Consider the following 144,179-nt stretch of genomic DNA (forward strand, 5'->3'; position numbering starts at 1 on the left):
GACGAGAACAGAGGAGGCTGGTACCCAAGACTACTCTGAAACGGAGATAGCCCGGTAGCAGACGAAGGAAGCGAGTTGTGAGCGTACTCAGCCCAGGGGAGCTGTTCTGCCCAAGACGCAGGGTTTCGAAACGAAAGGCTGCGTAATATGCGACCAATCGACTGATTGGCCCTTTCTGCTTGACCGTTAGACTGGGGATGAAACCCGGAAGAGAGACTGACGGAAGCACCAATCAAACGACAGAACTCCCTCCAAAACTGTGACGTGAATTGCGGGCCTCTGTCTGAAACGGCGTCTAACGGGAGGCCATGAATTCTGAACACATTCTCAATGATGATTTGTGCCGTCTCCTTAGCGGAAGGAAGCTTAGCGAGGGGAATGAAATGTGCCGCCTTAGAGAACCTATCGATAACCGTAAGAATCACAGTCTTCCCCGCAGACGAAGGCAGACCGGTAATAAAGTCTAAGGCGATGTGAGACCATGGTCGAGAAGGAATGGGAAGCGGTCTGAGACGACCGGCAGGAGGAGAGTTACCTGACTTAGTCTGCGCGCAGTCCGAACAAGCAGCCACGAAACGGCGCGTGTCCCGCTCCTGAGTAGGCCACCAAAACCGCTGGCGAATAGAAGCAAGCGTACCCCGAACGCCGGGGTGGCCAGCTAACTTGGCAGAGTGAGCCCACTGAAGAACAGCCAGACGAGTAGAGACAGGAACGAACAGAAGGTTACTAGGACAAGCGCGCGGCGACGCAGTGTGAGTGAGTGCTTGCTTTACCTGTCTCTCAATTCCCCAGACAGTCAACCCGACAACACGCCCTTCAGGGAGAATCCCCTCGGGGTCGGTAGAAGCCACAGAAGAACTAAAGAGACGGGATAAGGCATCAGGCTTGGTGTTCTTATTTCCCGGGCGATAGGAAATCACGAACTCGAAACGAGCGAAAAACAACGCCCAACGCGCTTGACGTGCATTAAGTCGTTTGGCAGAACGGATGTACTCAAGGTTCTTATGGTCAGTCCAAACGACAAAAGGGACGGTCGCCCCCTCCAACCACTGTCGCCATTCGCCTATGGCTAAGCGGATGGCGAGCAGTTCGCGGTTACCCACATCATAGTTGCGTTCCGATGGCGACAGGCGATGAGAAAAGTAAGCGCAAGGATGGACCTTATCGTCAGAATGGAAGCGCTGAGACAGAATGGCTCCCACGCCCACCTCTGAAGCGTCAACCTCGACAATGAATTGTTTAGTGACGTCAGGAGTAACAAGGATAGGGGCGGACGTAAAACGCTTCTTGAGGAGATCAAAAGCTCCCTGGGCGGAACCGGACCACTTAAAGCAAGTCTTGACAGAAGTCAGAGCTGGGAGAGGGGCAGCCACTTGACCGAAATTACGAATGAAACGCCGATAGAAATTAGCGAAACCGAGAAAGCGCTGCAACTCGACACGTGACTTAGGAACGGGCCAATCGCTGACAGCCTGGACCTTAGCGGGATCCATCTGAATGCCTTCAGCGGAAATAACAGAACCGAGAAATGTGACAGAGGAGACATGAAAGGCGCACTTCTCAGCCTTCACGTAGAGACAATTCTCTAAAAGGCGCTGGAGTACACGTCGAACGTGCTGAACATGAATCTCGAGTGACGGTGAAAAAATCAGGATATCGTCAAGGTAAACGAAAACAAAGATGTTCAGCATGTCTCTCAGTACATCATTAACTAATGCCTGAAAGACAGCTGGAGCATTAGCGAGACCGAACGGCAGAACCCGGTATTCAAAATGCCCTAACGGAGTGTTAAACGCCGTTTTCCACTCGTCCCCCTCTCTGATGCGTACGAGATGGTAAGCGTTACGAAGGTCCAACTTAGTAAAGAACCTGGCTCCCTGCAAAATCTCGAAGGCTGACGACATAAGGGGAAGCGGATAACGATTCTTAACCGTTATGTCATTCAGCCCTCGATAATCCACGCAGGGGCGCAGAGTACCGTCCTTCTTCTTAACAAAGAAAAACCCCGCTCCGGCGGGAGAGGAAGAAGGCACCACGGTACCGGCGTCGAGAGAAACAGACAGATAATCCTCGAGAGCCTTACGTTCGGGAGCCGACAGAGAGTATAGTCTACCCCGAGGGGGAGTGGTCCCCGGAAGGAGATCAATACAACAATCATACGACCGGTGAGGAGGAAGAGAGCTGGCTCTGGACCGACTGAAGACCGTGCGCAGATCATGATATTCCTCCGGCACTCCTGTCAAATCACCAGGTTCCTCCTGAGTAGAGGGGACAGAAGAAACAGGAGGGATAGCAGACATTAAACACTTCACATGACAAGAAACGTTCCAGGATAGGATAGAATTACTAGACCAATTAATAGAAGGATTATGACATACTAGCCAGGGATGACCCAAAACAACAGGTGTAAAAGGTGAACGAAAAATCAAAAAGGAAATGGTCTCACTGTGGTTACCAGATACTGTGAGGGTTAAAGGTAGTGTCTCACATCTGATACTGGGGAGAAGACTACCATCTAAGGCGAACATGGGCGTGGGCTTCCCTAACTGTCTGAGAGGAATGTCATGTTTCCGAGCCCATGCTTCGTCCATAAAACAACCCTCAGCCCCAGAGTCTATCAAGGCACTGCAGGAAGCAGCCGAACCGGTCCAGCGTAGATGGACCGACAAGGTAGTACAGGATCTTGATGGAGAGACCTGAGTAGTAGCGCTCACCAGTAGCCCTCCGCTTACTGATGAGCTCTGGCTTTTACTGGACATGACATGACAAAATGTCCAGCAGAACCGCAATAGAGGCAAAGGCGGTTGGTGATTCTCCGTTCCCTCTCCTTAGTCGAGATGCGAATACCTCCCAGCTGCATGGGCTCAGTCTCTGAGCCGGTGGGAGGAGATGGTTGAGATGCGGAGAGGGGAAACACCGTTAACGCGAGCTCTCTTCCACGAGCTCGGTGACGAAGATCTACCCGTCGTTCTATGCGGATGGCGAGTGCAATCAAAGAGTCCACGCTGGAAGGAACCTCCCGGGAGAGAATCTCATCCTTAACCTCAGCGTGGAGTCCCTCCAGAAAACGAGCGAGCAACGCCGGCTCGTTCCAGTCACTGGATGCAGCAAGAGTGCGAAACTCTATAGAGTAATCCGTTATGGATCGATCACCTTGACATAGGGAAGCCAGGGCCCTGGAAGCCTCCTTCCCAAAAACTGAACGATCAAAAACCCGTATCATCTCCTCTTTAAAGTTCTGATAAACGTTAGAACACTCAGCCCTTGCCTCCCAGATAGCTGTGCCCCACTCCCGAGCCCGACCAGTAAGGAGTGATATGACGTAAGCGATCCGAGCTCTCTCTCTTGAGTATGTGTTGGGCTGGAGAGAGAACACAATATCACACTGGGTGAGAAAGGAGCGACACTCAGTGGGCTGCCCAGAGTAACATGGTGGGTTATTAACCCTAGGTTCCGGAGACTCGGAAGACCAGGAAGTAGCTGGTGGCACGAGACGAAGACTCTGAAACTGTCCTGAGAGATCGGAGACCTGAGCGGACAGGGTCTCAACGGCATGACGAGCAGCAGACAATTCCTGCTCGTGTCTGCCGAGCATTGCTCCCTGGATCTCGACGGCAGTGTAGCGAGAATCCGTAGTCGCTGGGTCCATTCTGGGTCGGATTCTTCTGTTATGCTGGTGAATGAGGACCCAAAAGCGACTTAAAGAAACAGAGTCTTTATTCCAGGCTTAAACAAACAATGATTCTCCTGGAAATTATCATAGGTAAATCCAAAACAGGAAACTGAAATCCTCTCGTCAGTAGAGAGGAACGACTGGAGACGCGACCACAGACTGCAGGTCGCTTCAGGAAGGCACAGGCCGTAGCTGACATAGACACCTGCTCACACGCAGCATCTGAAGAAGGCAAAAACACGACAGGGCGGAACAAGGACACAGAACAGCAAACATCAAACAAGAATCCGACAAGGACAGAAGCGGAAAACAGAGGGGGAAATAGGGACTCTAATCAGAGGGCAAAATAGGGGACAGGTGTGAAAGAGTAAATGAGGTAGTTTAGGAGAATGAGAAACAGCTGGGAGCAGGAACGGAACGATAGAGAGAGAGAGCGAGAGAGGGAGAGAGGGAGGGGGAGAGAGAGGGATAGAAAGAGGGAAAGAACCTAATAAGACCAGCAGAGGGAAGCACAGGGACAAGACATGATGATCAAAGACAAAACATGACAGTACCCCCCCACTCACCGAGCGCCTCCTGGCGCACTCGAGGAGGAACCCTGGCGGCAACGAAGGAAATCATCAATCAACGAACGGTCCAGCACGTCCCGAGATGGAACCCAACTCCTCTCCTCAGGACCGTAACCCTCCCAATCCACTAAGTACTGGTGACCACGTCCCCGAGAACGCATGTCCATGATCTTCCGTACCTTGTAAATAGGTGCGCCCTCGACAAGGACGGGGGGGGGGGAGGGAAGACGAACGGGGGCGCGAAGAAAAGGCTTGACACAGGAGACATGGAAGACAGGGTGGACGCGACGAAGATGTCGCGGAAGAAGCAGTCGCACAGCGACAGGATTGACGACCTGAGAGACACGGAACGGACCAATGAACCGCGGAGTCAACTTGCGAGAAGCTGTCGTAAGGGGAAGGTTACGAGTGGAAAGCCACACTCTCTGACCGCGACAATACCTAGGACTCTTAATCCTACGTTTATTGGCGGCTCTCACAGTCTGCGCCCTGTAACGGCAAAGTGCAGACCTGACCCTCCTCCAGGTGCGCTCACAACGTTGGACAAAAGCCTGAGCGGAGGGAACGCTGGACTCGGCGAGCTGGGACGAGAACAGAGGAGGCTGGTACCCAAGACTACTCTGAAACGGAGATAGCCCGGTAGCAGACGAAGGAAGCGAGTTGTGAGCGTACTCAGCCCAGGGGAGCTGTTCTGCCCAAGACGCAGGGTTTCGAAACGAAAGGCTGCGTAATATGCGACCAATCGACTGATTGGCCCTTTCTGCTTGACCGTTAGACTGGGGATGAAACCCGGAAGAGAGACTGACGGAAGCACCAATCAAACGACAGAACTCCCTCCAAAACTGTGACGTGAATTGCGGGCCTCTGTCTGAAACGGCGTCTAACGGGAGGCCATGAATTCTGAACACATTCTCAATGATGATTTGTGCCGTCTCCTTAGCGGAAGGAAGCTTAGCGAGGGGAATGAAATGTGCCGCCTTAGAGAACCTATCGATAACCGTAAGAATCACAGTCTTCCCCGCAGACGAAGGCAGACCGGTAATAAAGTCTAAGGCGATGTGAGACCATGGTCGAGAAGGAATGGGAAGCGGTCTGAGACGACCGGCAGGAGGAGAGTTACCTGACTTAGTCTGCGCGCAGTCCGAACAAGCAGCCACGAAACGGCGCGTGTCCCGCTCCTGAGTAGGCCACCAAAACCGCTGGCGAATAGAAGCAAGCGTACCCCGAACGCCGGGGTGGCCAGCTAACTTGGCAGAGTGAGCCCACTGAAGAACAGCCAGACGAGTAGAGACAGGAACGAACAGAAGGTTACTAGGACAAGCGCGCGGCGACGCAGTGTGAGTGAGTGCTTGCTTTACCTGTCTCTCAATTCCCCAGACAGTCAACCCGACAACACGCCCTTCAGGGAGAATCCCCTCGGGGTCGGTAGAAGCCACAGAAGAACTAAAGAGACGGGATAAGGCATCAGGCTTGGTGTTCTTATTTCCCGGGCGATAGGAAATCACGAACTCGAAACGAGCGAAAAACAACGCCCAACGAGCTTGACGTGCATTAAGTCGTTTGGCAGAACGGATGTACTCAAGGTTCTTATGGTCAGTCCAAACGACAAAAGGGACGGTCGCCCCCTCCAACCACTGTCGCCATTCGCCTATGGCTAAGCGGATGGCGAGCAGTTCGCGGTTACCCACATCATAGTTGCGTTCCGATGGCGACAGGCGATGAGAAAAGTAAGCGCAAGGATGGACCTTATCGTCAGAATGGAAGCGCTGAGACAGAATGGCTCCCACGCCCACCTCTGAAGCGTCAACCTCGACAATGAATTGTTTAGTGACGTCAGGAGTAACAAGGATAGGGGCGGACGTAAAACGCTTCTTGAGGAGATCAAAAGCTCCCTGGGCGGAACCGGACCACTTAAAGCAAGTCTTGACAGAAGTCAGAGCTGTGAGAGGGGCAGCCACTTGACCGAAATTACGAATGAAACGCCGATAGAAATTAGCGAAACCGAGAAAGCGCTGCAACTCGACACGTGACTTAGGAACGGGCCAATCGCTGACAGCCTGGACCTTAGCGGGATCCATCTGAATGCCTTCAGCGGAAATAACAGAACCGAGAAATGTGACAGAGGAGACATGAAAGGCGCACTTCTCAGCCTTCACGTAGAGACAATTCTCTAAAAGGCGCTGGAGTACACGTCGAACGTGCTGAACATGAATCTCGAGTGACGGTGAAAAAATCAGGATATCGTCAAGGTAAACGAAAACAAAGATGTTCAGCATGTCTCTCAGTACATCATTAACTAATGCCTGAAAGACAGCTGGAGCATTAGCGAGACCGAACGGCAGAACCCGGTATTCAAAATGCCCTAACGGAGTGTTAAACGCCGTTTTCCACTCGTCCCCCTCTCTGATGCGTACGAGATGGTAAGCGTTACGAAGGTCCAACTTAGTAAAGAACCTGGCTCCCTGCAAAATCTCGAAGGCTGACGACATAAGGGGAAGCGGATAACGATTCTTAACCGTTATGTCATTCAGCCCTCGATAATCCACGCAGGGGCGCAGAGTACCGTCCTTCTTCTTAACAAAGAAAAACCCCGCTCCGGCGGGAGAGGAAGAAGGCACCACGGTACCGGCGTCGAGAGAAACAGACAGATAATCCTCGAGAGCCTTACGTTCGGGAGCCGACAGAGAGTATAGTCTACCCCGAGGGGGAGTGGTCCCCGGAAGGAGATCAATACAACAATCATACGACCGGTGAGGAGGAAGAGAGCTGGCTCTGGACCGACTGAAGACCGTGCGCAGATCATGATATTCCTCCGGCACTCCTGTCAAATCACCAGGTTCCTCCTGAGTAGAGGGGACAGAAGAAACAGGAGGGATAGCAGACATTAAACACTTCACATGACAAGAAACGTTCCAGGATAGGATAGAATTACTAGACCAATTAATAGAAGGATTATGACATACTAGCCAGGGATGACCCAAAACAACAGGTGTAAAAGGTGAACGAAAAATCAAAAAGGAAATGGTCTCACTGTGGTTACCAGATACTGTGAGGGTTAAAGGTAGTGTCTCACATCTGATACTGGGGAGAAGACTACCATCTAAGGCGAACATGGGCGTGGGCTTCCCTAACTGTCTGAGAGGAATGTCATGTTTCCGAGCCCATGCTTCGTCCATAAAACAACCCTCAGCCCCAGAGTCTATCAAGGCACTGCAGGAAGCAGCCGAACCGGTCCAGCGTAGATGGACCGACAAGGTAGTACAGGATCTTGATGGAGAGACCTGAGTAGTAGCGCTCACCAGTAGCCCTCCGCTTACTGATGAGCTCTGGCTTTTACTGGACATGACATGACAAAATGTCCAGCAGAACCGCAATAGAGGCAAAGGCGGTTGGTGATTCTCCGTTCCCTCTCCTTAGTCGAGATGCGAATACCTCCCAGCTGCATGGGCTCAGTCTCTGAGCCGGTGGGAGGAGATGGTTGAGATGCGGAGAGGGGAAACACCGTTAACGCGAGCTCTCTTCCACGAGCTCGGTGACGAAGATCTACCCGTCGTTCTATGCGGATGGCGAGTGCAATCAAAGAGTCCACGCTGGAAGGAACCTCCCGGGAGAGAATCTCATCCTTAACCTCAGCGTGGAGTCCCTCCAGAAAACGAGCGAGCAACGCCGGCTCGTTCCAGTCACTGGATGCAGCAAGAGTGCGAAACTCTATAGAGTAATCCGTTATGGATCGATCACCTTGACATAGGGAAGCCAGGGCCCTGGAAGCCTCCTTCCCAAAAACTGAACGATCAAAAACCCGTATCATCTCCTCTTTAAAGTTCTGATAAACGTTAGAACACTCAGCCCTTGCCTCCCAGATAGCTGTGCCCCACTCCCGAGCCCGACCAGTAAGGAGTGATATGACGTAAGCGATCCGAGCTCTCTCTCTTGAGTATGTGTTGGGCTGGAGAGAGAACACAATATCACACTGGGTGAGAAAGGAGCGACACTCAGTGGGCTGCCCAGAGTAACATGGTGGGTTATTAACCCTAGGTTCCGGAGACTCGGAAGACCAGGAAGTAGCTGGTGGCACGAGACGAAGACTCTGAAACTGTCCTGAGAGATCGGAGACCTGAGCGGACAGGGTCTCAACGGCATGACGAGCAGCAGACAATTCCTGCTCGTGTCTGCCGAGCATTGCTCCCTGGATCTCGACGGCAGTGTAGCGAGAATCCGTAGTCGCTGGGTCCATTCTGGGTCGGATTCTTCTGTTATGCTGGTGAATGAGGACCCAAAAGCGACTTAAAGAAACAGAGTCTTTATTCCAGGCTTAAACAAACAATGATTCTCCTGGAAATTATCATAGGTAAATCCAAAACAGGAAACTGAAATCCTCTCGTCAGTAGAGAGGAACGACTGGAGACGCGACCACAGACTGCAGGTCGCTTCAGGAAGGCACAGGCCGTAGCTGACATAGACACCTCCTCACACGCAGCATCTGAAGAAGGCAAAAACACGACAGGGCGGAACAAGGACACAGAACAGCAAACATCAAACAAGAATCCGACAAGGACAGAAGCGGAAAACAGAGGGGGAAATAGGGACTCTAATCAGAGGGCAAAATAGGGGACAGGTGTGAAAGAGTAAATGAGGTAGTTTAGGAGAATGAGAAACAGCTGGGAGCAGGAACGGAACGATAGAGAGAGAGAGCGAGAGAGGGAGAGAGGGAGGGGGAGAGAGAGGGATAGAAAGAGGGAAAGAACCTAATAAGACCAGCAGAGGGAAGCACAGGGACAAGACATGATGATCAAAGACAAAACATGACAGAATGTGTGGCTGGACCACTATCAACCAAATGAGGTTACCGACACAGCTCGCTGGAGCAACCGCACGGCACATGCTCCGAAGAGGCAGTAACTCAGAGTGTCAGACTGAGGATGAGACTCTGACGAAACGCATCATCGGTGTCACAATATGTATGGTGTCTAGTTATTCATCGTTTGTTTCTATAACTTTTTATAGAAATTTTTATTTTTTTATTTTCTTTGTAGTACCAACAAATAAGAGTGTGTTTGCATTGCCATGGAACGTTACAGTGTACCCTTTGCGTCCAACACTTTCTGTCTGCACAAACACTGAACAAACACATACCTCTTCGATTGCCTTGGAATTGAGGTTGGAATAAAATGGTACAATTTTCTTAATACAAAAAATGAACAAGACAAAGCACCAAATGGATATACACACACAGAGAGAGGAGAGAGGGGAGAGCACGAGAGAGAGAGGAGAGAGGAGAGAGATAAAGAAAGAGAGAGAGAGGAGAGAGACAGAGAGAGAGAGAGAGAGAGAGAGGGGAGAGCACGAGAGAGAGAGAGAGAGAGAGGAGAGAGATAAAGAAAGAGAGAGAGAGGAGAGATGGAGAGATGGAGTGAGAGGAGAGAGAGAGAAAGAGGATAGAGAGAGAGAGAGAGAGAGAGAGAGAGAGAGAGAGAGAGAGAGAGAGAGAGAGCGAGAGAGAGAGAGACTGGAAGAGAATAAGGGAAATTAGGAGCTCTACACAGGCCGCATTTTTATACACTGCCTCCATGTCCCAAGAGACTCAGCCCAGTCTGAGTGCTGTCTTTGTTTAGGTGTAATTATGGGTAATGTAGGATGACAGGGGCACACAACCGCAAAACAGCCACCATTACATCGCTCAGCGAGTACATCAGATCACCTTGCCCCTGACAAATACAACACACAGGTGCACGCAACTTGAGTATGTGCAAACACACACACACACACACACACACACACACACACACACACACACACACACACACACACACACACACACACACACACACACACACACACACACACACACACACACACACACACACACACACACACACACACACACGCATACCGTACACACACAGACAATCTACCCCCCCACATGTGAATATGTTAGTCCTAAATAATGTGCACAAACAGCAGGTAACAGAGCTGTAGATGACCTCCTGCTTTTGTTCACATTAAACAGTAAGACACTTCAGTCATCAATACTGTCGGCATAAAAACGGTTGGCTGGTATGCCCTCACCCGTCTGAGCGGTCGGCTGTGAATGTCCCCACTCGCTAGTACAATTATGCTGACTGTGATTTGGGTTCTGCCCCTCCACAGGATATCCCGTAAGAACAATGCTGATGCTTCTCCTTTCAGGGTTTTTATTTCCTCTTCACCAACACACGTTAAGCACACACACCCTTTAGGTCACATAACATTCATTTTGACTGGGAGTGAATCTTGGTGCAATAGTACTTGTGTCACTGAGTGAATTGTGGTTCACGTTCACCTATTCTTGTTACCGTCCACAATAACAGTCCTCAGACATGCGTGTCTTCTTTCTTTGGACAACGATGACACTGACCTGAGTGGGTGCGTGCGGTGTCCATTCCCGCCTTTCCAAGGACTGTGATTGGTTGGGAATGGTAGTGCTACGATGGGTGAGGGATAACTAAGGCCAAACAGCCAAACTAACGGGACTCAACGGAAACTGAAGGGACCGCGAGGGAAATATAGGTAGAGAGGAGGAGAGCTTTTTTTTTACAGTTAGATCCCCCTTATTCTGACCGGTCTGACCAGGCGTGGGCATTCATATCCTGCTATGAGAGACCGTTTTAGCCCGTGTTGATGCATAAGCAAACCAAAAAAAAGTAATCAGAGCTAATGAATGCATGCTCACGCCTTCCTATGTGCTTTACAGAGCCACAGTACTCCATGGTGCAGCTACTGTAAAGTCTCTGTACTTGACTCCTGTATTTGACTGTCAACACTTTATTTCCCCTGTGTTGATAGATTTCCCCCTAGCCTGAGGGGATCCCTCTCCTGGCTTTGCACTGTGTGGCCGACCAGCAAAACGACCTGGTGATATATAGTACCAGGCCACATTGGGAGATGAACCTGTACTGTGGGACCCTTACACTATATGCCATGCTGAATAATGACAAACTTCCATTCGCCATCCCCCACATTCTCCGTACTCCCTCTCTCTGCCACTGGATCTCCTCTGTAGCACTCGCCCACTCCTCTGCATTCCACCCTCCCTCCCCTCTCTACTACTCCCTTCCCCCCTCTCCCTAACGCTTGGTAACCCACCTGTGGGTGACTGTGCACCCTACTAGCTTGTCTCCTGTTCTTACAGCACAAGGACATACCCAGCAGTGGCGGAACAGAGTACACCTTGGGGAAACACAGTTATTATTCAGTGGTAATGAGAATAATTCTACCGGAGGGGTGAAGAAGGGAAGAAAGAAGAAAATAATATCAAATATAGATAGCTGGTAAGAAAGAGAGGAAGAGGGAGAGAGGGAGAGAGAGAGAGAGCGGAGAGAGAGAGAGAGGAGAGAGGGGGAGAGCAGGAGAGAGAGAGAGAGAGAGAGAGAGAGAGAGAGAGAGAGAGAGAGAGAGAGAGAGAGAGAGAGAGAGAGAGAGAGAGAGGCATCGACTATGCCTCTTCTACGAGAAACACCATAGGCATAAAGGTACCTATGCATGTACAGTATATTTTTTATTTAACAACTCTCCAGTGCGGTGGTGTGTGTGTGTGTGTGTGTGTGTGTGTGTGTGTGTGTGTGTGTGTGTGTGTGTGTGTGTGTGTGTGTGTGTGTGTGTGTGTGTGTGTGTGTGTGTGTGTGTGTGTGTGTGTGTGTGTGTGTGTGTGTGTGTGTGTGTGGCGGTGTTCTTGTCATGCAGATCTGTATAATTACTTAAAGAGTGCTTACAGGTCACATTGAGCTCTATCCCTGAGAGAGAATCCTCTCTTCCTGCCTCTCTCCAACATTAGCATTAGAAAATAATACATTATGCAATTTTATGCTTCATTATCAGTACCTGAGGGATATTTTGGTGGAAAAATATCTGGGCTGTAGAAACAGAATGCCCAATTGTCATACTTGAGTAAAAGTAAAGATACCTTAATAGAAAATGTCTCAAGTAAAATTGAAAGTCACCCAGTAAAATACTACTAGAGTAAAAGTCTAAAAGTATTTGGTTTTAAATAAACTTAAGTATGAAAGTTAATGTAATTACCAAAATGTACTTAAGTATCAAAAGTAAGTAAAAGTAATATTCATTTTGAATTACTTATATTAAACAAACCAGTAGACACAATTTTCTAGTTTTTTAAATTTACGGATAGCCTAGGGGCACACTCCAGCACTCAGACATCATTTACAAATGAAGCATTTGTGTTTAGTGAGTCCGCCAGATCAAAGGCAGTAGAGACTACCATGGATGTCCTCTTGATAAGTATGTAAATTGGACCATGTTCTGTCCTGCTAAGCATTCAAAATGTAACGAGTACTTTCGGGTGTCAGGGAAAATGTATGGAGTAAAAAGTACATCATTTTCGTTAGGAATGTAGTGGAGTAAAAGTAAAAGTTGTCAAAAAATATTAATTGTAAAGTAAAGTACAGATTCCCCCCCAAAAATGACTTAAGTAGTACTTTAAAGTATTTTTTACTTAAGTACTTCACACCACTGCTGCAATGTCTGTATTCTATTGAGCATTATTGTCACCTAACCTCCAAAACGGAAGACATTGTACAACCATGTTGTGTATAGTACAGCAATGAGGTGTAGAATTGTCCAAACGTTTTTTAACATTGCAGATTGAAATATGACTTGTGTAGAGGGAGGACTCATTGACAGCCCAAACAGTGGAAGCACGCACAAACGCTCACACACATGTTTTTCCAGCTTGCCCAGAAGAACCGTCTCACCGAACTCCCCCTTTTCTCTCAGGGTGAGGAGGTGAGCAGGGGAGAGAAGACCGGCTCTCCTGAGCCTGTATAACACAGCTACATACCAGTCTCGGCTCCGTGTGCAGTGTCTCACGGGTCCTGTCTCTGGGTGTGTTCGAACACATCAATTTTGTCTAGTCGCCTTTCAAAGTTTGTTGCATTATGGGGATAAGAATTGTTTGACTTGCGCCTACATGTCTACTTCATGAACTTTACAAATACCATGTGATCAAAAAGGTCATGCAGTTTGGTGAAGTCCCCTTCGAGTAGCTGCACCATGCAGCCATCGTCTGGCTAGTGGGAGGCACCATTTGTCCGCCAATCATTAGGGTGTTTTTGGTTGAACCACACCAAATCAACTAAAGACATGACTAAAACCTGTACGGCTCAGTTGGTAGAGCATGGTGCTTGCAATGCCAGCATTGTGGGTTTGATTCCTGGAGCCATCCATACATACATGACTGTAAGTCACTTTGGATGAAAGAGTTAGTTAAATGGCATATATTATAAGGTGAAGGTAGAGGGTTTCAAACCGTGGTGAATGGCTTAATGAGGCGTGAAGAGAGGGCGGTCTCCTGCAGAGCAATTACCCATCCCCAGGTAATGCCGGGTAGCTGTGGGCCTGGTCAGCTGCTCTAATGGAGGGGCTGGTGACAGGGAAGATTACAGGCAACATCATGCCATTAGCCATCACCAGTCCTTTACGGACCCTCAGACAACCCTGGACAAACAGCTAAATAACAATGAAAAGCCCACTATCAACCAACAAACATCCAACTGTTTGGTTGCCTCTTTGTGAGATCATGTGTGTGGGTTTGTTTCCTTTGAAAAGAGGCAAACAAACCAGCATTCCTATCTCCCCTGACTATTCCTTGTCCGGCGGTAGGAGAAAGCAAATACAACCAGAAGATTGGTTTTGTCATGCTGTGCAAGTAAAGGATAGTGAGAAGAGAGATGTAGTGTGTGCTTTGTGGCCTGATTGTGGGATCTGGTGAGTAAGTCAATCTTCTGCACACGTCCCATCTGCATTGGTTTCTGTACAACTCGTGCAACATTTCATCCTTCACTTGTCTACGACCTGACATGGCCTTCAGCTTTTGATCATAAATCACACGCAATGAATTGGACCTGTCAGAAATGTGTTGCTGCGAAGGATTAGGTAGTGAACCTACAAAAGAAGAAAATGTTCAGCATGTACTTTTACAAGGCTGTATGTACCTTTGCTTCAAAGCAATTGGGCACATATATATATATAATACATATAGCATACCATATGGAATCACGGTGTGTTTCTCTATCTCCAGTAGAGTTACAAAAGCCTGGTAACTTTCCCCAAATTCCCAGATATTCCAGAAAACCTGACTGGATGAATTTCCTTTTTACTCCACCCTGCATCCCACTGCTGTCTTGCCTCTGAACCTAAGCAGGGTTGGTCCTGGTAGGTCCCTGGATGGGAAACCAGATGCAGCTGGAAGTGGTGTTGGATGGCCAGTAGGAGGCACTCTTTTCTTTGGTCTGAAAAAAATATATATTCAAATGCCCCAGGGCAGTGATTTGGGACATTGCCCTGTAAAAGGTGCCGTCTTTTGGATGGGACGTTAAACGGGTGTCCTGACTCTCTGTGGTCACTAAAGATCCCATGGCACTTAACATAAGAGTAGGGGTGTTAACCCCGGTGTTCTGGCTAAATTTCCAATCTGGCCCTCATACCATCATGGCCACCTAATCATCCCCAGCTTCCAATTGGCTCATTCTACCCACTGTAACTATTCCCCTGGGTTGTTACTGTAAATGAGAATGTGTTCTCAGTCAATTGAACCTGTAGAATAAGGGTTTAAAAAATACATATATACACATACAGTACCAGTCAAAAGTTTGGACACACATACTCTTTCAAGGGTTTATCTTTATTTTTACTATTTTCAATATTGTAGAATAATAGTGAAGACATCAAAACTATGAAATAACACATATGGAGTCATGTAGTAACCAAAAAAGTGTTAAACAATTCTAAATATATTTTAGATTTTAGATTCTTCAAAGTACCCACCGTTTGCCTTGATGACAGCTTTGCACACGCTTGGCATTCTCTCAACCAGCTACACCTGGCATGCTTTTCCAACAGGCTTGAAGGACTGAGCACTTGTTGGCTGCTTTTCCTTCACTCTGCGGTCCAACTCATCCCAAACCATCTCAATTGGGTTGGGGTCGGGTGATTGTGGAGGCCAGGTCATCTGATGCAGCACTCCATCACTCTCCTTCTTGGTGAAATAGCCCTTAACCAGCCTGGAGGTGTGTTGGGTCATTGTCCTGTTGAAAAACAAATGATAGTCCCACTAGGCGCAAACCAGATGGGATGGCGTATCGCTGCAGAATGCTGTGGTAGCCATGCTGGTTAAGTGTGTCTTGAATTCTAAATAAATCACAGACAGTGTCACCAGCAAAGCATCCCCACATCATCACACCTCCTCCATGCTTCACGGCCTGATTCACGCAGTCTCCTCTGAACAGTTGATGTTGAGATGTGTCTCTTAACTCTTAAGAACTTATCCTCTGCAGCAGTTGTAACTCTGCGTCTTCCTTTCCTGTGGAGGTCCTCATGAGAACCAGTTTCAACACAGCGCTTGATGGTTTTTGCGACTGCACTTGAAGAAACTTTCAAAGTTCTTGAAATGTTCCGTATTGACTGACTTTCATGTCTTAAAGTAATGATGGATTGTCGTTTCTCTTTGATTATTTGAGGTGTTCTTGCCATAATATGGACTTGGTATTTTACCAAATAGGGCTATTTTCTGTATACCACCACTACCTTGTCACAACACAACTGATTTGCTCAAACGCATTAAGAAGGAAAGAAATTCCACAAATTAACTTTTAGCAAGGCAGACCTGTTAATTGAAATGTATTTCAGGTGACTACCTCATGAAGCTGGTTGAGAGAATGCAAAGAGTGTGCAAAGCTGTCATCAAAGCAGTGTTGCAAGTTTGAAGAATCTCAAATATAAAATGTATTTTGATTTGATTACTACATGATTCCATATGTGTTATTTCATAGTTTTGTTGACCTCACTATTATTCTACAATGTAGAAAATAGTAAAAATAAAGAAAAACCCTTGAATGAGTAGGTGTGTCCAAACTTTTGACTGGTTGTCAAATTAATATTTGTGAGAAGACCCTCTACTCCTTGAGAGGGTCTCTTTCTCCGCCATTCAAGTGGGAATAGGTATGTCTCACAAACTCAACAAGCAGAAATACACTGACAAAGATGCTCACCCTGTTGTTTTTCATGCTTCACCCTAGATCTACATGATGCGGTATGTTGAACTTATTCCAAAAATCATTCAGATTTCGCATGGCTGAGCTAGCAGGGAATAGGACAACATCTTCTTTAACCAAAATGCATGCAGTCAGTGTGTGGAGTACAAAAGTTGGCATTGCTGAATGACACATATCCCTCAGGCATCTGCTCTGCTGTGCTCTGTCCTCCACAGGGGAAAAGCCTGAAGCATCTTCAGATAGATATTCCACCACGAGTTATTCATAAAGGGATTAAACAAGCTGTCAGTCTTTACTCTCATCTCTCACACAAACGCACACATGGCGCGCACGCATACACACACTCCCTCACTTATTCACTCTCCCTGCTCGGAGTGGGACAAGGCAGGGTACACGTCTGTCGTCCTTCCCCTTTAACTCGGGAGACCTTGGGGGGGGGGGGGGCAGTGGGCCAGGACGACAGTGACTCGCTAATTACACAGTTAATATAGAGAACAGAGGCTCGCAGGCAGCCGGGATGGGGATGTGATAACTTTGGCAGTAAAGCCATCACCAGGCAGTGTAAACGCTGACCAGCGTGTCCTTGGAGGCTAAGGATGAGCAGGGAGTTGACAGAGTTGGAGGCATCCCGAGGGAAAACATGGTGCGTGCGTGCGCGAGTGAGTGAGTGAGTGAGAGAGAGAGAGAGAGAGAGAGAGAGAGAGAGAGAAAATATATATTTATGGTTTAATTGCATCATAATCCATCAAACACATTTGGTGTGTCATTTTTATTAAATGTTTTATTTTACCTTTATTTAACTAGGCAAGTCAGTTAAGAACAAATTCTTATTCACAATGACAACCTACCAAAAGGCAAAAGGCCTCCTGCCGGGACGGGGGCTGGGATAAATAAATATAAATAAATTCAATAAAAAATAGGACAAAACACACATCACGACAAGACAGGCAACACAACACTACATAAAGAGAGACATAAGACAACAACAAAGCATGGCAGCAACTTGGGCTAGGCGATATATCGAGTTTTCTTCGATATATTCCAGTTGATGTTTTAGCGCGATATGGAAAATGCCTGTATCGCAATAATTGAGGTTCTGTTATAATGTAACGTTTTACAAATGCAGCATCTCACTGTCTCTTCTCTGTCAGCCCAATGTCGAATCATGTCCCAATTGCGTGACAACACATGCGCAGAGGTTATCCACCAATCACAACCCTAGACAGCCTTTCACAAATTGTAACCACGCCGGAGATGTGTAGCAGCGGTATCTGAAGTTCCGAAAACGAATGTCCTGTGCAAAATCTGTCGCAAGACAATTGCAACGAAAAGCAGCAGCACAACCAACCCCTTCCATCACCTGCAACTGAAACACGCGGTGGAATGGGAGGAACGCGTGAGACGACGCAACGCCGATTCCCAAAACGTCTGCTAAAAGACAAACTACCATACCCGCATCCTTTTCAAACGTTAGAACAAGAAAAGTTTGATGTGGAAGGAGATAACGGATGCAGTGACCTATTACATAGCGAAAGATATGGTCCCAATCTTTATAGTAGAAACCGACAGGTGCGCATGACAACTGACAGCAGGAGCGACATGATAAAATCATTGCGCTTGAACAACTGGACCCGCCTGCAGTGCTTTGGGCACAGGTTTCAACTCACCATCCGGTAAGTGTGACATTGGATAATTAAAGTGATTCAAAAAAGTTGTTCAGGCAGCTGTAGGCTAATGTGTTAGTAGTTGTGCCATTCTGCCAATCCAATAGCAAATAACCACAGGCTGTTTTAATTATAACAAATTAACTAAATGAACGCATTTTTAATCATGATTATATAAATGACATATTCAAACAGCTAGTGGTCAAACCTTCCTAAACAATAGAGTAGACGTGTGGGTGTGTGTTGTTCATTTGTGTTGTTCATTTGTTTAGCACAAATAGGCCTTGCGGCCTTGTATATTTTTTTTATTTTAATAAAGAAAATTCAAATAAGAATTATGTCTTGGCCTTTTTTATTTTGTTTAGAGAAAAACAAGAAATCGAGATATATATCGTGAAGCGTCCAAACCTCTGGATATATTGCCCAGCCCTAGCAGCAACACATGACAACACAGCATGGTAGCAACACAACATGACAACAACATGGTAGTAACACAACATAGCAGCAGCACAACATGGTAGCAGCACAAAACATGTTACAAACATTTTTGGGCACAGACAACAGCACAAAGGGCAAGTGTTTTTTTTTGTTTTTTTTCCCCTCATTTACATATTTAAATCTGTCAGTTGTTTAGACTGTCTCCTGGATGGGGGGCTCGTAGCCATCGGCCCTATCCACCTTTGCTCCGATGTCTGAGGGCTTGACTGTACTTCTGCCACCACCCTCACCGTGGAGCTCCATCAGTTTGCCTAACTCAAACTTGCGCTTCTTCAGCATCTTAACCTTCCTGACGTAGATATCGTGGAGGGGGTAGATGGACTGGCAAGCCTTCACAATGTCCTTGCCAATGGAGTCAGGGATCAGCTTGTTGACGACTTCCTTCAGGACGTCGGTCTGGACCTCACGGGTCATGATCTCCATCATCTTCTCCCTGATCTGACGGACCTGCTGGTGCTGGGCGTACGACGTCTTCCTGATCTGGTTGGTGCGCTTCTTAGTGAAGCCAACGCAGAACAGACGCAGGAGGTAGCCGTCGATGGTCTTCACGTCCAAGTGGGCCTCAATCATGGTCTGGCACTTCTTGACCATGGAGCACTTCTTGTCACGGGTCAGGTTCATGCCATGGAGGTTGGTCAGGCAGTTCTTACCCTGCACGTCGTCTGAGATCAGTTTGAACTTGCGGAAGGCCACCGTATCGTTCTGCAGGTCAGCAAGGCTCACCTCAAACACACTTCAGACCATCAGAGGCGATTCTGGTTCCCTGAGTCCCGGAGACCAATGTCTGGCCAATGTTGCGGATGTTAAACCTAGCGGGTGCGTTGACATCATACCAGCCCTTCTTGGCGAAAGGGTCGACAATCTTCTTTTTTGCACCTTTTTTGACACCTTTGGTCAGCCTCTTATTCTTGCCGACTGGCTACTGGGAGTGAAAGAGGAGTGGTCTCTGACTTGTGGTCAGACTCACTCAGGTGGAACAAACAAAACGTTTCAATGTTGAATTGAATGTCATTGAGAAAACAGAAAGGTTTTAGAAGTAATCCAAGAAGTAGTCATCTAGTATTTCAAAGTATTTGTAATCTGGGGGTGTTGCTTGCATGTGTTGCATGCACGCACAAACACATGCTGCAAAAACATAATCAGGTAGTCAACACATGTGCAGATGCAGATAAATGTGCTGTATCAATGTACTGTATGTGCATAACGTTCATACCTCTTCCTCTCCTAATCAACATATACAGTTGAAGTCGGAAGTTTACATACACCTTAGCCAAATACATTTAAACTCTGTTTTTCACAATTCCTGACATTTAATCCTAGAAGAATTTCCTGTCTTAGGTCAGTCAGGATCACCACTTTATTTTAAGAATGTGAAATGTCAGAATAACAGTAGAGAGAATAATTCATTTCAGCTTTTATTTCTTTCATCACATTCCCAGTGGGTCAGAAGTTTACATACACCCAAATAGTATTTGGTAGCATTGCCTTTAAATTTTTTAACTTGGGTCAAACATTTCGGCTAGCTTCCCACAATAAGTTGGGGGAATTTTGGCCCATTCCTCCTGACAGAGCTGGTGTAACTGAGTCAGGTTTGTAAGCCTCCTTGCTCGCACATGCTTTTTCAGTTCTGCCAACAAATTTTCTATGGGATTGAGGTCAGGGCTTGGTGATGGCCACTCTAATACCTAGACTTTGTTGTCCTTAAGCCATTTTGCCACAGCTTTGGAATTATGCTTGGGGTCATTGTCCATTTGGAATACACATTTGCAACCAAGCTGACTGATGTTTTGAGATGTTGCTTCAATGTATCCACATAATTTTCCTCGCTCAGGATGCCATCTATTTTGTGAAGTGCACCAGTCCCTCCTGCAGCAAAGCACCCCCACAACATGATGCTGCCAGACCCGTGCTTCACGGTTGGGATGGTGTTCTTAGGCTTGCAAGCCTCCCCCTTTTTATTCCAAACATAACGATGGTCATTATGGCCAAACAGTTCTATTTCTGTTCCATCAGACCAGAGGACATTTCTCCAAAAAGTACGATCTTTGTCCCCACGTGTAGTAGTAGTCTGGCTTTTTTATGGCCGTTTTGGAGCAGTGGCTTCTTCCTTGCTGAGCGGCCTTTCAGGTTATGTTGATATAGGACTCGTTTTACTGTGGATATAGATACTTTTGTACCTGTTTCCTCCAACATCTTCACAAGGTCCTTCGCTGTTGTTCTGGGATTGATTTTCACTTTTCACACCAAAGTACGTTCATCTCTAGGAGACAGAACGCCTCTCCTTCCTGAGCGGTATGACGGCTGCGTCGTCCCATGGTGTTTATACTTGCGTATTATTGTTTGTACAGATGAACGTGGTACCTTCAGGCGTTTGGAAATTGCTCCCAAGGATGAACCAGACTTGTGGAGGTCTACAATTGTTTTGGCTGATTTCTTTTGATTTTCCCATGATGTCAAGCAAAGAGGCTTTGAATTTGAAGGTAGGCCTTGAAATACATCCACAGGTACACCTCCAATTGACTCAAATGATGTAAATTAGCCTATCAGAATCTTCTAAAGCCATGACATTATTTTCTGGAATTTTCCAAGCTGTTTAAAGGCACAGTCAACTTTGTGTATGTGAACTTCACGACCCACTGGAATTGTGATACCGTGAATTGTAAGTGAAATAATCTGTCTGTAAACAATTGTTGGAAAAATTACATGTGTCATGCACAAAGTGTATGTCATAACCGACTTGCCAAAACTATAGTTTGTTAACAAGAAATTTGTGGAGTGGTTGAAAATGAGTTTTAATGTATGTGTGTGTATGTATGTGTATGTATGTGTATGTGTATGTAAACTTCCGACTTCAACTGTAATTGCACCACAACAACATATAGGACTCTGCACTGTAAAAAAAAAAAGACTGACATTTTACTTAAATTACCGGTAGCACAGTAGCCAGTAGGTTACTTTCAATTTACAGTAAAATACTGTCAGCACAGAAGCAGGTAAATCCCTGTGGAGTTACAGGAGCTTTACCGAAACACAAATTTAAATAATATTACTGTAACACTTGACTACAGCAACATTTACATTGCATTCACTGGAAGCCCAGTGGTTAGTAAACTGTTTCAGATTCACAGTGCAGGCAGCTAGTGCAAACGAGGGACAGTATTTCTAATACATGTATTTGATAGAGGTTTTTCAGTAGTTTTAATACCTATTTTGTAATTTGTGTTTCACTGGCCTGAAGTACAATTCAAGTATTTCTAACAGTTTAATTAGAATACATGTATTTTGTATTTTCAAATACAAAAATAAACATGCAAGGAGCCCGCTTAACTACAACAACATTCTCGGTCACGGTATCATAATCTTATTACTTCATATGACTGTGATATGGTCTTGTGTATCTACCTTAATTTAATGCACTGAATGCAAATCGCTCTGGATAAGAGCAATGACCAAAATGTCAAGGTATTTTGTGTTAACAACAATATACCTTTTGATGTACGTTACTGTAATATTCACAGTAAATTGCCACCAGCTTCCTGTAAGTTACTGTAATATCAGAGCAACAATACAGTACAATACTGTAAAATTTGCCTACTCTACTATAAGAAAGTAAATGCTACTGTAATTATAATATTGTTATTTTACAATATAATATTTTACAATAATAATACCTATCAGATTGGCTGATAGGTATTATTATATTACAGCATATTTATTAATAATTGGTGTTTCATACCACTTGCACTTCAAGAGGCCTAAAGAAAGTCTTCCAAACTGGATGTGATTGCAGGGAAAAACAGACCAAAAGAACTTGGTAAAACCCTCAACCAGTAAAAGTTTAAGACTTGCTGCCACTCTGTGCATGCCTCGAAATATGTTAATGAGCCAGTAATTATTTTTCCACAATGTACCATAATTTACAGAATGCTGTAGTAAACATACAGCAAAACTGCAATGCAGTACTTTATTGTTAAATTGTATTGGAATAAAATTACAACAATTGGGTCAACGGTTTGGTGAATGGATAAGGCGGAGTCAGGCGCAGGACACAGGTATGAGTAATAAACAGAATTTACTAAAAAATTCAAGCAATGTTCCAACAAGGAAAAATACAGATATCCAGAGCACAAAAATAACGAACCCACATGACAACGACAATCACGCACAAAACAGAAAGGGAAGCCAGAGGGTTAAATAAGGAACATTGATTATGGAATGGAAACCAGGTGTGTATAATGAAGACAAAACAAAACGAAAATGAAACATGGATCGGTGGCGACTAGAAAGCCGGTGACGTCGACCGCCGAACACCGCCCGAACAAGGAGAGGGACCAACTTCGGCGGAAGTCGTGACAAATTGCTAACAGTGTATATGTGTTGCACCCGTTAGTGAGAATGCTGTACCCCACAAAATACAGTACCATACAGTCTTTTTGTAATCTAAAAATGTTGTCCTGTAAATCTATAGTAACTTACTGGCTGCTACTGTGCAGACAGTATTTTACTGTAATTCAGGGCACCCCGCAGAATACAGTGCCATACCATTTTTTCCCTCCATTACCATATTTTGAGGTGTGCCTCTATTTGTTACACCCGTTAACTGAAAGGTGGAAGTAGTTCTCTAACCATTTAATGTATGTGGGGGACAGATCAGAGTGGCGGCAAGTCTCAAACCTTTACTGGTTGAGCACTAAGCCATGTCCTTTTGATCAGTTTTGTAATGATGGGAAACCAAGGCTTTCTGAAGGCTTCGGGGCCTTCACCAAATCGTGCCGAAAAATGGTTACTTTCTCTGAGCTTCATTATCTGTTCACAATGTACATTAGTGACATCTGCTAGACAGCAATAAATAGCAGCGTTTGATTGTCAGATAGAGGTATTTTTTCTCCATTGTTTTAATAACACCGCAGCGGTAAGTCGTTGGCTTTAGTAGCCTCTAATGAGTTGGAAAACCAGGTTTGCATCTTTCATCATGCGTCCCTTTTTTGCCTTCAAGTTGACTATTTAAAAAAAAACTGAATCCATGGCATTATGTAGGATTCTTAAGACAGAAGCTTATACAAAATAAAACAAATTATTTGAACAGAAGTGCAGAGAGAACAATTTTTTAAATAGTGTGCATTCAATGGGATTTGACTTCATACCCTCGATGTGCTATAGTTCCTTACACTACCTGCTAAGCTACCGGTCAGTGAAAGATTTTGTACAAAATCCTAACTATATTTGTAAGTATGGTGTCCAGTAGAGGTCGGTGTATGTTAGCAGCTTGGAATCGAGAAAAAAAAGCTTCCCGGAACCACGGCGAAATCATTGGGATCTCGCATTTTGCAACACACGGTTTGAAAAAGCATGTGATCAAACGAAGCTTCGGACGTCCGTCTGATAAAGTGATCGGCGCACTGCTTCGAAGATAGCTTTCTTAGCGATTTCGACGCGTGCCTCGGAGCTCCGGTATCAAACGTAACGTCACTACAGTTTTTCCGTGTGGTCACTGCCAGTTTAGAAGCCTTTGTTAAGCCCTCTACAAGTGCAAGTGATATAAAACAAATAATATGAATTAGTGTGCTGTAATATATTATTACGTATAGCAGCCACACATGTCCCTGGCTGGCACAGAACCTTCCCTATAATCTGCCCTTTGAGGGGAGAGAGAGAGTGTTGAGCACAGATTGCACTCTCTGTGTGATCTACAAAGGCATCATCCCCCTATTCCCATCCGGCCCTGGAGGAAACAGACAGGAGTTGGTGGCCTTCAGGAACATCTGATAACAACAAATTAATTCAGCCAATCAATGTTCGCCAGCGCTGAGTCTGCAGGTCAGGGCCCGCGCGGAGGGGGTCTGAATAGAGCACATGCTCTTGACAACACAGCAAGACGAGGGCCTAAACTCAGACACACACACACACACACGCACTGACATGCAGACAGACAGAAACACACACACACCCACCAGATCATGCCGGATAATGAATGATTTATATACAACTTCCTCTTTGTGCAGAAATCAAAAAGAAAATCCAAGGATGTCGAGACCGGATAACTGGCCTCACCTTCAGCTCCATTTCATTTTACGTCAAAGATTTTGGGGGACGGGGGGATGGGTGTTGGTTATGCTGTTGAGGAAGATATCCAGATGTATTTTGGGTGTTGGTGAGTGTCTTAGGAACTACAGGGGTTATTTCTGTTGCATATGATGGTTTGAGATAGAAAGCAGAGTGGGAATAAACATGTAGCATGATGAATGCTGTTCATGAGACTAAACTGTAACAGGGGTTCCACACCCCACACACATTTTGCCATGCGTCTGAGTGTGACAGGTATGAGATCAGGTGAGATCACACTGACAGTTCCACTCCCGCTCTCCTCCCACCACCATCACACCCACTTTCCCATATGGTATTTCTCACATAGACGCACACACCATGCAGTAAACTCATTAGTGCATCATCACCATCCTCCAGGTTCACTGCCGCAAAACAAATGAACCGTTTCTGGAGAAATGCTGGTGAAATCTTTTTCGATGTCTCTCTTTATCTCTCTTACACATCCCTCTTTCCCTTCTCTGTCTCGCTCTCTTTCTCTTTGCATCTTTTGCTCGTCTCCCTTGCGTTAGTGAGGTCTCCATACAGTGAGTCATCCCTGAGCACGTGAACAGAGCTGTCTTCTCTTCCTTTTATCCTATAATCATCTCCTGAATCGTTACCTGAGGGCCTTAGATCACCCGCGCAGTCCAACATGCCATACAGCTCCACTGTACCCAGACCTCAGTGGTCCTAATTAGGCAAAATACCAGTGGAGAGGGGGACAAAACATGGCTCTCAGTTCTCCTGCCCACAATGGAGCTGCTGGGAACACTTGGGGATATCACAGGCAATTTGCTGCACAACTCAACTCCTATTGCCAAACAGAGGCTATTCAGCTGAGCATAGCTAGTAAGTGACGGTGTTTCATGCACATCAAACGCCAACGGGTGGTGCTTGAGATATCAAATGAAGAAGACAAGCCATGTCCGATAGCTTTTTTTCTGTTTAAAGGGCAGGTATCCGTTGCTCCTCCTCTCCTCTCGAGACCTCATCAAGATGGATCAGAGTCCACACTCAAATCAGATTCAAAGGCTGTGAGGAGCAGCTTGGTTCCCCGGCTTATGCTGATCGTTATAGTGACATTTTTAAGAACTGATGTCACATAGCTGGACAATTTCCACTCGGGTCTTTTTATGACAGATAGACAGGTTGGTTGCATTTCCCACACAATTTATTATATCGGCCTTGACATCGCAAGAGAAAAACTACATAATATATTCCTCTGTAAAGGCTGTCTGAGGACACAGCTTTGAAGATGTCACTATTAAGGGGAAGTGATACGGGGACATTTGAATTCCAAAGTGAAATGCCTTCTCAACCCTCCTCTCCTCCCTTTCTGCATCCTTTGACTCTCTATGTCCCCTATCCTCCAGGCCGGCTCGGTCCTCCCCTCCTGCTCCGTGGCTCGACGACTCATTGCGAGCTCACAGAACAGGGCTCCGGGCAGCCGAGCGGAAATGGAGGAAAACTCGCCTCCCTGCGGACCTGGCATCCTTTCACTCCCTCCTCTCTACATTCTCCTCTTCTGTCTCTGCTGCTAAAGCCAATTTCTACCACTCTAAATTCCAAGCATCTGCCTCTAACCCTAGGAAGCTCTTTGCCACCTTTTCCTCCCTCCTGAATCCTCCTCCCCGTCCTCCCCCCTCCTCCCTCTCTGCTGATGACTTCGTCAACCATTTTGAAAAGAAGGTCGACGACATCCGATCCTCGTTTGCTAAGTCAAACGACACCGCTGGTTCTGCTCACACTGCCCTACCCTGTGCTTTGACCTCTTTCTCCCCTCTCTCTCCAGATGAAATCTCGCGTCTTGTGACGGCCGGCCGCCCAACAACCTGCCCGCTTGACCCTATCCCCTCCTCTCTTCTCCAGACCATTTCCGGAGACCTTCTCCCTTACCTCACCTCGCTCATCAACTCATCCTTGACCGCTGGCTACGTCCCTTCCGTCTTCAAGAGAGCGAGAGTTGCACCCCTTCTGAAAAAACCTACACTCGATCCCTCCGATGTCAACAACTACAGACCAGTATCCCTTCTTTCTTTTCTCTCCAAAACTCTTGAACGTGCCGTCCTTGGCCAGCTCTCCTGCTATCTCTCTCAGAATGACCTTCTTGATCCAAATCAGTCATGTTTCAAGACTAGTCATTCAACTGAGACTGCTCTTCTCTGTGTCACGGAGGCGCTCCGCACTGCTAAAGCTAACTCTCTCTCCTCTGCTCTCATCCTTCTAGACCTATCGGCTGCCTTTGATACTGTGAACCATCAGATCCTCCTCTCCACCCTCTCCGAGCTGGGCATCTCCGGCGCGGCCCACGCTTGGATTGCGTCCTACCTGACAGGTCGCTCCTACCAGGTGGCGTGGCGAGAATCTGTCTCCGCACCACGTGCTCTCACCACTGGTGTCCCCCAGGGCTCTGTTCTAGGCCCTCTCCTATTCTCGCTATACACCAAGTCACTTGGCTCTGTCATATCCTCACATGGTCTCTCCTATCATTGCTATGCAGACGACACACAATTAATCTTCTCCTTTCCCCCCTCTGATAACCAGGTGGTGAATCGCATCTCTGCATGTCTGGCAGACATATCAGTGTGGATGACGGATCACCACCTCAAGCTGAACCTCGGCAAGACGGAGCTGCTCTTCCTCCCGGGGAAGGACTGCCCGTTCCATGATCTCGCCATCACAGTTGACAACTCCATTGTGTCCTCCTCCCAGAGTGCTAAGAACCTTGGCGTGATCCTGGACAACACCCTGTCGTTCTCAACTAACATCAAGGCGGTGACCCGTTCCTGTAGGTTCATGCTCTACAACATTCGCAGAGTACGACCCTGCCTCACGCAGGAAGCGGCGCAGGTCCTAATCCAGGCACTTGTCATCTCCCGTCTGGATTACTGCAACTCGCTGTTGGCTGGGCTCCCTGCCTGTGCCATTAAACCCCTACAACTCATCCAGAACGCCGCAGCCCGTCTGGTGTTCAACTTTCCCAAGTTCTCTCACGTCACCCCGCTCCTCCGCTCTCTCCACTGGCTTCCAGTTGAAGCTCGCATCCGCTACAAGACCATGGTGCTTGCCTACGGAGCTGTGAGGGGAACGGCACCTCCGTACCTTCAGGCTCTGATCAGGCCCTACACCCAAACAAGGGCACTGCGTTCATCCACCTCTGGCCTGCTCGCCTCCCTACCTCTGAGGAAGTACAGTTCCCGCTCAGCCCAGTCAAAACTGTTCGCTGCTCTGGCACCCCAATGGTGGAACAAACTCCCTCACGACGCCAGGTCAGCGGAGTCAATCACCACCTTCCGGAGACACCTGAAACCCCACCTCTTTAAGGAATACCTAGGATAGGATAAAGTAATCCTTCTAACCCCCCCCCCTTAAAAGAGTTAGATGCACTATTGTAAAGTGGTTGTTCCACTGGATATCATAAGGTGAATGCACCAATTTGTAAGTCGCTCTGGATAAGAGCGTCTGCTAAATGACTTAAATGTAAATGTAATGTAAATGTAAATGAGCGGCCTTCCATCCAAGCAGACACGATAGCAGCATCCAATTCCAGGGAACATAAAAGTTGTACCCGCCAGTGTGCAGGCCACTGCTGGAAAAGTTCATAAAAGCAAGAGGAACGGCTAGTCAGCTACATGGTACCTGATGAGGTACAACTAAGAGAGTAAATCACCATGCCTAGTGCTGTGTGTGTGTGTGTGTGTGTGTGTGTGTGTGCGTACGTACGTACGTATGTACGTGCGTGCGTGCGTGCTCCCTCTCCTAACACCAGAAGTGGACGGTAAATTGCGTTTGATTGGATTTTCTGGCCAACTGGATCGGTTTATTGCCATGAATCACAGGTCGTGGTTCGGCCGCTGATGGCTTTTCAGTGAGACGTGTGTTTGTCATTCACACACGCAGGTTATGTTTATCTATCATTTATTCCCCCCCAAAAATGTAAAAGTACGTGCCTGTGTATTACGATTTCATAATGAAGTGAGGAAGGTTCAATCTCAGGCATAACAATGGCATGGTTTTGGCATGGTGTAATTAGTGGTTGAAAATGAGTACCACTTAGAAAGGGTGTAATTAGTGGTTGAAAACGAGTATCACTTTTTCAACCACTCCACTAATTTCTTGTTAACAAACTATAGTTTTGGCAAGTCGGTTTGGACATCTACTTTGTGCATGACACAAGTCATTTTTCCAACAATTGTTTACAGACAGATTATTTCACTTATAATTCACTGTATCACAATTCCAGTGGGTCAGAAGTTCACATACACTAAGTTGACTGTGCCTTTAAACAGCTTGGAAAATTCCAGAAAATGATGTCATGGCTTTAGAAGCTTCTGATAGGCTAATTGACATAATTTGAGTCAATTGGAGGTGTACCTGTGGATGTATTTCAAGGCCTACCTTCAAACTCAGTGCCTCTTTGCTTGTCATCATGGGAAAATCAAAAGAAATCAGCCAAGACCTCAGAAAAAAAATTGTAGACCTCCACAAGTCTGATTCATCCTTGGGAGCAATTTCCAAACGCCTGAAGGTACCACCGTCATCTGTACAAACAATAGTATGCAAGTATAAACACCATGGGACCACGCAGCCATCATACCGCTCAGGAAGGAGACGCGTTCTGTCTCCTAGAGATGAACTTACTTTGACACAAAAAGTGCAAATCAATGGGGACAAAGATCGTACTTTTTGGAGAAATGTCTGACGAAACAAAAATAGAACTGTTTGACCATAATGACCATTGTTATGTTTGGAGGAAAAAGGGGGATGCTTGCAAGCATCATCCCAACCGTGAAGCATCGGGGTGGCAGCATCATGTTGTGGGGGTGCTTTGCTGCAGGAGGGACTGGTGCACTTCACAAAATGCATGGCACCATGAGAAAGGAAAATTATGTGGATATATTGAAGCAACATCTCAAGACATCAGTCAAGAAGTTAAAGCTTGGTCGGAAATGGGTCTTCCAAATGGACAAGCATACTTCCAAAGTTATGGCAAAATGGCTTAATGACAACAAAGTCAAGGTATTGGAGCGGCCATCACAAAGCCCTGACCTCAATCCTATAGAAAATGTGTGGGCAGAACTGAAAAAGCGTGTGCGAGCAAGGAGGCCTACAAACCTGACTCAGTTACACCAGCTCTGTCAGGAGGAATGGGCCAAAATTCACCCAACTTATTGTGGGAAGCTTGTGGAAGGCTACCCAAAACGTTTGACCCAAGTTAAACAATTTAAAGGCAATGCTACCATATACTAATTGAGTGTATGTAAACTTCTGACCCACCGGGAACGTGATGAAAGAAATAAAGGCTGAAATAAATCATTCTCTCTACTATTATTCTGACATTTCACATTCTTAAAATAAGGTGGTGTTCCTAACTGACCTAAGACAGGGAATTTTTACTATGATTAAATGTCAGGAATTGTGAAAAACGGAGTTTAAATGTATTTGGCTAAGGTGTATGTAAACTTCCGACTTCAACTGTACATGTTTACTGCTGCTTGGCTGCTGGTACTAAATCCGTTGGCTCAACAGTCAACATGAAAATGAAAAATGCAAGAATTTGATAAGTTGGAGTAAATAAATCATGTTGGAGGGGGCAATAGTTCAGTTGCATCAACAGATGCAATAAGTCTATAATAACTTCCATAAAAGATTTTTAACCTTTATTTAACTTGGCAAGTCAGTCAAGAACAAATTTCTGGCCAAATCCGGACGATGCTGGGCCAATTACGCGCCGCCCTATGGGACTCCCAATCACCACCGGTTGTGATACAGCCTGGAGTCAAACCAGGGTCTGTAGTGATACCTCTAGCACTGAGATGCAGTGCCTTAGACCGTTGCGCCACTCGGGAGCCCAGAGTGGAAATTGTCCAGCTATGTGACCATCGTTACTGTACATGTCAGTATGAATATTTACCCAATCTATCATACAGCAAATAGGAACAGGAGTTTATCTAGACCATGGCATGACCCAACTACAAAAAAACAACAGACCCTAGTTCTAGCCTGTGTGTTGTTCCTTGTCAGGTCCGTTAGTTAAACTCAATATAGCTACAACACAAACAATCATACTCTGAGAAACCAGAGCCTGACAGAAAAGCACAACAACTCATTTACACCCTGATGGTGCGATGGGATGAGAGCCTTATCACACATCCATTTGTATTACAGTGGGCTAGCAGGCCCCACTCCTTCTATTTGCCTTTATAGATTTGTTTTTGATGGAGCGCTGTGCTTGTGCCACCTGCCAAATGGCTGTGGCAGAGGGACCAGTCGAGAGCTAAATAGCTTTTTATTTGCAGGGCGGATAAATGAGCTAGCTCACTGTAAAAGGACATAACCAATCAGCCAGTGGAATCAGAACAGGACATCCTCAAATGAAAACAACAAACCGGCTGGCATCTTATTGGAGTTTCTTGTTGTATTTCTATTACCCAATCTCCTAACAGATATCTCATTTAACTCTGGTCAAAATAAGCCATCGGAATCAATTAAGTCTTGAAGTGTGTGTTTATTTGCCAAGCAGAAGAGGTAGCACGCACACACACACCCACTGGGGTCAATAAAAAACAGGAGGACTTATATTTGTAGAGGAATGCAGGAAAATGCCGAATGGAGGTTTTCAGATGTCGGTTAAACAATAAAGGATCTATTTGGGAGCTATGATGTTGAATGTCGACCCAGTGTCTATCCACATTGAATTCCAAACTCAGAAAATGATTGCTCTACTCTATCCCCGTTGAATCACAAAAACGCAAAAACTCTTCAGTGACTCCCTATATGACCACAATTCCCTCTGTTATTTCAGAAGTAGCTACTTGCATCTCTTTGGCCTTCTCCTCTAGCAAATTACCCCAACTCTGACTGTAACCACTCGTTCAATCCCCGCTCAATAGTTAAAGGAATCAAGCTCAATGCCAAATTAACAAATATTCTGAAGTAGCACTGGATTCCAGGCACTCAGCAAAAAGGTGGGCTTTTGTTATGATAACCAAAATAGATTTTCTGTCATATTCACAAATTTCACTCATACTTTAACTGTATATGTAATTGCTGCATTCGCCATATCCACTGAGGTGGTAGGTTTCGAAAATCACATGAGATTGATACAATTCAATTCAAATCAAATGTTATTTGTCACATGAGCCAAATACAACAGGTGTAGACCTTACAGTGAAATGCTTACTTACAAGCCTTTAACCAACAATGCATTTAAAGTCATCGATGCACTTGTTGATGAAGCCAGTGACTGATGTGGTGTACTCCTCAATTGGAAGAATCCTGGAACATATTCCAGTCTGTGCTAGCAAAACAGTCCTGTAGCTTAGCATCTGCTTCATCTGACCACTTTCTTATTGACCGAGTCACTGGTGCTTTCTGCTATAGTCTTTGTTTGTAAACAGGAATCAGGAGGATAGAATTATGGTCAGATTTGCCAAATGGAGAGCGAGGGAGAGCTTTGTACGTGTCTCCCTGTGTGGAGTAAAGGTGGTCTAGAGTTTTTTTCCCGACATGCTGATAGAAATTAGGTAAAACACATTTGAGTTTTCCTGCCACTAGGAGCACCGCCTCTGTGTGAGCATTTTCCTGTTTACTTATGGTCATATACAGCTCATTGAGTGCGGTCTTAGTGCCAGCATCGGTTTGTGGTGGTATGTAGACAGCTACAAAAAATAGAAATGAAAAATCTCTAGGTAAATAGTGTGGTCTACAGCTTATCATGAGATACTCTACCTCTGGCCTTTTAACAACCTATGCTACGGACGAGTAGCTGTATCTAAAGGGGGTGAATTCAAGCAGGACCACCCGGTCACCAATCTCTAAGGACTCTACACTGTTTTCCTTCACATGCTGGAACCTTCCACACGGCTGATTAGCCCTCCTCCGAAAATCCCTTTTCAGAGCAAGGGCGAGGAAACAGACCACTAAGCGTGAAGGACACTGACATCGTGAGGACAAACAGAGAGTTACACTCGGTAACCGAAGACGGGTCGTCATCAGAGAAGTCTGAATCCGGTCCACACAGAGACACCCATCGGAGACCTTCAACACGTAATTACATCATTATATTCTGACCCATAAGAGAGGCAGGTTGGTTGCAAGGTTAGGGTTAAAATCAGGATCGCTGACAAATGCACCCAAGTGTGTGTTTCTCTTGTGCACTCTCTCTCTCACTCTCTCACTCTCTCTCTTTTGAAATCCCCATTTTGTGTATCACGTGTCATATTGTGTTGGCCCGCTAGGGACCTGTTTTATCGTACTAAGTTCCTTATCAATAGCCTAGACTGTGTGTTTGTGTATCTTATATTATAATTTTAGCATGTTAGCAAATAAATAATCAACTCAACTGGTGTGGTACGGACTTATTTGGTGAAACTCGGGTTTGTGCAACGACGTTCAGAATGAGACTATAGAGGAAATTGATCAATTTTACTGTTGTAAAATTGATATTCTGATATTTTTTTTGTTAATTTGGAAAATAGAAGCTCAATAAAGCTAAAACTTTCCCATGGTGCCCCAGGTTAATGAGTTAATAATTGCCTGATTAATTTAATCACGTAATTATAAACCGTTGATCATTCGACAAGCAGCAGTCGTCACATTAATCAATACAACGTCACAACATACCAGAGGCCGCTGTTCTATCCTGCCAAAAAGCTTAAAACCCACCAGCTGTATGTTATTAATGTCGTCGTTCAGCCACGACTCCGTTGACATTACAGTTTTTAACCTCTTGACACTACAGGGGGTGCTGTTTCAACTTGGACATTTATCGTTCCCAAATTAAACTGCCTCGTACTCAATTCTTGCTCGTACAATATGCATATTATTATTACTATTGGATAGAAAACAATCTCTAGTTTCTAAAACCGTTTCAATTATGTCTGTGGGTGAACCAGAACTCTTTCTGCAGCGAAATCCATGACAGGAACTGCGAAGGTCTGAAAACGAGGCTCTGTTCTCAGATCAGTTTAAAGCTCTGTATGTATCCTATGGGTCGACATGAACTGCACCCGCCTTCCCCTGGATGTCAGTAACCAATGAGAAGTGGAATGGAGTGTCTACGTAGTTCTCAGAGCTTATAAAAGGCCAAGGAACGAAGTGCGCTCTCTTTTCGTCGTTCGTTATTGCGCAAAGCAAGACCTCAAGATGGCATTTTGAAACGCTCAGTTATCGGCCTTAGCTATATCCGTCTGTAATTTAATTCGATATAGGTGTTAGAAACATCATAACGAAGTTATTTTAAACCGAGCTATATCAGTTTATGCGAGTATATTGCTATTTTCGGAATTTCCTTAGTATTGCGTTTTGGGGATTTGGGAATGTTGTGGCCACATAGCTATTGTTAGCTGCTAATTCCGAAGTTGAAGACGACGTTTTACAACCAAGCAACGATTCTTTTGGACAAAGGACACCTTGCCCAAGATTCTGATGGAAGCTCGTCCAAAAGTAAGAACTATTTATGATGTTATTCCGTATTTATGTGGAAAAATGTAAACGCATTTGTCCGCCGTTATTGCGGCACTAGTCTGGCTGTAACGCACACTGTATGTCTAGTAACGTTAATTTTAAAAATCTAATTCAGCGGTTGCATTAATAACTAATGCATCTTTCATTTGCTGTCCAACCTGTATTTTTTAGTCAATCTAATCGATAAATAATCGTAAACTTAGGTGCCTTTCCAAGATGGCGCCGGCCAGAATGCATGACCTGAGGTTAATGTCCCATTGGTAGGATATACGTGATCGTAGTTCGTCTATTTTATTGTCGATTGATTGTACGTTGGCTAATAGGACCGATGGTAAAGGTAGATTACCCTCTCGGCGACAGATTCTAACAAGGCACCGGATCTTCGTCCACGATATTACGGGGATGAGGGCCTTGTCGGGTGTCTGAAGTAAATCCTTCCCGTCCGACTCGTTGAAGAAAAAGTATTCCTCCAGTACGGGGAGTAATCGCTGTCCTGATATCTAGAAGCTCTTTTCAGTCATAAGACACGGTGGCAGAAACATTATGTACAAATTAACTTACAAACAACGCACACAAAAAACATACACAATAGGACAATTGGTTACGGGATCGTAAAACGGCAGCCATCTCCTTTGGCGCCATCTTTACAATTAACATGATAATGAAAATAGGTAAGTCCCCTTGTTATCATAACTATAGGCTAGCCTATATATTATATTGATACTCTCTTTATTAGTCTTCCTATTAGACATACACAGACTTCCCCTTGCTGTTGGCAAGACCGTTTCCCCTAACTGTCGCCACTGAATTGCAAATCAAGTAATTATACAGTTGCTTATTTTACTTATGATACAAAGTGCTCAGGCAAAGGGAGGCAGAATGCAATCCTTTTAGAAGAAAGAGACACACAGCGATTGCCTAGCGGATGCTGCGTTCGGGACGGGGCTAGTGAATAAACCACTCTCATTAAAGAACACCTGTGATAAAAGCAACAAGCTGGGTGAATGTATGAAGCAGGCTGGCTGGCTGGATGTTTGAGGTTTGAAAAGTGGGACCCTGTTAGAAAAACACTTCCTGCGTTATCATGTGTGTGAAGATCCATTAGCGGTTAGCACCAGCTCCTCCCAACGCTTCTAGAATCTAGAAACATGCCCTCAGAGCCCAACATCAACAGACAGAGCAACAGCAAAGGAGACATCCGTGGGCATACACTGTACCTACCAACAACCATGAAACAATGTATCAACAACCTACCACCATGTAGTACATGTACAGTACGGTACACAGAGGCAGACTGAGTCTGCCTGGTGTAGACTGGTATGCAGGGCAACCATAGGGCAACCAACCACAGTGTATTTTAATTATTTATATTTCAACTTGATTTTACCTGCCATTTAATGGAGAATAATCTATTTTACAGGCACAGAGAACAGTGTGTTGTTCTTACAAACCACAGAGCACCACAACCATTGGCACAACCATACAGAAGCCATATTGGGTAAATTAACAGTATGTGCCTCACACAAGGACAGACAACACTGGCAGGTATAAGATACAGTCACTGTTTCTCATGCAGGTATGTGTGTGGTGTGTGTGGCCAGTGCCCCAGCAGCTAGCTAAACCTCTCCAGTGTCCGACATCAGCGAGATAACAGTCACCCCATGCCTGCAGAGCACACACACACACACACACACACACACACATACGCATGGACACACCCACATACGCAGGCACACGCACACACCGTAAGCATGCACGCACAAACAAACAAGAAAACACAGAGAGCTGTCAGGGCCATCTCAGCGACAGGCTGATGATCCTATCAGAGTCAATGTTTGCTGAGGGCCAGGCAGAACCCAGTGGCCAGATGGCATTTCATAGATCCTGATACAAGTATAGGCTGCTGAGGTCAACACGTCGAGGCAGACAGATCAGACAGGTCAACAACCTCCCCCAGTCAGTCACTCCATCCATCTGTCTGTCTGAGGGAGAACGAGAAGGAATAAAACCCTACAGGACGTGCCAACATTGCTAAATTCTTGTAGAAGGGAGAGCGAGAGCGAGACAGACAGAAACAGAGACAGACAGAAACAGAGACAGACAGAAAGAGAGAAACAGACAGAAAGAGAGAAACAGACAGAAAGAGAGAAACAGACAGAAAGAGAGAGAGAGAGTGAGAGAGAGACATAGGGAGAGGAGAGAGAGAGAGAGAGAGAGAGAGAGAGAGTCAAAAAGAGAGAGAGAGAGTGAGAGAGAGACATAGGGAGGGGGGAGAGAGAGAGAGACAGACAGACAGACAGACAGACAGACAGACAGACAGACAGACAGACAGACAGAGAGAGAGAGACAGACGGACAGAAAGAGAGAGACAGACAGACAGACAGAAAGAGAGAGAGAGACAGACGGACAGAAAGAGAGAGACAGACAGAAAGAGAGAGACAGTCAAAAAAAGAGAGAGAGAGACATAGGGAGGGGGAGAGAGAGAGAGAGACATTTACATCATACAGACATCATACTCATTGCTAATTCCTAACTGTATAAACATTATGAAGAAGGGAGACTGAGAGAGAGAGAGGGAGAGAGCTAAAGAGAGAGAAGTTTTCATCATATAGACCGAGGTAGAAATATCTCAAGGATTTATGGGTCCACGTAGATAAATGATTTGTGGTAAACAGTGCTGTGTAAGCAAACACTTTCAATATCCCCTCTCTTTCCTCACCAAGATGGCATGGCTGAGTGATGCGCAAATGCCACAGTCTATTTGCATTGTTCCCAGTGATTCATCTGCAGGGGGTGAGATCTGAGATGCTGCCAACTACAGTACATACACTGTGACAAATTGCTGTAAATTTACAGCAAAACTTGTACAGTTAGCTCCTGTAACTCGATATTACAGTACTGTACAGAACAATGCATTATGCAATGTTACAATAACATTTTACAGTAAAGTATTGTATTATCTGTTTTGTTCTATATTTACAGCAGCATACTGTGAATTATGGTGCATTGTGGGGGAAAAAATCTCTGTCTCATTAACACATTCGGAGGTGTGCCTTATAAGAGGCTATACTTGTTGCACCTTTAAGTAAGAGTGCGGTACCAATTGAAGTGATATGTGGTAGTAGTTCGCTAACAATTAAATGTATATAGGGGATTGATCAGAGTGGCAGAAAGTCTCAAACCTGTAATGGTTGAGTGTTTAGCCATGTCCTTTTGATGTGTTTTGCCCTGTAGTCTCTGCCAGATTAGAATCCTTTGTGAAGGCCTCTACAAGTGCTAGTACTATAAAACACCAAATAGTTATTGGTATGTTGTAATACATATGTTAGCAATTGCTGTAGTTAAAATGCAATTGGACAATATAGTACTGTATTGCTGTTCTGCTGTATATTTACTGCGGCATTCTGTAAATGATGGTGCATTGTGGAGAAATGTGGGAGGGGAAAGAATTGCTGGCTCATTAACATATTTTGAGGCGTGCCTTCTAAGTGACTCTATTTGTTGCGCCTGTTAGTGAGAACGCTTTACCAATTGAACTGATATGTGGTAGTAGTGCTCTAAAAATTTTATATATTTTGTGGACAATAAGTGACAGTGGGTCTTAAACCTTTAATGGTTGAATATTACACCGTCTCCTTTTGCCCCTGTAATCACATCCGGTTTGGAAGCCTTTGCTAAGGCCTCTAGAAGTGCAAGTGATATAAAACACCAAATGTTCATAAATATGCTGTGATATCAAAATACCTAGCAGCCAACCTGCTTGTGCTAATCCCATATAATTACAGTAAAATACCAGCATGAATACAGGAACATTTACTTTCTTACAGTATAGCAGGCTAATTTTACAGTGTTGTAATGTCATTGCTCTGCATTTTTCAGTAATTTACAGGAAGCTGGTGATTAGTTACTGTGAATATTACGGTAACATAACATGAACTAGCCAGAGATAGGCTAAAATACATTCAAAAGGAGTCTCGTTACAAATACAGGATATGCTGAAGACCATTTGACTTTCTATGACTTAGATATCTAGTTTTTATCAACCTTAGATGAATGCACTGACTCTAAGTTGCTCTGGACAAGAGCATCTGCTAAATGCAGGGCCAGATTAATGCAGGGGTTTACCGGGGCTGAAGCCGCTGGTGGACCCAGGCCGCCTGGGCCCAGGCCAGTGGTGGGCCCAAGAAGCAAGTGTTCCCTTTATTTTGGCAGTTACCGGTTTGCCTAAAGTCGGGAAGGTCGCAGTTTGGGCAGCATGTGTGGCATATCTAGGCTACAGCTTGTTGCGTATAATCCATTGAAGGATTTTGTAGGCTCACCCTGGCAATTTGACTGTTAAACTCATTGGTACACCAGCAATAGATGCCAGTCCTGATTTGAATGGGAACTGCGGCTGTCAGTTTGCCTTTTTTTTCAGAGGGAAAAACTTACAGTTTGGAAAGCAAATGCCTACTGCTGAAAAGAGAAGACTAATCTGTCTGTAGAACCAATAGAAACAATGTTTTCTCCACAACTCACAATTTGCAGCTAACAGCAGCACTTTTTTTCAAAGCAGCTCATCTTGAGAAAGGCTATTGCCACAACGAGCGGATCGGCCATCACCGTGAGTAGACCATGGCTTCATCTTCATCATTACTGTAGGTGAGTCAATGTGCCACTGGGAAAACAAAGCCCCGGGGCCTATGATTTCTTCATCCCTATCTACATTACCAAAATGTAAATGTTAAAAATGAACATTTGGAAAGCAAACTGCTGGGTGTCATTTAGCAGACGCTCTTATCCAGAGTGACTTAGAGTCAGTGTTAAATTAAGGTAAACAAGAACATACCACAGTCATAGGAAGTAAAAAATATCATGTTACCGTAACAGAGAATGTTGTAGTTAAGTGGGCTATTTGCAAGTATACATTTGTATTAGAAAATACAAAATACATGTATTCTAATTAAATTGGTCCAAAATAGGCCACATGAATTGTAGTTCAGGCCAGTGAAATACAAATTACAAAATAGGTATTGAAATACATATATCAAATACATGTAACGGAAATACTGCCCGTTGTTGGCACTAGCTACCTGCACTATACATCTGCAACAGTTTACTAACCACTGTGCTTCTGTTAATGCACTGTAAATTCTAGAAATACAGCATGTTGCTGTAGTTAGGTGTTTCAGTAATATTCTGTAAATCTGTGTTACAGTAAAGGTCCTGTAAATTTACAGTAATTTACTGGCTTCCGTGCTGGCAGTAAATTATTGTAAATTTACAGTAATCTACTGGCTACTGTGCTGCCAGTAATGTACTGTATAAATGACAGTATTTTTTTTTACGGTGTACAATTTCTTGTCTAAAACGTTCAAAGGAAGACAATTTTGATTTGGAGCAGCTGAAATAGGCTTATGGTTTCAAACTTTCTCTCTTTGTATCAGAGGAGCCAGAGAAACATGTTTTCAAAGGAATATCAAAGTCAACCTTAGTAAAGAGTAGCCCCCTGGCTTTTGATTTAAAAAAAAAAGTTTTATCCAGAAAGGCTTAAAAAAAGCCACTCAAAAATCAAATGTAGAAGGAATCCTAGAGTACGGGTAACTGTTTGATTGCTGTGGTGAAGGTCTATTATAAAGATATTACTGTACATCATTTTAGGCTAGTATATTTGTGTACTTAATGCCTACTCAGAGTGTTTCAGGTTCTTTATGTAATGTCCATCATCTAACCTTGGCTGCAACTTACCTTGGCTTTTAATTAAAACAAACGTATGGCCCATGTGGTCAGCAAAGCAGGTCACACCAACACAAGACGCTTTGCTGCATTGTTACGCTGTTAGCTCCTCTTCGTGTGGCAATTAGTGTGGCTGGTCTGGGCAAGGAACATGGAAAAGGGAGAGGAGGATTTGCTCAGTCTTTCCTACAAGGTCACAGGCTTTCCAGCCAGTAATAATTGTTCTCCATCTCACAGCTCCATTAAACTGACTGATGCATTTTGATATGTCAGAGCGATAGGACCAGTTAGCCTCTGGGAAGTTCAATTAGAGCTGGGGCTTAATGCGGTGGAGAACGTTGCAAGCCCTGATATGAGGTTACAACCAGACCCAAATCAATAAGAGGAACACATTTTTAAGCTACGGCTCTTATAGCCTTACCTTAGAAGACCCTGGCACCGGTAAATGTGAACTGAGATACACACACACACACACACACACACACACACACACACACACACACACACACACACACACACACACACACACACACACACACACACACACACACACACACACACACACACACACACACACACACACACACACACACACATTCTCTTTCTCTCTCTCTCTTTGCAGATTCACATTGATTTGACTCCTCATTAGTTTGACTGAATAGGAGTCTCTTGGTTACCATGTGAGCTACAGAAAAAAGCTATACCTTCCTCACATGCAAGTTCCCTCTGCAGACCACCTGTTGACCTTGTGCCTGGCAGACACACAAACACACACTCAAATCCACACAGAAATGCAGGCACACACACAAACACACACCGCTTCAACTGCAGTATGGTGGTACCTGTTGCCTTCCTCATTATATACATAAACATAAACACAAACACACACACATCCACCCTCACACTCCTCCCCAAAACACACTCCTCACATGGGCATTGTCAGCCAGGGGAGACGCATGGCAGCGGCAGGCCAGCTGGGACGCTCTTTGTTCCGGTATGATAATTAAATGGAGGAGCAGCCGCCTCAAAGTGACGCGGCTGTCACACTATTTCATGCCTCTGACAGTTCCATTTCCTCCCGACAGCCATGTGGCGCAGCCAAGCCTCCATATAACTGCCACCACACCACCACCTTCCAGCGGCCTAAGCGGCTGATTTATGTACGAGGCGTGTGCAATTATAGGCTCCCTCAGGGACCAAACCTATTTGATTTTCAGGGGCAATTAAACAGTCCACCGTGGGCTCGCAAAATGGAATATGATATACTGGGAGATACTGATGAGTCTGAGCTTTCCAAAGGGGGACTTTACAACAAACAAACCCCAAAAGGGCATGGAGGAGGATTGCAGAGTTTTACTGTATTTATAAATTCTAATGACATCTACAGTGGGGAGAACAAGTATTTGATACACTGCCGATTTTGCAGGTTTTCCTACTTACAAAGCATGTAGAGGTCTGTAATTTTTATCATAGGTACACTTCAACTGTGAGAGACGGAATCTAAAACAAAAATCCAGAAAATCACATTGTATGATTTTTAAGTAATTAATTTGCATTTTATTGCATGACATAAGTATTTGATCACCTACCAACCAGTAAGAATTCCGGCTCTCACAGACCTGTTAGTTTTTCTTTAAGAAGCCCTCCTGTTCTCCACTCATTACCTGTATTAACTGCACCTGTTTGAACTCGTTACCTGTATAAAAGACACCTGTCCACAACCTCAATCAAACAGACTCCAACCTCTCCACAATGGCCAAGACCAGAGAGCTGTGTAAGGACATCAGGGATAAAATTGTAAACCTGCACAAGGCTGGGATGGGCTACAGGACAATAGGCAAGCAGCTTGGTGAGAAGGCAACAACTGTTGGCGCAATTATTAGAAAATGGAAGAAGTTCAAGATGATGGTCAATCACCCTCGGTCTGGGGCTCCATGCAAGATCTCACCTCGTGGGGCATCAATGATCATGAGGAAGGTGAGGGATCAGCCAGAACTAAACGGCAGGACCTGGTCAATGACCTGAAGAGAGCTGGGACCACAGTCTCAAAGAAAACCATTAGTAACACACTACGCCGTCATGGATTAAAATCCTGCAGCGCACGCAAGGTCCCCCTGCTCAAGCCAGCGCATGTCCAGGCCCGTCTGAAGTTTGCCAATGACCATCTGGATGATCCAGAGGAGGAATGGGAGAAGGTCATGTGGTCTGTTGAGACAAAAATAGAGCTTTTTGGTCTAAACTTCACTCGCCATGTTTGGAGGAAGAAGAAGGATGAGTACAACCCCAAGATCACCATCCCAACCGTGAAGCATGGAGGTGGAAACATCATTCTTTTGGGATGGTTTTCTGCAAAGGGGACAGGACGACTGCACCGTATTGAGGGGAGGATGGATGGGGCCATGTATCGCGAGATCTTGGCCAACAACCTCCTTCCCTCAGTAAGAGCATTGAAGATGGGTCGTGGCTGGGTCTTCCAGCATGACAACGACCCGAAACACACAGCCAGGGCAACTAAGGAGTGGCTCCGTAAGAAGCATCTCAAGGTCCTGGAGTGGCCTAGCCAGTCTCCAGACCTGAACCCAATAGAAAATCTTTGGAGGGAGCTGAAAGTCCATATTGCCCAGCGACAGCCCCGAAACCTGAAGGATCTGGAGAAGGTCTGTATGGAGGAGTGGGCCAAAATCCCTGCTGCAGTGTGTGCAAACCTGGTCAAGAACTACAGGAAACGTATGATCTCTGTAATTGCAAACAAAGGTTTCTGTACCAAATATTAAGTTCTGCTTTTCTGATGTATCAAATACTTATGTCATGCAATAAAATGCAAATTAATTACTTAAAAATCATACAATGTGATTTTCTGGATTTTTGTTTTAGATTCCGTCTCTCACAGTTGAAGTGTACCTATGATAAAAATTACAGACCTCTACATGCTTTGTAAGTAGGAAAACCTGCAAAATCGGCAGTGTATCAAATACTTGTTCTCCCCACTGTACCTATGATTTACAGTGCCTTCAAAAATAATTCACACCCCTTGACTTTTTACACATTTTGTTGTGTTACAAAGTGGGATTTTTATGGATTTAATTGTCATTTCTCGTCAACGATCTACACAAAATACTCTGTAATGGCAAAGTGGAAGACAAATTCTAACATTTGTAAAAGATTAATTAAAAATAAAACATGAATATATCTTGATTACAATCCCCTGAGTTAATACATGTTATAATCACCTTTGGCATTAATTACAGCTGTGAGTCTTTCTGGGTAAATCTCTAAGAGCTTTGCACACCTGGATTGTACAACATTTGCTAATTATTCTTTAAAAAATTCTTCAAGCTCTGTCAAGTTGTTTGTTGATCATTGCTAGACAGCCATTTTCAAGTCTTGCCATAGATTCTCATGCCGATTTAAGTCGAAACCCTAACTAGGCCACTCAGGAACATTTAATGTTGTCTTGGTATGCATCTCTACTGTAGATTTGGCCTTGTGTTTTTGGTTATTGTCCTGCTGGAAGGTGAATTTGTCTCCCAGTGTCTTTTGGAAAGCAGACTGAACCAGGTGTTGCCTGTGCTTAGCTTCATTCCATTTATTTTTATCAACAACAAAAAACCTCCCTAGTCCTTGCCGATGACAAGCATACCCAGAGCACGATGCAGCCACCACCATGCTTGAATATATGAGATTGGTACAGATGTAGGATCTTAATTTGATCACTCTTTTGTTGCTGAGAATTTTCCTGCCCAGCAGGAAATGCAAACTTGTAGTGCATTTTAAGTTTAAAAGGCTTCTAACGATTGTAATTTCCACGTAGAAATAACAGACTTGATGATTTTTTCCCTAACAGAAAATGTATATTAATTATAATCCACATTTCCTTTTACTGTAGGATTCTTTTCCTGGTGTAACAAGCTGGCTCAAATTAAGATCCTACATCTGTACTCAGTGATGTGTTGTGTTGGATTGGCCCCAAACGTAACGCTTTGTATTCAGTAGATAAAGTTCATTTCTTTGCCACATTTTTTACAGTTTTACTTTAGTGCCTTATTGCAAACAGGATGCATGTTATGGAATATTTGTATTCTGTACAGGCTTCCTTCTTTTCACTCTTGTCGTTGAATTTTTATTTAACCTGTATTTATCGGTTAAGACCAAATTCTTATTTACTATGACGGCCTACCCCAGCCAAACTCGGACGATGCTGGTCCAATTGTGAGCCCTGTGGGACTCCCAATCACGGCCGGATGTGATACAGCCTGGATTTGAACCAGGGACTGTAGTGATGCCTCTTGCACTGAGATGCAGTGCCTTAGACCGCTGTGCCACTCGGGAGCAAAGGTTAGTATTGTGGAGTAACTACAATGTTGTTGATCCATCCTCAGTTTTCTCCTATAATAGGCAATAAACTTGGTAGCTGTTTTAAAGGCACTATTGGCCTCATGGTGAAATCCCTGAGCGGTTTCCTTCCTCTCCGGCAACTAAGTTATATATCTTTGTAGTGACTGTTTATTTATTTTTTACCTATCTCCCAATAGTTGCTCTTCTTTGAGAGGCATTAGAAAACCTCCCTGGTCTTTGTGGTTGAATCTGTGTTTGAAATTCACTGCTCGACTGAGGGACCACACAGATAATTGTATGTGTGGGATACAGAGATGAGGTAGCCATTCAAACATCATGTTAAACAGTATTATTGCACACAGAGTCCATGCAACTTATTATGTGAATTGTTACTCCTGCACTTATTTAGGAATCTCATAACAAAGGTGTTGAATATTTATTGACTCAAGACATTTCAGCTTTTAATTTGCAATTAATTTGTAAAAAATTCTAAAAACACAATTCCACTTCGACATTATTGGGTATGGTGTGTCGGTGAGTGACACAAAATGTCAAATTAATCCATTTTAAATTCAGGCTGTAACACAACAAAATGTGGAAAAAGTCATGGGGTGTGAATACTTTCTGAAGGCACTGTTAGTAAGGGGGAGAGTATGTTAATGAGCACCATATCTTCCCCCACCAGACTAGCCTGTGAGGAGTGAGCCAGCCTTATGTGAATCATATTTTGAAATCGCAGTGAGACGTCTCAGATGTGACACGGAGAACGACACAGAAAGGTCATTGGGTTCAGCTGACAGAAAATGTCACAGGTGTACTTAAAGAAACGGTGAAAGAACCAGTATGGCGTGATGGGAGGAGAAAAAATGACAGAACACGTCTTCAAAGAGCCCGAGCCAGATGATGGAAACTATCATGAAAGCATGTCTCTTTTCTCCTGTGTGTGCGTGTGCGCGTGTGCACGTGTGTGTGTGTGCAGATGGGAGCCAGTTTTGTGTCTCTACTATATGGCAGGTGCAAGTTCATAACCTTTTTGATCCTTTGATATCCGACTGAGGGGAGAGGAGGAGGAAAGGTGGAGAAGAGGAGGGAGGAGGAGGAGAATCCAGTCTGTCTATCCTCATTAGACATGCATTTTTCCCCCAGCTTCTGACAACCCTGCTTTGACTGAACCATGTTCATTATCTGGACCCCATCCTGCCTCATGTGAACAGCCCTTGAAACAGGTTTCTATCAATGTGGTGTGTTTGATGTGTGTATTCATGTATGCTGACAGGCCCGCATAAAAGGAAGAAGAATATAAAGAAAAGTGTGGTATCTATCTGTGCTGAACATCTAAGTACAGATGTCGGATCTGCATTTGAGAAAAGTATCCTGCAGCAACAGGAAATGTGAATTATTTTCTGGATTATAGTTAATGGCCATTTTTTAAACCTGAATCTCATTTTGGTAAATGACGTCTTGAACAGAGGCATTCCTTTTTTCCACTGAGCATTACAGCGCTATGTCTATCTCATCCTTCATAATGCCTTAGAAATCATCATCACTTGTTAATTCGTTCATGCATTTATGCATCTATGAACTCATGTGTGAAGGTGTTGCATTGAGGTAGGCTTATGCGTTCTCTTTTGTGACTTTTGTATAAATGTTATAATTACTCAACATCGTGGTGTTATTTTACTGATAAAAAAAAAAAATGACAATACCTTCACACTTCTCTTTCACTGTGAATGTGAAATGAGTCCGAGAGTGATGCTAAATTATCAGGTAGAATCTTGCCGAGCGACGGTGGGAAAAAGTAGACGTGGTCGGGTCGTGGGGAAACAGCTCAGGTTAATTTAAGGCTATCACGTCGGCTAATTTGTTTTAAATGAAACCGTTGTTGGCGTGCGTTCAGTGTGTGTCCAATTAGCGGCTGTGTAACTTCAGGATGGAGCTTCTTCCTGTCACATTTGCCAAAGCAGACAGCTGAACATTAGTCATGAACTGTAAATGTAACTGTCTCTTGCCCTCTCTCTCTTCCCCTCTCTCTCTCTCTCCTTCTCACACACGGGAGGATACATTCAACAGCAAAGTGAGACCGGGGGGGGTGAGAAATCATCCTCCTCTGAGCATCTTGCTCCTCCCCAGGCCTTGAGTGAGATTGCCTGCAAGACTGTACCAATCGAAGAAAGAGGGAGTTTGACACGCACGACTCAGCTACACCGGTTCCCACAGTGTATTCTAAGGATTAGTTGTTGTGATTGAGGTCTGATGCAACACTGAATATGAGAAGCAGCAAACAGAAGGTCTAAGCATTCACAGTTGTTGTAAACAGTTTTAGGTGGTTCTAATAAAACACCAAGCCTCCTTCAATGCCCATTGCATGCCATGACAAATAAAATAATTTTTTGTTTTTCTGGTAAGCCTTTTAGATTGAGAGACACGTTCTTCTGAGATTTGTACTGACATCCATTTGACATTACGTGTTGTGAAGAAATGAGGGATGTTTTTCCTCTCCAAACAACATAGACATCATAACGGTCATGGGAAAATGGTCAGCACATCAATCACAAAGTGTATACATGTTTGTTCCTATGTAAGACGACGCTGTGTGATGACTAAAACGGGATGTTGACATGTTTTCCGCAAGAAAATACGCATGGTTATATTGTGTATTTTGAAGTCAATTGAAGCAGCATGAAGGAAAAATAACATGAACAATTCTAAAGGATTCAGCTAGAATATTACGTTATTCCCTTTGAAGAGAAATACAACAGCAGTTGGCGAGCTCTGCACGAAATACTCGGAAACGGAGGTATATGAAAACTATCATCTTAGAACCAGACTTGCTCAGAAGAAGGTGAGAGACTCGTTGGCACAATACGAGGACAGCCAATGGTTGAAAAAGAGACACCATGACTGCAGTGTGAAGACTACATCCCTGTGTGGATAAAAACACACATTTAAGTTTCATGGGAAGACAGGGGGCCTCCAAACATGTTGTGTGAACGCATCATGGCGTTGTCGTCTAGTTTCTCGTGTTTACCTGATGGATGACATGATCAGTAAGTGGGGAGGAAGAGAGGCAGGAAAACAGCTTGTACTGCATAGTAAATTCCAGCTCTGCCAGACACTAGGCAGCGCTTTATTACTTTTCTGAGTAAATATATAATTTAGCAAGTCACTTCCTCCTTATGCAGGATCACTAGACTGTAGCTGTGCTGTTCTGACGCTGAGAGCTTTTTGAACGGAAATCTTATAAGACGGCGCTATAGCGGGATGAATGGCATGGATAGTTCTAAGGTCACTGGATTAAGTTATATAGTGCATACAGTTTTCAGTTATAGTACAGCAATCATCAATATGAATTAAAACACTTAAAAAAGTTTCAAAACAGTGCTTGGTGCAATGAGAACCATCAGAGGAACTTCCTTGCAAGATTATTGACTACAAACATTGTATAACGCAATAAATATTTATTACGGTTGCAATTAGGCTAAATGTCAGACCACTTGAGACCACTTGATTTCATCTTAAAATATGGAGTGTATTGCAATTAGTTTTGTTTTCATTTGTTTGTGTTTTAACACATTGCCTCAAGGAAGTGCTAAAAATGTATGGTTCTTTTGGAATCTTAATGAGAAAGGGAAAAGTTGAAGTCGGAAGTTTACATACACTTAGGTTGGAGTCATTAAAACTCGTTTTTCAACCACTCCACTAATTTCTTGTTAACAAACTATAGTTTTGGCAAGTCGGTTAGGACATCTACTTTGTGCATGACACAAGTCATTTTTCCAACAATTGTTTACAGACAGATTATTTCACTTATAATTCACTGTATCACAATTCCAGTGGGTCAGATGTTTAGATACACTAAGTTGACTGTGCCTTTTAAACAGCTTGGAAAATTCCAGAAAATGATGTCATGGCTTTAGAAGCTTCTGATAGGCTAATTGACATAATTTGAGTCAATTGGAGGTGTACCTGTGGATGCTTTTCAAGGCCTACCTTCAAACTCAGTGCCTCTTTGCTTGACATCATGGGAAAATCAAAAGAAATCAGCCAAGACCTCCACAAGTCTGCTTCATCCTTGGGAGCAATTTCCAAATGCCTGAAGGTACAAACCTGAAGGTTCATCTGTTCAAACAATAGTATGCAAGTATAAACACCATGGGACCACGCAGCCGTCATACCGCTCAGGAAGGAGACGCGTTCTGTCTCCTAGAGATGAATGTACTCTGGTGCGAAAAGTGCAAATCAATCCCAGAACAACAGCAAAGGACCTTGTGAAGATGCTTGAGGAAACAGGTATAAAAGTTTCTATATCCACAGTAAAACGAGTCCTGTATCGACATAACCTGAAAGGCCACTCAGCAAAGAAAAAGCCACTGCTCCAAAACCGCCATAAAAAAGCCAGACTACGGTTTGCAACTGCACATGGGGACAAAGATTGTACTTTTTGGAGAAATGTCCTCTGGTCTGATGAAACAAAAATAGAACTGTTTGGCCATAATGACCACCGTTATGTTTGGAGGAAAAAGGGGAAGGCTTGCAAGCCGAAGAACACTTTCCCAACCGTGAAGCACGGAGGTGACAGCATCATGTTGTGGGGTTGCTTTGCTGCAGGAGGGACTGGTGCACTTCACAAAATAGATGGCATCATGAGGGCGGAAAATTATGTGGATATATTGAAGCAACATCTCAAGACATCAGTCAGGAAGTTAATGCTTGGTCGCAAATGGGCCTTCCAAACGGACAATGACCCCAAGCATACTTCCAAAGTTGTGGCAAAATGGCTTAAGGACAACAAAGTCAAGGCATTGGAGTGGCCATCACAAAGCCCTGACCTCAATCCCATAGAAAATTTGTGGGCAGAACTGAAAAAGCGTGTGTGAGCAAGAAGGCCTACAAACCTGACTCAGTTGCACCAGCTCTGTCAGGAGGAATGGGCCAAAATTCCCCCAATTTATTGTGGGAAGCTTGTGGAAGGCTAGCTGAAACGTTTGACCCAAGTTAAACAATTTAAAGGCAATGCTACCATATACTAATTGAGTGTACGTAAACTTCTGACCCACTGGGAATGTGATGAAGAAATAAAAGATGAAGTAAATCATTCTCTCAACTATTGTTATGACATTTCATGTTCTTAAAATAAAGTGGTGATCCTAACTGACCTAAGACAAGGAATTTTTATTAGAATTAAATGTCAGGAATTGTGAAAAACTGAGTTTAAACATATTTGGCTAAGGTGTATGTAAACTTCCGACTTCAACTGTAGCTAATATATTATATCTGCAAAACTGCATAATGCAAAAATCCAAATGAGAGGATTTTAAGCAACTAACAACACCCATCTCTGTAGCTATTGAACCAAATTGACCCCTATAACACAAATCTTTGCAAGCTACTAGAGAGATAACACCAAATTCTTATGGAAAAAACATATTAATTACAAAGTAATAAGCATTCACGTTGAATTGTGTTTTATGGTTGAGGTGAATAAATACATACCGTTAGTGAGCCTCATAGCGTGATGCAGCTCCAGCAGGAGGGCTTCATTTCCTCTGTGCTTTCTGCATCATTAATGATGTAATTGATTTATGGCTAAAAACCAGCCCGATCCCACCTGCGAATATCACAATAAAGATTAACATTTGTCAGAAGCCCCGGCAGCATCTATTCCGGGATGGAGAGCTCGGGGAGAATTAGTAAGATAGGAAAAGCATGAGGCTAATTTACCTATATATATAGTATACATATATATTATTATTATATTATTATTAGTAGTATTATATTATTATAGTACCTCCCTAGACTGCAGTCACTCTTGTTGTAATATTGTGACTTTTTAATCAGCAAGAGTCAACGAGGATGTGGTGCTGCGGTAGGGTAGGGAGGGGGGAGAGGGAGAGGAGAGAGAGAGTGAAAGGACGAGAGCGGGGGAGTCGATTCATCCTCTTGCTGCTTTTTCCCACTGACATGTTCGCTGTTCGCAATCCACCCATGTAATCCATCACAGAAACATTAATTGTGTGCGGGGCTCGTCCAGGTTTCCAGTACAAAGTCGCTAATGAAGGGCCTGTCATCGTGACTCTTCCCTAGGAAGGGAGCTTGGAGAGCGGGGTGGGCCTTTGCCAAGCTTCCTGGACCTCCGGGAGGCCCAGCCGGGGCCAAGCCTTAACCTCCTAACTTCTCTGGGTCACCTGATCAAGACATATATCCCAAAGCAGTATCCCAGGAGAAACAGTCACTGTTGAGACTTCTTCACCCAATGAGACAGTGTTCTTTTAGACATTTTAAACATGTCCAGACACCGTAGACTATAGACTATAAAAAAAAGGAGAGCATTGATGGATTGCAGACACGGATATGTCTCAGTTGGACGTGCCTCAGTATCTTGGCTGTTTAAAGCTCTGACCCGGTAATTACCAGCAACTCCTGTGCAACCTCAGCGCTCTGCTCTCTCTCTGCCCCCAATGTCTATGTGTTCACCGGTGGAAAAGGTATTGCTAATGACAGAAGAAGGTTACCCAATTTATCTTCAGGCAAAAACCTTTCAAAGCAAGACTCCCATATCCCCACTGAGCACAGATTGCTAGAAGGCAAAAATACAGCAAATAGCAACAGCTGGGACTTTAAGCCAGGTACAGACCAGGCTAAGAAATAACACAACCAGAAAATCATTTCAATTTTTCACACTTCGAGAACATGTGGAGGTCTCTCACACGGGTTGCCCTCTAAGAGAGTATAGGCTCTTGGAACTTCCATTATGGATTAAATAATATATGCTGTGGGCAAGGATATGTGTGTGGTTTACCGTTTATACGATTTAAATTATATAGAGTATGTTCTCTACCCCAAAGAATATAGTAGCAGCTGTGGAGTATATGTCTTGATACTACTGTTGATTGATGCCCCATTCATTTCAAATAGTACAGGTAAAGGTGAAAACGATTGTTTTACTATCCTTGTGGGGACAAAACAATTAATTCCCATTCAAAATCCTATTTTCCCTAATCCCTAACCCTAACCCTAAACTAACCCTTCACCTAAAATAGCCTTTTTCCTTGCTGGGACTGGCGAAATGTCCCTACTTCTCTGAATTGCTGTTGTTTTACTCTCCTTGTGTGGACTTCAGGTCTACACACACGCACGCACACACACACACACACACACACACACACACACACACACACACACACACACACACACACACACACACACACACACACACACACACACACACACACACACACACACACACACACGGGCGTCATGCACCCATTATTTTAGAGGGGACATAATGACAAAGTAAAAACAGGTTTTTATACATTTTTTCCAATGTATTAAACATCTAAAAATCTAATATCACATGTACATAAGTATTCAGACCCTTTACTCAGTACTTTGTTGAAGCACCTTTGGCAGAGATTACATCCTCAAGTCTTCTTGGGTATGACGCTACAAGCTTGGCACAATGGATTTGGGGAGTTTCTCCCATTCTTCTCTGCAGATCCTCTCAAGCTCTGGCCGATTGGATGTGGAGCGTTGCAGCACAGCTATTTTCAGGTCTCTCCAGAGATGTTTGATCAGGTTCAAGTCCTGGCTCTGGCTGGGCCACTCAAGGACATGGAGTACTGCAGAGATGGTTGTCCTTCTGGAAGGTTCTCCCCTCTTCACAGAGGAACTCTGGAGCTCTGTCAGAGTGAACATCGGGTTCTTGGTCACCTCCCTGACCAAGGCCCTTCTCGCCGGATTGCTTAGTTTTGCCGGGCAGCCAACTTTAGAAAGAGTTTTGGGGGTTCCTAACTTCTTCCATTTAAGATTTATTAACATCTTTATTTAACTAGGCAAGTCAGTTAAGAGCACATTCTTATTTACGGGAACGGGGGCCTGGGATTAAAAAGAAAAATAAATACAATATAAATATAGGACAAAACACACATCACAACAAGAAAGACAACACTACATAAAGAGAGACCTAAGACAACAACATAGCAAGAGCAAGGCAGCAACACATGACAACACAGCATGGTAGTAACACAACATAACAACAACATGGTACCAACACAGCATGGCAGCAGCATAAAACACAGTACAAACATTATTGGGCACAGACAACAGAACAAAGGGCAAGACGGTAGAGACAACAATACATCACGCTAAGCAGCCACAACTGGCAGTAAGAGTGTCCATGATTGAGTCTTTGAATGAAGAGATTGAGATAAAACTGTCCAGTTTAAGTGTTTGTTGCAGTTCGTTCCAGTTGCTAGCTGCAGCGAACTGAAAAGAGGAGCGACCCAGGGATGTCTGTGCTTTGGGGACCTTTAACAGAATGTGACTGGCAGAATGGGTGTTGTATGTGGAGGATGAGGGCTGCAGTGGATATCTCAGATAGGGGGGAGTGAGGCCTAAGAGGGTTTTATAAATATGCATCAACCAGTGGGTCTTGCGATGTGTATACAGAGATGACCAGTTTACAGAGGAGTATAGAGTGCAGTGATGTGTTCTATAAGGAGCATTGGTGGCAAATCTGATGGCCGAACGGTAAAGAACATCTAGCCGCTCAAGAGTACCCTTACCTGACGATCTATAAATTATGTCTCCGTTATCTAGCATGGGTAGCATGGTCATCTGAATCAGGATTAGTTTGGCAGCTGGGGTGAAAGAGGAGTGATTACGATAGAAAAAAACAAGTCTAGATTTAATTTCAGCCTGCAGCTTTGATATGTGCTGAGAGAATGACAGTGCATTGTCTAGCCATACTCCCAAGTACTTGTATGAGGTGACTATCGCAAGCTCTAAACCCTCAGACGTAGTAATAACACCTATGGGAGGAGGGGCATTCTTCTTACCAAACCACATGAACTTTGTTTTGGAGGTATTCTGAACAAGGTTAAGGGTAGAGAAAGCTTGTTGGACACTAAGAAAGCTTTGTTGTAGAACATTAACACAAAATCTGGGGAGGGGCCAGCTGAGTATAAAACTGTATCATCTGCATATAAATGGATGAGAGAGCTTCCTACTGCCTGCGCTATGTTGTTGATGTAAATTGAGAAGAGTGTGGGGCCTAAGATCGAGCCTTGGGGTACTCCCTTGGTGACAGGCAGTGGCTGAGACAGCAGCTTTTCTGACTTTATACACTGCACTCGTTGAGAGAGGTAGTTAGCAAACCAGCCCTAAGACCCCTCAGAGATACCAATACTCCTTAGCCGGCCCACAAGAATGGAATGGTCTACCGTATCAAAAGCTTTGGAGACCACTGTGTTCTTGGGGACCTTCAATGCTGCATAATTTTTTTGGTACACTTCCCCAGATCTGAGCCTTGACACAATCTTGTCTCGGAGCTCTCCGGACAATTCCTTCGACCTCATGGCTTGGTTTATGCTCTGACATGCACTGTCAACTGTGGAACCTTCTATAGACAGGTGTGTGCCTGTCCAAATCATGTCCAATCAATTGAATGTACCACAGGTGTAGTCCAATGAAGTTGTAGAAACATCTCAAGGATGATCAATGGAAACAGGTTGCACCTGAGCTCAATTTCGAGACTCATAGGTAAGTGTCTGAATACTTATGTCAATAAGGTATTTCTGTTTTTTATTTTTTTATCAATTAGCAAAAATTCCAAAACCAGTTTTTGCTTTGTCATTATGGGGTCCTGTGTGTAGATTGATGAGACATGTTTTTTCATCCATTTTAGAATAAGGCTGTAACGTAACCAAACGTGCAAACAAACGCTATGTGTGTCAATCTACACTCTCTTCTCCACTGAAAATACTGCACGGACTAAAGTATCTGGCATCAGGCCTAGGCATCTCTTTGCTCCATGCACTTTGGAAATAACCACTTGGGGGTTACTCTTTGCCTGGTCCAGTCAGTATGCCCCCCCTGCAAAATAGCTGACAGGTCATTTTTATAAATCATAAAATGTGGGCTTAAAAATAAAGTTTAGTAATTAATGTAACATAAAAAAAGACACATTTGCGGGCCTTTGTGCCCCCTACGAGCATGACGCCACTGCACGCATGCACCCCCCCAAACACACACACACACACACACACACACACACACACACACACACACACACACACACACACACACACACACACACACACACACACACACACACACACACACACACACACACACACACACACACACACACAGTGAACAAAAATAAACTCACTGGGATAATAACATATAATGGTTGAAGATCAGAGAAGGAGAGCGTGACGGACTGGGTGTTCAAGCTGAATAAATGAGAGGAAAGATGTCCACAGCTGTTAGCAGCTAAACACTGATTAAACACTGATTAATCAACTGAGGCTGGGGGAGTTTTTCAAGCTTTCGCCAACCACTTCTACAGGCCTGAGTAGATAGATACGCAATCATGAGGTATTGTGATTTAGAGTACTTTTAGCTTCTTAATAAGACTGTGGTTGCCGATCAATGTCAATGTATTCCATTGTGAAATGTTTAAATAATTGAATCTCTATCAGATTCCAGGTTTGCCCAAAATGCTAATGTATACTTAATGAGTGGACAACTAGGCTAGTTAATAGACCTTGAAGTAGGATCTCTATCTCTGAACAGCAAATTCTCCAGTGTTAAAGGGATACTTTGGGAGGGTCTTTATCTACTTCCCCAAAATCAGATGAACTTGTACCATTTGAATGTTTCTGCGTGTGGATTGACGGGCGGCACACAACTGACCCAGCTTGTCCGGGTTAGGGGAGGGTTTGGCTAGCCGGGATGTCCTTGGCCCGTCACGCTCGCCAGGTGTACAGTGTTTCCTCCGACACATTGGTGCGGCACTGGTTACCACCCATGACTGTATTTGTTAGTGTCAGAGACATGGTTGTTGTATTCATACATGTTCAGTCCTGTGACCTTTACCAAGTGAGCTCCTAAGTGAATATATAATTAATAAATGAAATGATTTAACACATTACAACAAATATTTAATAAGGCTTTATTTTGAGGGACTAGTTTTACCCTAATACAATTGCCTCAAGGTTTTCAGGCCTGCAAGTCACATTCGATCAGTTTAGAAAAATGTATGTTATTTATATTTGGGTATAAATTGAGTTAATCAATCAATGTAGAATCGATGCAGTGATTGAGCTAACCCTACTTAGCAATTGCACTAGAACTAGTTCAAAAACATAAATATTGAAAGAAATAATTCTAAAAATAAACCAACAATAGAGCATGCTGGTAAATATGATAATGAAGGGTGTGTTTTTTGTTTAAAACTGGTTATTAACACCAACAATGGGGTTCTTTTAGAAGCAATGAGTGTTAACTGAACACTTACAGAGTTAATGTAATACCTGAATCAACACTGGAATGCTACACTGAAAAATCAACACTAGGTAACAATGGCCAATTTGCTGTGTGGCATCTCCACCGCAGGACATCATTTTCGGGCAACTCTGCCCGGCCTAAGCCACCCTCCTGGCGTCTCCAAGGACCGGGATAATGGAAATGCCCGGCCATTCATCTCCAAACCACAGATTCTATGTTCTCTGCTGTCATTCACACCACACGAACGACAGGACACCCAACGATTTGAAGCGCACACCGTTTTGACACCGCGATGCTCCGCTGAACATCCACTGTGTGTGCGGCATCCACAGAAGGTAACCCACTTTGCCTGTTTGGCAGCACTGATGAAGGGATTACAGAGGAGGAAGAGGCCATTTTAGCCAGGAAATTGCTGTATTAAAGCACAGCAGACTGCATGGATGCATCCTTAATAACACCCTATTCCCTATATAGTGCACTATAGAGCTCTGGTCGAATGTAGTGCACTATATAGGGCATAGGGTGTTATTAAGGATGCATCCATGCAGTCTGCTGTGCTTTAATACAGCAATTTCCTGGCTAAAATGGTCAAAAGTAGTGCATATACAGGGAATAGTGTGTCATTTGGGACGAAGAATGGCTTCAGTAATATAGTCATTAAAGCGTAGCATGAAAAATGTGCATATGGATCAGGCAATAAACATACTTGCTCGGTGTTGGAAGTTTTACAAGAGTTTCACTTTCGGCTAATGCGCCATGAAATGTGACTGAAGCTGTATGGATATGTCCATAAAAAAACTTTGAGCGAAATTAAAATTATGTAAATGACAGGCAGGTCCCATGTAAGAAAGCATTTCATACATTTTCGGTGCTTTGACATAATTGCGAGCTCTAAATCTATGATTGCTCTAACAAAAGCCAGGCCCATACTGAGGTTGACATTTATTGAGTTTCACCTTTGTGGCACAATAAAACGAGGGAAAAGGTAGGCAGGCAGCAGGCAGGAGAACCTGGAACATGAGCTGAACTGACTGAAATATAGAGAAAATTATAGGCTGCAGCGTATGAATATAAAAGGAGAAAATTGGAGCAGCATTTAATTAGGACCTTGCTATTGATTAAGTCAGGGGAGGTATTTTATGAGGAGTTTGATGTACCAGGAATGATTTACTTTTTCATCTGGCAGCAGGCTAGAAAACAGGAGTTGATCCATCCTCTGGAAATATGGTGCTGTCAAATGAGGAAATTGAAGATAAGTGAAGAGAATATTGGTATATACGAGTCTGTCTGTCTGTCTGTCTGTCTGTCTGTCTGTCTGTCTGTCTGTCTGTCTGTCTGCCTGTCTGCCTGTCTGCCTGTCTGCCTGTCTGTCTGTCTGTCTGTCTGTCTGTCTGTCTGTCTGTCTGTCTGTCTGTCTGTCTGTCTGTCTGTGTGTGTGTGTGTGATGGCTGCATCTTGGAACAGCTAAGCTGATGAAGTGGAGTGTGGTGTTGACGCTGCTGCTGCTGCTGCTGTGTGTGTCTGTCGGTCTCTGTGGTTCTACCCTTTATGCTGCTGCAGATTGATGCCCTCCGCCATACAGCAAGAGGCGTTCTGATAGGATGAACTTGTTTGGTATCCATTGCAGACTGTTGTCACTCAGATTGAACGGAGAAAATCTATATAATCTATATACAGGTGTTCTATCTTAATTTGACCTGTTTTTCAATGCAGGAAAATAATCCTGCAGCAACAGGAAAAGTTAATTATTATGTGGATTAGAACGTTTGTATGGTTTGATGCATTTTTTTGTTAGGATGAATCAAATCTGACATTTTAAAGTGGAAATTACAAACTATAGAAGCCTTTTTAAACCTGGAATACATTACAATTTGTTCTCTGCGACAACAGAGTGAGCAAATTAAAATATTACGTCTGTACCAATAATTTCCTTGCATGAGACGCACACGCACAAGCACACACACACCAATCCCCTCCATGGCTGTGTGACTGAACAGCGCCTAAAGCCTGTCCTGCTCTGTTGGGGTGTATCTGGCTCCTGTCCACCTGTCACAGGTGCTCTTCTTCCTGCTGATGACAGTACCACCAAAGCCCTGGTCCCCTCAGCACAGACCACAACAATATGAGAAAAAACACTCTCTCTTTCGCAGTAGCTAACCTTTAGCCTGCTACTGTCAATAGACGGATTAATGTTATGCCAAAAAGTGTTGGCGATGATAGTGGACTGAATACTCAATCTTTTTCTTGAACTGTTATCATTTCAGACTCAGAATACTCATGGAGGTAGAATGTACATAATGGCTCTAAATTCATGTTCCAAATCACATCTAATGTCATGATTGACATGCGCAGTGGAGTACGAAAGAGATAATGTTTCGAGAAGTTGCATATAAATAACGTGTTGAAAAATGACAAAAGTGGTCAATCTGACAATAAGACAAATGGAATGCAAATATTCAGATGTCTTTTCCTGGTATATCCTGAAGAAGAGTCAGAATGCTCTTGGAAAAATGTGAACTCCCATTTGCTCAGATACCGTTGCTATGTACTCCAGTGTACTAAATCCACATCCCTGCTATTTCTGAACATTGTGTTCTTTCTATCCAGCAGCCCTGTAGTGAAGGCATTATAGCTTCACGCACTTTGTTTTCCCCACTGTCAGCCTTGCTCAATCATGTCTCCTTGCTGTCCCACTAGCTGCTCTCGCTCACACAAACACACAAAAGTGCATGCAAGTACACACGCACATGTACACACACACACACACACACACACACACACACACACACACACACACACACACACACACACACACACACACACACACACACACACACACACACACACACACACACACACACACACACACACACACACACACACACACACCACCGACCCGCTCTCTCCTGACAATAACAGTCATTATCACCAGCAGGAGGAGGCATGGTGCTCCCCAAGATGGACACAGCCTGGCCACATGATCTAAAGGTCACACATGAGGGGAGGAGCTTAGAGGAGTGGGGAACACACAGGGCACAATCACACCGGTACAAAGACAGCTCGCTTTGTTCGTTCACTCGCTCTACATTCAGGGTCTATCTCAACTACAGTACACAATACAAGTGGATATAGACGTACTGAGAGCAGACAATGTGAGAGCGCTGCTTGAGATGCTCTGTATCCTAGGCTTAGAGTAATGGATAGCGTAAAGTAGCAAACGTGTGTTTTGATCATGTAGCGCTTAAATATTGCACACCTTTCCGTTGTACAAAGAAGGTCATTTCCATGTAAAAGGACCCATGAGCACTGGCGTAACAGATACGAGCTCTGGGGGCCCATGTTTGTCATTCATAAACCTTTTTAATTTGCATATGTACTAGGAAGCTAAGTGTTTGTATCCTGGGCTTCAGGACTGTGGCTGAAAATAAAATAAATGAACTGATTGAGCGTGTATGGGGGATATGGGTGAACACATGCCATGGTCAAGGCTACGATGGTGCCAGTGCAATGAGTAGAGCTTACTCAGGTGCTCAAAAGCGCATGTCAGACCGGGAGCCTAATGCTTTTTTAGGTAGTTCTTTATGAGTTTTAGTTTAGAAAACGATCTCCCTGCGGAAGCAACAGTTACAGAGATGATAAAAACAGCTTGATTGCCGTAGCAACATCAGGGAAACTGGGCAGAAGGGAGGGGTTATTAAAATGCAGCAGTTCTGCAAGATCTTTAATTGAGCTTCTCGCCTTCTCCTTAATGGCTGGCCCCAACACGTTACGGAAAGAGATGAGCTGTATCGGAAGCTCTGGGGACAGGTCTACTGGATACTGGACAGACAATAAATTGCCAGATGCAAACAGATTATCATCTTTAGGGGATAACAGCGTTTCGCGATTTCGTTTACACTGGTGAACCAGAGGTTGAGTAGTGTAGTTGCAATATCAACTGTGTTACGACAGTGCCCATGGGCACCCACATGTGACGTTCATAGGAGTATGTCAAAATGGGTGTCAAATGAAAGCTAAGAGTCTATATTTTTGAGAAATTAAAACATACACAGTATACATTTTCCGACCATTTTCCATCCCGAAAAATTAGGAATAAGCAAAGGCTTTGATTTCTGTCAAACAGAAGGAAAGGGGTTCTTAGAAAATATCTACCAGAAAAGGTATTTAAAAAGGTATAAAAAATACATAAAAATACAATAATGTTGAAGTAAAGACCCCAGCCAACTAATATCAACACATATTTGGTTTTGGAGAAATATTTCTGCCTACCTCAAGTTTAAGAAACATTGCCTTGTACCTTGAAATTCTGTTACCAAAACCCCACATATCTTTAAGATATTTTGTACTGAGCTATCCAAACTTTTGAACCCAACTGTGGTTTGTGACTACTACGAGTTTTGCTACGGCAAAATTTGGACTTGTTTGGGCGCAGAACTCATTGAAATAATAGACAGTGTGTAGAATAATACCCAAATATGCAAAGAAGGATATTGCATATTTATACCTTTGTCTACCTATTTAGGATACATCATCATGAAGAGAAAGACATATCCATAATTATGAATTTCTGTGTAGTACAGATCAGAAACACACGAGGAAATTTCGTTACCGCAATTCCGTTACTGGGTGTAAATCCACTTCACTTACTGTAATTCAATAACCAAAATCAAAATGTTCAAAGTCAATGTGTCATGACATAGCTGACACCAATGTTCCCTTAAAAACTTCTTGTCAATAGGGGGGCGCTATTTTCACTTTGGAAAAAATCGTGCCCAAATTAAACTGCCTCGTACTCTATTGTAGATCATACAATATGCATATTATTATTAATATTGGATAGAAAACACTCTCAAGTTTCTAAAACTGTTTGAATTATATCTATGAGTAAAACAGAACTCATTTTGCAGCAAACTTCCATACAGGAAGTGAAAAATCTGAAAACGAGGCTCTGTTTCAGGGCCTGCCTATTCAACTAGCTTATATTTATCGATATACATGCACTTCATACGCCTTCCACTAGATGTCAACAGGCAGTGGAAGGTGGAATGGGGTGTCTAGCATGATCTGAGGTCGAACAAGAGCTTTTGGAGTGGCAGGTCAGGAATTTCCTTTCTCTACCTAGGCGCACGAAGCACCTCCATATTGTCTTCTGATAAGCGTTCGGTATACACGGCTAATATCTCCGGCTCTGATTTTATTTGATACATATTAGAAAAACATCATAAAGTAGGTTTTTTCAACCGAGTTTCATCAGTTTATTCAACGTTTATTGGGACTTTTGGAGTTTTCCGTTCTTTGCGTCGAGAGAAACTGGGAACGTCATCAACATTGGCTAGCATTGTGGCACGAATTCGACAGGAGAAAAGGACATTCTAAAACCAAACAACGATTTATATTGGAAATAGTACTCCTTGTACAAGATTCTGATGGAAGCTCAGCAAAAGTAAGAACAATTTATGATGTTATTTCGTATTTCTGTGGAAAATGTTATTTCTATTCTCCGCTGTTTTGGCGGGCGCTGTCTCGCAATAACGCAAGCTGTTTGTTATGGTAAAGTTATTTTTTTTTAATCTAACACGGCGGTTGCATTAAGAACCAGTGTATCTTTCATTTGCCATACAACAAGTATTTTTATGTAAAGTTTATGATGAGTTCTTTGGTCAGATTAGGTGAGTGTCCAAAATAGCTCCTGACATTCTGGGGAAATGTTGCTACATTTTCACAATGTATAACCACGGTTTGCAGCTCTAAATATGCACATTTTCGAACAAAACATAAGTGTATTGTATAACCTGATGTTATAAGACTGTCATCTGATGAAGTTGTTCAAGGTTAGTGATTCATTTTATATCTTTTGCTGGTTTTTGCGAATGCTATCTATGCGGTGAATAAATGTGTTTGTGTGTGTGGCTATTGTGGTAAGCTAATATAATGCTATATTGTGTTTTCGCTGTAAAACACTTAAAAAATCTGAAATATTGGCTGGATTCACAAGATGTTTATCTTTCATTTGCTGTACACCTTGTATTTTTCATAAATGTTTTATGATGAGTATTTAGGTATTTCACGTTGCTCTCTGTAATTATTCTGGCTGCTTTGGTGATATTTTTGATGGTAGCTGCAATGTGAAACTATGATTTATACCTCAAATATGCACATTTTCGAACAAAACATAAATTTATTGTATAACATGTTATAAGACTGTCATCTGATGAAGTTGTTTCTTGGTTAGTGACTAATTATATCTCTACTTTGTCGGTTTTGTGAAAGCTACCTATGCGGTGGAAAATATGCGGTTGTGTGTTTGGCTATTGTGGTTAGCTAATAGAAATACATATTGTGTTTTCGCTGTAAAACATTTTAAAAATCGGAAATGATGGCTGGATTCACAAGATGTTTATCTTTCATTTGCTGTATTGGACTTGTGATTTCATGAAAATTATATTATATGATATCCCTGTCCCGTTAGGCTAGGCTATGCTAGTCAGCTTTTTTGATGAGGATGCTCCCGGATCCGGGATGGGTATTAAGTAAAAGTTAAAATGTTTTAAACCTAGAGCAAATTTCAGGTCTGCTGAGTGCAAACTTCAAATTTGTGAAAATTCTGTGTATCCAGCCGTGTTTACTGGGAACACTGAGCCTGTACCCGCTTTAAATTACAGTTTTAACAGCAGCCAAGTTGGCTACTGTGGCTTTTTGATCATAATGTAGGCCTGCCAGAGAAGCCTACCATCAAGAACAATGGAGAAAATGTATCCGTTGACATTTTAACATGGAAATACAGTGGTTGCTCAACTAAAAGTTTTGCGATTATGCTGCGGGACTTAGAGGTAATTTGTGGTTTAGTACGGTACCCTGCGTCACTACTTCATTGCTCCAGACCACCACAAGGGGGAGTTAGAGCACTGATTATGCTTTTGGGTCCTACTGTGTCACTAACTGACAATGAATGGGCGACATTAACCAAATAGAAACTGATCATTGTGCACGACTTAAAAATAGAATTTCAATGAACTGAATGATGAGGATGAAGAAGGTGATTGTATTTAGAACAATAGTGTAAGAATTGCTATTCCTCTGTCCTACACGCGCACACCCTGAAAAATACACTTATTTTTTTGTTACTACTCGTCAGTATTACTTTATAAAACTGTTGTTAAAGTAACTTAGTAACTTAGACTACAATTAGGGTGTGGAAATGTTAGGATTATTTTGCTCTTACTGCAGTACTGTAGCCTACTCACGACCAGTCATGTTGTACACTGCACAAGTGGCGCAATGGTCTAAGACACTGCAATGTAGTGCAAACTGTGTTGCTACAGATGCTGGTTCAATGGCTGTGACTGGAAGACCCATGAGGCGATGGTAAGCTATATATATACTAATTGAATAAAATTAATTTATTGGCTGTACTAAATTTTCCATTCCTCTTGAAAGCCCTAATCTGCTCACTTAAATGAATAGAGATCCTGGTCATGGTGCTACAGTATGTTGTTCCATCACAATCAAAGTGAGAACTATCGGCAATCTGCTGTACACTTATGGCCTATTGTAAGCCGATAGCAACACCATTCCAGTACTCCTCACCCCGACCTAAACCCCACCCTTAACACAGTTACCATTCAAAAATGAGCTGTTTCTCAACAACAACAAAAATGACATTGCGACCAAAGAGAACAGACGAAATGGACATCGTTTTCATCAAGCCAGATTCTTTATATGGTGCTACCTGTTCCAGGGTTAGGAACTTAACCACCAGAGATCTTGAAAATGAGCCGGAGCTGAGCAGATCACCAGAACTAAAGGAATTTTGGTTTCAGTGCATTTTCTTTAAAAAAAATGTATATAGCCTATCAATGTGTAGGCATACTGTGTAATGAAATCGCTAATTAAAAAAATATTTTTTTAAATTACAAAACTAATAATAATTGTGTACTAAAAATGTGAATGTGTTTTTGCAGAGCATACAACCATGCTGACAACCCACCGTGGAGATCAGTGGACAAAGGGCTTGACAACGGGCCGCACCGAAAAATGCACGGTTGCCAAGAAAATTGTGAGTTTTGCTAGATTCTTAAAATGTGTACGCAGCATTTGTGTGTTGGAGTCACTACCGTTTCTATCATAGGCCACTGTAATCGATGGGGGCTCAGGGCGGTACCATTCTGCTCATCTGATGAAGGTGCACATGGATCAGATTCAAACTTTGAAGACCGAGATCGAGTCATTGAAGGCAGACTCGCAGAAAGAGAAACATTATCTGAGGGCAGAGATACGGGCGGCAGCTGATGCATTGGTCCAGAGCCAGGCAGTATTTGCAGAGAGTCACTCTCGTCATTGGCAGAGAGTCAGACGGCATTGGTGGAGAGTCAGGCGGAGAATGACGTGTTGAAGAGGGCGAGGAACGAGATGGAGTCACAATCCATGCCAGGCACACCCGTGAGCTCTGGAACTCCATCTCTGACAGGCAGAGTCAACATACCTGGCGCGTTTGTCAGGTCGTCGGTTCACCCTGACATTTCCATTCCTCTTCTGACAACAGAACTTGACCAAGGGCCGTCCGGACCGCTATGCTGTTCTGCTATTCCACGGATGTGTAACCAAAGAGAGATACCACGAGGGGACACAGAATACCAACTGGGATGGATCCCGAGGCAAATGTGGCTTACCAGTGAACCTCCAGATGTTCATCATTAATACCTGTGTCTCAGAAGTTTCTGTCCATGACTGATGCAACCCGAAAAAGCATTAAAGACAGAGTTAATGAGTACTTGAGGTCACCAAGAAAGTCTGAACATGGCCTGCTCTCCCTTATGTAAGGAATTAGGCACTTTACCATGCTAACTACAGTATGTACTGTAGGTTACGCTACCTTGTCAGACTGCACACTAGCCTAATAAACAAATGCAGGCGGCTTCTATCTTCTAAATGCTTTAAATGCTTTATTATCCAAATGATTAAAGTGCGTGTGGGCGACCTCATGTAACCGCAAAATGTCGGATAAAGCATATACTGCATCTTTATGAAGCTGCCAGTTGAGGACTTGTGAGGCGTCTGTTTCTCAAACTAGACACTCTAATGTATTTGTCTTCTTGCTCAGGAGTGCACCGGGGCCTACCACTGTTTAAACACTGTTTCCCATGCTTGTTCAATGAACCATAAACAATTAATGAACATGCACCTGTGGAACGGTCATTAAGACACTAACAGCTTACAGACGGTAGGCAATTAAGGTCACAGTTATGACAACTTAGGACACTAAAGAGGCCTTTCTACTGACTCTGAAAAACAGCAAAAGAAAGATGCCCAGGGTCCCTGCTCATCTGAGTGAATGTGCCTTAGGCATGCTGCAAGGAGGCATGAGGACTGCTGATGTGGACAGGGCAATAAATTGCAATGTCCGTATTGTGAGACGCCTAAAACAGCCCTACAGGGAGACAAGATGGACAGGTGATCATCCTCGCAGTGGCAACACCTGTACAGGATCGGTACATCCGAACATCACAACTGCGGGACAGGTACAGGATGGCAACAACAACTGCCCGAGTTACACCTGGAACGCACAATCCCTCCATCAGTGCTCAGACTGTCCGCAATAGGATGAGAGAGGTTGGACTGAGGGCTTGTAGGCCTGTTGTAAGGCAGGTCCTCACCAGACAACAACGTTGACAGGACTGGCAAAATGTGCTCTTCACTGACGAGTCGCGGTTTTGTCTCACCAGGGGTGATGGTCGGATTCGCGTTTATTGTTGAAGGAATGAGCGTTACACCGAGGCCTGTACTCTGGAGCGGGATCGATTTGGAGGTGGAGGGTCCTTCATGGTCTGGCACGGTGTGTGACAGCATCACCGGTCTTTGCTTGTTGTCATTGCAGGCAATCTCAATGCTGTGCATTACAGGGAAGACATCCTCCTCCCTCAAGTGGTACACTTCCTGCAGGCTCATCCTGACATGACCCTCCAGCATGACAATGCCACCAGCCACACTGCTCATTCTGTGCGTGATTTCCTGCGAGACAGGAATGTGTTCTGCCATGGCCAGCGAAGAGTCCGGATCTCAATCCCATTGAGCATGTCTGAGCATTGAGCATTTTGTTCAGGGACACATTATTCAATTTCTGTTAGTCGCATATCTGTGGAACTTGTTCAGTTTATGTCTCAGTTGTTGAATCTTGTTATGTTCATACAAATATTTACACATGTTAAGTTTGCTGAAAATAAACGCAGTTGACAGTGAGAGGACGTTTCTTTTTTGTTGAGTTAGTTATATGTCTGTCATATCGAGGTGTCTAGCTGTAAGTTAAACCTGATCAATCAAATGGACAGGTGTACGCAATTATGGTAATTCCAAATGCCCTTAAAGACTTCTTAGGGATAGGTGTCCCTCTAGCGGGATACCAGCCGACAACATCCGGTGAAATTGTCCAAACAAGTCAAGCGACGTTTCTATTTAATCCTCAGGTACTCTAAAATGTAAATAAACTATAATATTTGACAGTCTCTCTCTAGTCATGGTTTTAAACTTTTTTGAAATCCCACAAAATCAACTTTGCTGTAGCTTTCTTTTATTCCTGGTACATTAATGCAGACATGGTAATCTGAGCCATCCGATTGGCTAGCGGTAGCCCTATGGTGCACTTTGTTTTCTCTCCGGGCCCACCAGGAAGGCCTAGTTTGTACCTTCAGACACATTAAATTGTTCAAAATGGCAACAGTTGCCTACCCAGCGCACAGGGCAGCTGAATCGGGTGCACCTACCATCAACAGCTCCAGACGGATAAAGAAAATAGGAACGCAAGGCTTTATCATTGAGTTTTTTACCGAAATGTTTGGCGATCGACTAGGAATGTCTTGGAGAACGACCAGTTGATCACCATTGACCATTGGTGACCAATGCTCTAGAAAGTTGAGTGATGAAAAAATGGAGCCGGAAGAAATGGCAGCAGTTTTACGGGCACCCATCCAATTGTGCTATTATGTGGGGCTTTTTGCGTTATTTGTAACTTATTTTGTACATAATGTTTCCGCCACCGTATCTTGCTACAAAAAAAAGAGCTTCTGGATATCAGGACAGCGATCACTCACCTCGGATTAAAACAAAGATTTTTTCTTCAACAAGCAGGACACAAAGGACATACTCTGAACACCTGTCAACGCCAACATCCCAGTTATTGGCAAGAGGAAGTGACGCGAGTACAGAGAGCACAGAGCGGGGTGCCTCGTAAGGATCCGCAGAAGGCGAGTGGGAAAGCTGCCGTTACCGTCAATATTAGTCACCAACGTGCAATTATTGGACAAAAATTAGAAGAGGTACAATCACGAATATCCTACCAACGGGACATCAAAAACTGTAACATCTTATGTTTCACGGAATCATGGCTAAATGATGACATGGAAATGAAGCCAGCAGGATATATGCTGCACCGGCTAGATAGAACAGCACACTCCGGAAAGACGAGGGGGGGGGCTGTCTGTGCATGTTTGTAAACAACAGCTGGTGCACGAATCTAACGAAGACTCTAGATTTTGCTCGCCTGAAGCAGAGTATCTTATGAGAAACTGCAGACCACACTATTTGCCAAGGGAGTTTTCATCTATACTTTTCATGGCTGTTTATTTACCACCACAGACGGATGCTGGCACTAAGACCGCACTCAGTCAGCTGTATAAGGAAATAAGCAAACAGGAAACCGCTCACCCAGAGGCGGCGCTCCTTGTGGCCGGAGACGTTAATGCAGGGAAACTTAAATCAGTTATACCTAATTTCTATCAACATGGTAAATGTGCAACCAGAGGGAAAAAAATTATAGATCATATGTTTTCCACACACAGAGACGCGTACAAAGCTCTCCCTTGCCCTCCATTTGGTAAATCTGACCACAACTCTATCCTCCTGATTTCAGCCTATAAACTCAAATTAAAGTAGGAAGCACCAGTGACTCAGTCTATAAAAAAAGTGATCAGATGAAGCTAAACTACAGGACTGTTTTGCTATCACAGACTGGAAAATGTTCCGGGATTCTTCCGATGGCATTGAGGAGTACACCACATCAGTCACTGGCTTTATCAACAAGTGCATCGAGGACGTCGTCCCCACAGTGAATGTACGTACATACCCCAACCAGAAGCCATGGATTACAGGCAACATTCGCACTGAGCTAAAGGGTAGAGCTGCCTCTTTCAAGGTGCGGGACTCTAACCCGGAAGCTTATAAGAAATCCTGCTTTGCCCTCTGACAAACCATCAAACAGGCAAAGCGTCAATACATGATTAAGATTGAATCGTACTACACCGGCTCCGACGCTTGTCTTATATGGCAGGGCTCGAAAACTATTACAGACTACAAAGGGAAGCACAGCCGCAAACTGCCCAGTGACACAAGCCTAACAGACGAGTTAAATCCCTTCTATGCTCGCTTCGAGGCAAGCAACACTGAGGCATGCATGAGAGCATCAGCTGTTCCGGATGACTGTGTGATCACGCTCTCCGTAGCCAACGTGAGTAAGACCTTTAAACAGGTCAACATTCACAAGGTCGCGGGGCCAGACGGATTACCAGGATGTGTGCTCCGGGCATGTGCTGCCCAACTGGCAGGTGTCTTCACTGACATGTTCAACCTCTCCGTGATTGAGTCTGTAATACCAACATGTTTCAAGAAGACTACCATAGTCCCTGTGCCCAAGAACACTATTGCAACCTGCCTAAATGACTACAGACCAGTAGCACTCACGTCTGTAGCCATGAAGTGCTTTGAAAGGCTGGTAATGGCTCACATCAACACCATTATCCCAGAAACCCAAGACCCACTCCAATTTTCATACCACCCAAACAGATCCACAGATGATGCAATCTCTATTGCACTCCCCACTGCCCTTTCACACCTGGACAAAAGGAACACCTACGTGAGAATGCTATTCATTGACTACAGCAGCGTTCAACACCATAGTGCGCCCTCAGCATTCAACACCATTGTTGTTTGTGTCGCACTGCTTTGCTTTATCTTGGCCAGGTCGCAGTTGTAAATGAGAACTTGTTCTCAACTAGCCTACCTGGTTAAATAAAGTTTTTTTATTTTTATGTAATCAACGGGGCTGTAGTGGAGCAGGTTGAGAGCTTCAAGTTCCTTGGTGTCCACATCACCAACAAACTAGAATGGTCCAAACACACCAAGACAGTCATGAAGAGGGCACAACAAAGACTATTCCCCCTCTGTAACGGACGTCGTCGGGAGAAGGAGAAGACCAAGGTGCAGCGTGGTAAGTGTTCATTTTAATGTTATTAAATAAACTGAAAACAGAATGAATAAAATATAACAAAGAGAGAGAACGAAACGAAACAGTCCTGTATGGTATACACACACAAAACAGAAAACAACCACCCACAAACACAGGTGGGAACAGGCTACCTAAGTATGGTTCTCAATCAGAGACAACGATAGACAGCTGCCTCTGATTGGGAACCATACCAGGCCAAACACATAGAAATACAAAACAAGGACAACATAGAACACCAGACATAGAATGCCCACCCAAACTCCCGCCGTCACACCCTCAGGAAACTAAAAAGATTTGGCATGGGTCCTCAGATCCTCAAAAGGTTCTACAGCATTCTGACAGGTTGCATCACTGCCTGGTACAGCAACTGCTCGGCCTCCGACCGCAAGGCACTACAGAGGGTAGTGCGTACTGCCCAGTACATCACTGGGGCTAAGCTGCCTGCCATCCAGGACCTCTACACCAGGCTGTGTCAGAGGAAGGGCCTAAAAATTGTCAGACTCCAGCCACCCCGGTCATAGACTGTTCTCTCTACTACTGCATGGCCACCTGTACCGGAGCACCAAGTCTAGGACCAAAAGGCTTCTCAACAGTTTTTACCCCCAAGCCATAAGAACAGGTAATCAAATGGCTACACGGACTATCTGCATTTGTGTCCCGCCAACCACCACCCCCTCTTTTACGCTACTGCTACTCTCTGTTTATCATATATGCATAGTCACTTTAACCATACCTACATGTACATACTACCTCAATCAGCCCAACTAACCGGTGCCTGTATAAAGCCTCACTACTGTTATTTTTCACTGTCTTATTTACTGTTGTTTTTATTTCTTTACTTATCTATTGTTCACCGAATACCTTTTTTTTAACTTAAAAATTGCACTGTTGGTTAGAGCCTGTAAGTAAGCATTTCACTGTAAGGTCTACACCTGTTGTAGTAAGCTCACGTGACAAATAAACTTTGATTTGATTTGATGTTCAATCTCGCGCTTCTCTGTGGGCTAATATTTATTCTGCAAGGCCGTCCTAGGGGAGCTTCGTGGCAGTCTCGGGCTACTGCGCGCCCATGCACTTACACAGCTTAGAGGGAACATTGGCTGACCACCCATTCTTTCTGCATACATCTCTGAATCTTAATACAGAGCAGATACTGTATTTAACAGAGTTTTTGGACAACATGGTCACATATAAAACGGAGTGAGATTTGACTGAAAATCTCTTATCAAACTTTGCATCTGCATAGCTCTTCCAGTGAATGTGTTGTTGTCAAATGTCCTGTGTAAACTGTTAAAAGTAGTCCTTGTGCATGGAGTTGTACGGCTTGTTAAACTTTGAAATCAATGGTTTTTGTTTGGCCCACATTTTAAGTAAAAAATCGGAGTCTGAGAGCAATTCCGTTACCGTGGAACTGCCCAGAAACAACTCCATTTTGAATTCCACACACCTAAGAAACACCTCCACCAGTGTGTCTATAGAGAGATCCCACAATGTGTTGCATTGCATTATTCATTTGTGAGAGACAGCGTTGATGTAAAGATGTGGAAAAACCTGAGCAACCTTTATAAGAGGTTCTTAATCACAGGCTTCTGCCAATTGGAATTACAGTGTATCTCAGGTATTCCAAGAAGGCTTCCAGAACTCAAATACACCCGTTTGTGTTGTGAAAGCACTAACAAGAATATGCAAAACATTATTTTGTACTAAGAAGCCCATGTAGTTAGGAGAAGGTAAAAGCATGAAGTAAAATAATGCATTAAGTCAGAATAACGATAGGCCCTCTTGCTGTTATATGAATGAAAGAACCACTAATGAGCTTGGATAAATGTGAAACTGTAGAGATGCCACAAGCCCCCAGGCCTTTCTCAGTTTCAAGTTCCCTGGTGGAGCTTCAACTAGAACAAAATGTCAGCATTGTTTCTCAATATGCGCATGTACAGTACATGTAAGGTTGCGGCAAAAATAACCCGGAATGTAAATGCTCGCAGCACAGTAAGGCGAAGTGAAACAGTAGACTACTGTATGTCAGTGGGGGAACAACTAGATACGTTTGTCACAGTCATTTGTGCGAGATCAGATATTGCCTCCAATTTGCTAAACGCAATTACCCACTCCCTCCGGTTGACACCCGTAAGACCTTTCAAGAAGTCAGCACAAAGGGTCTCTCTATTAAAAGGCAGAGAACGGAGGGAAGAGAATGGGGAGAGCGAGAGGCAGAGAGACAGAGCGGGAGAGAGAGATGAGATAAAGTAAACACACACAGCCAAGTCTGCACACACCCTCTGTGTAAACAGAATTGTTTACCCCCTACGTGAGAGAGTGAGCGAGAGGCATTCATAAGTCATTTTCTGCCATTTCTTCATCCCCCAATCTTCCTCTCTCTTTTCTGAGGCAAGTGCAAGGCGAGGAGAGTGAGCTGGGCAGGGCTGAACACTACAGAGGGAGAGAAAAAAAACACTAAGACGAGTTTGAGTTATCTTTCCCACGTGAAGCTCCATATAAAGATCAAACAAAGAGCGATTCCTCCAAGCAGTATGCCGAGTAAACGGAGCAGGCTTTTCTCATCCCCTCGCAGGCCCCTCCAAGCCTTTCGGGTGGCAGACATCAATAGCTCGGCTGGGATATGACTCTGTGGCACTGTCTTTGCTGTCTCTCCACAGTCTTCACTCCAGTACATTTTATTCAACAAGCCAAGCATACTGACGGAGAAATGTAAAAACCGGGCCAGACGACATGAATCAAACGTGAAGTGCCTGCCTCCCACACTGGAGTATTTTCAGCCAGTCTAATAAACTTAATGGTCTTATATCTCCCAGTAAATTAGTTCGTCAGGTGGCTTAATTCCATACTGACATTTTAAAATATCCCTATTTATGCAAATGACGCCGGGGAGAGTAGAGAGATAGCTGTTAAAAAGCACCTTACCGGGCAATACTAAACGAGCATGCATATGCATCGGTGGTTAAATAAAGGGAGAGTATTCATAAATAAGATGTTTTTTTATTCAAGGTTTAGCTGTAAAATCAACGTGTTCAAGGGCTGCAATGCAACAGAATGACTGATACTGTCGTAAAAGTCTTCCCATAGTGCATCTACTTCCAAATGAAGATTTAACACTACAGTTTAATTGCAGTGCAGTATATACAGTACACTCGCAACCTGAACATATCCCTTCATACCAAACACTTCAGTCCCTATAACAGATTTAAACACTGTTCAAAGTAAGAAACTACAACCTGTGATGATTCACAATGCCTCAAGTACGGGAGGCCAATAATGAAACAATATCAAATATTTAATACATCAATAATACATCGGGGTGTGATCCCAGAGAATGATTCAGACAGCGCCCAAATTAGGTGTTCGGGCCCTTGTATGCCCTCGTCATTCGTTGTACGTATAATAGCATTTCAGATGAGAAGGTGCTCTCTGGATAATTCATCTTCATTTCATATTTCATAGGGAACGAGGAACAGGGAGAACATTTCATCGTTGAGGGTCTTTTTGAAGAGAGTTTGGCAGCCTGTTTCATCAGGAGAGGACTAAGTGGGGTAGAGGGGTAGAGAACGGTGTGTGTGTGTGTGTGTGTGTGTGTGTGTGTGTGTGTGTGTGTGTGTGTGTGTGTGTGTGTGTGTGTGTGTGTGTGTGTGTGTGTGTGTGTGTGTGTGTGTGTGTGTGTGTGTGTGTGTGATGCGTGTGTGTGATGCGTGTGTAGGAGATTTCTAACACACTGACCTGGCCTAAAATTCCCCTCACTCTTCCAGTGAATAGACAGATGGTTCTCTAAATGAGCCAAAGGTGACCTGCATATTTTATACCTCAACTATTTGAGTGCAAAAGTAGCATCTTCAGGATCTTGTGTGACTTGATAGAGCAGAAATGGTAGATATTACAGTGCCTCTACATTGTTCAGAGTCACAAACGACCATGTTACAGTATGATCTAATAGAGGTATATGGGGGCGTTTGAGGTGTTGTGAATTTCATTTTAATTTGAGTAATGTTTCACACCTTCCAAAATGCTGCCAGGTGACTTAAACGAAAGCAGACAGATACACAAACAATGATTAAAAGCTTGGTTAAGTTCGTTCTCTGTAATTACCACTGAGGATTCGTCCCGCATACTGCAAAACACAAATCCCTATTGAAAAGTGTTTGTGATGACTTGAATTAGCTGCCTGCCTCCCTGTCTTCCTCCAACACCCCACAAAAAAAACACGGTGGGTAGCATCCAGGAGCCTGAAGTGGAAAATAGGAATAGGAATAGGGCCAATCACGGAGCACAACATAATAGCCAGTTACACAGGCATAACAGATGCATCCCGTTCATTGTCATCACGCTTCAGTCAGAACGATTACCAGTCAGATGCCTTGATTTATTCTGATTGCTAAACACAAGCAATATGAGAAAAAGGCCAATCTAGCCAGGAGGAGGTACCATGAGAGAGAGAGAAAGAGAGAGAGAGAGAGAGTGAGAGAGTCGAAAAGAGTGAGAGAAACTAACGATCATAGACTAGTCGTTCTTCCTTCACGGTCATACAGTGTAGACAGACAATATGTTTTGATTACTTAGTGGTTATTGGGTTGATGATGGAAAGAGCGAAGCAGCTCCGATCCACCCATAGTGGAAGTTGGTTGATGGAGCTTTGCTGTTGCAGAGCTAGGCCTTCTCATTAGCCCCACGCAGTGACCCATCTCTGTCTGGTCTATGTGAGTCATCATCATCCCAACAGTACAGTACAACTCAGACTCAGAAATCGTCCGCCAAATAAACAAACTCTCATTAAGAGAGAAACTCTCCTTATGTAACCTCTGAAGTGCATAACGACCATGTTTTAATCACATGAATGGGTGTTTTCCCTTCCGTCTCTAACCCAGTCTCTCTATCGGCCCAAATTGGCAGCTGTGCTGGACTCAACAGAAGTCCTAACTCTGATGTGATGAAGGTTGCTGCTGTAGGAGAAAGAGGGTTAAGGGAGCTTCTCTGCTCTGCTCTGCATACACCTCCATGCTAAAGACCCTGATGGGATAATTACTTCTATTCTGTGCTTTCACTGGTTTCCACCTTTTCTAGGTACTGTGGGTGTAAATGGAACTGGACATAATTAAAGCTCTCTGTGCCACCTAGAGAGTCATAGCAGAGTGAAGTAGGAGCAGAGCACACTGCCTTTGTGAGAGCTAGGAAGGCTAGAAATGTCAACGTGATGGATTTAAGTCAAAGTCAAATTTGAAAGCTCTGCTTAAAAGCTGAGTGGCGTAATCGATTAAATAGGTTGAGGCAAAGCACTCTCCCTCTTTCCCTCCCTCCCTTGTTCCACAAACCCCAACCCAGCTCCTTAGTGAAATAGGTCCTGGTCAGCAGTAAGGGGTGGCACGCTGAGAATGAATAGACTTCACCTGCAGGAGCACTTAGCATTTCACACGCAAGACACCCACCCACCAGTCCTGCCCGCCCGCAGCCACCAGTCTGCCTGCCTGCCACCCCTCAGAGCAGTAGATGGCTGGGAGAAATCACAGTACCAGGGCGGGCAGGCTATTGTGTACTGTGCATTATTCAAGTCCTCACAAAGACTGGCAATCACATACTGTAACATCCACCTGATCTGTCCTTCTTTTGGAGGTAGGCTTTTTCAGTGTGCTAGTTCCAGTGATGCTAGCCTATTATTGCCCCAGCTTGTATGAGCAGCACACTATAATGTAATTTCAATCAATCCCAGTGCCTGTGAAGCTCTTTCCAGTTCCCATCGCTGGTGCATCCACTATAATGTCTCTGGCAGTGGAAATGAGTACAGTAGGAAGTGGAGATGCCACTCAAGCAGCATGTAGTCTATGTTGGCGTGATGTCTCCATGTCAATGCCTGGCTCCTCTATCCTGCCTATTAGACAGAATATAAACTTGGACAGAATGAGGTTTATTTTTCTCCTCTTCTCCCACTGCTGGACCTTTATCATCAAATCAATAGTGACCTGATTCCATATGTCAATGGCATTCAAACCCAAGGGGCCAGGGTTCCGGTCTAGAAGGACGGTTTCGACTGACCTGATTCCATATGTCAATGGCATTCAAACCCAAGGGGCCAGGGTTCCGGTCTAGAAGGACGGTTTCGACTGACCTGATTCCATATGTCAATGGCATTCAAACCCAAGGGGCCAGGGTTCCGGTCTAGAAGGACAGTTTCGACTGACCTGATTCCATATGTCAATGGCATTCAAACCCAAGGGGCCAGGGTTCCGGTCTAGAAGGACGGTTTCGACTGCTCCTACAGTTTTGCTTCGGTACTGCAGGTTAACTGACGCCCGCCCAGAAAGACTATTACCATACACGGCCAAATAGATAAATCAGATTTGGAACATTCCTAATCAGACACTTTAGTCCATCACCTTTGTGCACAAAACATCCATTGAATTATTCAAATAATTGTCTCCGAGGCAGATTTTTTTTTCAGCACTCACAGCCATGTTTTTTGATGATATGATGATGTCGTCGCTGCTCACGTTGCTCCCTGGGCACACTGAGTGCTAGTGCGCATGTGAAGTTGGTCCGTATAAACCGGATGCAGGGGTATGCCAATGTGAGTAGATTAGCGTGAAAATAATGGTTTGACATCTTGGATGCAGTCTTCAGTTCTTATTACACCTCAGTATTCAAACCACCATTGCCCTTTACCGTCAAAGGAATAAGTGACCCCTCCCCTTTCTGTTTCCATATTGATATTAGCTGATTTGATTGGAGTGCTGTAGGACACACATGCAAGCCGTGTTCATCATCAAGGCAAGGTGTGAAGGGTGTCGTTTGATTGACAGACAGACTAGTGGCAATCTGAGAGAAATACATTTTCCAGGAAGTCATTCTGTCCATCAGCGAGCAGCTTCCCTGAGTCACACTGTGGCACCTTTAATAAAAATCCATAGTTTAAAAAATATATATTCTGAGACGGAGATATTGTAAATGGGAAGAGCAAACGACACACACAAAGTAAAACAAACACCAAAGAAAATTCACAGTTGACAGAAATGGCAAGCAACAAGTCGACCTAAAGCAGCTCAAAGAAATAGAAATGATATTTCAGCAAACATGAAAGTCTTGAGGATTTGGCAATGCTATGCAAGCCCATTTTTTTGGAGCACAACATGCACAATGGGTAAAATATTAATTGATTGTGTAAGCTCAAACATTCATCTAACCCAATTCTAAATGCCATTCTGAAAATTCATTAAACTCTTTAGGCTTTGACAAATTTTCCATTGCTTTTAAGTGGAAAGAGACGTACTTTGTATCTGTGTTGTATTGTTCCTTCAGCCATTGTCTATTGTACTTATCATGTGGGTGAACAATCACAATTAATGAAGCATCACTTCAGTTCAATGAAAAGGGGGGACATTTAATTAAGAATTTGTCAGCATTTTTGGAGCCACACATCAAAATGCTGTACAGCACTAAAGACATCACCAACCCGATGTTCTTGCCGAGCTTTACAAAGCTTTCCCATTTGAGTATCCGTCACCCGACTAGTAAAGCTGTGCTTCTTTTCTCTACACAGGGTCACTAATGGAACATTTCACACTCATCATGGTGGCACAATCGACAGTACAATAGCTCTGTTAGATTTAGTACAGTTCATATATTACACTAATTCCAGTTTGTGATGCACTGAAAAGGGATCTACCGTGCATTTATATAATATTAAAGGGCACAAGGCGAGACCCAAATGCAGACACAGGAGGCAGATGGTTGAGCTCCGATATATATTATGACAAAAGGGGTAGGCAAGAGGCAGATCTGGTACAGGCGAGAGTTCATAAACCAGGTCAGAGTCCAAACAGTACAAGACGATAAGCAGGCTCGAGGTCAGGGGCCGGCAGAGTGGTCAGGCAGGCGGGCTCAGAGTCAGAACAGGCAAGGGTCAAAACCAGGAGGGCAAGAAAAGAGAGACTGGGAATGCAGGAGCTGAAAAACAGAAACGCTGATTGAGTTGACAAACAAGACGAACTGGCACAGAGAGACAGGAAACACAAGGACAAATACACTGGGGAAAATAAGCGACACCTGGAGGGGGTGGTGACAAGCACAAGGACAGGCGAAACAGATCAGGGCATGACAAATATTCAACTCAGACACTTACAGTACAGTAAAGTCAAGCCCTTGGCTAGTTCTGTTCCACTGCGGTCTCTATCTTTAAACTGTTTCACTCTTTCAAAATTCAGTCTTTTAGTCTGGCACCAGCTCTTGAAAAAAAACATCCCTGACCGCTCACTAGCAGGAAGGGCGCTTCGTTGTTTTTGTGCAGGAGTTTATTTCTGTAAATATGTAGCCAATGTTTTGAGTGTGTTTAATGTTCGTGTATATATTTGAGATCAATGTGTTTTTTTCTCCTTCTGACTTCTGTTTGATCTTATTTGACCGTGCAAATCAATAAGCGTCATAGTCAGCTTGTTCAATATTTATGACTCTTGGTGGGGTATGTCTGTGGTCTAATTGTGGCAAATACATCAAAAACTCTTGAATGCTTTCCTAATAACTTGCTTTTCAGGGAAAAGGGAGAATATTCAATATTCTGTCAAGTAAAATGATATTCCCTCCTCTTGATTACGTGAGCGGTGGTATGAAATTATAAAGCTGGAGCCTTCTGCCTCGGCACTCTCTGTCCTCTCACACAAACAATAAGTGCTAAAGTACAGAGCTCACTCCAATATGGTTTTCATTCCCTTTCCACGAATGCCCTTTGCATCAAAGGGGGAGTGAATGCTTTCCAAGCCAAGTCCCTTAAAGGTAACATGAACAATCAGCAATAATGCTATTCAATTATCTCTCTCTGTGCTAAGGCAGCCAAATAGCCTTCAACAAATTGAAGATGGTTCCAGTTGATGCCGGCAAATGGACTGAATCTCGCTCAAGTATTTAGAGTATGAAATGGTATGAGACAGACGGCGTCTTGCCGCCGAGAGGCAGAAGATGTAATTTCGGCTGTGAATGGGACGGAGCACTGAAAAGCACACAAAGCCACAGAGCAACAAAGAGCCACAGTTATAGAGCGAAACAGAAATAGCCCTCGCCATGCATTTGTTCCAGGCTGTCACCTAGAATTTCTTTACCATTGTTCCGAATGTATGATGACGGCTTGATGTTCTGCATGTAAGATACTTTTGCTTCTTTCAGTGTGTGGAACCAATGCCATTGTCATGGTGAACATGGATCATTTTGTACCGTCAGGTCAGGGTTTACTCACTGTGAGCTTAGTCTCTGGGTTTCACATAATAAATAACCCCATTTATAATACATTAACACAAGCAGGAGTCACTGTACTCATGGCACCGTTCACCTGACCGAGGAACACAGTGTAATATGGTGTATTACCTGTAATATATCTTCTCTCATCTAAAATATATCATCCATAGGTGAATCTGTGGCGTAAGGGGACTTATATGATATCACACAAATTAAGCATGGACCAGTCTGGCTATTCAGTGCCTCGTTGTTATGAGTGAATGACCCTCTCCTCACACAGGTGAGAACCTCCAAGGGGACAATTTGAGGCATTTTCCTCCAGCAGCCCTGGCATGGAGAGGCAAAATGCCAAGGCCCCAGCCAAGAACGGAGAGACCAAGCTGGGAGAAATAACCTCTCAGCTTGGCCTTTCTGACTCCCATATCCTTCATCTCCTCCAGCCGACATAACGCAACCTCTGCTGCACCCACCTCGCGGCCAGCAGCCATTACCGTAACGTAGAGGTTTTAAACAGGGGACGATAGATGCGGCCGCTGTCCGCCGCCAAAGCCTCACACATCCCTCCTCCTCAGCATTCCACACCATTACTCCCTGAGCCGAGCTTGGCCGCTCCCTCGCTCCCTCCTTTTTTCCTTCCTCTGTATGCGCTGTAAAGATATATAAATATCTGGAGGCGTAAGCCACAACCAATAAAGCACACCGGATGAGAAAGAGTGTGACAGACGATCACACCATTTGAGGAGGGGGAAGCAAGATTTATTCCCCTGTTAAGGTGGCTAAAGCTCTGGAGCGAGGCTGTGGAGCAATACGACAGATGGCCATCCATCGCTGTGGTGGGGTGTTAGGTGTAATGTTTAGGTGAAGCAGGGTGTACGCCCACAAGCAGGATTGTTTCAAACGTCTGCACCATATTCAAGATAGGAACATTGACCTTGCACTAAGCATTAAATGGGCAAAGCAGTGGCTAGGTCTATGGACAACAGTGAGGAATAAAATCGAGTCCAAAGTGTTTATGACCATAGAATTGAATTACTAAGGACTATCACATAATAATTGCATTATAGACTATTAAAGGTAATTCAGATTAATTCGCTTTTAACTTTGTTGACAACAAGGAAATATCTTGCTGCCTGTCTCTGAGAGCAGAGCACCAGCTGCTGCTTGCCTGCCATGTGAATGTTGTCACCCAGTTGATGTCAATTAGACGGTAATACCTTCAGATCAATTACATATGCATAAATAAACAGAAAATCACATTAAACCCAATAAAACAAAGGGCTGATGAGCTGCTTTGATCTGCCATTTGTGACTCTGTTGTGAGGACCCTGGCAGGTGGCCGAATAGCGCCTGACGGACAAGCTAGCAGCGCCGCCGCGACCCAACCTTGCCCGCAATGCAGAAACGCTTTCAAATCCATTCTATATTATCTCCAGGCCCCACAGAACAGAACTGCAACTGCCACTCTCTGTGGCTTCAAAGCACCTCACCACATCAAAACATTTACTAGCCGTCACTCTTCTTTACCCTCCATTGGAAAATTTGAAAATATGACAAAAGTCATCCTACCGCAATGGAAAAGTGAAAAGCTCAAATCCATGACAGCGAGGCTAGTGCTTGGGTTGACAGACACACTGAGCGTGGCGTGGTTGCTGAAACACAAGCTGGTTTATGTTGCGCTAATCTAGGCTAGGCTAATGCTAGGTTGAGTGATGGCACACGCGGCAAGCAGCTAGTACGCCGCACGAGTAAAAACACACTGATGAAAAGAGTCAGGTGGCAAATGTAAGTGCAGTATCACTAATTGACCTGACATGCACCTCAGTGTTGCTCAGTGGGGAAGAGGAGCAGCTAGCACGGCCTCCCTTGTGTTGACACATGCAGAGGGACCAGCTCTCTGTCAGGTGGCTGAGGAAAAGGAGATGGTGGATTAGGATTAGGAGGAGGAGGAGGAGGAGGAGGAGGAGGAGGGCTGGGGTTGTGACTCCTTTTCTGTTCCATTTCGGGAACGTACCACTAAGCCCCTCTGTCCCAAGGGTGCTGTCCCCAAAAAGCAGCTAGATCTTCGGCACATGTGACAAATACAAGTTGATTTGATTTGATCATCAGTGCATGGCAGCATCTCTCTCTAAAGTGCTGGGATGGATGGTACAGAACGGTACTTTAGATTACTCTCGGATATGGGAGAAAGTCAACATACCACCGAATCATGACATACAGTGCTGCAGCTGCACTGTAGCAAAGTGTCCTAAACCATCACAGGAAAAGCTAACACTTAGGAATGAACACTTTGAATCCCAAGTTTTGAGCAGATCAGTCTCTCTCAGTCTCACTAATTAGCACCCCTGCCACATTAGTAACAGGATGATTGTGTATATATCTATCTACATTTGGTAAAAAATCCCTCTAGGAGGATCAGACAATGAGATGTCAGTATGTTCCCTTGATTTAATGCAGTGATGTACATGTATTTTACCCAGCAGCTGGGATTTATTTTGAGGTACATCCAGATTCACTTCTTTGTCTCTGTGTGAGGGTGTGTATTCCCTGTGCAACTTTTATGTAAATGATGCAAACCATGCAGAAGAATTTGTACTGCTAAATGCTACACTACAAATAATACCATACATCTTTCTCGTGGTTTATTTGTGAAACTCCAACACCCTTCGAACGGTCCACGGGGGGAAAGCTCCAAATTCATTAGAGCATGTTAACATTCAGAAATGCAGAGTTGAAAATAAATGACTTGATGTGGTTAAGAGCATTGTGGTGCTGTTATGAAGGACGTACAATGGAGTACCTTGTCACCTACTATAACGCCAGTGAGGCCATCTAGAGCCATTAAGAACTAAAGCTCCCATATCTCTCTTTCCCCAGTGATTGGTGTTATAGAATGCATCCAACAACATCGACTTCTGTCATGTGGATTCTGCCTGCTGCAAACTATCAGCCCAAGTCATGAATGAATGGATGAAATACAAAATGTGCAGAGTGAAGGTGCACACACACACACAGACAGACAAGAATGCATCCCCCCAAAAAAACACACAGACAGGCACACACACATACACAAATAGACCACACACAATGACACACACACCTCACTTATTTAAACAACAACTCCGGGGACAGCTTCATCTCACATTCGCCCTTGTAAAAACATTTATGAATTGAATTGAATTTTCATTTTTCATATTTTGATCGGTCAAGTGCCTGAAACCAAAAGCTCACCATCTATCTTACCAAACAGGCGCATAAATCATACAGTGACCTTTCAGTGTCAGAAAAAGTGGAGGACGTGTTTTGGATATCCGTAGGCCTCGCTCCCTAGAGAGTGTGTGTGCTTACACGGTAATAAGCTACACTCAATTCCCAAGTTTCCCCTCTCTCTCTGGCTGTGTGTCCCAAATGGCACCATATTCCCTAAATAGTGCACTACTTTTGACTGGAGCCCTATGGGTCCTGGTCAAAAGTAGTGCACTACATGTACAGGTATATAGGGAATAGAGCGCTATTTGAGACAGCCTACACAGTAGCATGGTGCCAGGCCCTTCAAACAAGCCCTTAATAATCAACAGGGCCACATGGTGAAGGACGACCCCCACAGTGGAGGTCTGAGAGGAGAGGAGAGGGGAGGGAGGAATAAACTTTCCTCTGGGCCTACCATTCTTCTACCAGTCTTCTAATCAACCCGCCAATGGCGTATGTCCTATATGCCCAAGCCACTCAACCCCCCAGTGCCCCTATACCGTCATTCAATCACACTCACGCTAACAAGTACAGCACTTCTAAAATGCAGGGTAGCAAGATAGGCCGGCTGTACAAGTGTTGAACAGCTAGTCCCTACTTGATTGGACATCACTTGAATATTGATTGCATACAGCAACAATCACAATAAACAGGCTAGTGCCAAATTTGGGACTGTCTAGTACAGTATCGCTACATACAAACACATATAGTAGAATATCAACAGGTTCATTCACTTACTCCCTATCCCCCCAACCACACGTGGCATGATGTAATCAGAGCACTGATAACCAAGCCCTTTAATCATCATACATCACAATCAGGACGACACATCAACATGAATGAATAATCATTGTTCCAGAGAGTGCTTTGGAAATAGCTAATTTCCTCCCTGTTGATTGTGTGCATTGTGTAAATACCACTAGATACATCCCCCAAAACACCATTAATCATGCCTGGGGAAATCAACCCTACGTTATTTCAATTTCCTAGAATAAGAGCTATTTTCACAGAAGATTAATTAATCAATTGCATCTCATTATCACCATATGGATCTTTCCTGTGGCATTATTCCATCGCCATGGCGCCATGGGTATCGACAAAAACAGTGATCGGATTTCTTCACATTTCATTAGAGAAAGATATATCTTGGGTTCTTTCCAACATAGCCCTACAGTGTGTTGCTGTGCTTCTAATATCTGAAATTATGATAAACAATTATGTTCAACAAGAAATGCTTGTCGGCGTCGTGCGACGAGTTGACGGAAGGTTCATTGTTTGGGGTTCTAAAAAAAAAAAACAGGTAGCGAACACACTCGTGTTTATGTTAATACGATTTGAAGAATGTGTTTAGAGTCTTTATGCAATTAAGACATTTACGTTTTCCATTACCTAAAACCTTGCTAGGTCATGTTTTAATATTGATGTATTTCATAATAAACCCGTTGTTTTAATGGTGGCTCACATGCTTACAGAATACAAGGCAGACAGCTAGATAAGCAGCCATATATAACATTTATCATTGCTTACTTAAGAAACCTTCCTCTTAACTTAGTCAAGCAAACAAAACAAAACACAATACTAATGAGACGTTAGACCTTTTTTTTCCTGCCGCCATTTTAATTATGAAATGTTGTGTGCCATGCCTTTAATGATTCTGCTTTAATGGAACTCCAAATTAATTGTGTACCCCTGCACTGCCATAGCACATTAAAACACTTTTGGGAATTACTATAATGAAGAATCAATGGAGCAACATATTACATCTAGATGTAAATCAATGCGCACTGTAAACATGGAACCTGGGTGCTACTTGTGAATTCACCTCATGGTGCTGTTCAGTGATCAGAGTTGGGGAGATGCGATTGCTCTTGTGCATCTGTGTGGTGTGCAAATGAATCACTATTTCATCTGGAGCTTCCCATTTCAAAATTATGACAATAGAACTAATGCAAAATTCTAATTGTCGCATTGAATTAGCAATCATATAGCTCACTGATAGAAACAATACATTACCAAAGGTATGTGGACACCTGCTTGTCGAACATCTCATTCCAAAATCAAGGGAATTAGTATGAAATTGGTCCACCCTTTGCTGCTATAATTGGTCCACCCTTTGCTGCCTCCACTCTTCTGGGAAGGCTTTCCACTAGATGTTGGAACATTGCTGCGGGGACTTGCTTCCCTTCAGCCACAAGAGCATTAGTGAGGTCGAGCACTGATGTTGGGCGATTAGGCCGGGCTCGCAGTACCACTTCGCGGCTGAGCCATTGTTGTTCCTAGACATTTCCACTTCACAATAACAGCCCTTCTAGCTGACCGGGGCAGCTCTCGCAGGGCAGACATTTTGCGAACCGACTTGTTGGAAAGGTGGCATCCTATGGCGGTGCCACATTGAAAGTCACTGAGCTCTTCAGTAAGGCCATTCTACTGCCAATGTTTGTCTATGGAGATTGCATGGCGGTGCGCTCGATTTGATACACCTGTCAGCAAGGGGTAAGGCTGAAATAGCCAAATTAACGAATTTGAAGGGGTGTGTCCACATACACTATATATACAAAAGTATCTCCTGTGCTTGGCTGTGTCTGCCTGGGCTCGTACATTTCTGCACTTATTTCCCCCTGTTAAGGGAGTGAGAGCCCATTTGAATTAACATACCATCCACTTTGGATTGTCAACCATGAAAACAACATGAGAGGCGGTGAGGCGGCAGTGGCAGGCTAATCTAAAAGTGGGCATGTCTGCCTGCGGCGTGGAAAAAACCCCATCTGAGATACAGATAGAGTGGTAGAAGCCAAGGAGAGGAGTGGAGGACAAAGAGGGAGGAAGGGATGGATGGAAGAAGAGAGAAGGGAGGGGGCTCTCTTAAAAAGTATTACATTGGGACTTGGAAAAGAAGCTACCTTTGTAGCGTCCACACATATTTCATCTGAGTGAAAAAGAAAGGCCTCCTCAGCTTATCAGGGTAAGCCAATCCGCTGCAGCGTATTGCTTCCATCCAACAGGCTGTGACAGATCATATTAGTCTGTGACCACAGCTTCCTATTTCACGCCGCCCCACTGCAGCGATTGGATTTCCTACCATTTAGGACCAAGGGAAGCAAAAGAGGTTGGAAAGTTTCCTCCTGCGTGAGTCGACACACACAGTAATGCTGCATCTTTTTCCTTCTGGAGGTAAATGGAGCTGTAGATGGAGTCCTGGGTAATAGTACAGTACTGTGTGTGTGTGTGTGTGTGTGTGTGTGTGTGTGCGTGCGTGCGTGCGTGCGTGCGTGCGTGCGTGCGTGCGTGCGTGCGTGCGTGCGTGCGTGCGTGCGTGCGTGCGTGCGTACCCGTATGAGTGAATGTGCATCTGTTTCTAGCTGAAAGTCATAGAAAAGCCCTACAGGGGTTAATGGGTCACTTTATACCTCAGGAGAAAAGTGAGGCAGGAAGGAAGTCTTCCAAGTCACCAGTAAGCCAAATCGGATTCCTCCCTGCAGGGGTCTAATGGCTATTTTCAAGACATCTTTCCCAGAAACGACCCCTCTCAGCAGCCACAGACAGACCACACCAGCTGAAAAATGACACACCGAAGTGAGAAATCAGTCGCTCAAAGTCAAGAACCAATTTCACTCATGGGACACGTTGTACTTTACTTGATGTTTGTACTGACTGAAGCAATTGCTTTTGAGGTTTCATCTTGCCAAAATGACATATTCCTTTCAGAGGGAAACATGGCCTGAAGCTGTGTCGATGTGTATTAACACAAAACTGCAAACATGCACAGTATCAAATGTGTAAGAACTGTGTACCATATTGTAATTACACCGTCAAAAACAGCCAGATATAGCAAGGATCGGTTTCCAAGATAGCCTACAGGATATTTACATAAAATTACACTTCACAAGTAACACTGCGACCTTATAAGGATGTTTATATGCCTGTTGATATGCTTTCTTTAATCCTGTTTCATGCCCTCCTGAAGCTAGAACTGGCACAGTCCTCTCCTCAGACATTTCCACCTATGACCAATCTTCAACCTATCTATCTGGAACAACACTGCTTTCCACCCTCCTTCTTCACTTTCCCTCTCTCCTGCTACACCTCCTCTGGTTTATTATCAGGGCAGCAGGTAACCTAGCGGTTAGAGCGTTGGGCCAGTAACCGAAAGGTCGCTTGTTCGAATCCCCGAGCTGACAAAGGTGTGCACTTGTGCAAGGCCCTTAACCCTAATTGCTCCATGGTTGCCGTTGATAATGGCTGGCCATGCATGACCCTACTCTCCGAGGGTGTCTCATTGGGATTTGCAAATAATTCACACGTTTATAGTACAAACTTGAATGTGTAAAATAGGACAAATATAAGCACCTGCCAAATGATTATTATTTTAACTATCATACCATTATTAAAAGATACTTCAAGAAGTGGCAGATCTTACAATCTGGCCCTATAGCTCTTATAAGCAGTGAAAAAAGTGTTTGAATTCAATAACACCTTTGCCACCACAGACTCCTCCATTGTCATTAAGGGGTTGTGGGAAATAAATGGCAGGCTCAAAGTCATCTCTTACCGATGATAAGTGTGACTTTCGGGAGCCACTCGATAGCCTGAAAATGTACAGCGGGAGAGGTCAGCCCCTCCGAAGGAGACAAAACGATTTGGAAGATAACAATGACAATGGCACTGAGGCGCTGGCTCCCCATTTTGTTGCATTCTACTTTCAGTGAAAGGGGGGAAAAGAAAGGGGAGAGAAACGAGAAAAGAAATCTCCTATTGACATCGAGCAAATGCTATTTTACTTCACCCTGGCTGGCTGTGACAAAAAGGGATGATTCTTTTGTCATACGTCTCTCCTTACAGGGAAGGCCATCTCTGCAGATACAGAGCAGCCCCACTTCATTATTTTCAAGGAACTGGCCTGAAGAAAAAAGATGCACGTACACAGACAGAGACACACACAGACAGAGACACGAATACACACAGACACACACAGACAGAGACACACACAGACAGAGACACACACAGACAGAGACACACAGACAGAGACACACACAGACAGAGACATGAATAGACAGAGACACGAATACACAGAGACACACACACACACACACACACACACACAGACAGAGACACACACAGAAAGAGACACACACAGATAGAGAGACACACAGACACAGAAACACACAGACAGAGACACACACAGACAGAGACACAAATAGACAGAGACACACACAGACAGAGACACACACAAAGACAAATACATGAATAGACAGAGACTGTAACGGGTGTTCTCCTCCTCCTCGTCTGAAGAGGAGGAGCAGGGATTTGACCAAAACGCAGCGTTGTGAAATGACATGATATTTATTTAAACAAGACGAAAAACGAACTATACTTGATAATAAACAAAATAACAAAACGATGTAGACAGACCTGGACGTAAGAACTTACAATACAACGAAGAACGCACGAACAGGAAAAATGACTACACAAACGAACGAACGAACGAACAAACAAACAAACCGAAACAGTCCTGTGTGGCGCAACATACACAGACACAGGAGAAAACCACCCACAACAAACAATGTGAAAACACCTACCTTAATATGGTTCTCAATCAGAGGAGATGAAAACCACCTGCCTCTAATTGAGAACCATATCAGGTCACCCATTTACCAACATAGAAACACATAACATAGAATGCCCACCCACACTCACGCCCTGACCGACTAACACATACAAAAACAACAGAAAACAGGTCAGGAACGTGACATAACCCCCCCCCCCTCAAGGTGCGTCCGTCTAGGGGAGGGTCTGGGTGGGCATCTGACCACGGTGGTGGCTCAGGCTCTGGGCGAGGTCCCCACCCCACCATAGTCAATCCCAGCTTACGTCTCCCCCTCCGAATGACCACCCTCCTATTACACCCACTTAATTTAAAGTGTAACATCGAGATAAGGGGCAGCACCGGGACAAGGGGCAGCACCGGGATAAGGTGCAGCACCGGGATAAGGGGCAGCTCCGGGACAAGGGGCAGCTCCGGGACTAGGGGCAGCTCCGGACTGAGGGACGGCTGCTCCGGACTGAGGGGCAGCTCCGGACTGAGGGGCAGCTCCGGACTGAGGGGCAGCTCCGGACTGAAGGACTGCAGCTCCGGACTGAGGGGCGGATCCTGGCTGGCTGGCTCTGGCGGATCCTGGCTGGCTGGCTCTGGCAGATCCTGGCTGGCTGGCTCTGGCGGATCCTGTCTGGCTGGCTCTGGCGGATCCTGGCTGGCTGGCTCTGGCGGATCATGGCTCGCTGACGGCTCTGGCTGATCATGGCTCGCTGACGGCTCTGGCTGATCATGGATCGGTGACGGCTCTGGCTGATCATGGCTCGCTGACGGCTCTGGCTGCTCATGGCTCGCTGACGGCTCTGGCTGCTCATGGCTCGCTGACGGCTCTGGCTGCTCATGGCTCGCTGACGGCTCTGGCTGCTCATGGTTCGCTGACGGCTCTGGCTGCTCCTGGCTCGCTGGCGGCTCTGGCAGATCCTGGCTCACTGGCGGCTCTGGCAGATCCTGTCTGGTTGGCGGCTCTGGCAGATCCTGTCTGGTTGGCGGCTCTGGCAGATCCTGTCTGGTTGGCGGCTCTGGCAGATCCTGTCTGGTTGGCGGCTCTGGCAGATCCTGTCTGGTTGGCGGCTCTGGCAGATCCTGACTGACGAATGGCTCTAGCGGCTCCTGACTGACGAACGGCTCTGACGGCTCGGGACAGACGGGCGGCTCTAATAGCTCGGGACAGACGGATGGCTCAGATGGCGCTGGGTAGACGGATGGCTCAGATGGCACTGGGTAGACGGATGGCTCAGATGGCGCTGGGTAGACGGATGGCTCAGATGGCACTGGGCAGACGGATGGCTCAGGTGGCACTGGGCAGACGGGCAGCTCTGGCCGGATGAGGCGCACTGTAGGCCTGGTGCATGGTACCGGCACTGGTGGTACCGGGCTGAGGGCACGCACATCAGGACAAGTACGGGGAGAAGGAACAGTGTGTACAGGGCTCTGGAGACGCACAGGTGGCTTGGTGCGTGGTGCCGGAACTGGAGGCACTGGGCTGGAGACACGCACCATAGGGAGAGTGCGTGGAGGAGTAACAGGGCTCTGGAAACGCACTGGAAGCCTGGTGCGTGGTGTAGGCACTGGTGGTACTGGGCTGGAGCAAATACCGGACCGTGCAGGCGTACTGGCTCCCTTGAGCATTGAGCCTGCCCAACCTTACCTGGTTGAATGCTCCCCGTCGCCCGACCAGTGCGGGGAGGTGGAATAACCCGCACCGGGCTATGTAGGCGAACCGGGGACACCATGCGTAAGGCTGGTGCCATGTATGCCGGTCCGAGGAGACGCACTGGAGACCAGACGCGTTGAGCCGGCTTCATGGCACCTGGCTCAATGCCCAATCTAGCCCTACCAGGGCGGGGAGGTGGAATAACCCGCACCGGGCTATGAACACGTACAGGAGACACCGTGTGCTCTACTGCGTAACACGGTGTCTGCCCGTACTCCCGCTCTCCACGGTTAGCCTGGGAAGTGGGCGCAGGTCTCCTACCTGCCCTCGGCCCACTACCTCTTAGCTTCCCCCCAATACATTTTTGGGGTTTCCTTTCGGGCTTCCAGCCACGTCTCCTTGCTACCTCCTCATACCACCGCTCTTGGGCTTTCGCTGCCTCCATCTCCTCACGAGCGCGGCGATATTCCCCAATATGAGCCCAGTGTCCTTTTCCCTCCAATACTTCCTCCCATGTCCAGGATTCCTGTTTAGTAGACCACTGCTCGAACTCACGCTGCTTGGTCCTGGTTAGGTGGGTGGTTCTGTAACGGGTGTTCTCCTCCTCCTCGTCTGAAGAGGAGGAGCAGGGATTTGACCAAAACGCAGCGTTGTGAAATGACATGACATGAAAAACAAACTATACTTGATAATAAACAAAATAACAAAACGATGTAGACAGACCTGGACGTAAGAACTTACAATACAACGAAGAACGCACGAACAGGAAAAATGACTACACAAACGAACGAACGAACGAACGAACAAACAAACAAACCGAAACAGTCCCGTGTGGCGCAACATACACAGACACAGGAGAAAACCACCCACAACAAACAATGTGAAAACACCTACCTTAATATGGTTCTCAATCAGAGGAGATGAAAACCACCTGCCTCTAATTGAGAACCATATCAGGTCACCCATTTACCAACATAGAAACACATAACATAGAATGCCCACCCACACTCACGCCCTGACCGACTAACACATACAAAAACAACAGAAAACAGGTCAGGAACGTGACAGAGACACACAAAGACAGAGACACACACAGACAGAGACACAGACACAGACAGACACACACAGGCAGAGGCACACACAGACAGAGACACACACAAACGCACATGCACACAAAACATGGCAACTGCTGTAGATCTATATGTATTCTTCAGGGTCTATGACAAGAAACTGTGAAGAGTTGTGCTTTTGCTGACACCTGTTTTCACCACTTCTCCAAAGTGGCTGAATTTAAGGCAAGAGTGCCATTTAGCTTCATTGGGTGGTTGGTGAAGAGATTCGCTAATGGAGGGGCCTTTCAGCCTTGGTTTGTCACAAGCTGCTTGAATTAGTGTGTGTGTGTGTGTGTGTGTGTGTGTGTGTGTGTGTGTGTGTGTGTGTGTGTGTGTGTGTGTGTGTGTGTGTGTGCGTGCGTGCGTGCGTGCGTGCGTGCGTGCGTGCGTGCGTGCGTGCGTGCGTGCGTGCGTGCGTGCGTACTTGTTTAATTATTCTTGTAGGGACCAGAAGTCCCCACTACAATAGTAAATAAACCAAAATATGACCAACCGGGGACATTTTGTTAGTCCCCACGAGGTCAAATTATATTTCTAGGGGGTTTAGGGTTAAGGTTAGAATTAGTGTTAGGGTTAGAATTACATTAATTAAGGGTTAGGGTCAGGAGCTAGGGCTAGTTTTAGGGTTAGGAGCTAGGGTTAAGTTTAGGGTTAGGAGCTAGGGTTAAGTTTAGGGTTAAGGTTAGATTTTTGGGTTCAGGTTAGGGTTAGGGTTTGGGTTAAGGTTATGGTTAGGGTAGGAGTCCAGGTTAGGGTTAGGGTTAGGGTTAGGGACAATATGATTTTGAATGGGACTGAATTGTATGTCCCCACAAGGTTAGCTGTACAAGACTTTGTGTGTGTGTGTGTTGGTGCAGTGATTTTCACATACAGAATTGCCTTCTAATACGCCCCAAAACTTACATCAACCTCAGATTCTGTCAATTAAAGAAAAAAGTAACATTATGTATACTGAACAAAAACATAAACGCAACATGTGTTGGTCCCATGTTCATGAGCTGAAATATAAGATCCCAGAAATGTTCCATTATGCACAAAAGCTTATTTCTCTAAATGTTGTGCACAAACTTGTTTACATCCCTCAGTGTAATGCTGGCATGTGTCCTTTGTGAATCAGGATCTCTGAAATGCTTAGTTTAACTGTGTATTTACTTTTGGCTTCCATGACTGTATGACTGTATGACAGTCTTTCTCTCGCTCCCTCCTCTGTGATATAGGAACTGGGTCGGATATAGGATATAGGAGCTGAAGTCAGGCTCCTTCATGACCAGTATCTCTGATGAGAGGGGCCTGGAGCTGATCTACGCTGCCATGCCCATCAGGCATTGGCAAAAACCTCAGAAGGGACAAAAGGTGATTACTAATAAGACAGTACATCACAATAGTTTAGTAATATCACCCTTTCAATACATGTCACCCATGAGCTCTTTCTCGTTTTCTACAGATGGAGAACAGAAGAGCTGATTTTGAAATGGAGTTCTCTGACTGAAAGACGGGTTGATACTGATGTCTGAATAGGGAGAGACCTTACACTCAGCATTAGTGCTTGTTATTATACAAGACACATGTAGTGTGTGTGGTGGGGTGCTGTGTATTCTTCAAACATGTCAGGGAACTCCTGTCATACGGAACACCACACAGAAAGGTATAACATTTGCACAACACTGCTTCTACAGTATTATGTGAAGGATGGTATACAGTGGCTTGTGAAAGTATTCACCCCCTTGGCATTTTTCCTATTTTGTTGCCTTACAACCTGGAATTAAAATTGATTTTTGGGGGGGTTTGTATAATTTGATTTACACAACATGCATACCACTTTGAAGATGCAAAATAAGAAAAAAAAACTGAACTTGAGCGTGAATAACTATTTATCCCCCCAAAGTCAATACTTTGTCGAGACACCTTTTGCAGCAATTACAGCTGCAAGTCTCTTGGGGTATGTTTAAGCTTGGCACGTTTAGCCACTGGGACCTTTGCCAATTCTTCAAGGCAAAATTGCTCCAGCTCCTTCAAGTTGGATGGGTTCCGCTGGTGTACAGCAATCTTTAAGTCATACCAAAGATTCTCAATTGGATTGAGGTCTGGGCTTTGACTAGGCCATTCCAAGACATTTAAATGTTTCCCCTTAAACCACTCAACTGTTGCTTTAGCGGTACGGTTAGTGTCATTGTCCTGCTGGAAGGTGAACCTCTGTCCCAGTCTCAAATCTCCGGAAGACTGAAACAGGTTTCCCTTAAGAATTTCCCTGTATTTAGCGCCATCCATCATTCCTTCAATTTTGACCAGTTTCCCAGTCCCTGCCGATGAAAAAAAATACTCACAACATGATGCTGCCACCACCATGTTTCACTGTGGGGATGATGTTCTCAGGGTGACGAGAGGTGTTGGGTTTGCGCCAGACATAGCGTTTTCCTTGATGGCCAAAAAGCTCAATTTTAGTCTCATCTGACCAGAGTACCTTCTTCCATATGTTTGGGGAGTCTCCCTCATGCCTTTTGGTGAACCCCAAACGTGTTTGCTTATTTTTTTCTTTAAGCAATGGCTTTTTTTCTGGACACTCTTCTGTAAAGCCCAGCTCTGTGGAGTGTACGGCTTAAAGGTGGTCCTATGGACAGATACTCCAATCTCCGCTGTGGAGCTTTGTAGATCCTTCAGGGTTATCTTTGGTCTCTTTGTTGCCTCTCTAATTAATGCCCTCCTTGCCTGGTCCGTGAGTTTTGGTGGGCGGCCCTCTCTTGGTATGTTTGTTTTGGTGCCATATTCTTTCCATTTTTAAATAATGGATTTAATGGTGCTCTGTGGGATGTTCAAAGTTTCGGATATATTTTTTTATAACTCAACCCTGATCTGTACTTCTCCACAACTTGACCTGTTTGGAGAGCTCCTTGGTCTTCATGTGCCACTCTTCATGTGACAGATCATGTGACACTTAGACTTTATATTTACAGGTGGACTTTATTTAACTAATTATGTGACTTCTGACGGTAATTGGTTGCACCAGATTTGATTGAGAGGCTTCATAGCAAAGGGGGTGAATACATATGCACACACCACCTTTCTGTTGTTTTTTGTGTTGTTTTAAAAAAAAAATATTCCCTTCGCCAATTTGGACTATTTTGTGTATGTCCATTACATGAAATCCAAATATAAATCTACTGAAATTACAGGTTGTAATGCAACAACATAGGAAAAACGCCAAGGGGGATGAATACTTCTGCAAGGCACTGTATTCTACATGGAACTGTTACACTTGAAAGTTATTAAAACACTTTATTTCGGATTATCTACATACGTTTTTCTTGAGGAAGCTTGGAATTGGTCAGTAGCCTACAGAGTGCTATGAGAAGAGTGCCATCCTCCTGCATCTCACATCTACCTGTAGTTATTGAACTCTGCCTGCTGCACCCATGGGTTGAGGAAAACTCAGGATGGAGTGTCATGCACTCCATCCCTCCTGCCACCTGACTGCACCTGTCTATAACCTGTAATACATGAAATAGATGGAAGGGACTTCATCACCCATTGGAGACAGAACCTTACACAGAGACCTGTCAGTGTGTTAGACAAATAGTTCTGGTTAGACAGCTGAAGTTGTACTCTACACACAACTCATTTTCATTTGCTAGGTAAGTGTAGGCATACTGTCTTTATAAGCACATCAGTATTTACAGTATAACATGTTTTGTCTTTTTAAAAAGAACCTACTGTTACCAGAATTTTCAATCCCAATGATGATAACTAAACAATCATTTAAGCTTTGACCAATCCCCGAGGTTTGTAATACCCTGGGTTTAATAATAATTAGGCAAAGACTCAGATTCTGCAAAAAGGTTTGTTGCTCTTTATTCAGAGAACATTCTAAAGTCCACCAAAATGTGAGCAGTCTTTATAACCCCCCCCCCCCCCTCCCCCCCCCCCATATACACACACACACAAACAGTAGGTGGGCTGTATCTTTTTCCATAGTTCCCATTCCTTGTTTATCACTATTCTACCAAGCTGGCAGTTCCATGCCGTTCCCTTCCTCCCTAGATTAGAGGGGCCTTGACTGGGCCTCTTTCCTGTCGTAAGTTCCAACCAGGTCAGGTCATGTATAGTTCAATTGTCCTCTGTGTTTTCTCAGTCACACATTTCTCACCCTTACATTATTGTATTATAGTCTAATTATTCTAATACATTTCACATAGTCTAATAATTACGTTTCAGGGTGGAATTCTTTAGTCATTACTTTAAACATATAAATTCCCTTATCACACACTCATCGATTTGTTTGTTGATAAATGTTTGTGCTATGTCCACACGTATCATACACCTGTTGTAAGGATATCAGTAGTGGACATAAGGGAAGACGAGATGAGACAAAACTAGCCAGTACTAGAATATTGTGTTGCAGAATAGCTGAGCTGACTCAAGACCGGTCATTCAACCCACAGTTGATATCGTTTCCACAGTAACATGTATTTACATGACGTGATAAAATGTTGAAACTAAGTTGCAATGTACTTATGCAGCATGGTGTTGTAGAACGAGTGTCTTATGGAACACATTCCAGACACTGGCTCTTGCTATTTTGCCATAACTGATTTGACAGAGAAATAACAGTTAGATAGGCTAGCCAGCTGCAGCTATCACCAAGCTATGCTAGCTAGCTGCTGCCAGCTTGGCTAAACACAATGTTAGTGCAGACTTTAGCCTACACTTAGAACTGAATTAGCTGACCATCTTGAGATGGCGAGTCAGTCAGGAGGGGAGAAGTCCTCAAATTCAAAATGTTCTAGCTAGCTTAGCTCGCTGTACTCACTAGAGCCCTTGTTTGTTGTGACTGAATGGCAAAGACAAACCCAAGAAACACACATATCAAACCACACCCCCAAGACAACTCTTGTTTACCTTCAATCATGGTCGCTAGCATTTCTTAATGAGCATTGATGAAAAACGACATTTAAGCCGCAAATTGGGCTCTTGTATACATACATGTAAATCTTCCTATAGGAATGTGAGCTAGTGGTTATGACTATGAGATACATTGTGTTTCTATGCCATTGTTTTGATTAGATGGCATTTAGAAGCTGTTTATAATGTGACTCTGCCAATAAAATGTGGAGGAAGTCACAACACCAGACACGGAGTTGCTTTGGCAACGTTATCACCCGTTATTTGTCTTTCTCGGTAAACAAATCCACAGCTACGTTGTTTCCACAGAAGCCGCCTTGGAAAACACTGTGACAAATAGTCTGGTCGTAAAGATACATTATTGATCAGCAAGAGGCCTGGCTTGTTTGCTTCGTGTCTGACTGTCAGTCCTCCCCATTTCAGTCCCGCAGACCTTGGAGAGAGACTGATGTGCGCACGGTTGTGGGGGAGTCTGTGAGACTTCCTTGTTCCCTTCATGAAGGTTTTGGCTGGAAGCTGGAGCTCAGTGTAAATCCCTGGGGGTTTAGGGTCAGGGAGGCTGACCACCTCAGAAACCACAAGCACAACAATTTGACTAAGCTCCCTGGGTGGGTGGATGGATGGTAGGGATGACGGGGGTGGATGAAAGGGGGGATTTCTCCACACCACAAGCTTGGGCATGTTTCGGCGTAACTGAGACACTGTGGAGGAATTGACGTGGAAATTGCATTTTGTGGAGGAAAGGTTTATCACCAACGATAACACCCAGCTACCTAGCTTCCCCAACGCTTCCTATAGCCTCCTTTTTAAATATATTGCTGCATTTTACAAATACAAGAACGATAACTCAGAAAACTTTACAGAGGAAGAATGTACAGGAAGTGTTTGTTTCTCTACTGGCCATGGCTAATATGAAGTAAATGAATTCGATTCTTGATATGCCTGTCAGGTGGATGGATTATCTTGGCAAAGGAGAAATGCTCACTAACAGGTTGGCATTACTCACTCGGGCCCAGAAATAGTCCATTGGCACCTCTTTACAACATACAAGACACACATACAGCACCAATTACATTATCAATGGTGGTTAGGTGAATTCCAGGACAGATAGTATTTTGACCATTGACCAATCAAATGTGACCAAGCTGATTGAAGTGTCCTCCATTACTCTGGTGTCTGGCCACTGCCTCTGCCTTCTGTAACAGCTCCAGGTATGGAAGGGGGCTTTCCCACCACACTGCTGAACAATGAATCCAGCAGGTTTTGTACGTAGCCTGTGAATGAAATCAAATATCATCACTTAATAAACATATAGCGAGCAAAGATGACTATTGGGCAACTGCTCATGCACTTTTGAGTTTCCATATTGTTGTCCTTCATTCATCCAGGTGATTCCATTTGTTGGTCCACCACCTGTACCTTTTTAATGCACAGTAGATGCATTAATGCACAGTCTTCAGACAGGCTTTAGGAAGACAAGTTGAACTAATTCACAAGAATAGCAGGACAGCAAATGGGAATCAGCTTTCAGATAATTATTTTAACGTTGATTCAAATGATCATGATTGACGTCTATGATTAGTTGATTAGTTGAATCCGGTGTGAACTGGTTGGCAAGAACAAAAGCCTAAGTCCACATTGATCTCTGTGGATACGATTGGACACACCCCTTTTATGAGTGCCGCTTTCATGATGAATAGTAATGATCCATTCATTTCAATAACTTTAGGGAGATTAATATAATCACATTTTACATAAGAAATGAGAGATTGTACATTTTGAACATTTGGAAATGAATTAAAATGGATTATTTAAGAGGCTTATTTAGAACACCCATGGATTTAAAAGGTACATTTGGTACCAATTAACCCAGACCGCACTTTTCACATATTTTGTCAAATATTTGTATGTCTTATTAAAGTGAAATTGTAAGTAGTCATACAAATGCACATGACAAAATGCACATCTTTCATTTTGTCTCCACTTTTATTTAAAAAATGAGGGCAGTATAGGTTAGAAATGTCTCAACTTAGATGTTGGTGTGTTTAATAGGTACACTAACCTTAAGTCATTCATACCCAACCCTCCAGTAAGTCGTGACGAACTCACTTACAAAACTCAGTTTTGGACGAGATTGACTTTATAACCGATATTATCCTGTTTACATTTTGTAGTTCATTTTGACACTAGAATAAATGTCTCTGACTCATATTGATGCCACATGAAGCCATTTTCAAAAGAAGAAGTTGGCTTTCAAGGACAGTTGACCTTTATTAAGTGCATTCCCTTTATGTCCTATTGTGTTGTCAAGCCGGAATCCAATCCAAGCCAAGGTCATAGTAAATGGCACTAATGGTGCTAGCTACCGGAGATCACTACAAACAGCAGGAATCTGTGTACAAAAGGCAGCTCAGAATTGAGTGTCAAAGGCAGCATTAAGTAAGTCACATAGAAAACAAAATAAACAGAGCTGAACTGGAACATGGAACATTTAGCCCCCTACGGTGCTCCCTTCCAAGAAATCAGGCGTAGCCAACCTTGCTAACTGTGTGAGGCTGAGGCAGGCTACCCCGCTGGGCAGCTACAGATGAGATCTCATAGAGATAGGCCACGAGTTAGTCCAGGTGTTCTCACTCCTACCTGAGATGAGCTTTTTGCTAGCTGGCTGGAAGCTACACATCCTTACATGTGAATAATCACCCTGGACAAAGCAGGCTATTACTCAGCGGGAACTAGTTGTACAGAGGCAACCTATTACTTTTTGTCCAGAAACAACCGATACCCCTTCCAGGTGGTGTTGAGATGAACAGCTGTTAAGCTGGGAGGGGTGTGATAAATCATAGATAGATGTGCTTTTATGGTGAGCTGTCAACACCCCCATCCCACCTTATTACTGGGAGAGTAATAAGAGAGATTGGCACACTAATAACTTAGCACATGACACTGTTACAATCTTTTGTTCACTTTAGTCTAACGCAAGAAGTATGGTTTATTAAATCAGGAAGTAAACCAGGAACTTCACCATTAACATAAAAAACATTATTTTTGTATTATTGTTCAAGGGAGACCTGGCCAAGAAGGCAGTTCCAACATAAAATACTAATAATAAAAGAGTCCTAACATGCATTAAAACAGATACCCGCCCACCATTCCATTAAATTCTCTCTAAAATAAACAGCTAAGATTAAAAGAAAAACGTTCGAAATGGAACCCCATTGTTTTAATTAAACAATTAAGCAAGGTTATACAGAACTCGTTTAGAAAGAAAATAACAAATGTCTGCTCCTCTGTGATGTCGAGAACTTTCAAACAAAGTACTTCTCCGAGAGTTCAATTAATTGATGAAAGAAATCATTTTTCCTCTCTCTCTCTCTCTCTCGCTTTCATGACCATTTTAATCCTCTCCAGAACTGTTGGTAATGAGCTTTTAATGGTTGTCTGTTGGTTCAGACAAAGAGAGACAGTCAGCCTAGTCCTGCTGGGTGCTAGATAGACAGTAGACAGACACAGTCTCTCTCTCCAGCCAGGTAAAGCCACACTGGATCAATTACTGAACAGACGGCCTACAACCACACTGTATCACAGCGCTGTCTACCTGTCAGCCTGTATGTCTGGGAGAGGTTAATCTCTTCCAAAAGCCCTATGTCTGACTACTAAAGATGGCACAGAAAGCTCAGGGGTCTAAAGCTGTGCCGGTCCTCATGAGAGCCAGTTTCATCATAGCGCTTGATGGTTTTTGCGACTGCACTTGAAGAAACTTTCAAAGTTCTTGACATTTTCCGAATTGACTGAACTTCATGTCTTAAAGTAATGATGGACTGTCATTTCTCTTTGCTTATTTGAGCTGTTCTTGCCATAATATAGACTTGGTATTTTACCAAATAGGGGTATCTTCTGTATACCACCCTTGCATTGTCACAACACAACTGATTGGCTCATACGCATTAAGAAGGAAATAAATTCTACAAATTAACTTTTAACAAGGCACACCTGTTAATTGAAATGCATTCCAGGTGACTACCTCATGACGCTGGTTGAGAGAATGCCAAAACTGTGCAAAGCTGTCATCAAGGCAAAGGGTGGCTACTTTAAAGAATCTCAAATATAAAATATATTTTGATTTGTTTTTGGTTACTACATGATTCCATATGTGTTATTTCATAGTTTTGATGTCTTCACTACTATTGTACAATGTAGAAAATAGTAAAAATAAAGAAAAAGCCTTGAATGAGTAGGTGTGTCCAAAATTGTGACTGGTACTGTATAATAAATACGGTTCGAATTAAATGTCCATATCAACAATCTAAATGACAATATATTAAAAAAGAGTCTCATCAAAAAATGTATACTTTGATGAATCAAATGCTCATCAACGGGATGTTGTGCATAAATCCAAACCATAAACAGTGAGACCGCTTTGGGAAATGAAATATATATTAAAGCCACTAAAATATAGATCATGTCGAAAATGAGGAAATAAGCTTCAAAGGAAAATATTTTCGAAAGGTTTCTGAGGCCATGGCCTGGTTTCAGCATGGCTGAATGAACTGTGCCTTGGGGGCCCCACATATGATAGCCTACAGGTTAACTCCGTGGTGCTGAATGGAACAGCAACACTCTTCTCATGTCCAGTAGCCTAACCTGCAGAAAAATGCAATTTAGGCTCACCTTTAGTACTTTTCGTAGTACTTTTACGGCCATCAGGGTGAACCTCTCGGTGACAGCCTTGTAGAAATCTTCTTTATTCTTTTATTAATCTCAATTGACATGAGGGCCAAGGATGGCGCAGCTGTACTTCCCCAACACTACCAATACATAATCCGCCAAGGCCACAGGTCATTTGTCATCGCTCACATCGTCCCCAAAGCTCCTCCTTGACTTTGCTGTCTAAGATATCTGGTGTTTGTTTTGTAACATCTGTGGCCTCATCGACGCCTCATGCAACAAATGTGTCTGTATTAATCTCGTCTTTAATGTCCTTTCGAATCACATCACTGACTGCTTCAATCAAATCTGTTTGATGTACCTGAAGTGTCCTTTTCAGCGAAAGTAAACAATAACTCCATATAGTTGCCACGATTACATGTGCTTGTACTCTCATCATTACCGCAAAATGCTAACTCTTGTTTCCCTATGTAGCATGTTGCTCTAATGCGATCCTTCAAAATCTCACAGTTTTCCTTTACCTTAGCATTGCCATTGTGGATGGTCACTTGTTTCTGCTGCTCATTTAACGGCACATTGATCCGTTTGTTCCCAAAAGCTGACCGTGTCCATGAGCAGTGACTGAAGTCAGGAAAGGCACGCACTTCAACAATTTGAATGGATGAGGACATTGGGGGAAAAAGGCCCACCCTGGAGCCTTTCCTGAGGTTTCGATGCAGTTTTACCAAATTCTGGGATTTTGAGCATAAAAACCACCCAATTGCTTTTTTTTTTTTTTACATCATTATATATATTTTTTTGCCTTTACATAACAGTTCTTTATATTAGATTATCACACGGTAAGCACTGCCAACCCTGCCTACCCCGACTGCACATCACTGCTATAGGGTGTTTCACCTCGATTTTATGCGATCCATATCTTTCAGTTGGCTTTTAATCCATATCAGGCAATCATAGTTTTACTGACCACTAGCTGTGTCTAATGGTGCCTATCTTATGAACCTCCACGTTTCACATGGTTCTGTAATGAAGGAGAGAAAGAAAGAAAGAAAGAAAGAAAGAAAGAAAGAAAGAAAGAAAGAAAGAAAGAAAGAAAGAAAGAAAGAAAGAAAGAAAGGATGGATGGAAAGAAGAAGGAATATGGATTATGTTATATATGCAAGGTATAATGAACGAGGGATGAGGTAGGAACAGAGGAGGCTAAATTAAATTCACAGTGTTTAAAGTACCCGGCGTATGTGGCGTGAAGCCAGAGACCAAGCATCCTATGTTTCCCATGCATTATAACACTATGAGGCAGAACTGATCCAGGATGAGAGGTTAAATCCATAGGCGACCCAGATCTAAAGCTTTCATGTACTGTAATGACATCCACATTCAACCAGCCATCCCGGGATGCCAATAACCGATTTCATCTGAAATAATAAAAAATGTACTCGCAATATGCTCATCCTGACTCCCTCTCTGTTTATATTTTTATCTCTCTCTCTCTCTGTCCTCTCTATTTCACACACACACACACACACACACACACACACACACACACACACACACACACACACACACACACACACACACACACACACACACACACACACACACACACACACACACACACACACACACACACACACACACACACACACACACACACACACACACACACACACACACACACACACACACACACACACACCGTATCATGTAGCTCGGTAGCAAAGCTTTATGAGGGTGCTTCAAATTGATTTCAGAAGGGTATCCACCGATTTCAGTATCCATGCTGCATATAAAATGGCCTACGAATGATCACTGGCCTGAAAGTGAAATCCCGAGGTCGGCATAACTGTAGTCGAGCATCTAAACAACATCCAGTTTCACCATACCCGTTTTAGTGCTCTAGTCTAGAACATGCCTTCCAAAAGATGTGTTGATTGCTTTATCTTTACAACTGTGTCTTCGGGCTCATTCTGTCAGTGGAATAATCCACCTGCTAAGGCGCTGTCAAATCAGAAGATGAAATGAAAGGTGCAGTCATTAAAAAGAAGAGAAGCTCTGGGCTCCCGCCCAATTAACATTTAACCCGAAAACGATCAACTGCAGGGGGGAAAAAAAAGAGGGAGAAATTAGAGAGGATTATATTTTCAGTCTACTTGAAGCCCTCTGTGGGTCAAATCCTCCCTCTCTTCGGAGTCAGATCTTCATTTGAAGACGTTTGAGGATTAATCATACCTGGTCAAAGGAATCAACACGGATATGTAGTGAGTAGGTGTGTATTTTTTTTTGGGGGGGGGGGCACAATATCAATCCAATTCAAGTAAAAGTGGACAATTATTCCTGTGTCAGTACTATGACAAAGCATTGGGCCAATGCAACCATATAGAGAGGTGATAGGAATCAAGGCTTTCACCAGATAGAAAGCATATAATAAATAGGTCTATATTTCCAGCACAGGATAGCAGGTTGGACCAGACAGAGAGAGGCCTCAGTCCCATGAGCCTAAATCCATCTGAACAGCATGGCCAGGCTCAGCGCTGGCTGTCAATCACAGGCGCAGCAGCCCAGTGCATCAGCAGGCTGACTTTGTCACTACCGTTGTACCCAGGGGTAATTTACCGTTGTCCCCACTACAAAAGTTTAGAGACCGCCACGTATGGACTCGTGGAAACTCGTTTGCCTAAACGTTGACAGGAAATCTTTGCTAAAAGCACATACTGGAAAATGTTGCCTTTTCCGAAATGCCAAGAGCATAAGTAATGGACACGGGCAACAGAGTCCATGCCACTCCGGCCTTTGATCAAAAACGAATGAATATAAAAAAATGTTGCCCCAACAACCGCATGCCTAATTGCTGCCTATAATGAGAAACTGGGGTGTACATTATTTTAAAACGACAGGCTAATTGGCTGAGTCTAGACTTTAAGCTCGGTGAACTCAACTCTAAAATAAATGCTGAGTAACCCATAGAGAACAGAGCGGAACTTGTTAGTTTCAAAATGACAAACGATAGAAAAGAGCATTATATCAAATATTATTTCATGTCATGCCTGGATTTCCTTCACAAAGCCAGTATAGTACTTCTTTAACTAACTCTAGTCCTTCTCCCTCTGTGCATATTAAGCATGCCATCAGAGCTAAACCTGTAAATCTAATTTGCCAATGGGATCTCCAGGGTCATTTGTCCTTCCATCGGACAGGGAGATAAGATCAGCAACAATGGGCTGAGTGAGTGAGTGAGTGAGTGAGTGAGTGAGTGAGTGAGTGAGTGAGTGAGTGAGTGAGTGAGTGAGTGAGTGAGTGAGAGAGAGAGAGTAAGAGAGCAAGAGAGTGAGAGAGTTTAGCCAGTGATTGAGGGTGCGAGGGGGAGAGAGAGTTTAGCCAGGAAGTGAGGACGCGAGGGGGAGAGAAAGAGAGAGAGAGTTTAGCCAGGGAGTGAGGGGGAGAGAGAGAGGTTGTGAGGGAGAGGAAGTGAGAGAGCGTTTCTCATGCCAATAAAGCCCCTTCAATTGAAATTGAAATTGGGCGAGAGAGAGCGATTTATTCCAGGGAGTGAGGGGGAGAGAGAGAAGTGGCAAGGGAGAGGAAGAGAGATGGAGATAGAGGGAGGGAGAGAGGTGGTGAGGGGAGGAAGAGAGATGGAGATAGCAGGAGGGAGAGAGAGAGGTGGCGAGGGAGAGGAAGAAAGATGGAGATAGAGAGCGAGAGGAAGGAAGGGGAAAAGGATAGAGAAGGAGAGGGAGAGAGGGAGAGAGAGAGAGAGAAAGGGAGAGGGGAAAAGGGTGAGAGTATGAGAGAGTCCTTTCTACTCCTCTAGTTTAGTCAGCGAGGGACATCCGGAGATCACTTTTACAGGGGGTTATACTGACAAAAAAGGCCTGTATGTACTGTTCTTGTCATGCTACTGTACATAATGAGCCCCATTCTACCTATATGTACATATTACCTCAATTATCTCGACTAATCTGTGCCCCCGCACATTGACTCTGTACCGGTACCCCCTGTATACAGCCTCGCTATTGTTATTTTACTGCTGCTCTTTAATTATTTGTTGTTTTTATTTTTTACTTATACATTTTTTTACCTAACACTTATTATTCTTAAAACTGCATTGTTGGTTAAGGGCTTGTAAGTAAGCATGTCACTGTAAGGTCTACACCTGTTGTATTCGGCGCACGTGACAAATAACATTTGATTTGATTGGATTCTTGTTTTGGGGGGTAAGTAAACAAGAGGGTTTCGTTCACACCTTGTAGGTTGTAGGAAATCTGGGGAAATGCAAGCCGCCCCTTGCAACAAGTCCCTTGAGAAATTACACCAATTGCCATTCGGAAAATGAATTCAGTGACCTACAGCACAGTAAAATGAAATTAACTTGCGCAGTGTTCGCCACTAGACCATGGCATATTTCCTCCCAACCTGGTCTCAGAGCATTTCCTACTATTCTGCATGTAAATGGAATGCATTCATTTGTGGTGTCCATCACTCATTTCGTATGATATGTGACGAATTACAATTCGTATTATATGTTCCCCGAATTTGCGAAATGTACATTATGTAAAGAATTTATAAAACGTATGAAATGTTCTAGCTAGGTGGCTAATATTAGCTAGGATGGGGGTTAGGGGTTAGGGTTAAGGTTAGAGGTCAATTTATCAGTTAGGTTAAAGGGTTAAGGTTAGAGTTGGGGTTAGGGGAAGGGTTAGCTAACATGCTAAGTAGTTGCAAAATAGCTAAAAAGTAGAAAGTAGTTGAAAAGTTATACGCTCACCCATCCACCCCAATCAACCACAGTACTTTCGTTTTTGCCTTAAGTAACCATCTGTCTTATGTAACCATACCAAACGTAACATATCATATTAATTTGAGTGTCCAGGATATCCCTTTACTAGATTATTATGGACAAAAGAGCTCGACTATTTTTATTTGTCAAATGGCAGCCAAGTATCCATGATCGTGTCACCAGAATAAGATCCTCGATGTACATTGGAAAGGAGCATTACTTGAACTTTCACCACCCTGTGAAGTTCATCAGTTTGTCTGTAGCCTAATCTGCATGCTTTCCTGCCGAGTCCTAATGGCAGGACCACACAGCATGTCATGTGACTTATGATGGTTATTATATCAATATTTGCGCATAGAAGTGTTTCCACCTAATTTCTGGCATGAATTCATTTTACAGACACAAGAGATCCCACCTTGTCTGGCGCATTTTGTTTTGTCGACATTTGGCCCGTCGTAGAAAAATGTATCCGACATGTACTTTACTAGGAGAAAAAGGTCGGATTGAAACCTGGTTCCTGTCAAGGTTAAGAAAGTTGATAAGAAGACGACCTAAACAATTTAAAATGTAACAACCGTTTCAGCAAGAGGTGCAATATAACTAACTAACCAATTGGATTAGTTTAGAATAATGTATATACATGAAAAACACAGATTATATTTTTAAATCCCCCAAAAAAACACCAACACTGGAGGTTCTTTTACACCACTGAGTGTTAATTTCACTCGTATAGAGTGAATTTAACTCCTGAATCAACACAAAAAATGATAGCAATTTGCTGTAGTCACTGTCTGCCTGGTGTACCACCTGGTTGTGTATTGATTTATAGCCCTATAGATGGGGGAGGAAGGGAGAGCTTGCTAACTGTTGGTGCAAGCAGAGACGATAAGACTCACGCTTGTCACATAAACGCAGAGGCTGAGGCCCACGCATATATCGATCCTATTTAGCATGCCTGTTATTGTGTTGTTGCTTCGGCAATGGTACTCTATGTACCGCAGCTAACCACCAGCCAGTCAAACTACGGTAGACTGAAGGACAGAGAGAGAGAGAGAGAGAGACCGAGAGAGACAGACAGATAGAAACAGAGAGACAGAGAGACAAAGAGAGACATAGAAACAGAGAGACAGAGTGATAGAGAGACAGATAGAAACAGAGAGACAGATAGAAACAGAGAGAGACAGATAGAAACAGAGAGACAGAGAGACAGAGACCGATAGAGACATAGAGACATAGATATAAACAGACTGAAAGAGATCCAGAGAGAGACAGATAGAAACAGAGAGAGACAGATAGAAACAGAGAGACAGAGAGACAGAGAGAGACAGATAGAAACAGAGACAGAAAGAGACAGATAGAAACAGAGAGACAGAGTGACAGAGAGAGACAGATAGAAACAGAGTGACAGAGAGAGACAGATAGAAACAGAAAGACAGAGAAATAGAGAGAGACAGATAGAAACAGAGAAACAGAGAGACAGAGACCAATAGAAACAGAGAGACATAGAGACATAGATATAAACAGAGTGACAGAGAGACAGAGAGAGACAGAGAGAGACAAATAGAAACAGAGTGACAGAGAGAGACAGATAGAAACAGAGAGACAGAGACATAGATATAAACAGAGTGACAGAGAGACAGAGAGAGACAGATAGAAACAGAGAGACAGAGAGAGAGAGAGACAGATAGAAACAGAGAGACAGAGAGAGACAGATAGAAACAGAGAGACAGAGACAGAGACCAATAGAAACAGAGAGACATAGAGACATAGATATAAACAGAGAGACAGGGAGACAGAGAGAGACAGATAGATACAGAGACAGAGAGAGACAGATAGAAACAGAGAGACAGAGAGACAGAGAGACAGATAGAAACAGAGAGACAGAGAGACAGAGACCAATAGAAACAGAGAGACATAGAGACATAGATATAAACAGAGAGACAAAGAGACAGAGAGAGAGAGACAGAGTGACAGAGAGACAGAGAGACATAGATAGAAACAGAGAGACAGAGACAGAGAGATACTGTACTGCATGTAACTGTCAACAGTAGGTGTTGTGTGGGAGAGGAGTTGGTTGGAGGTTAGTGTGTTGCAGTAAAGTGTGTGTGTGTGTGTGTGTGTGTGTGTGTGTGTGTGTGTGTGTGTGTGTGTGTGTGTGTGTGTGTGTGTGTGTGTGTGTGTGTGTGTGTGTGTGTGTGTGTGTGTGTGTGTGTGTGTGTGTGTGTGCACGTGTACATTGTTATGAGATCGATGGTGTCCGATGGGCCTTTTTCATTATCAGATAAAGCTTAAGGTAATCTCAGAGCTCCTACATCATAGAAGGGTGGGGAATAAAAGGACACAGTGTTCCTGTACTCTATGTGTCTCTCCATAGTTGCCTACCAATACTAGCAAAGGCAAAACACAGCCTCTTCGTCATGTGTTATTCATTCACAGTGTTAGACATATTTCTCCTGGTAAATTCTATCTATGCCTTTGAGAAGGGAAAGTGTGAATACATGTACTACAGTATATTAAGGGTAAGATACATTTGACCTGCTCAGACAAGAGGTCAGATCTGTAGGCTCTCAGGGTCAACTCGCCATGACTTGAGGCCACAGAGATTGACCCCTATCACATGGTTGAGTGCCCCGTCTGCTCATAGGGTTGGAAAGCACGTTGATAGCCAGTCTGAACGGATCAACGGGAGAAATGAGTAAACACATAGTGCCACAGTGGATCGTGTACTCTCAGCTTCTCTTTGTTTAGCTATGCCACCTCTCGCAGCTAGCTTTTGTGTGGTGTTCTCAGGTGCGCAGAGAGTGGGACAAAACTAGACAGTCTCTCTCTCTCTCTCTCTCTCTCTCTCTCTCTCTCTCTCTCTCTCTCTCTCTCTCTCTCTCTCTCTCTCTCTCTCCCTCCCTCTCTCTCTCTCTCTCTCTCTCTCTCTCTCTCTCTCTCTCTCTCTCTCTCTCTCTCTCTCTCTCTCTCTCTCTCTCTCTCGCTCTCTCTCTCTCTCTCTCTCTCTCTCTAAACTAAGTACAGTAGCTCCTCCCTCACACAGAGGTGAGATGTTGCGGGAAAAAAAGAAGTAACGTGTATTTTGGATTACATATCACCAATCAATCAAGAGACATCAATTTGAATTAGTCAAATGTATAATTTGAGGTTTTAGGGAAATCTTATATTCTGATGTACACTGAGTGTACAAAACATTAAGGACACCTTTCCATGACATAGACTGACCAGGTGAATCCAGGTAAAAGCTATGATTCCTTATTGATGTCACTTGTTAAATCCACTTCAATCAGTGTAGATGAAGGGGAGGAGACAGGTTAAAGAGGGATTTTAAGCCTTGAGACAATTGAGACATGGATTGGATGGGCAATACAAAAGATTGAAGTGCCTTTGACCGGGGTATGGTAGTAGGTGCCAGGCGCACCGGTTTGAGTGTGGCAAGAACTGCAACGCTGCTGGGTTTTTCACGCTCAACAGTTTCCCGTGTGTATCAAGAATGGTCCACCACCCAAAAGGACATCCAGCAAACTTGACACAACTGAATCAACATGGGCCGGCATCCCTGTGGAACGCTTTCAACACCTTGTAGCATCCGTGCCCCGGCGAATTGAGGCTGTTTTTTAGGGCAAAAGTGGGGGGTGTAACTCAATATTAGGAAGGTGTCTTTAATGTTTTGTACACTCAGTGTAGATACCATGTGATACCATTCCGTTCACTCTATTCCATCCACTGCACCCCATTCCAGCCATTATTATGAGCCGTCCTCCCCTCAGCAGCCTCCCCTGGTGTAGATTGTATCAACCCAAACAGTATTCGCTGTGCCTCTCACCAAAATTCATTGAGTGGAGTAGTTACCATGAACACACCAGACACCGTTGTGCAAATCCCCTCCTAACTGCTATGCGAAAGCTAAAAGACAAAAGTAGCTGTCCTCTCACACAAGACAAGACGAGTGGTTTACTTGGTTTGCCTTTTTGTTTGACCTAGTTTCTCCTCCTCAGCCAACGACAAAGAACAAGAGATTTGTTTTCACACAGTGTCGAAGTGCCCGTCTAAGAGAGAGAGGGAAGAGGAAAGGGAGGTCAGTGACAGGAGCGCTGAGGTAGGACTGACAGTGGCGATCTGCAATGAGGCTTGACAGCCATTTAAACTGTTGATCAGTCTGACCGCGGGCCCTAGTGCCCTGCTGCGTTTAGTTATCATACAATTGAGTGCGGCTGCCGCTCGTCCACACACACGCGGGAAGAACACCTGCACGCACGCTCACACACACACAGAGGGTGAGGTGGACAGAACGAAAAGTAACAGTCCATAAAATATTTTTGTGAAACATGGGAATGTACAAATACATTTATTTTTTTTGCATAGGCATTTTTGCCACACAGCCTACAGTAAAACCCACGGATTATTTGTACAGTAATCTAATGAAGAACATTTCCTGCTAAAACTCCACTTTGTGTAATAGGATAGCTGCAGTCCTAGCAGCAGCAGAAGCTGTTGGCTGTCACAGGGACAATGACGGGAGGAAGGTCATGCTCTGTAATGTTATCCGTCAGCCTGCCAAAACACAGCAGCACGCCACGCAGGTTAGAGTTTTTCATCGTGAATCTTGTTCTGGAGGCAGCTCTGCGGTGGTCACAAGCTAGAACAGCCACAAAGTCATCACATCTGATTTTATACCTAACCCTAACCTTCACCCTCACCTTAACCACACTGCTAACCCTAATGCCTAACCCTAAACTTAAATTAAGACCAAAAAGCTTCAAATGTTTTTTATTTTAACAATATAGCCAATTTTGACTTTGCAGCTGGCCTATCTAAGGGAGAAATTGCTCAGTTCTGCCTCCAGGACAAGACTCATGGCAATAAACGTCAACCTGCGCCAGCCACTGGCACCCCGGCTGGAATCTAATTAGCTGGAAATGACAGCGAGAGGGAGCGGCATGAAAGGAATTGAATGATAACCAGCTTTTAATCCCGCTGCGAATAAAAATAAATACAGTACATCTCCCCCATATTATAGCGTACAGTTTTTTGACTAGGAAGGAAAGTGTTATTCTTCGATGTGATAAATGATGAAGTATAATCAGTGATGCAACACACGTGTTTTCAAGATAAAAATGTCCTCTTCCTCTTTGATGTTTGACGGAAATCTTCCCTGTGTGTGAGAAGTGGGCTGTACAGTACGCTGATTGTTTCTAGATGTTTGCGTCTCGCTTTACCTTTTTACTTTTTCTACAGTAATGGGGAACCGCTGAGGACCTCCAATGGCTGAAGTCTTTCCTGGTCTTCTATTCAGGCAACATGGGTATTCAGAAGTGTGGACTCTATAGCCAATCAATGAGATGAACTGATCAATTAAGTGGCGAGAGATCACAGAGAGTACGGTTGCCCCTCAAAAGACTTCAGTGGGACACTCTTTGCTATAAAGTGTCTTTTTAAAATGATTGCATTTTCTTGAGAAGTCTCTTGAGAAGTATCTCTTCTCTTGCGCTCTAATTGCTCTTGGAGATTTGGATTTTTTTTGTTCTGTACTCCTCTAAAATATTCCCACGGAGGCACTTAGCATAATTACTGATCATTTATTCTCGGCACTAATCAGGCCGAGTGTTTTCTCTGTCTTCTCAAATAATAACACAAGAGAGCGGAGCGCTCGAAAACGCTAAGTGAGAGTTCAACAACCCCACGCTGTTTACCCAAGTTGACTCTCAAACGTTTCATTTCCAGCAGTCTACTCTGTGTAATGAAATGTGGTGTGATTTGACCATTTGCCTAAATGGAAAGAAATAAAACTTAAGTCAGCAGGACTTTCTTTCTCGAACTCGGCTAGATTTCTTTTGACAGGCTCAAAGAGAAAGAGAGAGGATGGAGGGAGAGAGAGAAAGAGAGAGGTGGAGGGAGAGAGAGAAAGAGAGAGGATGGAGGGAGAGAGAGAAAGAGAGAGGATGGAGGGAGAGAAAGAAAGAGAGAGGATGGAGGGAGAGAGAGAAAGAGAGAGGATGGAGGGAGAGAGAGAAAGAGAGAGGATGGAGGGAGAGAGAAAGAGAGAGGATGGGGAGAGAGAGAACGAGAGAGGATGGAGGGAGAAAGAGAGAGGATGGAGGGAGAGAGAGAAAGAGAGAGGATGGAGGGAGAGAGAGAAAGAGAGAGGATGGAGGGAGAGAGAGAAAGAGAGAGGATGGAGGGAGAGAGAGAAAGAGAGAGGATGAGGGAGAGAGAGAAAGAGAGAGGATGGAGGGAGAGAGAGAAAGAGAGAGGATGGAGGGAGAGAGAGAGAGAAAGAGAGAGGATGGAGGGAGAGAGAGAAAGAGAGAGAATGGAGGGAGAGAGAGAAAGAGAGAGGATGGAGGGAGAGAGAGAAAGAGAGAGAATGGAGGGAGAGAGAGAAAGAGAGAGGATGGAGGGAGAGAGAGAAAGAGAGAGGATGGAGGGAGAGAGAGAAAGAGAGAGGATGGAGGGAGAGAGAGAAAGAGAGAGGATGGAGGGAGAGAGAGAAAGAGAGAGGATGGAGGGAGAGAGAGAAAGAGAGAGGATGGAGGGAGAGAGAGAAAGAGAGAGGATGGAGGGAGAGAGAGAAACAGAGAGGATGGAGGGAGAGAGAGAAAGAGAGAGGATGGAGGGAGAGAGAGAAAGAGAGAGGATGGAGGGAGAGAGAGAAAGAGAGAGGATGGAGGGAGAGAGAGAAAGAGAGAGGATGGAGGGAGAGAGAGAAAGAGAGAGAATGGAGGGAGAGAGAGAAAGAGAGAGGATGGAGGGAGAGAGAGAAAGAGAGAGGATGGATGAGAGAGAGAAAGAGAGAGGATGGAGGGAGAGAGAGAAAGAGAGAGAATGGAGGGAGAGAGAGAAAGAGAGAGGATGGAGGGAGAGAGAGAAAGAGAGAGGATGGAGGGAGAGAGAGAAAGAGAGAGGATGGAGGGAGAGAGAGAAAGAGAGAGGATGGAGTGAGAGAGAGAAAGAGAGAGGATGGAGGGAGAGAGAGAAAGAGAGAGAGATGGAGGGAGAGAGAGAAAGAGAGAGAGATGGAGGGAGAGAGAGAAAGAGAGAGAGATGGAGGGAGAGAGAGAAAGAGAGAGGATGGAGGGAGAGAGAGAAAGAGAGAGGATGGAGGGAGAGAGAGAAAGAGAGAGGATGGAGGGAGAGAGAGAAAGAGAGAGGATGGAGGGAGAGAGAGAAAGAGAGAGAATGGAGGGAGAGAGAGAAAGAGAGAGGATGGAGGGAGAGAGAGAAAGAGAGAGGATGGAGGGAGAGAGAGAAAGAGAGAGGATGGAGGGAGAGAGAGAAAGAGAGAGAGATGCATTGCCTTTATTCTTTCGGGAACTTCTGTGAGTGTAATGTTTACTGTGCATTTTTATTGTTTACTTCACTTTTGTCTATTATCTACTTCACTTGCTTTGGCAATGTGAACATAGGTTTCCTATGCCAATAAAACGCCTTGAAATGAACTGATAAGGAGGAGGAAGGCCTCACATAGGGTGAGCAACACAATCAAGGGAACGTGCTGCAGGTCAACCATATCTTCTCCAATCATCAGGCTCTTTAAAACAAGCCCATCTCATCCCCCACCACAGCCATATGATTTGCCACTCCATAAAGACACATCCTCTGTAGAGATAGCCACAGAGGCCCTCCTCTCCTCTCTATTTGAGTGCAATATAGCAGAGCTGCAGGTGACCTCTAAAGTGGCAAGCAGCAACAGTATAGTATACAGCAGCGGAGGCTGCTGAGAGGACGACGGCTCATAATAATGGCTGGAAACCATGTGTTTAATGTATTTGATACCGATCCACTGATTCCGCTCCAGCCATTACCACGAGCCCATCCTCCCCAATGAAGGTGCCACCAACCTCCTGTGGTACACGGTGCCTCGTTCAAGTCATCGCACCCCGTGCACGGTGTTCACATTTTTGCTACCTTAAAATGACATCTAAAAAGGGATTCAAATAGATCTCCTATTCCAAAATGAATTACGAAAAAATACAAAATGAAGATTGTCTACTGTATGTCTTCACACCCAAAAGTTAATAGTTGGTGGAAGCACATTTGGCAGACATTACAGCTGTGAATAATTTCATATAAGATTCTACCCACATTGCACAACTCTTAGAGCAACATATATCCATTGTTTTTCTCAAAATTGCTCAAGCTCGGTACATTTGGATGGGAATCACTGATGGACAGCAATATTCAAACCTTGTCTCTGATTTGAAACCCCTCTGTATTTTCAAGTATTGTGGTGGCAGCATCATGTTATGGGTATGCTTGTCATATATAATGTATATATATGCAGTCTATCCCCCTCCCAGCCGCCCAGTCCACCTACTGGTTTGCACATAATGATCTGTACTAAACCCCAGAGAAAATCTGCACCTCAGGGTCTCCACTTATTTATAGACATCTCTCTCACCTGGACCCCTCTGTCTATCTCTCTGTATCTCTCTGTATCTATCTCTCTCTCTCTCTCTCTCCTCTCTCTCTCTCTCTCTCTCTCTCTCTGTATCTCTCTCTCTCTGTATCTCTCTCTCCCTCTGTATCTCTCTCTGTATCTCTCTCTCTGTATCTCTCTCTCTCTCTGTCTCTTTTTCTCTCCTCCATGCGTGTGAGGCCTGTGGTCTGGCCGTGGGGGCCTCCCCCACACCTGTCCTCCTGCCAACACTCCTGTGTGTGACTGATCTGTGGCCACAACCAGGTCTCAGAGGATTTCATTGATTCTGTACGTAAATCCGATCCATTTAGTATGACATGTTACGTTTTGTATGGGATGTATTCATTTTAATTGTATTAATGTCCATCACCCATTTCGCATGATATGTTATGAATTACAATTCGTATTGTATGTTACGAATTTGCAAAACGTACAATATGTTACGAATTTGCCAACTGTACTATATGTGACGAATTTGCTAAACGTATGACATGTTACGAATTCTAGCTAGATGGCTAGGTGGCTAACGTTAGCTAGCTGGCTAAGCTTAGCTAGGCTAGGAGTTAGGGTAAAGGTTACGGTTAAGTTAAGGAGTTAGGTTAAAGGGTTAAGGTTAGGGTTAGGAGAAGGGTTTGCCTAAAGGGTTATGGTTAGGGTTAGGGGAAGGGTTAGCTAACATGCTAAGAAGTTGCAAAGTAGCTAAAAAGTTATAAGTAGTTGAAAAGTTGCTAAAATGATGACATTGCCCATGATTCGAGCTCACAACCTTTGGGTTGCTAGACTTTCTCATTATACATTCAGCCATCCACCCTACTTTCGTTTTTGCCTTATGTAACCATCTGTCTTAAGTAACCATACCAAAAGTAACATATCATACTAATTTTAGTGTCACGGATTTACTTTTACTATGTTATGTTTAGTTTATGAGACCAGGCTGGTGGCCAAGGAGCCCGGCAGACACAGCACATAGCACCACACAGAGACCCAGCACACAGTCCATCTTCATTCAGGCCAATTTCCTCGAACCCCACAGTGAAGGTCACTAATGCCATTTGTGGCAGAATCCCCCTTCCTCGCCCTCCACATGTTGTTCCATCCTTCTATTTCATCCCTTCATCTCGATCACACTGTCAAGTGAGGATCTCACCCACAAAATCGCTTACAAGGATGTACCCCCAAGGCACGCCATGCAAACGCACGCACTCTAAAGGCACACACTCACACACACGCACACATGCACACGCGCACGGACACACACTCAAACCATGAAAGAGAAAGGCCACACAACGACAAAACACACGCTATTGACTGGTGACAATGGCAATAATCACCTACACTAATCCATTTAGTGCCTTTGTTGTTTGGCTCTATTGTGGAAGAGGGATTGAGCTGAATCAAGCTGAGGTTTCAAACGTGCTCAATTCTTACCGGAGCAGAGAAATGTGTTGGTGTCAGAAACTGAAACCTTGTTAAACAGAGATAATCTAGAGAGGGATTGATCAGAGGAGCTGTATATCACTACTAAAGGAGAGGTAGATGGAGTGAGAGAGGGGTTTGTGTGGGGCCAAACCACCACTGTGACCCTAGGGAGTCCTGGGGGGGATTATTAAATCCAATTTACCCTTGAAATCAAATCATGTGCCTGTGTCACTGTGGATTCAGTCAAACAATCTAAACCCAAACACACACAGTACACACTGTACATAATCCCAAACTAGATGAGTGTTGTGTAACTGAAGGATACAGGGAAGAGATTTATTTATTTTTTAAAATTTTACATTATGAAGTTCATTATTATGCACAGCGATGAATAAATACACAGCACAGCTCCCAATCACGGGCTACCACTCACACTGTAGTCAGCCAGGTCACTCGAGATCCAAGGTGATATTCGGCGTACGTCCCGGTCCCCAGGACGTCGGGAAATGCCTTCAAAACCGGCCACCAGGTGAGCGTTGTTACCATCAAGTAGGCTTGCTAGGGCGTTGCGGATGGGGATGGTGGATAGGCATACGTCGCGAGCTCTGGCTCAGAGGGTCCAGGGTTCAATCCCAGTGCTAGGCACTCATTTGAAATTATGGGTTTTAACCCTATTCTAAACCTTAGCCCGGACTGTAACGGCGTTCCTCTCTCTCTTCATACGAATAGGAGGAGCAGGGATTAAACCAAGGTGCAGCGCGTTGAAATGACATACTGAAGTTTATTACAACAAGAACAAAACGAACTATACTTGAAAATGATACAAAATAACAAAACGAAAGTAGACAGACTTAGAACGACGAACTTACATGAAACACGAAGAACGAACGAACAAGTACTTACTACAAAACAAACGAACGAACGAAACAGTCCCGTATGGTGCAAACATATACACAGACACGGAAGACAACCACCCACAAACAAACAGCGTGAAAACACCTACCTTAATATGACTCTCAATCAGAGGAAATGAAAAACACCTGCCTCTAATTGAGAGCCATATTAGGTCACCCTTTAAACCAACATAGAAACAGAAAACATAGAAATGCCCACCCACACTCACGCCCTGACCGACTAACAGATACAAAACAACAGAAAATAGGTCAGGAACGTGACATAACCCCCCCCTCAAGGTGAGAACTCCGGGCGCACCAGCACAAAGTCTACGGGAGGGTCTGGGTGGGCATCTGACCACGGTGGTGGCTCCGGCTCTGGACGAGGTCCCCACCCCACCATAGTCAATCCCAGCTTCCGTTTCCCCCTACGACTGACCACCCTCCTATTCCACCCACTTAATTTCCTGGGTAACATCGAGACAAGGGGCAGCACCGGGATAAGGTAGTTCAGGACAGAGATATAGCACAGGACAGAGAGGTAGCTCAGGATAGAGGGGCAACTCCGGACTGAAAGGCAGCTCCGGACAGAGAGACAGCTCTGGACTGAGGGGCAGTTCTGGATTAATGGCCGCTCTGGGCTGAGCGGCAGCTCATGACTGGCTGACGGCTCTGGACGCTCATGGCTGGCTGACGGCTCTGGACGCTCATGGCTGGCTGACGGCTCTGGACGCTCATGGCTGGCTGACGGCTCTGGACGCTCATGGCTGGCTGACGGCTCTGGACGCTCATGGCTGGCTGACGGCTCTGGACGCTCATGGCTGGCTGACGGCTCTGGACGCTCATGGCTCGCTGGCGGCTCTGGCAGATCCTGTCTGGTTGGCGGCTCTGGCAGATCCTGTCTGGTTGGCGGCTCTGGCAGATCCTGTCTGGTTGGCGGCTCTGGCAGATCCTGTCTGGTTGGCGGCTCTGGCAGATCCTGTCTAGTTGGCAGCTCTGGCAGATCCTGTCTAGTTGGCGGCTCTGGCAGATCCTGTCTGGTTGGCGGCTCTGGCAGATCCTGTCTGGCGAATGGCTCTAGCGGCTCCTGACTGACTAACGGCTCTGACGGCTCGGGACAGACGGGCGGCTCTAATGGCTCGGGACAGACGGATGGCTCAGACGGCGCTGGGGAGACGGATGGCTCAGACGGCGCTGGGGAGACGGATGGCTCAGACGGCGCTGGGGAGACGGATGGCTCAGACGGCGCTGGGGAGACGGATGGCTCAGATGGCGCTGGGGAGACGGATGGCTCAGATGGCGCTGGGGAGACGGATGGCTCAGATGGCTCTGAGGAGACGGATGGCTCAGATGGCGCTGCGGAGACGGATGGCTCAGACTGATCCTGTCTAGCGGAAGGCTTTGGCTGCTCCTGTCTGGCGGAAAGCTCTAGCGGCTCCTGTCTGGCGGAAGGCTCTAGCGGCTCCTGTCTGGCGGAAGGCTCTGTAGGCTCATGGCAGACGGGCGGCTTTGCAGGCTCATGGCAGACGGGCGGCTTTGAAGGCTCAATACAGACGGGCAGTTCATGCGGCGCTTGGCAGACGGACAGTTCAGGCGCCGTTGGGCAGACGGCAGACTCTGGCCGGCTGAGACGCACTGTAGGCCTGGTACGTGGTGCCGGAACTGGAGGCACCGGACTGGAGACACGCACTTCAAGCCTAGTGCGGGGAGCAGGGACAGGGCACACTGACCTCTCGAAGCGCACTATAGGCCTGGTGCGTGGTACCGGCACTGGTGGCACCGGGCTGAGTGCACGCACATCAGGACGAGTACGGGGAGAAGGAACAGTGTGTACAGGGCTCTGGAGACGCACAGGTGGCTTAGTGCGTGGTGCCGGAACTGGAGGCACTGGGCTGGAGACACGCACCATAGGGAGAGTGCGTGGAGGAGGAACAAGGCTCTGGAGACGCACTGGAAACCTGGTGCGTAGTGTAGGCACTGGTGGTACTGGGCTGGGGCGGGGAGGTAGCGCCGGAAATACCGGACCGTGCAAGCGTACTGGCTCCCTTGAGCATTGAGCCTGCCCAACCTTACCTGGTTGAATGCTCCCCGTCGCCCGACCAGTGCGGGGAGGTGGAATAACCCGCACCGGGCTATGTAGGCGAACCGGGGACACCATGCGTAAGGCTGGTGCCATGTAAGCCGGCCCAAAGAGACGTACTGGTGGCCAGATATGTAGGGCCGGCTTCATGACATCCGGCTCAATACTCAATCTAGCCCTACCAGTGCGGGGAGGTGGAATAACCCGCACCGGGCTATGCACACGTACAGGAGACACCGTGCGCTCTACTGCGTAACACGGTGTCTGCCCGTACTCCCGCTCTCCACGGTTAACCTGGGAAGTGGGCGCAGGTCTCCTACCTGCCCTTGGCCCACTACCTCTTAGCCACCCCCCCAAGAAAATTTTTGGGTAGTACTCACGGGCTTTTTGGGCTTCCGTGCTAGACGCGTCCCCTCATAACGCCGGTTCCCTTCTCCGGTTGCCTCTGCTCTCCTCAGTGCCTCCAGCTGTTCCCATGGGAGGCGATCCCTTCCAGCCAGGATCTCCTCCCATGTGTAGCAACCTTTACCGTCCAAAACATCCTCCCATGTCCATTCCTCCTTCTTGCGTTGTCCCTTCCTCCCATTACACCGCTGCTTGGTTCTGGTTATTTGGTGGGTGGTTCTGTAACGGCGTTCCTCTCTCTCTTCATACGAAGAGGAGGAGCAGGGATTAAACCAAGGTGCAGCGCGTTGAAATGACATACTGAAGTTTATTACAACAAGAACAAAACGAACTATACTTGAAAATGATACAAAATAACAAAACGAAAGTAGACAGACTTAGAACGACGAACTTACATGAAACACGAAGAACGAACGAACAAGTACTTACTACAAAACAAACGAACGAACGAACGAAACAGTCCCGTATGGTGCAAACATATACACAGACACGGAAGACAACCACCCACAAACAAACAGTGTGAAAACACCTACCTTAATATGACTCTCAATCAGAGGAAATGAAAAACACCTGCCTCTAATTGAGAGCCATATTAGGTCACCCTTTAAACCAACATAGAAACAGAAAACATAGAAATGCCCACCCACACTCACGCCCTGACCGACTAACACATACAAAACAACAGAAAATAGGTCAGGAACGTGACACTGACCTTAACCATTTGGATGTAATGCCTAAACTTAACCATCGAGTTGTTTCTATTTTAACCCAATTCTAAACCTTAGCCCTGACCTTAACCATTCAGAATGAATGCTTCGACTTAACCACCAAAACGTGATGTTGATCTCCCCCCATCGATGAACGTCAAATACTGAAGTGAAACTGTGTCAACCCGTTAGATCGTGCTGGGGTTTCATAGCACGACCCTCTCTCCATTTCTGCTTTAACGATTGGCTCTCGACACCTCGCTGCCCTCGTGTACTCAGTGCACGTTATGGAAGCATGGTCAATAGAGTACCACCGGCTTTGAATCCATCAACAAATAACTATGCAAATAGCAAATCAATAGCAAGGCTACAGGAAATGACTGGTTCACCAGTTAAAGCATAGTGTGGAGCAGGAGCACAGCTGAAACGGTTGTGTTAACTGCATTCAAACGGTGACAAGTCCCATGTGTTTCTAGGGTGGAAAAGGAATACATTTGCACAACTGCAGTGAATTCTTCAGGAACCAAGAGTTTATTGTAATCAGTAATAGCATGGTTATGGTTATTAGATCTCCTCGAAGCTTCTCACTCCAATAATGTGATTCAGTAGGCTAGGCGCGATACTAGCTGTGGTTGATTTACAGGAGATGTGTTTCGTCTTCCGTATGTAGACATGTAACTTGTCATTATAGTATGCAATAAACGTACAAACAGCAGTATACATTTGAAAATGCCTGGAACCCTGTGGTTTCAGGGATGTTTGGATGAAACACACACACACACACACACACACACACACACACACACACACACACACACACACACACACACACACACACACACACACACACACACACACACACACACACACACACACACACACACACACACACACACACACACACACACACACACACACACACACGCAAACAGACAATCAACTTGTTATAAGGATCGACACTGGTAGATGAGAAGCAGGTACAGGGAGTGAACATTTAATTAACAACGGAATGGAACAGGACAGGGCAGCATCTGGACATGAACACATAATGACATTAATGCTGACACAGGGAACACACTGAGGAGCAGACATAAATAGGGAAGGCAATCAACAAAGTGAAGGAGTCCAGGTGAGTTCAGTGAGCGCTGATGCACGTAATGATGGGACAGGTGTGCGTAATGAAGGGCAGCCTGGAGCACCAGAGAGAGAGAGAGCGGGAGCAGTAGTGACAGTACCCCCCCTCTAGGGGCGCCACCCAGCATCCCACCCAGGCGAGCCTGACGGTCCGGCCGAGGCATGGGCGCTGGACAAGGCATGGGCGCTGGACAAGCTGGCTGAGGCATAGAAGCCAGACAAGCCAGCTGAGGCGTTGAAGCCCGACGAGCAAGCAGAGGTGTAGGAGCCTGGCGAGCAGACTGAGGCGTGCGAGCCTGACGATCCGACTGAGGCGTAAAAGCCTGACGATCCCACTGAGGCGTGGGAGCACGAACCGGCTGAGGCGTGGGAGCCTGATGGGCCGGCTGAAGCATGACGTGGGGTGAGCGCCTTATTTCCCGGCTGAGGCGTAGGAGCCAGAGAAGCTGACTGAGGCATGACGTGGGATGGGAGCCTGCCGACCCAACCGGGGCAAGGAAACCTCTCGAGCCAGCTAAGGAGTGAAAGCCCTACGAGCCAGCTGAGGCACCCCCGGTTCCATCGGCGGCGGTGGCACCCGGACCCAACGTCACCAACAAAACAAAAATCCTCCTTGATGCTTCGTATGGTGGTGTCAGCATTCTGTAAGGATCAATGCTGGTAGACAAGAAGCAGGTACAGGGAGTGAACATTTAATTAACAACGGACATGGAACAGACCAGGACAGCGTCTGGACATGAACACATAACGATATTAATGCTGACACAGGGAACACACTGAGGAGCAGACAGAAATAGGGAATGCAATCAACAAAGTGAAGGAGTCCAGGTGAGTCCAATGAGCGCTGATGCGCGTAATGATGGTGACAGGTGTGCGTAATGAAGGGCAGCCTGGCGCCCTCGAGCGCCAGAGAGGGAAAGCGAGAGCAGGCGTGACACGTGTTGCCCTAGCAACAGAATGAAAAATGGCCACCAATGCCTTGATTGCTGAGTGCTGCAATACCAAGACCGATGAGAGAGCTGTTATGACTGTGAGACTGCAATGACAAATCGTCTACTTAGGTCTGGCCACATCCATAAACCTGAACTGCAATCTTCTTTTTTAATGGAACTGTAAAAAAGGATAAATGCGGCCATAAAATGTTCCCTGTTCTAGAAATAATGGTAATGGTAATGGTAATTTTTGTTAAAGTGAATGGGAAATGGTTGTTATTTGCTTCAGTGAAAAATAATTTTGACTGAGGATTGAAAGGAACGTTTAGGTCGAACTCATAGAGGTTTTAGTGAATATGAAACGTGATGTACTTTTACACCTAGCATCTGGTGCTGAGGCGATGTCACCTGCTGCCGCTATGTCTCCATCATCCGTTTCTCACCGTCGATTACGCACAAACGAGGTGTTACTGTACCTGTGACATTCCATATTTCACACCGCTGAACGCATTCCCACTTCCAGTATCACCCTTCGGTGGGAACAAATTTAGAGCTTAGGAGGATAGAATACTGTTAAGTGATCTATATACTGTAATCTTTATTTAGATGGTTCTTCATGACCTGCGTGCAGTCTATGTACTCGTCAATGATTCAATGGTTTCTATTCAATCCATAGGATAAAAAATATATATATATAATATCACATGAAATATGTGTATCTCAATGGGACTGTCATTCAAAAGGTTCTTAAACACCTAGAGGAAAGTCAGCAACAGAAAAGGTCGGGAACGTTTTCAAGACAGGAATGACATGTAAGATACCAGGAGCCTGTGAAGCCAAAGATTGAAAGGGTGTTCTGATATGCTGAGTCCCGGTACGTGTGAGACAGAGGAGACAGAGGTCTCAGTGATGGGACACCAGGAGAGACCTGGTCCTCCCTTCAGCATTAATCATAGTTAAGCCTAGGCAGGTGCTCTGGCTTGGGGGCTCTGGGTCTGGTACCGCTCTTTGCACCACGAGAGAGAGAGAGATGGAGAGAGGGAGAGAGAGAGAGAGAGAGAGAGAGAGAGAGAGAGAGAGAGAGAGAGAGAGAAGGGAAGGGAAGGGGAAGAGAATCATAGAGGAAAGAGGGGGCAGGGGAAGTGTGTGTGTGTGTTTGAGCGAGAGAGAGAGATTGAAAGTGTTCCAGAGAGAGAAAAAAAGAAAGAAAGGGAGCCAGATCAAGAGTGTATATACCTGTACGTCGAGAGAGAGAAATAAGGAGTTTGAAGTGTGTGTGCGGTGTGGGCCTGCTGGGATGGCCCCTGTGCGTCATATTTAATGGCTTTAATGAACAGACCCACCACTGGCATGTCCCTGCTCTCGAAAAGAGATATATAATAATGTCTGCATAATAACTGTCCCCCATCAGTTCACTCACTGTAGTACTGTACAGTCCACCCTCTCCCCTCCTTCCTCCCTCACTTCCGTGGAGGAGGAGAGGAAGAACGAGAGCACGAAGCGAGCTGACCATCTCCCAGGGGAGCTCGCTGTGGAATAGAGCCATTATGGTGAAATGAGTTTCAGATCTCAAGGCCAAACGGGGCCATGCTTAAGTAAAGAATCTCCACTTTTCACTTTCAAAAGCCAGGTGTCTACATTAGCATTGAAAACAAAACCACTGAGTTTACACACATGCTGACGGGTAGGCGCTTACACACACACACTCTCAGGCTCTCTTTCGCTCTCTCAAGTTTCAAGTTTCATGTTTTATTTGCCACATGCAGTGCAACATGAGAAATAAGAAATAAGAAAGGAAAAAAAGATAAAGACTGGAAGCTATATACAGGGTCAGTGCCAGTACCAAATGTACAATGTGTAGGGATACTGGAGCACTTGAGGTGGATATGTACATGTAGGCAGGGATTTAGGAGTAAGTGACGGAAGCAGGATAAATAATAATACAAATAGTAAACAGTATGGAAGCAGCATACAGTAAGTGGTGGGTGGGTGTGTGTGTGGTGGTGAGTGTGCGTACAAAATTGTGTGTGTGTGTGTGCGTGCGTGCGTGCTTGTGTAAGCATGTCAACAAAAAAAGTGACTGGTAGCAGGAAAATATAAATACTTTTGGTAATATACTGATGGTAATTTATATACATGTAAACAGGAGTAATAGTGACCAGTAGCAGAATAAATAGATTGGTACTAATGGTAAAGGCTATCAATAATCAATGAACAGCAGCGTAATGGTAGTATAACATCTCCTCAATAATCACACACATACACACAGTGTTCAAGCATCCTCTCTGCTGCAGACGATCCGGCCCAAAATAGGAGCCCAGGTGTTTTCGGAGAGCAGCTACGCGACTAAATTACCATAGGTTATATATATACAGCTGCCACAATTATACACGGGACAAACATAGCGGTTGGATAGAAGCATTTGGAATAATAAAATGCTCCCATGAGGATAATGGCATAGCAACGATTTCACTCCTTCCTGATTCCATGACCTATTGCCGTTCAGGGGTGAAGGTTTTGTTGTATTTTAAATGAGGAGATAAGGTGTATAATTTAGAGTTATATTTCTCAAGATCTCATTAAAAACAGTGCAAACTTACAGTAAAGCGCCACGACAGCGAAGCTCTCGCTATTACTCACGCGGACAAAACAGAGCAAATCACCACCAATTTAAACTGGAGGAAGCATGCATTTATTCAAACATGGGTCCTCGTAAAAGAATAATCCATTGCCGGGACTAATGCATCCTCTCGGGACTAGATGGCTAATTCATTTCTACATAATACAGTTTAGTCATTTAGCAGCATATACTCCATTGCTATTTCTGTATCTGTAGTCCATCCGTGTGTAAGGTCATCTATAGAATCAGATATGGTCAAACTCTGCCGCATATCTCTTCTCAGCTTTATTGTTCATAAATACACACACCTAGCTCATTACTCTATCTTTACCTTTGACCGCGAGTAGCCACTGGAAGGACATTGGAGGCTGACTTTCGAGATTGGTGGAGGTAAAAGACGTGCTCTTTATTCTCTTTCAGTGGGGGGTGATCTAAACCCAGGACAGCATCGCTCATCAGAACAGAGAAATGAGCCTATTTATACCCTACAGCCTTCCTTTTCTGTGACCCATAGGGTTCAGCTGTTTCTCCTTGAACAATGAGGATGATGGACTTAAGTAGAATTACATCGAATTCCATAGGAGTCATCCTGACTCTGGGTTACTTAGACTCCCCTGACTTAGGCTCCAAACGTTCCCCCTCGATTCTCTCTCTTTTCCCTCCCTCTTCTCTGACAGCGGCAGGGGAGCAAGGTACAGGTATCTGTGAGGATGAAAAGGAGAGAGAAATGGGAAGTGCCCAGGAATGGGAAGTGCCCAACCCACTTACACAACCCAGTCAGAATTCTTTACAAGGTAAAACACATCCCGTCCAACACAGTCGAACCACACCATTAAGTGAGCATAAGCCTCTACGCTGTTCACTGAATGATGCACAGTGTGTGCACGACCCAGCAACTGACTACAAGCGCTTCAAATGATATGAAATATGAACTAATACCTGTGGGCTTGGTACAGCCAACTGAGGCTACATCATAGCCTAGCAACACTCCATTGTTATATTCAAACGGCTATATGCTTCAATAGCTGTATATTCCCTATACCCCATTGCGCCTTTATTTTCCCTCCTTCCCTGCGGGTTTTTGTTCTTCTGGACTTGAATCATAGTGGAGATTTAGTACTCTATGGATGTGAAGAGGCATTGTTGTCCCTGGTGTGCTTTCTTTTGTAGAGCATCCACAGTGTAAGGGTCTTAAAGTGGCCAAGGATATGGGAGACTATCCATCATATAGGGAGAACATTCCTCTGAACCCACAATATGTGGTGTGTGTGTGTGTGTGTGTGTGTGTGTGTGTGTGTGTGTGTGTGTGTGTGTGTGTGTGTGTGTGTGTGTGTGTGTGTGTGTGTGTGTGTGTGTGTGTGTGTGTGTGTGTGTGTGTGTGTGTGTGTGTGTGTGTGTGTGTGTGTGTGTGTTGCTGCGTGGATTAACCAAATGGGGTTCAACCACATGTTCTCATTTCTTAAAACATTGGCCTGACAACAAAACTTGAATGGGATTTCAGAGAAACTGGCCAACCCGTGAGAGTAAGAAACTGATTACATTTGCTTACTTGAACTCTTTTGGTAAAGCTATTGCTCAAAATATACTGTTGTATATCTCGCGCTCTGTGACATAGAAATCTTGCACAGCACAAAATTGTCACTAGCTCCCGGATGAAATATATTGTTTAAGTGCTATACCTTGTGCCAGTCACCTGACGAGGTACCTCTCTGTTGTGACATACTTATACCTGTCACTTGTTATTGCTAGCTCAGGCACAGCTCACCTCGAGCCTATATTTGTCCGTACCGTGCGGTTCCACCAACACACACATTCATATGGAACCCAATATGCAGTGGCAGACAGTCAGCTACAGTAAACGCAAGGGGGAAGGTATTTAAAGTGACACAACGTAAAGCTTTATTTGAAATTCAATGGTACGTGACGAGCTACAAATTGCCAGAGAATAGCGCTCCATGAAGACTCGGAACTCAACCTGAAATTGAAACACAATAGAAAGCAACGTGAATGTTGTTTGGTAGTGACTGAGAATGTTTGAAGGCTGGCCTAGACTGGAGAACGATGGGACACAGGCAGCTTGAGGGCTGGTGATCTGTCTTCTTCACCGCCGGTTTATAAATACCTGAAATCTGACTGGAGGTGAGCCTCCGGCCACTGCTGCCTAACCACCTACAGAGTGTGTAACCACAGACAGAGAGGGAAAACATAAGCGAGCATACACACACACACACACACACACACACACACACACACACACACACACACACACACACACACACACACACACACACACACACACACACACACACACACACACACACACACACACACACACACACACACACACACACACACACACACACACACACACACACACCAGTGGCGGTCAATGCCATTTAAGATGAGGAGGACGCTTTTTCTTTCATGAGCATGGCCTTATTTCTATTACAGCATATTGGATGACTCTCATTACTATTTCATTCACCCAGTTCAATGTAACAGTGATAGGTTTAGGCTACTAAATGATACAAACATGTTCCCTATACCCATCATGCGGTTGAGCCAACCTAGCCTATGAACTTACAACTTAAGTACACACAGTGTGTCACTGTCTGTCCATGTGTCTGTCCATGCTTTCAGTACTAGATTCATTCTCTGGTCCTTTGATTGGGTGGACAACATGTCAGTTCATGCTGCAAGTGCTCTGATAGGCTGTAGGACGTCCTCCGGAAGTTGTCATAATTACTGTGTAAGTCTATAGAAGGGGGTGAGAATCATCAGCCTCCTAGGTTTTGTATTGCAGTCAATGTACCCAGAGGAGGACGGAAGCTAGCTGTCCTCCGGCTACACCAAGTGCTGTTGAGACTACTGTAGACCTTCTTTGCAAAATAGTGTGTTTTAATCAATTATTTGGTGATGTGATTATATTTACGATAGTTTTATCTAAAAAATTATAACTTTTTTAATGTTTTACAATAAAAAAAATTATGAATTCACATTCCTCCTCTGATGAGCCTCCACTGACACACACACACACACACACACACACACACACACACACACACACACACACACACACACACACACACACACACACACACACACACACACACACACACACACACACACACACACACACACACACACACAAACATTTCAAACACTGAAAATTGACTGATCAAGTCATTGAACATAAATGTCTGTGTTTGAGTTCTCTCCACAAAGATACAAGTCTCCCAGCCACATGAAATACTCAGAACAAACCCTCCAGTAGAAGTTCATTTTTGCAAACTGAATTTGTTCACTCTAGTCCAATGTTTGAGCCAGTTATTTTAGATTGAGATAACTTTAAAAAGTATTATTTGGAGGTGAATTAAGAGAATGAATGACATTCAATTGAACATGTTTCATGTATCAAGCTTTTGGTCTTTTACGATGTTCCCGTCTGAGAACAACAGGTACAAATGCTTAGTAAATCACGCCATTAGTCATTATGAATCCACATTGGGAATTCTATAATTTATGAGGCTAATTTGTTCTCACCTTACTTGTTCTTGCCTCAAGAGAAGGACATAATTTAGCTGTTTAAGCTAGGCACTAGTATTACCACACCAGACAAGATCTGACGGCAGAAACTGAAAAGCAGGTAGAAAACCGTCATTTTTCTCTTAATTAGGCAAGCCACATTGTGCACAGCTAGATAGCTAGCCAACAGTATACCGTACAGTGGGTGCCAGTTAGCCGAAAGAGAAGTCAACCTTGTATCCACAGTATGAGTGCCTATCATTTACCAGAAACACACTAATAGAATGAAAAGCAGAAACAACACACAAACTCGCTAGTTCAGTACAAAATGCAGACAACAGACAAGCTTCTAATGAGTGTTCAGCTAGCTAGCCGGCTAATATATTAGCGCCCGCTAGCTGAGAGCGAAACTAATAGTTAGTTAGGCCTAACTTGCTCAAAGTAGCAAATTGACATTTCTCAACCAAACATAAATGCCAATGCTATTGGATGGACTAAACAGCTGTAAGCATTTAACACACTTCTCAGTCAAACACGATATCAAATGCCAAAGATAGTGGTTGGAGAAAAGAACATATTTTCAGGAGGTGTGCTTCAGGAGGTGTCTAATCTTAGCAAAGCCCTTCTCTTTATTAAGGGATTACGGTGTTGACTGTGCGTGCATGCATCTTAATGTGTGACCTCTTCATATCAAACCGCCAGGGTCCTCTGGCCAACCATTACACGCACGAGCACATGCACACACACGCGCACACAGGCTAAATCAACATATCTGTGGCTGGAGGGACAGCGTTGCTGTGTGCCACTGAGGATAGGATACGGGGCTCAACACGGTGCACCTCTGCATGGAGATGAGCATAATCACTTCAGACAAGCGGCGGGGTGGCCGCTGAACAAACTCTGGCAGAGGAGAAATACTGACCAGTGGAGTTTTACAGAAGTGGGATAAGTCGAGTGTTATGTCAATAGCTCTGTTGGCTATTTCGAACACAAATAGCTGTAAGAAGTTTGAGCTGTGTGTAGTTAGGATGCCACTGACGTGTGGGTCGCTGTCCAAGGGCCTGATTTTGTTTAGATTAAATTCCGTTTCAAACAGGAATAAATGTTAAAGCTGAGTATAGTTGTTGGAATACAACGGTGATGTCTATGCACAGCTATCCAAGGTCCTGATGCAATCGATCCTACCTTTGTGGTATACAGTATAAAATATGTGCCTTATTCTGATACATTTGTGAGGACTGACTTCTGTATACAAAGAAAGCACTGTTATGTGTTAATGTATGATCAATTCTATTGAATCTGGCCCCCTTTTCTACCCTGAAAACCACAATACTGGATAAGGCATCCACATCAACGTATTCTGGAAACAGCTACATTAAGACATAGATTTGACTTTTTTTATCTGAAGGTTTCTGAATATTTACTTTCAGCGTGGCCTCAATGTGTCAAATGTGTAGCTAACCCGGCTGCTATGTCTGCGTTATACCAAGCAGTGAGGGTGCATTCTATCTTACAGTAGCTCCCTTCTCACACTATTTGCTCTGACAGACATGTCAAATTGCTGTTTGATGTTTCATTCCTTAGATTTGTATTCCCAGAATTAAATGTTACACCGGTCTATCCTCCTCTACCGTGTTAAAACCACCCCTAGGCATGTTTGGCATGTAGACAGACATGGCATATCACTGATACCATTGGTGTAAACTAGAAATATTACCCAAAGATCATTGAACTAACTTCCTTGTATACCACAGATATACAGTGGTGTCTGAAATGATTGACAAGATGGGCAATAATGACTGTATTAAAGAAATCATTCAAATACTGAGCTATATTGACTGCTCAAAAACACGGGGAATAGGGATCATACACCCAAGACATGCTAACCTCACCATTACCAATAACAGGGGAGGTTATCATGTCTTGGACGTATGATCATCGACCCTCTGTAACTTTATGACTCATCATTATTCACAATTCATTCAGGATTATCCATAATCGTGTTAGCATGCACATTATTGTAGAAGTGTTTGGAAACATGTTCTATTCTCGTGTACAACAAAAGTTACTCCAAAACGATTACAAACAAAAGTTACTCCAAAATGAAACATTATTTATCATTCAATTCTATTGGCCACAAACTAATCTGAAACCTAACCGAAATGGACTGCAAACGCACGAGTGTGAAGTAGTCACTGCGTGCTAGGAATGTGAGACCAAGTACTACACTTTTGACTATTTTATTCAAAAGAATCTTTAAACAAAATCTCTTTCTCTGAGCAATTGTATTACTATAAGTGTCTATAATTTTCCCATTATTTGTAGCATACAATAAAGCTCAGTACTTGAATTATGTATTTTTATACAGTCGTTCATTTCAAACCCCACTGCATATCTCCGCACAGGGAATCAATCAAAAGACCTTCACCTTTTGTTTCAGGGTGACAGAGCTGATCTGTAGTGTGTTAGCGGTGGACGTTCGTTCAGGAACTAATTATTTCATCAACAACAACCACTGGGCTGATTGGTGTGCATATCATGGAGACGCGGGGTTGGCCACATCCAATCCCCTCAAGAATCAGAGGGACGCAAGTTAAAATCCCACTTAAAGTGAGGACACTTTCTTAATTTCACACATTAATGCTGGTCTTGTCTCAGCTCAGCACATTGACTGACTCATAACCCCACAGTGTTTAAAAGAGGAGGCGGTTGGATCGTGAATGCAAGAAGAGAAGAAGGGCTAACCTCTCACGGGGCGATTTAATTAGTACAATCATGGAGATACAGATTTACTGGAAATTAGTTCCGGAGCTCCGTACCCACCATGTATGAGAGGTAGCAGCGCTGTAGGATCTAAAGAACTGAAGGACCCACTTCCACCCCGCCATGATCCCCTTTAATAAGCATGGTTTGTTCTGCCCAAGGCGGGGCGGGGATCCGGGATTCACGATTCGCCCCTCTCTCTCAGGCGGAAGAACAAAACAACCTCAGGTTCTCCCTTCCTGTCGTTCCGTTGGTATTTTCAGAAGCTGCTAGATGGGCCCTTTGCCCCTCGTCCTTTCTCTTATGAATAAAATACACGGCAACATGAGCAATAAAGCCTGGCCGACAACATATTAATAGCGCATTTACATTCAGCTACGACTTGGCCCTCCCCTATTGTGCTTTTGGCAATTAACGCTCTAAATTAAAACTTTTGAAGAATGAGCGCAATTCGCCGCAAAACGACCAGGGAATAAAATGACGCACAGTAACACCTAGCAATCAATATTTATGATGTGCCCTTTGGAAGCGGGCAGGATTCCTGAACGAGAGAAAGTTATTGGGTGTAATGTTTCACACTGAGTGGTAACTGGTGGAGCACTAGAGGTGTGTTATGGGAATTCTAAAAGGTCAAGGTTCAAACCCATAACTTCTCACCCTCTGTCTGAGTAAAGTATTTAGGACAGAAACAGCAACATAAACGCTCACTAGCCTGGATAGACTGTGGTAACCATAGAGCAATGTACTATGGAAATATATACATTTCAAGTGAAGTGTATTGTACTGTACATTAATCAAATCAAATCAAATTGTATTGGTCACATATACGCGATTAGCAGATGTTATTGCGGATGTTGCGAAACGCTTGTGCTTCTAGCTCCGACAGTGCAGTAATATCTAACAAATAATATCTAACAAATTACACAACATATACCCAATACACACAAATCGAAGTAAGAATGAATTAGGACTACATAAACTCAGCAAAAAAAGAAACGTTCCTTTTTCAGGACCCTGTCTTTCAAAGATAATTCATAAAAATCCAAATAACTTCACAGATCTTCATTGTAAAGGGTTTAAACACTGTTTCCCATGCTTGCTTAATGAACCATAAACAATTAATGAATGTGCACCTGTGTAATGGTCGTTAAGACACTAACAGCTTACAGAAAGGAGGCTATTAAGGTCACAGTTACGAAAACGTAGGAAACTAAAGAGGCCTTTCTACTGACCCTGAAAAACACCAAAAGAAAGATGCCCAGGGTCCCTGCTCATCTGCGTGAACGTGCCTTAGGCATGCTGCAAGGAGGAATGAGGACTGCAGATGTGGCCAGGGCAATAAATTGCAATGTCCGTACTGTGAGACGCCTAAGACAGCGCTACAGGGAGACAGGATGGACAGCTGATCTTCCTCGCAGTGGCAGACCACGTGTAACAACACCTGCACAGGATCGGTACATCTGAACATCACACCTGCGAGACAGGTACAGGATGGCAACAACAACTGCCCGAGTTACACCAGGAACGCACAATCCCTCCATCAGTGCTCAGACTGTCCGCAATAGGCTGAGAGAGGCTGGACTGAGGGCTTGTAGGCCTGTTGTAAGGCAGGTCCTCACCAGACATCACCGGCAACAACGTCGCCTATGGGCACAAACCCACCGTTGCTGGACCAGACAGGACTGGCAAAAAGTGCTCTTCACTGATGAGTCGCAGTTTTGTCTCACCAGGGGTGATGGTTGGATACGCATTTATCATCGAAGGAATGAGCGTTACACCGAGGTCTGTACTCTGGAGCGGGATCGTTTTGGAGGTGGATCGTCCGTCATGGTCTGGGGCGGTGTGTCACAGCATCATCGGACTGAGCTTGTTGTCATTGCAGGCAATCTCAACGCTGTGCGTTACAGGGAAGACATCCTCCTCCCTCATGTGGTACCCTTCCTGCAGGCTCATCCTGACATGACCCTCCAGCATGACAATGCCACCAGCCATAATGCTCATTCTGTGCGTGATTTCCTGCAAGGCAGGAATGTCAGTGTTCTGCCATGGCCAGCGAAGAGCCTGGATTTCAATCCCGTTGAGCATGTCTGGGACCTGTGGGATCGGAGGGGGAGGGCTAGGGCCATTCCCCCAGAAATGTCCTGGAAATTGCAGGTGCCTTGGTGGAAGAGTGGGGTAACATCTCACAGCAAGAACTGGCAAATCTGGGGCAGTCCATGAGGAGGAGATGCACTGCAGTACTTAATGCAGCTGGTGGCCACACCAGATACTGACTGTTACTTTTGATTTTGACCCCCCCTTTGTTCAGGGACACATTATTCAATATCTGTTAGTCACATGTCTGCGGAACTTGTTCAGTCTATGTCTCAGTTGTTGAATCTTGTTATGTTCATACAAATATTTACACATGTTAAGTTTGCTGAAATAAATGCAGCTGACAATAGGAGGACGTTTCTTTTTTTGCTGAGTTTACATATGGACGAGTGATGTCAGAGCGGACCGGACTAAGATACAGTCGGATAGTATAGAAAAAAAGTGTATACATATGAGATGAGTAATGCACGATATGTGGACATTATTAAGTGACTAAGATACTGTAGGTTAGTATAGAATACAGTATATACATATGAGATGAGTAATGCCAGATATGTAAACATTATTAAAGTGACTAGTGATCCATTCCTTAAAGTGGCCAGTGATTCCTAGTCTATGCCTATAGGGAGCAGCCTCTAATGTGCTTGTGATGGCTGTTTAACAGTCTGATGGCTTTGAGATAGAAGCTGTTTTTCCGTCTCTTGGTCCCAGCTTTGATGCACCTGTACTGACCTCGCCTTCTGGATGACAGCAGGGTGAACAGGCAGTGGCTTGGGTGGTTGATGTCCTTGATGATCTTTCTGGTCTTCCTGTGACATCAGGTGCTGTAGGTGTCAAGGAGGGCAGGTAGTTTGCCCCCGGTAATGCGTTGGTCCAGACCGCACCACCCTCTGGAGAGCCTTGCGGTTGCGGGCGGTGCAGTTTCCATTCCAGGCGGTGATACAGCCTGACAGGATGCTTTCAATTGTGCATCTGTAATAAAAATGTGAGGGTTTTAGGTGACAAGCCAAATTTATTCAGCCTCCTGAGGTCGAAGAGGCTCTGTTGCGCCTTCTTCACCACACTGTCTGTGTGGGTGGTCCATTTCAGTTTGTCAGTGATGTGTATGCCAAGGAACTTGAAGCTTTCCACCTTCTCCACTGCGGTCTTGTCGATGTAGATAGGGGGGTTCACCCTCTGCTGTTTCCTGAAGTCCACGATCATCTCCTTTGTTTTGTTGACATTTTCACATGCTACCCAGAACAAATTGCTGTCCACGTGATCAAAACAATCCTGAAACGTGGATTCCGATTGGTCAGACCAGCGTTTTGATAGTATGAAGCACGGCACTTCCTGTTTCTGTCTATAAGACGGGAGGAGCAAGATGGCATTGTGGTCAGATTTTTTCCCGAAAGGAAGGCGGGGGAGGGCCTTGTAAGCATCCCGGAAGTTTGAATAGCAATGGTCGAGAGTCTTAGTAGCGCGAGTAGGACAGTCAATATGTTGGTAGAATTTTGGCAGCCTGATTTGCGAATTTTGGCAGCCTGATTTGCGTTGTTAAAATCCCCAGCTACAATAAATGCATCCTCAGGATATGCTGTTTCCAGCTTGCATGAAGTGCAGGGAAGTTCTTTGAGGGCCGTAGAGGTTTCGGGTTGAGGTGGGATATAAATGACGGAGGAGAATTCTCTTGGGAGATAATATGGTCTGCATTTAATTGTGAGGTACTCTAGGTCGGGTGAACAAAATTACTTGAGTTCCTGTTTGTTCCTAGAATTACACCACGTTAATCATGAAACCCCCCCCCCCCCCACCCTTCTGCTTCCCGGAGAAATAGATATTTATTCATGTCTGCACAATGTACTGAGAATCCTGCTGGCTTTACTGACTGCGACAGAGGATCCCAAGAGAAACAGGTTTCCGTGAAACAAAGTATGTTACAGGCCCTGATATCTCCCTGGTTAGAAATCCTTGCTCTAAGCTCATCAACTTTATTATCCAAAGACTGAACATTAGCGAGTAATATACTCGGAAGCAGTGGGTGGTGTGCGCGCCTCCTAAGTTGAACCAGCAAGCCGCCTCGAGTGCCTCTCTTCTCCTGTTTTGGGTCGGTCTCTGGAATAAGTTAAATTGCTCTGGGGAGAGTGAACAAAGGATCTGCTCCAGGGAAGTCGTATTCCTGTTCGTAATACTGGTAGTTCTGGTGAGTTACCGCCGCTCTAATATCCAATAGTTCTTCCTGGCTGTATGTAATGACACAAAACATTTCCTGAGCTAATAATGTAAAAAAAAATAGTACATAAAAAATACTGCAACGTTTTCTAAGAGCTAGTCGCGATGCTGTCCTTTCCGGCGGCGCCATCTTCTTTAGCTATATAACAGCAAAAAATATTGTTATTTATTCAGCCATAGAAATGATGGAGAATCACCATGTGTATTGCAATCTATATGAGAGGGATGAGAGACCCAAAGGCTAATAGTATGTAGATGATACATGGAGAAGAACCCTCTGAGTACGTCTTGTATTGCAATGGTCAGTACGTGGTAGACTCTCGCAGCGTGGAATTCATTTTCTTGCTCAACAATAGGTCAACATTGCATTTAACCATGTATTGAACTGGCACAGTGGGAACCTGTGCAAGTATCACTACCATATACATGCACTCACAAGGTATGTATTAGCTAGTAGTGGAATTAAAAACATCTGTCAACTTTAGTTAACACCTAGCGTATCCCGGTAGGTGTATCCCGACTACAAGCCCATCATGTGATCTATAATCACTCAAGTCAGATGTCGATGCTTTCTTTCACCGATACCTGATTATGAAGGTGAGTAGTATACTGAATATTATGATTTGCACATACATATTTCAGCACCGAAAAAGTCATCAATATTACATTTTCTGCTCCGGTGCAAATTAATAGATGAAATGGCAGAGAGATTTAACAGAACATTAGTTATTCATGAACACATCATGAACACCCTACAATAAAATGCACACAATATTTAAGTCGCTGTATGCCTCATAATTATTAATGTATGAGTGTGAATAAATATAAATTAAGATCTATACAATATTTAACATATGGGCTAGGCCCTACTGATTGTGCATAGCTGACGTAAGACTGTTCAGTACAGTAATGAATAGGAAGTATGAACCAGGAGCATCCTAGACGGTGGGTTTAGTTTGGCTACCGTATAATGAACTATAACATCAAATCGCATCCTCATTCATCATAATTTTCTTAACATGAGTGTCCAGAATAAAATCACTACAATTAGGGGGCAAAGATTCCTTGTTGGACAACCCACCAAACACAGACACTACCAGGGAATCATTGTTCATTAGGGGGAACACCACCATGCACCACCACCACCACCACCACCAGGGAAAATGGCTCCCACCTGGGACCAATCTGCCCAGTCAGGAACCTGTTTATTACCAGTAACTGAGGGAAACAATACTCTGGATCCAGCCATGGCTCATTTGGATGCATTGCATTGCATGTCTGGAAAGCGGAGATTGGTGGCTCAGAAGCCTCCCAAAGCTGCCTAAAACCTTTTCTGTCATGTTTCCGAGGCCGAGAAAAAGCCAAACGCCTCAGTTTTAGTATCGCTTGGCGTGCCGTGGTAGCTCAGGAGTGTTGGCATTAGAAGGAGGAGGGAGGAAGCAGTGGGAAAACTAAGAGTTAGAGCATGTCCATGACACATCAGCTAATGAGTCTCAGACTGAGACAGGCTTCTTTTATACTCGTTACATTTCTAAAGGAAATAAGGGAGTTCAAGGAATAACTTTTACTCAATGTTTTTTTAGTAGCTTAATTAGGATGTGCAAAAGTATGGCTGTTGACTGTTTTCCAAAATTCCACAAACATCACCAAAATAAATACTAATAATATTGCCTTTTTTTGCTGTCATTGCATACTAGAAAATACGCCTGTCATTCCATATCAGAATAATGTATGTGGTAAAAGCTATGAGAAACGGGAAAGAGCTGGGCTAAGTGAGAGGCTAATGTGACGTCGCTGTATTAATTTATATGGTAAAAACATGCAGCAAACAATAGAGCAATGCGGAAATTTACATATCACTTCCCATTTCTGCCAGCATTTATTCTTATCCGGTGGAATATAATCTATATGATATACTGTATATCCATCAGATTGGAAATTATGCTTTGCGGGAAATCAGTTTCCAGGCAGCAAGCAGATGAGGGTGCTCACAGCAGCATGTAGAATAAATCAGGTTTATAATGGCTTCCGCTAAAAGCATGACAAAAACACAAAAAAAGAGCATTGAGCAAATCCCATATGGAGACCAATGGAAGAGACCAATGACAGTATGCTTTTCTGCTTTTCTCTATCAAACATGGGCCGGGGAAAACATGAAAACATGAAGAAGGGTTGTCTGTACATAAAATATTACTCTGTAGACACATAGTTCCCTTGAACTATTTGCTTTAAAAAATGAATATCAATTATGTGTGGGAATTAGGCGTCTCCAGAAGTATACAAACATCATATTTGAAATTGAAATGCCAGATAAGACTCATTCTCACAGAAAACCCAGGGAAGAAACAAGCTTTTCATTTTTGAAGGAAATCCCTGGTGTTTATAGCTGTCAATACGGATTCAAGTAATGTTGTTGATGTATTAATTATTGGCAACGTCACCCATATTTAGATTTGATCCTCATGGCAAGTGGGTGTGTTGAATATTTAATATTTAAATGGCTTTTAAACAACATGTTTCTCGACACGGGTATGCTGGCAACGTGCATAGAAGTTACCGGGTCACGGACAGACAAATATCAATAAGAAACGGCGTCGACGGCGTTGTTGTAGGACGATTTCCATGTCAAATTAAACAGAAAAACATTTCTTCAAGCCTTTCAACTTGAATCTCAAATTCCAGGCTGAGATGCAAGTGCATTTCAAATGAGCAAGTGAGCAAAGTGTGTACATAACAAAATGTGTACATGTGCCTACTTGTGTGTGTGTGTGTGTATGCGTAATATGTGCGTGTTTGTGCATCCCTGTGTACGTCTGAACATGTGATCCTTGTGTCTCTCTAGCCATAAATCCACTTCTCAAGCAGCAAACAAGAGTGAGATAAATAGTAGCCACAGTCCATGTTGGCTGTTGTTGGTTTGGGTTGTTTTCGCCTCTGCCAAATGAATGCAATTGTGTTGAATAGTGAGCCGGCGAGAAACACATACAAATCGGACAGATTAGTATTCGCCTGCAGCGCCCTGCACACTTTGTCAGGCAGAGCTCTCTAATGGGGGATAAATGTCCTGGTTCTCTGACCTGCACATCGCTGCCTAGTGCCTAGCCTACACATCACCCTGCAGGGAGACACTGCCATCTTTGGGCTATAATGGATGAGGTGAGGAGCATAGCTCATAGTTCACTGACACTTTACTATAGGTCACTTATATAGACAATGTATTAATACATTCTTTATAACAGGTATATGAGAGATTATAACATCCACCATAGGCTGTCATTATTATTATGAACAACATGTACTTCGAAATAAATATGCAGAGCAACATGCCAATTGTAATGCTGGATGCTGATAGACCTCGTGGCCCAACACAGTTTAGGAAATAGAAAAATGCCCAAAATACCAAAACATAATTCTGCCACCCAGTCTATTCATCTTCTGCTGCCATGGTTCAGCACACCAAAGAGAAACACAATATACCGCATATTATAATTCTGAAAGCAGCGAGAGCTTGGGAACCGTCAGTTCATTAGTGTTTATCTATTTAAAAAGAACTAACCAGATGTGTGAGTGCTGGGTAGTGCTGGGTAGGGGTTCTGCATGGGACTACAGAGTCCATTTCTTACAAAGCAAACACATTTGGCTCTGCACAGGGCTTCTAAACAAAGAGTGTAAGTGTGGAGACAGACTGCCAGAGTGAGAGAGTCTGCCAGAGTGAGAGAGTCTGCCAGAGTGAGACAGAGTCTGCCACAGTGAAATAGAGTCTGCCACAGTGAAATAGAGTCTGCCACAGTGAGACAGTCTGTCACAGTTTGACAGTTATGCTAATGGTATCCTGGTGGGAGATCAAAGCCACACACTGCATTGTGCCACTTGGTCAAACAGCCAGGACTGACTGTCACTGCAACAAGATTCAATAGGTTGTTCTAAATAATGAAGGATTTCAGGTTAACATTCGCAACCAGAGCCACCCCCACAATACGCACACACACACACACACACACACACACACACACACACACACACACACACACACACACACACACACACACACACACACACACACACACACACACACACACACACACACACACACACACACACACACACACACACACACACACACACACACACACACACACACACAGAAGGCCATATAATTTCTCAGAATACACTTACACTTTTTCAGAGGGGTTTTCCACTTCAGTTTGATACATGAGAGAGTGAGTTTCATGGCAAAGGCAGAGTAACAAAGCAGATCCTACTTGTGTTGAAAGCGTTGTAGTGTAAGAGGAAAGACAGCGAGAGCTTCTGTTCTCCGGGGCCTCTGATCTGAGCGGCACCACGAAACAAATTAAACCTGGAAGCCGTCTGCCTCGCATGAAGAAGAAGAAATCAGCATATTGACAGGGAATACAAAATGTGGAGTAAGACCTAGCACACACTATTCTCCTTTATGTCATGTGTAGAACACAGAGAGAAATATGATTCGCTGTCTACTGCCTTCTTGGAGCTGTCTTACTTGATTTCTGAGAAAGGTGAACATTGTCTATGGAAGCATTGGTATATGTGTAGGTACCATTCATTCAGTCGTGTGCAATGATTGTGTGGGTGTGTGTGTTTTGCATGAGCGATTGTGAGTTTGCTTGTAGCGTGTGTCTGTTTACATACGGTGTGTGCGTGTTTGTGTGCGAGTCCGCCTGAGCATGTGTCTGCGTGTGTGTCAGTCTGCTCCTTGACCCGGCGCTCATCCCCAACTGAACTACCCATAGCTCGATACATGTCAGCCCAGGGGCTTTGTGTGTGTGTGTGTTTGTGTCCATCCTCTACGGGGGACTGGAGAAAGGCTTCATTTGAGGAGACAGATGTGAGAAGACAGCTAGAGTGGTCACACACACCCTGAGGCTCGACAGGGCCACAGGCCGACACACAGACTCTCTCAGGATGGGGAGTCAGAATCCTTGTACATGGAACGCACGGATAAGACACTCCGTCCAAATGAATCACTACTTCCACTCAAGCCATAGTTATAGTTCCTCCTTCCACATATTATATTTGCCAAGTATCAGGTAGAAAGGAACCAGAGCACATCCCCTGTGTCTTACCTGTCTCACCACAGTCCCCTTGAGATACAGTCTCCTGTACACAGGACCAGAACATTGGGTCTCAGTGTGCAAAGCAAGTTAAACAGACACTATACACATACAGTCACTTCAAGTTAAAGAGAATCTCTACGGTCACTACACACATCCTAAGGGCTGCTCGCAGTCATTAATGCAGAGAGGGAAACTAGAGGTCAGGGACCCTAGTACTTTAAATGTGCTACTCCATTTGTGATAGACAAATCCTCCTGCAGCTGGTAGGCGGACAGTCAGTTTCCCTCCTGAGAGGGTCCGAGCTAGTTGTACAGCTCTTATCTCCAGAGACTGGGCCACTAGAACATGCTAATCAAATCTCCAGGTCTGTCTCTCTTCTCTTTCTCTCGTTCCCTCTCTCGCGCTCTCTTTCTCGCTCTCTCGTTCTCTCTTTCATTCTCCCTTCTCTTTCGCCGTCTTTGGCTGAAGTAGGCTGGCCATTTCAGATACACTCACTGAATCTGTAACAGGCTTGATAGAGTTTGGAGGGCCTTTCTTAAAAAAACTAAAACAACAGCCTTGACTGAACACAGCTTAAGCAAGTTTCTCTTCTGACAAAGTGGCGAACGGGCAGACTTTTTTGTTTTGGGTGAAAGGATGAAATACAAACAACAAAATGAAAAGGACAACCGTGGGGGTTCATTTGCTCTTTGGAGGTATTTCCGACAAGAGCAATGTATTTGTTGTGAAACACTGCAGGGCTGTGATTTTCCAAAACAATATCGCAACAGGAGTTGAAGTAACACCTATCAGTCACTCACACCATGCTGGCGACAACGATATTTTCTCCTCTCCTTCCCCATAGATGACACGAGAGGAGGGAGATGCCATATAAGTCTCCCTCAACCCTTCCCTTCCTTTCTCTCGCCATCTCTCCTTTTCTCCATCCCTCTCTCTTTATCTCCCTCCCTCAATCTCCTCCTCTCTCTCTCACAAATACGCACACTCGATCACCCCCCCCCCCTTCCATCCATCGCCCTCTTTCTCTCACCATCCCACCCTCTCTTTCTCTCTCCATCCCGTCCTCTCCTTCTCATCTTCTCATGCGGGTCTGAGGATCAGTGTGAGACCTAGGCAGGCCTATTTTTGGGCTGCTACCAGGCTCCCCGGTGGGCTTACTCTGTCTGTCTGAGGAGAGTGAGCGATGGAGTCATCCTGAAGGAGAGGAGAGGACTGCTAGAGCCTCACACACAGAGACAGGCAGGCAGCGCAGAGAACACAGACAAACACACAGGGAGAGACTAAACAACAACACGTAAATGGGTCACAACAGCATCTAATGGCCATCAGGAAGGACAGATCCAAGCATTAGTGACATTCAACGACTGACTATAACACACAGGATAGAAAATAGGATAACATATATGATAGAAAATAGAATCTCTCTACATCGAGTAATTGGGAACATCAGGTTCTGTTAGGATTTCCTCTGGACATTTTCTATAGCAACGTGGAGGGATACGAGTCCTATCTTTCCCAGCAGCACTGTGTAAATGTGAATGGGAAGCTGTATGCATTCACTTATAGGGACGCATTGTGAAGGATGGATAGGGGAAGGGAGAAAGATAACGACACAACACAACGCTCCACGAATCACGACACAACACTGACAACTATAGTCTAGAGGACGAACTGGTCACTCACTCTCTTTCTCCTTCTCGCTTTATCCATCTCTGTAAGACCGGGAAAGATGGCACCGGAGGGGATGGCTGCTGTTTTATTGGCTCTTAACCAACCGTGCTATTTTGTTTGTTATTTCGCATTGTTTGTAACTTATTTTGTACATAATGTTGCTGCTCCCGTTTCTTATGACCGAAAAGAGCTTCTGGACATCAGAACGGCGATTACTCACCTCGAATTGGACGAATCATTTTTCTTTAATGAGTCGGACGGGAAGGATATGCTCCAAACACCCGAACAGGCCCTCATCCCCGTCATTCGCTAGAGAAAGAAACTGAGATTTCGCAGAAAGAGATCGGGTTGCCTTGTGAGGATCAGGCAACGAGTGGCTATCGGTACTGTTAGCTAACGTTCAATCGCTGGAAAATAAATGGGACAAACTGAAAGCACGTATATACTACCAACGGGACATTAATAACCTCTTGAAGCTAGAGGGCAGAATTTTTATGTTTGGAAAAATAACGTTCCCATTGTAAGCTGCCTATTTCTCAGGTTCAGATGCTAGAATATGCATATAATTGGCAGAGTAGGATAGAAATCACTCTAAAGTTTCCAAAACTGTCAAAATATTGTCTGTGAGTATAACAGAACTGATTTTGCAGGCGAAAACCTGAGGAAATCCAACCCGGAAGGGACTTCTATTTTGAAAAATCACTGTTCCATTGCTTGCCTTTCGTCCATTTAAAGGGATATCAACCAGATTCCTTTTCCTGTGGCTTCCTCAGGGTGTTTACAGTCTTTAGACATAGTTTCAAGCTTTTATGTTGAAAAATTAGCGAGATTTATCAAAACGTGTCAGTGGATAGGCGGATGTCCCTCCATTAGTTGTTGCGCCAGACACTCGTTGCTTGACATTTTCTTTCTCTCCAGTATTGAATAGTTTACAGTCCAGTTGAAATATTATAGATTATTGATGTTAAAAACAACCTGAGGATTGATTATTAAAAACGTTTGACATGTTTCTACGACCTTTACGGATACTACATGGAATTTTCGTCAAGCCTTGATGACTTGCCTAATGCTGTGGAATACTGAACATAACTTGTCAAACAAATGGAGGTATGTTGATATAAAAAAAATCTTTATCGAACAAAAGGAACATTTATTGTGTAACTGGGAGTCTCGTGAGTGCAAACATCCGAAGATCATCAAAGGTACGCGATTCATTTTATTGCTTTTCTGGCTTTCGTGACCATTCTACATGGCTGCTAGGTGTTCTTACTGTTTAGTCTAGTGATCGATAAACTCACAAACGCTTGGATTGCTTTCGCTGTAAAGCATATTTTCAAAATCTGACACGATAGGTGGATTAACAACAAGCTAAGCTGTGTTTTGGTATATTTCACCTGTGATTTCATGAAAATAAATATTTTTAGTATTTTTTATTTTTATTTGGCGCTCTGCAATTCAGCTGTTATTTACGAAAATGATCCCGCTAAAGGGATCCGTGCGTCAAGAAGTTTTTAAAAACTATAATATCCTATGTTTCACCGAGTCGTGGCTGAACGACGACATTAATAACATACAGCTGGCGGGTTATACACTATATCGGCAGGATAGAACAGCAGCCTCTGGTAAAACACGGGGCGTATACTTGTAAACAACAGCTGGTGTTCGATATCTAAGGAAGCCTCAAGGTTTTGCTCGCCTGAGGCAGAGTATCTCATGGTAAGCTGTAGACCACACTATCTACCGAGAGAGTCTTCATCTGTATTTTTCGTAGCTGTCTATTTACCACCAAAAACCGATGCTGGCACTAAAACCGCACTCAATGAGCTGTATACCGCCATAAGCAAACAGGAAAACGCTCATCCAGAGGCGGTGCTCCTAGTGGCCAGGGACATTAATGCAGGGAAACAAATCAGTTGTTTTCTATCAGCATGTTAAATGTGCAACCAGAGGGAAAAAACTCTAGACCACCTTTACTCCACACACAGAGATGTGTACAAAGCTCTCCCTCGCCCTCCATTTGACAAATCTGACCATATTTATATCCTCCTGATTCCTGTTTACAAGCTAAAATTTAAGCAGGAAGCACCAGTGACTCAGTCTACAAAAAAGTGGTCAGATGAAGCAGATGCTAAGCTACAGGACTGTTTTTCTAACACAAACTGGAATATGTTCTGGGATTCCTCCAATGGCATTGGGGAGTACACCACATCATTCACTGGCTTCATCAATAAGTGCATCGATGACATCGTCCCCACAGTGACTGTATGTACATACCCCAACCAGAAGCCATGGATTACAGGCAACATTCACACTGAGCTAAAGGGTAGAGCTGTCGCTTTCATGGAGCGGGACTCTAACCCGGAAGCTTATAAGAAATCTTGCTATGCCCTCCGACGAACCATCAAACAGGCAAAGCATCAATATCAATGCCAATATCACCGACAACGATGAGAGAGGACCTCCTGACCTCCTCCTATAGGGAGTAGGTCAGAGACCTGACCGTGTGGTGCAAGGATAACAACCTCTCCCTCAACGTGATCAAGACAAAGGAGATTATTGTGGACTACAGGAAAAGGAGGACCGAGCAGGCCCCTATTCTCATCGACGGGGCTGTAGTGGAGCAGGTTGAGAGCTTCAAGTTCCTTGGCGTTCACATCACCAACAAACTAACATGGTCCAAGCACACCAAGACAGTCGTGAAGAGAGCACAACAAAACCTATTCTCCCTCAGGAGACTTAGCATGTGTCCTCAGATCCTCAAAAGGTTCTACAACTGCACCATCAAGAGCATCCTGACGGGTTGCATCATTGCCTGGTATGGCAACTGCTCGGCCTCCGACCGCAAAGCACTACAGAGGGTAGTGCGTATGGCCCAGTACATCACCACGGCCAAGCTCCCTGCCATCCAGGACCTCTATACCAGGCGGTGTCAGAGGAAGGCCCTAAAAATTGTCAAAGACTCCAGCCACCCTAGTCATAGACTGTTCTCTCTGCTACCGCACGGCAAGCGGTACCTCAATTACCTCGACACCGGTGCCCCCGCACATTGACTCTGTACTGGTACCCCCTGTATACTGTATAGCCCCGCTATTGTTATTTACAGCTGCTCTTTATTATTTGTTATTCGTATCTCCTACTTTTTGGGGGGTATTTTCTTAAAATTGCATTGTTGGTTAAGGGCTTGTAAGTAAGCATTTCACTGTGACTGACTAGGTATCCCCCTTTCCCTTTCTCTCTCTCTGTCTCTCTTTCATGCCCACCTGTTTCTCTTTCTGTTGCTCTTTCTTCCTCTTTTCTTTCTCAATCTTTCTCCCTCCCTCTCATGCCCATGGATCTCTCTCGCTCTGTCAAATCAAATCAAATCAAATCAAATTTTATTAGTCACATACACATGGTTAGCAGATGTTAATGCGAGTGTAGCGAAATGCTTGTGCTTCTAGTTCCGACAATGCAGTAATAACCAACAGTAATCTAACCTAACAATTCCACACTACTACCTTACACACACACACAAGTGTAAAGGGATAAAGAATATGTACATAAAGATATATGAATGAGTGGTGGTACAGAACGGCATGGCAGATGCAGTAGATGGTATAGAGTACGGTATATACATATGAGATGAGTACTGTAGGGTATGTAAACATAAGTGGCATAGTTTAAAGTGGCTAGTGGTACATGTATTGCATAAAGATGGCAAGATGCAGTAGATGATATAGAGTACAGTATATATACATATGAGATGGGCATTGTAGGGTATGTAAACATTGTATTAAGTGGCATTGCTTAAAGTGGCTAGTGGTACATTTTTACATAATTTCCATCAATTCCCATTTTTAAAGTGGCTGGAGTTGGGTCAGTATGTTGGCAGCGGCCGCTAAATGTTAGTGGTGGCTGTTTAACAGTCTGATGGCCTTGAGATAGAAGCTGTTTTTCAGTCTCTCGGTCCCTGCTTTGATGCACCTGTACTGACCTCGCCTTCTGGATGATAGCGGGGTGAACAGGCAGTGGCTTGGGTGGTTGTTGTCCTTGATGATCTTTATTGCCTTCCTGTGACATCGGGTGGTGTAGGTGTCCTGGAGGGCAGGTAGTTTGCCCCCGGTGATGCGTTCTGCAGACCTCACTACCCTCTGGAGAGCCTTACGGTTGTGGGCGGAGCAGTTGCCGTACCAGGCGGTGATACAGCCCGACAGGATGCTCTCGATTGTGCATCTGTAGAAGTTTGTGAGTGCTTTTGGTGACAAGCCGAATTTCTTCAGCCTCCTGAGGTTGAAGAGGCGCTGCTGCGCCTTCTTCACAACGCTGTCTGTGTGGGTGGACCAGTTCAGTTTGTCCGTGATGTGTACACCGAGGAACTTAAAACTTTCCACCTTCTCCACTACTGACCCGTCGATGTGGATAGGGGGGTGCTCCCTCTGCTGTTTCCTGAAGTC

General features: G+C 44.4%; 1 pseudogene; it reads right to left on the reverse strand.

The window, feature by feature from the left end:
• Positions 1-18,580: 18,580 nt before the first annotated feature.
• On the reverse strand, positions 18,581-119,296 carry LOC139533311 (small ribosomal subunit protein eS1-like; annotated as a pseudogene).
• Positions 119,297-144,179: the final 24,883 nt, after the last annotated feature.

Source organism: Salvelinus alpinus, chromosome 11 (genome assembly GCF_045679555.1).
Source record: "Salvelinus alpinus chromosome 11, SLU_Salpinus.1, whole genome shotgun sequence".
NCBI classification, from domain to species: Eukaryota; Metazoa; Chordata; class Actinopteri; order Salmoniformes; family Salmonidae; genus Salvelinus; species Salvelinus alpinus.